This window comes from Heptranchias perlo, unplaced genomic scaffold (genome assembly GCF_035084215.1).
Source record: "Heptranchias perlo isolate sHepPer1 unplaced genomic scaffold, sHepPer1.hap1 HAP1_SCAFFOLD_129, whole genome shotgun sequence".
NCBI lineage: Eukaryota > Metazoa > Chordata > Chondrichthyes > Hexanchiformes > Hexanchidae > Heptranchias > Heptranchias perlo.
This window is the reverse complement of record NW_027138527.1, coordinates 423,441-554,798: the sequence shown is the minus strand read 5'-3', so window position 1 is coordinate 554,798 and position 131,358 is coordinate 423,441. Positions and strand designations below refer to the sequence as shown.

General features: G+C 47.0%; 1 protein-coding gene across 4 annotated transcripts; it reads right to left on the bottom strand.

The window, feature by feature from the left end:
• Positions 1–32,371: 32,371 nt before the first annotated feature.
• On the bottom strand, positions 32,372–126,658 carry LOC137308327 (NACHT, LRR and PYD domains-containing protein 3-like). 4 transcript variants are annotated; one of them, XM_067977121.1, is made up of 16 exons: positions 126,519–126,658; positions 98,042–98,822; positions 96,191–96,281; positions 95,031–95,262; positions 93,502–93,593; positions 87,447–87,613; positions 77,078–77,173; positions 75,782–75,948; positions 74,117–74,288; positions 73,946–74,011; positions 41,246–42,983; positions 39,899–39,985; positions 39,571–39,741; positions 39,237–39,407; positions 38,926–39,093; positions 32,372–38,761 (listed from the first exon to the last, which is right to left on the bottom strand). In XM_067977121.1, the coding sequence occupies exons 7-16, from the start codon at positions 77,139–77,141 to the stop codon at positions 38,674–38,676; spliced, it is 2,892 nt and encodes a 963-aa protein (XP_067833222.1). In that variant the 5' UTR covers positions 77,142–77,173; positions 87,447–87,613; positions 93,502–93,593; positions 95,031–95,262; positions 96,191–96,281; positions 98,042–98,822; positions 126,519–126,658; the 3' UTR covers positions 32,372–38,673. The 4 variants fall into 4 exon arrangements, with proteins under 4 accessions (XP_067833222.1, XP_067833224.1, XP_067833223.1 ...); XM_067977123.1 differs by lacking the exon at positions 93,502–93,593; XM_067977122.1 differs by lacking the exon at positions 98,042–98,822.
• Positions 126,659–131,358: the final 4,700 nt, after the last annotated feature.

Genomic DNA, 131,358 nt, shown 5'->3' with positions numbered 1-131,358 from the left:
TCAGGGTTATCATCGATGGTGCTCAGCACCTCCTGTACTGTGGATTCAGGGTTATCAGTGATAGTGCTCAGCACCTCCTGTACTGTGGTCGAAGGGTTATCAGTGATGGTGCTCAGCACCTCCTGTACTGTGGACTCAGGGTTATCAGTGATGGTGCTCAGCACCTCCTGTACTGTGGACTCAGGGTTATCAGTGATGGTGCTCAGCATCTCCTGTACTGTGGACTCAGGGTTATCAGTGATGGTGCTCAGCACCTCCTGTACTGTGGACTCAGGGTTATCAGTGATGGAGCTCAGCACCTCCTGTACAGTGGAATCAGGGTTATCAGTGATGGTGCTCAGCACCTCCTGTACTGTGGACTCAGGGTTATCAGTGATGGTGCTCAGCATCTCCTGTACTGTGGACTCAGGGTTATCATTGATGGTGCTCAGTACCCCCTGTACTGTGGACACAGTGTTATCAGTGATGGTGCTCAGCACCACCTGTACTGTGGTCTCAGGGTTATCAGTGATGGTGCTCAGCACCTCCTGTACTGTGGACTCAGGGTTATCAGTGATGGTGCTCAGCACCAACCTGTACTGTGGACTCAGGGTTATCAGTGATGGTGCTCAGCACCTCCTGTACTGTGGACTCAGGGTTATCAGTAATGGTGCTCATCACCTCCTGTACTGTGGACTCAGGGTTATCAGTGATGGTGCTCAGCACCTCCTGTACTTTGGAATCAGGGTTATCAGTGATGGTGCTCATCACCTCCTGTACTGTGGACTCAGCGTTATCAGTGGTGGTGATCAGCACCTTCTGTACTGTGGACTCAGGGTTATCAGTGATGGTTCTAAATAATGGAGATGGTATCTTACCACCAATATGCAACAAACTCCAGGCCTAGAATTTGGTTTTCAGTTTCACCATTTAATTCCAGATTTATAAACAATACTTGAGCAGTACCCTGTATCTGAAATGATCCAATCGTACCCGTGTTCTCTCTCTGTCTGGCCTGGGCTCTATGGTTCCTAATAGCACTCACTGCTGCCTCAGCTTTAAACAGCGAACTCAGCGTATGGATCGAAATGTGGGCCTTCCTGATCTGTACACCTCAGGACCATGCACACAATTAATTTACCCACTCTGCTGGAGCATTGTTTCATGGTTGCAGTTTAATAACCTTGTGATTTTATTCAAGTGAGTAAAAGTACATTTTCATATCAATTTATTAATAAAGGCTTAGTGTACAAAATCAAGGAATTTATGCTAAACCTTTGTAAAATGCTGGTAAGGACTCAGCTGGAATATTATGTCCAATTCTGGGTACCACACCTTTGGAAAGATGTCAAGGCCTTGGAGATGGTGCAGAAGAGATTTACCAGAACGGGACCAGGGATGAGGGATTTCAGTCATGAAGACAGTCTGGAGAGTTGGGGTTGTTCTCCTTAGAGTAGAGAAGGTTAAGGTGAGATTTACCAAAATGATACCAGGGATGAGGGACTTCAGATATCTGGAGAGATTGGAGAAGCTGGGGTTGTTCTCCTTCGAACAGATAAGGTTAAGGGGAGATTTGATAGAGGTATTCAAAATCATGAAAGATTTTGACAGAGTAAATAAGGAGAAACAGTTTCCAGTGGCAGAAGGGTCGGTAACCGGAGGACACAGGTATAAGGTGATCGGTAAAAGAGCCAGAGGGGACAAGAGGAAACATTTATTTACGCAGCGAGTTGTTATGATCTGGCATGCACTGCCTGAAAGGGCGGTGGAAGCAGATTCAATCGAAACTATCAAAAGGGAATTGGATAAATACTTGAACGGATAAAATGTACAGGGCTATGGGGAAAGAGCAGGGGAATGGGACTTACTGGATAGCTCCTTCAAAGAGACGGCATGATGGGCAGAATGGCCTCCTTCTCTGCTTCACCTACGATGAATGTAAGGAATCATACAACACCGGGTTATAGTCCAACAGTTTTATTTGAAAATCACAAGCTTTCGGAGATTATCTCCTTCGTCAGCTGAGTGAGTGAATGAGAGGTTCTCAAATCGCATACCTTATATTAGGCTGGGACACCATCACACCAATCAAAGGTGTCGTTGGTGTTCAAACAGGTTAGCCACGGAAAACAGTAGGTCCCAGTATACTGAATACGCAATGGGTCAAATTACACAGACAAAGAGAGAAAGAGACCCGAAAGGCAGAGAGAGAGAGGGAGAGAATGTCCAGTTGTATTAAAAGCAGATAACTTTTTTTTCCTGCTGGTGGGGTTACGTGTAGCGTGACATGAACTCAAGATCCCGGTTGAGGGCGTCCTCATGGGTGCGGAACTTGGCTATCAATTTCTGCTCGACGATTTTGCATTGTCGTGTTTATACGATGATACGATGATACCATACCACTAGCTATACCCTTTCCTGTTGCCCATGTTTGGTACATAGGTGCACAGTGCCATTATGTTGAGCTTCAAACAGAGAGGGATGGTGTTAGACTGCAGGTATGGGTTGAGACGAGTGATGCAGGGATTGGAGAGTCGAGTTATTCTGCAGGCTCTGCATTGCCCTCTATTCAGTGATTATTTCTAGCAGGGATCGTCAATACAGGAATTGCAGTCAGTAATTCTCTCAACATTTTTAATATACAACAAACAATTTGATTCGAATGAGTTTGCAGGATCCTCTTAAATAAAACCGATATCTTGACTGCAGTAAACTGTGGTGCGTCACATTGAGTGCCCATTGTGGCAGTAACTTAGATACCTGTGTGTGAGGCTACTGTACCCTCACCATTTGCCTGTACCTGTGCCAGCGGCCCCCACACTGAATGCTGCCTTGGCAGTTTCAGGTTTCCTGCCCGACTAGTGTGGGATAATGTGAGTGAGAAGCTGGGCCTCGCTTTCATCAATGGTGGGGGAAAAGTTTGTTTTTTTTAAAGAAAGAGCAAATTTGAATTATTGCATGAGTGCAGACAGGCTTTAAAATGTTTAACACGATAATACTAGTGTCTAAAGCTGTCTGGTCTTTTTGTTGTCTGGTATAGAAGAAACTTTTGCATTTGAAGTGCCGCAATCTACAAAGCGACGGACCAAGAGATGGGAAGTGGGATTAGGCTGGAGGGCTCTTTTTCGGCTGGCACAAACACGATGGGCCGAATATCTTCCTTCTGTGCTGTAAATTTCTATGATTCAGCCCTTTCTCTGTGCGGTTTGTAAACAGTGGCAGATCTCCCATGTTGATGGGCAGAGTGAGTCTGAGAAAACGCTGATTTTAATTACAGCCAACGCCATACTGTGTAACACGCCATGTGGTCCAGCAAAGTAATCCCGTGTGACAAAATGAAGCAAGGGTGTCCAATATTTCACATGGTATTGGCTTCTTTAAGGGACTTACTGGATAGCTCGTTCAAAGGAGTACATAAGGAATACATGGTACATAAGGGATTACAAACTAGCTTCACACAGAAATAATGTCCCAGGTTAATTTAATACACGCAATGTATCAATTAGCAGCTTGTTCCCGGGCAGTTGCCGGGGGAACGAGTCAAACATGTGATTCAGATCCAAACCTTCGGGGTCATTTCTTCTCCTATAGTTTTGATTGGCAGCTTCTTTTGAATTAAACAGACCATTGCTTAAAATGACTGGCTGCCAGTCACTGTTTTGAAGCCATTTATCAGCCTGTCTTTTTCAAACTGGTGAGTCTGTTTGGAATCTCTGAGAATGTTAATCAAGTCGACAGTTTCCATAGTTTGTGAGAAAAAGACAACAAAGAACCAGGATGTTCGAAAGTTCGGTCACAGTTTCGTATAGTATTTGTGAATTATTTCTTATTTTCTTTTCCAATAAGGATCTGGTTGAGCTTTACAGTAAAACTGTTGTCTTACTGCTACTATTCTGCATGTTCTCATACTGTTTCATCAATTTGATCACAGTTAAAGTTTAAAACAATGTCTCGTGTAGTGTGAATCTGTCACCCTCTGAAGAGCAGGCACTATTAGGTACTGGATAGAAGGAGTGGGCTGAGATAATCTGAAGGGATTTCACTGTTCATTACCTGGAGCCCTTCAAATGTTACATTGATATCTGGACAAGCGGAAACACTGAGACATTGGGAGTGAAGCCTCACCTAACAGAGGAGTTGCTTTTTCAAGCTTAGAAATACAGCTGATTTCAAATCAGCAAAAAATCATTTCAATAAAGTAGACAAAAAGGCAACTATCTCTGAACTGTCTCCCCTATCTGAAAAACACAGACATTTTACTGATCGGGGAATAATGATCTTGTTTAAACTGTACAAAATAAAAATCAATTGTAATCTTTTTAAAATAACGATCTGATATGAAGCATTCTCCAACCAATCAAAATTACCGAACATTCCCAGGACATTGAGAGATTATGTGAGTGGGCAGAACTGTGGCAAATGGAGTTCAATGTGGGGAAATGTGAGGTCATCCACTTCGGATCTAAGAAAGATAGATCAGAGAGTTTTCTAAATGGTGAGGAGCTCGGAACTGTGGAGGAGCAGAGAGATTTAGGGTCCAAGTACAGAAATCACTAAAAGCTGGTGGACAGTTACAAAAATAATTTAAAAGGCCTTTATTTCAAGAGGGCTGGAATATAAAGGGGTGTGACTTATGTTACAGCTGTGCAGAGCTCTGGTTAGAGCACATCTGGAGGACTGCATTCAGTTCTGGGCACTGCACCTCAGGAAGGATATATTGCCCTTGGAAGGGCTGCAGCGCAGATTCACCAGAATTATATCAGGGCTAAAAGGTTTAAATTATGAGGACAGGTTGAATAGACTGGGCTTGTATTCTCTGAATATAGAAGATAAAGGGGCGATCAAATTGAGGTGTTTAAGATGATTAAAGGAGTTGATAGGGTCGATGGAGAGAAACTACTTCCTCTGGTGGGAGAGTCCAGAACAAGGGGGAATAACCTTAAAATTAGAGCTCGGTCGTACAGGGGTGATGTCAGAAAGTACTTCTTCACACAAAGGGGAGTGGAAATCTGGAGCTCTCTCCCACAAAATTCTTTTGAGGCTGGGGGTCAATGCGAAATTTCAAAACGGAGATTGATATATTTTTGTTAGTCAAGGGTATGAAGGATTAAATAACCAAGGCGGGTCGATGGAGTTAAGATATAGATCAGCCATGATCGAACTGAATGGCGGAACAGGTTCGAGGAGCTGAATGATCTATTCCTGTGTAACAGGCTCTTGGGGCTGAATGGCCTCCACCTGTTGCTAAGTAACAGGATCGAGGGGCTGAGTAACCTTCTCCAGTTCCTACTTAACAGGATCAGGCTTTCGTTTATCAGATGATTTTTTGCTACACAGAGCAGCTGGGAAACTCCTGCAGTAAGTAATGGTCAGGGTCAGGTACACAAGACTGAGTGACTTTATTGTGCAGCCTCCAGGCATCACCTTTAGAAATGTCAAAATTGAATCCACAAGAGTGTTACCCCAGAACAAACATGAACTGTCTGACCTGCTTCATCAGCTGCTGTTCTGCTGGTCAGCACTCTCACACACTCCAGGCTGATTACACAGTTTGTTTGGTTATTTAATGCTTTCTGTGTTCTATTCTCACTCCTGTCTCTACCCTCCTGTCACTATATATGTTTGTCCGTCTTTCATTGTTTCTGTTCTCTGTTCATATCGTTTGTCTCTATTTATTTTCTGTTTGTTTTTCCAGCTTGATATTTCCACTTCTACTTCCATCACTTTGTAATTCTTTGTCATTCTCTCTCTCTCGTTTCAAATGCTTGCTCTCTCTCTCATTTTATATATTGATACGCTTTCTTTCGCTCTTTCTCTCTCTATTTATTTTTCTCTCCTGTATTACAAACTCTCATTAATTATCTCCTTCTCTTTGTAACTCTGTCTCTCCCCCTCTTTGTTACTATCTCTCTCTCTCTCACGCACACCCTTTCCCTTTTATGTGAATATGTTTTAATTTTCTGTGCTCTTTAATCATTATAATTATTTTGTCCCTGTGTTCTCTCGCTCTGTCCCCACCTCCCTCCATCTCTCTCTCCCTCTGTCTCTCTCTGTCTCTTTCGTTTTCTCTTTCTCTCTGTCTCTGTCTCGCTATCTACCTCTGTTTCTCTCTGTTTCTCTCTCACCCTCAGCATGTGTAGCTTTCTGCCTCCCTCTCTCTCTTTCCCGCTCTCACTCCCTGTCTCTCTCTCGCTCAACAAATCACTTTCTCGCTCTCTATCACTCTTTATCGCTATGTGTTTCTCTCTGTCTCTCTGTCACTCTCTCTCCGCCCCCCTCTCTCCCTCTCTGTATCGCTCCCTGTCTCAGTCTCTCTCCCTTTCCCTCTTTCTCAATCATTCTGTCTTTCTCTCTCTCGCTCCATCTCTCCCTCCATCTCCCCTCTCTATACATCTCTCTCTCTCTCTAACTCTCTCCGTTTATTTGGCGTGCACTCATTATGATCAGGCCCACAGCAGCAACTTTGATTCCCAACTTTGCAAATGTTGATGGACAAATACTTAGTTGAAGTCCAGCTGAGCTCTTTAGTGCCGTCATTTCGAGCAAAAATGTACGTATCGTCTGCAGAGTAAATCCTGCCTCAATGGTTCAGATTAGCAATAAAATATAATCGCAGAATCAGATTAAGATCATTTAATGGCTCTGTGCTGCTAATATAAAATGTACTTTCCATCCCCTGTGAAGTGTAGGGGATGGAGTATGAAATGGGATTTAGTTCTCGTGCTTGAAACCCTTCAGCTCTTTCAATGATTTCACTAATTTAACAATTAGATTGAGTGGGTATTTCACCGCGTTCTTCAGCTCCTCTCTGAATTTAGTCTGGGTCAGGACATAAATACACGTGTTTGTGCAGGAACTGAGTAGCTGCAGCATCTTTGATATCTGTTCTGTGAGATAAACAGGGTCAGTGAAGGAATAAACAAACCGAATGTCTGCAATTCGCACATAAATGTAAAATACAATCTGTGACAGCCACAACAGTATAAAACTGCAAGATATAGTGAAGAGTAAAATGATGGATTTCTTTCGGTTCTCCATCTCTGGATCACTCTGATTCTCTCCATTACTGCGGACCCGGAGTCCCCTGCGGACTCGACTGGACACTAAAATCCGCCTGATTGTTAGAACATTGAGCAGCAAAATTAGACAGATCGGGACACAAAGGGTTAAAATGGATTGAAACATGTCAAATGCGGCCCATGCGGGGGAAGTACGGAAACTCGGTTTAATCTCACAAAACCAGGGAACATTATCAATTATAACGTAAGGTTCATATACAAAGTACGTGGGGACATTCACCAAAAAGCTGGGCACACTCACTGTTCCCAGAACCACAGCCGCCGTTCTATCAGTGCAATATTTAGTTTTCAGCTTCTCGCAACAAATAGCCACAAATCGATCAAAGGTGAAAGCGACTGTGAACCAAACAGAAACCACAGTGACTGCAGCACCCAAGAAGTCAATAAAACTACACACGGGAGTAATGAGCAGGAATGAATCTCTGAAATAAATCATACCAATCCAATTCAATATCACACTAATGATAACGATCATGAGATCAGCCACTGCCATTCCCACCAGGTCGCGACTGATAAATTTGGAGAGACCGCACTTTCCTCGGGACAGGATCACAATCGCCACCAAGTTAACTGTAAGAGAGAGAAAAGGAAGCAGAGAAATTACTCATCAGATCTGGAGCAAATGCAACAGTTTGAGAGGATCTGGGGTGAAATTTCGAGCTTTTTTGATGCATCGGAGGTTGGAAAGTGATTCATTGACCTGGGCAGTGCTTTCGAACAGAGAGATGTTTTTAAACACAATGATGAAAAATGAATTGGGAGATGGATACAGAAAGTGAATAAAGTGAGCACCGGATCCACTGGAAGGGCTGAGTGAGGGCACAGTGCCGGTGGGGAAGGGAGATGTGGTTTTACACAACGGGAATCCAGCAGATTAAAGCCAGATTTGGGCTCCAGAATGACGGGAAGAGAGGGAAGGGTCGGGAAGGTGAGGGGCCAGGGGGAGGAGCAGCTGGTTTTTTGCTCTGGGTAAAGATAGCCGAGAGCGGCTGGCACTAATCGGGAAAGGCAGTTGGAGTCCGAGCCAGTGAGTGAGATTGGGAGGGAGACAAGGAAAAGAACATGTCGGAGCTGGAGAGGAATCAGGAGCAGATGGTTTGGGAAAGCGGACAAACTGAACTAAGGGATGAGGAGACAGAGGATTCAATGCAGTGGGAGGGGAGGCTGGGATTAGCAGGGAGAGACTGCAGCAGAGTGTTAAAGGAAATCTAACCTATCGGTCCCACTGACACAATCCAACTATTACATTCTACAGTTCATTTCTGTGGTTATTGATGTCAGGGAACCTGAGTGCCTATAAAATGTGTTCAATATATTTAACTTGTCCATTCAATTAAAATTAAATTTATGCGTATTAATTAAATCTACCTCGTTGTTTATTGAATTCCGCCCAGCTTTAACGTACAGTATCCGAATAATTCATCACGATCAATACATTTCTGATTCTATTCTTTAAACAAATTCTAATTAAGTTCAATGTCAATGTGGAAAACAAGGAACATTCACAAAACCAGACTGAGGAGCTGACAGGGATTCAAACATGAGGAGCGAGTCCCACAGAAAAACTCACCCAATCTGACCACATCATAATAACACCTTCAAGTTACATGTTCTACGTTTAATTGTACTGGAAGTTTCAGCAGCTCATTCTGCCAGGCAGAGTAAAAGGACTGGGCAGGTGGAGCAGGAGTCCCCTGGGGCCATCTCCCTCTCAAACAGACGTACCGCTTTGGATACTGTTGGGGGAGATTCCTTATCAGGGGAAAGCAGCAAGAGCCAGATTCGGGGCACCACGGGTGGCTCTGCTGCACAGGAGGGGAGGAAGAAGAGTGGCAGGGCTATAGTGATCGGGGATTCAATTGCAAGGGGAAAAGATAGGCGTTTCTGCGGCCGCAAACGTGGCTCCAGGATGGTATGCTGCCTCCCTGGTGCTAGGGTCAAGGATGTCGCGGAGCGGCTGCAGAACATTCTGGAGCGGGAGGGTGAACAGCCAGTAGTCTTGGTCCATATCGGCACCAACGACATAGGTGAAAAAAGGGATAAGGTCCTGCAAGGCGAATTTAAGGAGTTAGGAGATAAATTAAAAAACAGGATTTCAAAGGGAGTGATCTCAGGATTACTACCAGTGCCTCGTTCTAGTGAGTATAGGAACAGGAGAATAGACCGGATGAATGCGTGGCTGCAGGGATGTTGTAGGAGGGAGTGATTTAGATTCCTGGGACATTGGGACCGGTTCTGGGGAAGGTGGGACCAGTACAAGCGTGACGGGTTACACCCGACCAGGACCGGGACCAATGTCCTCGCGGGGGTGTTTGCGAGTGCTGTTGGGGAAGGTTTAAACTAGAGTGGCAGGGGGATGGGAACCTGAGCGGGGAGTCAGAAGGGGGTAAATTAAGAGCAGCAAGAGAGGGGAAGACCCAGGGGAAATTTACAATACAAATAATACAAACATTTGTTCAAGAACAAGTGAAAGGGAAAAGCGTAGAGCAGCAGAAAGAAAGTGTACTTTAGACAATACAGATAAGGTGAAAACTAGAAAGTGTAAGGCGATTAACCCAGCATCAAAGCTGAAGGTCTGGCGAAGGTGTGTGGCCCAATTAAGAGTTCTGTACACAAATGTAGGGAGTATAAGGAATAAATTAAATGAACTACAGGTTCAAATTCAAATTGGAGGGTATGACATGATAGCTATTACTGAGAAATGGCTGCAGGATGGTCAGGATTGGGAACTAAATATACCGGGTTATAAGGTCTACAGGAGAGATAGGGAAAATGGAAGAGGGGGCGGAGCAGACTTCGTCATTAGAGATGAAATCACTTCAATGATAAAGGAGGATATAACGAGAGGTAAGCAGCCAACATAGACCTTAAGGGTTGAATTGAGAAATAGGAAGGATTTGTCTTAATGGGGGACTTTAACCTTCACATAGATTGGGAAAAGCAGACCACCAACTGTCCGAAAGGTAGTGAATATCTTGAGTGTGTCCGGGATAGTCTTCTACAGCAGTACGTCCTAGAGGCAACAAGGGGGCAAGTCACTCTAGATTTAGCAATGAGTCATGAACCAGATTTAGTTAACAGCTTAACTGTGCGTGAACATCCATCCAATAGCGATCATAAGATGATCGAGTTCAATGTAGTGTTTGAAAGGGAAAAAAGTGAATCATCTGCTAAGATTCTAGACTTGGGCAAGGCCGACTTCAATGGGATGAGACAGAGACTGTCCACAGTAAACTGGGCAAATCTGTTGATGGGTAAAACGACTGATGATCAGTGGGAAATCTTTAAAGAAACATTCAACGTGATACAGAATCGGATTGTACCCCTGAGGGGCAAGAACTCTACTTGCCAAAAAAAAAAACAGCCATGGACAACTAAAGAAGTAAAGGACAGTATAAGACACAAGGAAAGGGCAGACAAAAAGGCAAAAAATGGCACCTGTCCTGGCGAATGGGAAAGATACAAAGATCAACAGAGGGTCACAAAACAGATAGTAAGGGCTACAAAAACAGAGTATGAAAAGGAACTTGCAAGTGATATCAAAACCAATACGAAGAACTTTTATCGTTACATTCGGAAAAAGAGGGTGGTCAGCAGCAGTGCTGGCCCCTTAAAAACTAAAAGTGGGGATATTGTCATTGACAATGGGGAAATGGCGGACATGTTGAACAATTACTTTGTGTCAGTATTTACAGTCGAAAAAGAGGATAGCATGCCGGAAATCCCAAGAAAACTAATATTGAATCGGGGACAGGGACTCAATAAAATTAACATAAGTAAAGCAACAGTAATGAAGAAAATAATCGCACGAAACAGTGACAAATCACCAGGACCAGATGGTTTCCATCCCAGGGTTTCAAAGGAAGTAGGTGAGCACATTGCAGATGCCCTAACTATAATCTTTCAAATTTCTCTAGATTCAGGAACTGTCCCTCTAGATTGGAAAATTGCACATGTCACTCCGCTTTTTAAGAAAGAAGAGAGAGGGGAACCAAGGAATTATAGACCAGTTAGCCTAACATCTGTTGTGGGGAAAATGCTGGAGTCTATAATTAAGGATAGAGTGACTGAACACCTGGAGAATTTTCAGTTCATCAGTGAGAGCCAGCATGGATTTGTGAAACGGAAGGTCGTGCCTGACAAACCCGATTGAATTTTTTGAAGAGATGACGAAAGTAGTGGACAGGGGAATGTCATTGGATGTTATTCACATGGACTTCCAGAAGGCATTTGATAAGGTCCCACATAAGAGACTGTTAGCTAAGATAGAAGCCCATGGAATCGAGGGAAAAGTACGGACTTGGTTAGGAAGTTGGCTGAGCGAAAGGCGACAGAGAGTAGGGATAATGGGAAGGTACTCACATTGGCAGGATGTGACTAGTGGAGTCCCGCAGGGATCTGCCTTGGGGCCTCAATTATTCACAATATTTATTAACGACTTAGATGAAGGCATAGAAAGTCTCATATCTAATTTTGCCGATGACACAAAGATTGGTGGCATTGTAAGCAGTGTAGATGAAAACATAAAATTACAAAGCGATATTGATAGATTAGGTGAATGGGCAAAACTGTGGCAAATGGAATTCAATGTAGACAAATGAGAGGTCATCCACTTTGGATCAAAAAAGGATAGAACGGGGTACTTTCTAAATGGTAAAAGTTAAAAATAGTGGATGTCCAAAGGGACCAAGGGTTCAGGTGCATAGATCATTGAAGTGTCATGGACAGGTGCAGAAAATAATCAATCAGGCCAATGGAATGCTGGCCCTTATATCTGGATGACTGGAGTGCAAGGGGGCAGAAGTTATGCTGCAGCTCTTCAAAACCCTGGTTAGACCGCACCTGGAGTACTGTGAGCAGTTCTGGGCACCGCACCTTCAGAAGGACATATTGGCCTTGGAGGGAGTACAGCGTAGATTTACTAGAATGATACACGGACTTCAAGGGTTAAGTTATGAGGAGAGATTACACAAATTGGGGTGGTATTCTCTGGAGCTTCGAAGGTTAAGGGGTGATCTGATCGAAGTTTATAAGATATTAAGGGGAACAGATAGGGTGGATAGAGAGAAACTATTTCCGCTGGTTGGGGATTTTAGGAGTAGGGGGCACAGTCTAAGAATTAGAGCCAGACTTTTCAGGAGCGAGTTTAGAAAACATTTCTGCACACAAAGAGTGGTAGAAGTTTGGAACTTTCTTCCGCAAACGGCAATTGATTCTAGCTCAATTGCTAAATTTAAATCTGAGATAGATAGCTTTTTGGCAACCAAAGGTATTAAGGGATATGGGCCAAAGGCAGGTATATGGAGTTGGATCACAGATCAGCCATGATCTTATCAAATGGCGCAACAGGCACGAGGGGCTGAATGGCCAACTCCTGTTCCTATGTTCCTATGATGAATTATTCACACCACAGCCTCTCGCTTTCCCTCTCAGTCGCCTTCTCTATCACTCACTCTATTCTCTATCTCAAGTCCATTTCCATATCCGATTCAATCCTATAATCCTGTGCCTGCATTGTGTTCACCAGCTGCGTGTTCCACCGATCATTTTCTCAGTGTCAGTTTAATAAATAGTGAAGGCTCTGTGGGATAGTTTAATATTTCTACAGATCATTCAAGTCTCCACCTGTTCAACAACGCTATTCACTTCATCTACAAATCATGGAATGAACAGAATCGAATGCCTCTTCCAGACAGATCTCTCAATAATTGGGATTCCTTTTCCTGCAATTATAAAGTAAAGGGACAGATCGCGGGATTGTACAATTAACAAAACGCCAACGTCACGCTTATCATCTACAGATAAATAGAAGTGCCCCTGATTCTTGCCGATACAGTGCAAACTACGAACATACGAACATACGAATGAAGAGCAGGAGTAGGCCATTCGGCCCATCGAGCCTGCTCCTCCATGTGATAAGATCATGGCTGATCTGATTGTGACCCCAACCCTACTTTCCCGTCTACCGACGATAACCTTTGCCTCCCTTGTTAATCAGGAATATATCTAACTGAGCCTTAAAAATACCCAATGACGCTGCCTCCACCGCTCTCTGGGAAAGGGAGCTCCACAGACTCACGACCCTCTGAGAGAAAAAATATTCTCCTCATCTCCGTCCTAAGTGGGAGACCCCTTATTGTTAAACTGTGGTCCCGAGTTCTAGTCTCTCCCACAAGGGGAAACATCCCCTCAGCATCTACCCCTTCCAGTCCCCTCAGGACCTTATATGTTTCAATAAGATCACCTCTCATTCTTCTAAACTCCAATGTATACAGGCCCAACTTGTCCAACCTTTCCTCATAAGATAACCCCTCATCCAAGGAATCAGTCAAGTGAACCTTCTCTGAACCGCCTCCAAAGCAATTATGTCCTTTCATAAATAAGGAGACCAAAACTGCACACAGTATTCCAAATGTGGCCTCACCAACGTCCTGTACAAGTAGAAAAACACCTCTACTTTTATTATCCATTCCCCTTGCAATAAATGAGAACATTCCATTTGCCTTCCTAATCACTTGCTGTACCTCCATGCTAACTTTTTGTTATTCATGTACTAGGACACCCAGATCCCTCTGTACCTCATAGTTCTGCAAACTTTCTCCATTTAAATTTTCTATTCCTCCTGCCAAAGTGGACAAGTTCACATTTTCTCACATTATACTCCATCTGCCAAATTTTTCCCCACTCACTTAACCAATCCATAACCCTTTTCAGACTCCTTATGTCCTCTTCACAACTTATTTTCATACCTTCATTTGTGTCATCAGCAAATTTAGCAAACATACATTCGGACCCTTCATCAAAGTCATTAATACAACATAATATCAAAACATTTAATTTTACAGTTAAGTCCAGTGACAGTCAATGAATTCATCCACAGTGAAGCAGAGAAGGAGATGTGAAAGAATCAGCAGCAAACTCAGATCAGTGGCCAGACACCTGAAACGGCGTCAGATACACACATAATGAAATAATATTTCATAACTGTGATCACCAATAAATACATTGAAATCCCAGATAAACTGAAGCATTTTATTGGGGAGGGAGGACACTGCGTTGCCTCCTTGTAACACTGAAACCGGGAGATGTCTCATTATCAAACACTGAAAACACATTGATGAAAGCATATTCCAGGGCAGGTTAGTTCCACAACAAGAAATTGTTAACAGCTCCTGATGGTCTGATACCAACTCTTAGCCCAGACACCTGATTCCAATACATTCAGTACAGAGAATAATCCAGTAACAATGTCAGTGTTGGATATGCAAAGTTCATACCGATATAATGCAGCTCCTACAAGACCGAAAGAGCAGAGACTTAACACATTCCATCATTCAACCAATAGAACAGAACAGTGACTGTGTAAAACATACAGGGAGAAAAAACAATTTTCCAAATACAGCAGCAGAGTTAACACTGATTTACACCATGAACAGATGAGATAACGGCTTACCCGGAACACCAATGGCTGCAAGAACAGGATAATAAATGCGTATTGTCTGAATCATTACTGGATATCCCATTTCTGTGAGAAGCACTGACTTCTGTTACCCTCGAAACCGCAGTTCTGGCAGGCACTCTGAGCTGATCCATTCCAACAAGCCCTGATTTATACAGGGGATAAGTCTCCACTGACACGGTTTTACCCCTGACCATTGCTATTAGTTACAGTCAGTTTAACAAACACATTACTTCAGCAGCTTTGACTCCGATGTAAATAATGCGGTGAATGAAACACAAACATCGCGAAGTCCAGGTTATTATCTTAATCAGATCTCTCTCAGGAATAAAGGTTAAATCTGTTCTCATACAGGACTGATCCAATAATAATGATCAGGTCCATTTACAGTTTTTATATAATTGTATTGACCATGTTCACTCCTGGTGATTCATTTATTAATGTTACCGATTTCTCCGCAGTGTACACTGAATCCAGGGACACAAGCAGACCCGTTTCATTCTGATCCTGCAGTTTCCCAGTTAAAATATGAATATTGAGTCTCTGACACGAGGACAGTTAAAGGGCAGGTTGAGGATTGCAGCCTAGAAATGCCTGTGGGTGATATTAGGGGACGGACACTGAACGTGTCCCATTGACATTCCTCTCTCCGCTATTTTACTGCAGATGTTTACCCGTTTATTCTGCATTGGTTCACGGCTCCAGTAAAATTGGTCCCGTGTAACACTGAGCTCAGCTCATGACCCGATCCGACCTCCATCACAAAGGCCCCGTGATTCCCTCATCCGCCTTCATTCCTTCCTCAGCCCATTGCCATTGAAACCCTCATCAATGCCTCTATCCCCTCCAGACTCCATTCCTCCAATGCACTCCTGACCGGCCACCCAGCCTCCACCTTCCATAAACGTAAGCTCGTCCAAAACTGTGTGGTCCGTGTCCAACCAGCACCAGGTCCTGCTCGGTCTCACTGACCCTCATTGGCTCCCAGTTCCATATCACTTAAATTTAAAATTCTCATCCATGGGTTTAAAACCCCCCTGGCCCACCCCTCCCCATCTTCACACACACAGTAAACCTACCAATGATCTCCTCATTCATCGGTACGGAGCTATTTTGGTGGGACTGCCCTTGCTTGGTTCCACTCACCTATCTGATCAGAGCCAGGAGAAGCTTCTCTTCCCACCCTATCACCGTTATCTCTGATGTTTCTAAATGTTTTATCCTTGGCTCCCTCCTCTTCCTCATCTACATGCTGCCCTTTGGTAACATACTCCACAGACACGGACCAGCTTTCAAATGGACGCAGACAAAACGATCGCCTCCCTTCGTGCAGGAACAGAGATCTGGGGTTATATGTGCACAAATCGTTGAATGTGGCAGTGCAAGTTGGGAAAGCGGTTGAAAAAGCGTACAGAATCCTGGGCTTTATAAATAGAGGCAAACAGCACAAAAGCAAGGATGTCATGATGAACCTTTAGAAAACACTGGTTCGGCCACAATTGTAGTATTGTGTCAAGTTCTGGGCCCCGCACTTTAGGAAAAATGTGAAGACCTGAGAGAAGATACAAAACAGATTTACTAGAATGTTTCCCGTGATGAGACACTTTAGTTACGTGGATAGACTGGAGAAGTTGGGGCTGTTCTCCTTGGAACAGAGAAGGTTGCAATGAGATTTGATGGAGGTGTTCAAAATCATTAAGGGTCGAGATAGAGCGGAGATAGAGAGAAACTGTTCCCATTGGCGGAATGGTCAAGAATCAGATGACATCAATTTAAGGAGATTGGCAAAAGAACCAACGATGACATGAGTAAAAACTTTTTTACACAGCGAGTGGTTAGGATCTGGAATGCACTGCCAGATGGGGTGGTGGAGGCAGATTTAATTATAGCCTTCAAAATGGAACTGGATATGTACTTGAAAGGAAAAAACAATGCAGGACAACGGGGATAAGGCGGAGGAGTGGGACGAGCTGGATTGCTCTTGCATAGAGCCGGCACGGACTCGATGGACTGAATGGCCTCCTTCTGTGGAGTAACCTTTCTATGATTCTATGACTCCAATGTCTTTGTGTTTGTCAGGCCCACATTCTGTTTTAGATGAGATACAATTTCCTACTGTTAAAAATTCGGAAGTCCTAGCGACAGATTCCATCCCACCCCTGGCTTTTTGATTGGTGAGTCGCTCACCACTCCGTTCCTCCACTTATAACAACGTGTGCATCCACAGTTCATTTGTCCTACTTTTGACAGCCGTGCCTTCAGCCATATCCACGCTCCAGTGTGGTCTCCTTAAGCCCCTCCATCTCCCTCTCCCCATTTCAGGTGCTGGCCTTGGCTCAGTGGTAGCACTCTCACCTCTGAGTCAGAATGTTGAGTTCAAGTCCCACTCCAGAGACCTGAACACATAATCCAGGCTGACAATGCGGATCATCACCGAGGGAGCACTGTGCTGTCGGATGGTCAGTACTGAGGGAGCACTGTCCTGTCGGATGGTCGGTACTGAGGGAGAACTGTGCTGTAGGATGGTCATAATCTCATAAGAAATAAGGAGCAGGAGTAGGCCATACGGCCCCTCGATCCTGCTCCGCCATTCAATCAGATCATGGCTGATCTTCGACCTCAACTCCACTTTCCCGGCCTATCCACATATCCCTTGATTCCTTTAGAGTCCAAATGTTCATCGATCTCAGCCTTGAATATACTCAATGACTCAGCATCCACATTCTTCTGGGGTCGATAATTCCAACGATTCAAAACCCTCCGAGTGAAGAAATTCCTCCTCATCTCAGTCCTAAATGGCCCACCTTTTATCCTGAGACTATGCCCCCTCGTTCTAGACTCTCCAGGTGAAACAGCCTCTCAACATTTACCCTGCCAAGCCCTCTAAGAATTTACTAAGCTTCAATTAGATCACCTCTCATTCTTCTAAACTGGAGAATATGGGCCTATTCTCAATATCTCCTCACATAACAACCGTTTCATCCTAGGAATCAATCTGGTTAACATTCGTTGCACCGCCTCTAAGGCAAGTGTACCCTTCCTTAGATAAGGAGACCAAAACTCGGTTAATCCCGGGGATGAGGGGGCGGACATATGAGGAGGGGTTGAGTAGATTGGGACTCTACTCATTGGAGTTCAGAAGAATGAGAGGCGATCTTATTGAAACATATAAGATTGTGAAGGGTCTTGATCGGGTGGATGCAGTAAGGATGTTCCCAAAGATGGGTGAAACTAGAACTAGGGGGCATAATCTTAGAATAAGGGGCTGCTCTTTCAAAACTGAGATGAGGAGAAACTTCTTCACTCAGAGGGTGGTAGGTCTGTGGAATTTGCTGCCCCAGGAAGCTGTGGAAGCTACATCATTAGATAAATTTAAAACAGAAATAGACAGTTTCCTAGAAGTAAAGGGAATTAGGGGTTATGGGGAGCGGGCAGGAAATTGGACATGAAGCTGAGTTCGGATCGGTCAATGCCCTGTGGGTGGCGGAGAGGGCCCAGGGGCTATGTGGCCGGGTCCTGCTCCGACTTCTTGTGTTCTTTAGATTTGTGGTTGGGATCAGATCAGCCATGATCTTATTGAATGGCGGAGCAGGCTCGAGGGGCCGATTGGCCTACTCCTGCTCCAATTTCTTATGTTCTTATGTTCTTAAAACAGTACACAGTACTCCAGGTGTGGTCTTACCAAATCCCTGTACAATTGTAGCAAAACTTCCTAACTCTGGTACTCAACCCCCTTGCAATAAAGGCCGACATACCATTAACCTTCCTAATTGCTCGCTATACCTGCATGTTGACTTTATGTTTTGTGGACAAGGTCCCCTAAATCTCTCTGAACACTAACATTTAATTGTTTCTCACCATTTAAAACATGTCACATTTTCTATTCTTTCTACCAAAATGAATAATCTCACATTTCCCCACATTATACTCCATCTGCCACCATCTTGCCCACTGTCTATTTCTCTTTGCACACTCTTTGTGCCCTACACACAGCTTACTTTCCCACCTCGCTTTGTATCATCAGCAAACTTGGTACATTGATCAGTACAGAGGGAGTGCAGTACTGTTGGAGGGTCAGTATTGATGGAGCACCATACTGTCGGAGAGTCAGTACTGAGGTAGTGCAGTACTGTTGGAGGGTCAGTATTGAGGGAGCACCGTACTGTCGGAGAGTCAGTATTGAGGGGGCGCAGTACTGTTGGAGGGTCAGCACTGAAGGAATGCAGTGCTGTAAGAGTGGCAATACTGAGGGAGTGCTGCACTTTTGGAGGGGCAATATTGAGGGAGCGCAACAATGTCGGAAGTGCCCACTTTTGTGCGACACGTTAAGGCGAGGGCTCATTTGCCCTCTTCGGCAGATGTAAAAGATACCCGGCCAACATTCAAAAAAGTGTAGGGGAGTTCTTCTTGGTTTCCATGCCAATATTACTCCATCAACAAACAATACTGCAACGGATGTTCTGGTCATTTATCTCAATGAAGTGTGTGGGATCTTGCTGTGTGCAAATTGTCTGTCGCGTTTCCTACATTACCACAGTGACTACATTTCACAATGTACTTCATTTTCTGCTTTGGGATGTCCTGAGGCCTTGAAAGGCGCAATATAAATGCAAGTTCTTTACTTCTTACAGACCTTCCATGAAACCCATCTCTTGCTTCAAGCTTTTGGCATCCCTCCTAATACCTCCCTATTTTGGGCCTTCTTTCGGGAACTATCGGGTCCTGCTCTCCTCTGCCAAAACTGCTCACTATTCCAGGATCATCCTGGAATGTAAAGATAACCCCCGGCTTCTCTTCTCCACTCCAAACCATCTTCTTAAACCCCTCTCCCCTGCCCCCTCCAACCTCACCTCCCACGAAAAGTGCGAGGAGCTCATGGAATTCTTTGTCACTAAGATTGAGACCATCCTTTCAGCTGCCTCCCTTCCCCCAGCCCACCAAGCCAAACTTCCCCTCCGGATCCCCCCTGCCCTAGCCCTGAACTCAAATCTTTCTCTTGTTTCTCTCCTGTCTCCCCTCACGCCGTCCCCATGCTCATCTTGACCATGAGACCAACCTCCTGCTCCCTCGACTCTATTCCCAGTAAACTGCGAGCCACCCAACTTCCCGTCCTGGGCCCCATGTTATCTGATATTAATAACGGTTCCCTCTCCTCAGGTACTGGCCCCCCCACCCCCTTCAAATCTGCCGTCATCACAACCCTTCTCAAAATATCCACCTTATCCCCTCTGACCTTGAAATTACTGCCCCATCTCCAACCTCCCTTTCCTCTCCAAAGTCCTTGAACGTATTGTCACCTCTCAAATCCGTGGCCATCGTTCTCACAACTCCATGTGTGAATCACTCCCATCAGGTTTCCGCCCCTGCCACAGTACTGAAACCACCCTTATCAAAGTCACAAATGACATCCTATGTGACTGTGACGATGGCAAAATATCCCTCCTCATCCTTCTCGACCTGTTTCCAGCCTTTGACACGGTTCAGCACACCATCCTCCTCCAACGCCTCTCCTGCATCGTCCAGCTGGGTGGGACACTGCTCGCCTGGTTCCATTCTTATCTATCCAGTGACAGCCAGCGAATCACCTGCAATGGTTTCTCTCCCCACTCCCGCAACTTTACCTCTGGAGTCCCCCAAGGATCTATCCTTGGCCCTCTCCTATTGCTCATCTACATGCTGCCCCGCGGCGTCATCATCCGAAAACACAACGTCAGATTCCACATGTACAATGACCACACCCAACTCTGCCTTACAACCACCTCCCTCGTCCCTTCTACTGTCTCTCATTTGTCACATTGCTTGTCCGACATCCAGTACTGGATGAGCAAAAATTTCCTCCTACTAAATATTGGGAAGACTGAAGCCATTGTCTTTGGTCCCCAGTGCAAACTCCGTTCCCTAGCCACTGACTCCATCCCTCTCACTGGCCACTATCTGAAGATGAACCAGATTGCTCACAACCTTGGCGACCTGAGATGAGTTTCTGACCACACCAAGCCCGCCTGCTTCCAGCTCCGTAACATCGCCCGCCTCCGCTCCTACCTCAGCTCATCAGCTCCTTAAACACCCATCCATGACCTTGTTACCTCGAGATTTGACGATTCCAATGCTCCCCTGGCCGGTCTCCCATATTCCACCTTCCATATACTTGACCTCATCCAAAACCCTGCTGCCCGTATCCTAACTCGCAACAAGTCCCATTCAACCAGCATCCCTGTGCTCGCTGACCAACATTGGCTCCCGTTCGGGGAACGCCTCAATTTTAAAATTCTCATCCTTTTTTTCAAATCGCTCCATGGCCTTCGCCCCTCCCTATCTCTGTAACCTCCTCCAGCAAGAAAACCCTCGGAGATCTCGGCGCTCCTCCAATTCTGGCCTCTTGTGCATCCCTCGTTTTAATCACTCCACCATTGGAGCGCGTGCCTTTAGCTGCCTAGGCACCAACTCTGGAATTCCCTCCCTAAACTTCTCCGCCTCTCTACCTCTCTCTCCTCCTTTAAGACGCTCCTCAGAATCTACCTATTTGAACAAGCTTTTGGTCACCTGTCCTAATATCTCCTTATGTAGCTCGGTGTCAAATATTGTTTGATAATCGCTCCAATGAAGCACCTTGGGATGTTTTACTACATTAAAGGCGGTATATAAATGCAAGTTTTTGTTGTTGTTGATCATGGTTGATCTTTATCTTAACTTAATCTACCTGCCTTGGTTCCAGACCCTTTAATACCCTTGCCTAACAAAACTCTATCAGTCTCAGTGTTGAAATGATCAATTGACCCACAGCCTTAACAGCGTTTTATGGCAGAGAGAGTCCCAGATTCCCACTACCCTTTCTGTGAAGAAGTGCTTCCTGACATCACCCCTGACCGCCTCAGCTCTAATTTTAACGTCCTGGCCCCTTGTTCTGGACTCTCCATCTACCCTAATTAAATCATTCAATCATCTTAAACACCTCAATTAGATCACCCCTTAATCTTCTATGCTCAAGGGAATAAAATACTAGTTTATGCAACCTGTCCTTATAATTTAACCCTTTTAGTCACGGTATCATTCTGGTGAATCTCTGCTGCACCCCCTAAAAGGCCAATATATCCTTCCTGAGGTGCGGTGCCCAGAACTGAACACAATTTCTCCAAATGGTTTTTAACCAGAGCTCTGAACAGCTGTCACATAATTTCCACCCCTTTGCATTCCAGCTCTCTCGTGATAAAGGAAAACATTCCCGTAACCTTTTAAATTATTTTTTGTACCTGTCCACTAGCTTTTAGTGATTTCTATACTTGGACCCTAAATCTCCCTGCTCATCCACAGTTCCGAGCTTCTCACCATTTAGAACATTCTCTGATCTATCTTTCTTAGGACCAAAGGGGATGACCTCACTCTTTCCCACATTGAACTCTATCTGCCACAGTTTTGCCCACTCAATTAATCTATCTACGTCTCTTTGCAACTTTTTGCTCTCATCTACACTATTTACTGCGCCACCTAACTTAGTTTGATAAGTAAACTTAGATATACAGCTATTCCTTCATCCAAGTCATTTATAAATATAGTGAAAAGCCGTGGTCCCAGTACACGTCACCGGGGGACACCACGAGTCACATCCTGCCAATTTGAGAACAGATCCATTATTCCTATTCTCTGTCTCCTACCTACTAATCAATTCCCTATTCAAGCCAATAGGTTGCCTCCAATTCCATGTGCTCTCATTTAACAATCCCTTATGTGGAACCTTGTCGAATGTTATCAGCATGATCTGTAAAAACTCCCACCAAACTCCCGTCTGCTGGGGGAGTGAGGCCTTCACATTGAGCAGCCTCCCACCTCGAATTGACTCTGAAAACACTCCAAGCCACGCCAACCCAACAATTGACTTGTGGGCTCCTTCAAATATTGGGCCCAATGAACGGGCACTGCAAGATCATGCGGGGAGTTATAACCATAGCTCTGAGGCTGAATTTGATAAATCTACAGCATTGACTATTTTACATAATGAGAGCTGTAAGGTTGGTTTAGAGAGAACGCATTTCATTCAACGAGAACGGATGAGAGTGGCGACATTGGAAGCGGCGTCACAAACGGAGCCATCGCTTTTCAACATGCTGAGAGTGATATCATCGGCTGCCCCGGCGCATGTAGACGTCACGCGTTGAACAAAAACCGGAAGTACCCACACTGTCACTGAACACTCCCGTCAAACTGAAGAACAAAAGAACGTAAGAAATCGGAGCAGGAGTAGGCCATACGGCCCCTTGAGCCTGCTCCGCCATTCAATCAGATCATGGCTGATCTTCGACATCAACTCAACTTTCCTACCCAATCCCCATATCCCTTGATTCCACTCGAGTCCAAAAATCTATCGATCGCAGTCTTGAATATATTCAATGACTCAGCATCCACAGCCCTATGGGGTAGAGAATTCGAAAGATTCACAACCCTTTGTTGAAGAAATTCCTCCTCATCAAACTCCTAAATGGCCGATGCCTTATCTGGAGTCTATGCCCCTAGTTCTAGACTCTCCAGCCATGGGAAATATCTTCTCAGCATCTATTCAATTAAGCCTTCTCAGAATCATATATGTTTCAATGAGATCACCAATCATTTTCAAAAGTCCAGAGAGAATAGGCCCATTCTACTCAATCTCTCCTCATAAGACAACCCGCTCATCCCAGGAATCAATCTAGAGAATGTTTGTTGCACCGCCTCTAAGGCAGGTATATCCTTCTGTCGAAAACTTAATTACCTATTATACACAATGCATTAACTTGGTCAAATATCCATCATGCTTTTCTCTTTTTTTTTGGTCAAGTAACTGTTCATGTATTTCTACATTAATGTGGTCTTTATAGTTTTCCACATTTATAGTTTTCCACACTTCCATACGTAAGGAGACCAATACTGCACACAGTACTCCAAATGCGGTCTCACAAACCCTGTATAATTATAGCAAGAATTTCTTACTCTCGTACTCCTACAGCCTTGCAATAAAGGCAAACATACCTTTTGCCTTCCTAATTGCTTGTTGTACCTGCATGTTAACTTTATGTGTTTCTTGCACAAGGATACCAAAATCCTTTTGAGCACTTACATTTAATAATTTTTCACCATTTGAAAAATATTCCGTTTTGCTATTCTTCCTACCAAAGTGAATAACCACATATTTCCCCACATTATACTCCATCTGCCAGCTTCTTGCCCACTAACTTAACCTGTCTAATATCCCTTTGCAGACTCTTTGAATCTTCCTCACAGCTTACTTTCCCACCTAGCTTCGTATCGTCAGCAAACTTTGTTATATTACACTCGGTTCTTTCATCCAAGTGATTGATATAGATTGTAATTAGCTGAGGCCCAAGAAACAATCCTTGCAGCACCCCACGAGTTAGAGCCTGTCTGAAAATGACCGTTTATCTCTACTCACTGCTTTCTCCCTGTTAGCAAATCCTCCATCCATGCTAATTTATTAGCCCCAACCACGTAAGCCCTTATCTTGTTTAAAAACCTTTAATGTGGCACGTTATGGAATGCTTTTTGAAAACCAAATATACTACATTTACTGGATATACTTTATTCTACCCTGCTAGTTACTTTCTCAAAAATCTCTGATAGATTTGTCAAACACGGTTTCGTTTTCATAAAACGATTTTGATTTTGCCTGATCATATTATGATTTTCTGAATGTCTCAGTGAGGAAAGCCTCATCCGGGTCTAAGGAGGACAGGAGTAGAACGTGATCCGGGTCCCAGGGGTAGAGGAAGAGGAAGTGATCCAGGATGCAAGGCGTTCAGGAAAGATAGGGAGGGAAAGAAAGAAGGGGAGTGGCAGTATAGTTTAAGGAGAATATTGCAGTGCTTGAGAGAGAGGATGTCCTGGAGGAGTCAAGGACAGAATCTATTTGGTTAGGGTTAAGAAATAAAAGAGGTGCCATTACACTACTGGATGTATTCTCTTGGCCACCAACTGGTGGGAATGATTTTGAGGAGCAAATTTGCAGGGAAATTACAGAGAGGTGCTGAAGCTATAGAGTAGTGATAACTGGGGACTTCAACTATCCTAATATAGACTGGGATAACAATAATAATATAAGGGGCACAGAGGGGAAGGCATTTTTGTAACGTGCTCAGGATAACTTTCGTAACCAGTACGTTTGCGGCCCAACAAGGCAGGAGGCATTGCCTGATTGGTTCTAGGGAAAGAGATAAGCCAAGTGGAGCAAATCTCAGTGGGGGAGCATTTAGGGAGCAGCGATCATAGTATCATAAGGTTTAGAACAGCTCCGGAAATAGACACGGACCACTCTAAATAAAAGTATTCAATTGGAGGAGGGCCAATTTCAATGGGATCAGATCAGCTCTGGCCCGGGTAAATTGGAATCAACGATTGACAGGCAAAACAGTAATTGAACAGTGGGCGGCCTTTAAGGAGCAGATGGTTCGGGTACAGTCTCGGCACATTCCCACGAGGTGGAAAGATAGGGCAACTAAAGCCAGAGCTCCATGGATGACAAAAGAGATATAGAGTAAGATGAAATGGCAACAAGGGGCGTATGACAAATGTCAGGTTGATAACATAAGTGAGAACCAGGCAGAATATAAAAAGTTCAGAGGGGAAGTGAAAAAGGAAATAAGAGGGGCAAAGATAGAATAGGATAATAGACTGCCAGCCAACATAAAAGGGAGTCCAAAAGTCTTCTACAGGCATGTAAACAGTAAACGGATAGTAAGAGGAGGGGTGGGGCCGATTAGGGCCCATAAAGGAGATCTACTCATTGAGGCAGAGGGAATGGCTGAGATACTAAAGGAGTACTTTGCATCTGTCTTTACCCAGGAAGAAGATGCTGCCAGAGTCTCAGTAAAGAAAGATATAGCTGTGATACTGGATGAGCTAAACTTTAATAAAGAAGAGGTACTTGAAAGGCTAGCTGTACTTAAAGTAGATAAGTCACCCGGTCCGGATGGGATGCATCCTACGTTGCTGAGGGAAGTCAGGGTGGAAATTGCGGAGGTACTGGCCATAATCTTCCAAACATCCTGAGATGCGGGGGTGGTGCCAAAGGACTGGAGAATTGCAAATGTTACACCCTTGTTCAAAAAAGGGTGTATGGATAAACTCAGCAACTGCAGGCCAGTCAGTTTAACCTCATTGGTGGGCAAATTTTTTAGAAATGATAATCCGGGACAGAATTAAAAGTCACTTGGACGAGTGTGGATTGATTTGGGAAAGCCAGCACGGGTTTGTTAAAGCCAAACGTGTTTAACTAACCTGATAGAGTTATTTGATGAGGTAACAGAGAGGGTGGATGAGGGCAATGCAGTTGTGCATAAGGTGCATATGGATTTTCAAAAGGCGTCTGATAAATTCCCACACGGTAGGCTTATCATCAAGATTACGGCCCATGGAACAAAGGGTGCAGTAGCCACATAGATACAGAATTGGCTAAGGGACAGGAAACAGAGAGTAGTGGGGAACGGTTGTTTTCGGACTGGAGGGAGGTGCACTGTGGTGTTCTCCTGGGGTCAGTGCTGGAACAAGTGATTTTCTTTATATAAATTGATGACTTGGACTTGGGTGCACAGGGCACAAATTCAAAATTTGCAGATGTCACAAAACTTGGAAGTGTGGTAAACAGTAAAGAGGATAGTGATAGACTTCAAAAGGATATAGAAAGACTGGTGGCGTGGGTGGTCACGTGGCAGATGAAAATTAATCACACTGTGGGATCACTGGGAAGCTGTGAGCTAAGTGGGACACGATGGCCATTTTGTTCAAGGTGGCCGCCTTAATGGCCGCCATTTTTTTCAGGTTCATGGCATTACAGGAGAAATTTCTTCACCCATTCTATGTAATTATATGTGTAAAATATACATAATATAAATGTTATTTTATATACATAAGTTGTTGTATATCAAGACTGTCCCTCAATCTTTTACACAGCTGCAGTTTGGACACTGAGATCACTGGGTGCACTGTGGAATCACTGGCTGCACTGTGGAATCAGTGGGTACACTGTGGATCACTGGGTGCACTGTGGATCACTGGGACACTGTGGATCATTGGGTCACTCTGGGATCATGGTGGGATCTTTGGGTGCACTGCCCATCATTGGGGCACTAACATTGGGTGCACAGTAGGACCACAGGTCATTTTGCGATCACTGCAGGATCACTGGGTGCACTCTGGATCACTGGGACACTGTGGATCATTGGTGCACTATCACGGGGTGCACTGTTGGATCACTGAGTCACTCTGCGATCACTGTGGGATCATTGGGTGCACTGTGGATCACTGGGACACTGTGATCATTGGGTGCTCTGTGGAATCACTGGGTGCACTGTCGTGTAACTGGGTCACTCTGCGATCAATGTGGGATAACTGGGTGTACTGTGGATCACTGGGACACTGTGGATCAATGGGGCACTATCACTGGTTGCACGGTGGGATTTCTTGGTCACTGTGGGAGCACTGTGGGATATTTATGTACCCAGTTGGGCTGAAAGGCCCCTTTTTCTCTGCTGTGCATTCCATGTAATTCTATGTAGTATACAAATTCATATAATGTGGTTGTTGTAGTAAAACAGAGAATCCCGGAGAAACCTCTTTACCCAGATGGGCCGAATGGCCTCTTTCTGTGCCATGCTGTATTGTATGCTATATATATACCATATAGCATATAATACAGCATGGCACAGAAAGAGGCCATTCGGCCCAACTGCTATTTCTATTTTACAACAACATCTTCTTGTATGTATTATATATATATACATATATACATATGTATATATATAATATATACAAGAAGATGTTGTTGTAAAATAGAAATAGCAGTTGGGCCGAATGGCCTCTGTTCTATAACGTGCTGTACTGTAAATTCAATGTAATATATATATAACTACATAATGATATTATATATTATATTGTATTACATATTCAAGAACTTGTTGTTGTTGTCAAATAAGGAATTCAGCGGAAAATCTTTCCCCAGATGGGCCGAATGACCTGTTTCTGTGATGTGCTGCATTCTATGTAATATTTATACAAATATATATTATATTGTATTATACATGCAAGAAGTAGTTGTTGTAAGATAGAAATAGCAGTCGGGCCGAATGATCTCTGTGCTATACTGTGCTGTACTTTACTGTCGATACTACATATATGTCAATATATTATTAGATTATATACTGTATTATATTTTCTACTACAGAAGTTGTTGTCAAATAAGAAATTCAGGGAAACTTCTTTACCCTGATGGGCTGAATGGCCTGTTTCTGTGCCGTGCTGTATTGTATGTAAAATATATATAAAGATATGTACGGGGTTAAATTCGATAATCCCCGAATCCGGGCGGGGGTGTCGATTAACCCCCACGTGATTAACCTGCACCCGTTCATTGAGATGCGGACAGCCCGTGAGATTGGTGCTGCCTGGTGATTTACCTGATTCCTGCGAGCAGTCAGGCCTGGCTGCGCTGTTCAGCAGCTTCTCAACAACAGAGGGGGCCCAGATATTGCGTGAGTCGTTAGCACTGCTTAAAGGCAGGCTGCACCTCTTCAAGGCAGGCTGCACCTCTTAAAGGCATGTTGCACATCGCAAAGTCAAACATTTGATTCAGATACAAACCATCGGGGTAATTTGTTCTTGTGCAGTTTTGATTCGCAGCTTCTTTTGAATTAAACAGACCATTGCTTAAAATGACTGGCTCCCAGTCACTGTTTTGAAGGCATTTATCAGCCTGTCTTTTTCAAACTGGTGAGTCTGTTTGGAATCTCTGAGAATGTTAATCAAGTCGACAGTTTCCATAGTTTGTGAGAAAAAGACAACAAAGAACCAGGATGTTCGAAAGTTCGGTTACAGTTTCGTATAGTATTTGTGAATTATTTATTATTTTCTTTTCCAATACGGATCTGGTTGAGATTTACAGTAAACTGTCGTCTTACTGCTACGATTTTATTTATTCTCTTACTGTTTCATCAATTTTTATGGCAGTTAAAATCTAAAACAAGGTCTCGTGTAGTGTGAATCTGTCACCCACTGAAGAGCAGGCACTATTAGGCACTGGATAGAACGAGTGGGCTGAGATAATCTGAAGGGGTTTCACTGTTCATTCCCTGGAGCCCTTCAAATGTTACATTGATATCAGGACAAGTGGAAACACTGAGACATTGGGAGTGAAGCCTCAACTAACAGAGGTGCTGCTTTTTCAAGCTGAGAAATACAGCTGATTTTAAATCAGCAAAATTTCACTTCATTAAAGTAGGCAAAAAGGCAACTATCTCTGAACTGTCTCCACTATTTGAAAAACACAGACATTTTACTGATCGGAAAATAATGATCTTGTTCAAACTGTACAATATAAAAATCAATTGTAATCTTTTTAAAATAACAATCTGATATATAGCATTCTCCAACCAAACAAAAGCACCAAACATTCCCAGGATATTGGCAGATTATGTGAGTGGGTAAAACTGTGGCAAATGGAGTTTAATGTGGGGAAATGTGAGGTCATTCACTTCGGATCTAAGAAAGATAGATCAGAGAGATTTCTAAATAGTGAGGAGCTCGGATCTGTGGAGGAGCAGAGAGATTTAGGGTCCAAGTACAGAAATCATTAAAAGCTAGTGGACAGTTACAAAACTAATTAAAAAGGCTAAAAGAATGTTGGCCTTTATTTCAAGAGGGCTGGAATATAAAGGGGTGGAAGTTATGTTCCAGCTGTACAGAGCTCTGGTTAGAGCCCATCTGGAGGACTGCATTCAGTTCTGGGCACTGCACCTCAGGAAGGATATATTGACCTTGGAAGGGCTGCAGCGCAGATTCACCAGAATGATATCGGGGCTTAAAGTGTTAAATTATGAGGACAGGTTGAATTGACAAGGCTTGTATTCCCCTGAATCTGGAAGATTAAGGGGCGATCTCATCGAGGTGTTTAAGATGATTAATGGAGTTGATAGGGTAGATAGAGAGAAACTAGTTCCCCTGGTTGGGAATCCAGAACAAAGGGGACATAACCTTAAAATTAGAGCTTGGCCGTTCAGTGGTGATGTCAGGAAGCACTTCTTCACACAAAGGGTAGTGGAAATCTGGAACTTACTCCCACAAAAGTCTGTTAAGGCTGGGAGTCAATACGAAATTGCAAAACGGAAATTGATAGATTTTTGTTAGGCAAGGAAATGACGGATTTATAAAGGGTAGATGGAGTTATTATACAGATCAGCCATGACCTAATTGAATGGCGGAACAGGCTCGAAAAGCTCAATGGCCTACTCATGTTCATGTGTCACAGGCGTGAGGTGCTGAATGGCCTATTCCTATTCCAGTGTAATATAGTCGAGGTACTGAATGGCCGTCAGTTCCCGTATAACAGGCTCGAGTGGCTGAATGGACTCCTCCTTTTGCTACCTGACAGGCTTGAGGGGTTGACTGGCCTCCAGTTCCTGGGTAACAGGCTCGAAATGCTGAATAGCCTCCTCCTGTAGCTAATTGAGAGGCTTGAGTGGTTGATTGGGCTCCAGTTCATGTGTAAGAAGCTCGAGGGGCTGAATGGCCTCCTCATGTTCCTGTGTAACAGGCTTGAGGGGCTGATTGGCCTTCTCCTGTTCCTGTATAATAGGTTCGAGGGGCTGAATGGCCTCCTCATGTTTCTGTCGAACAGCTTTTAGGAAATTGCCACTATTTCGTCCAAGATGGCTGCCGTACTTGCCGCCATTTTGTCCAAGATGGCCGCCGTACTTACCGCCAATTTGTCCAACATGGCCGCTGTGTATACAGTCATTTTTTTTCCAAGATGGCCGCCATACCTGCCGCCATTTTGTTCAATATGGCCACCGGACATGCTGCACTTTGTCCAAGATGGCTGCCGTATTGCCGCCATGCTGCCCATGTGTATATGTTATAAATACATGTTATTGTTGTTGTAACAGTTGTTGTGGTTATCTAAATATAAAGACTGCCACTCTGGGATGAATCTGCGCTCACTGGGTACACTCTCGGCTGCCTGGGTGAACACTGGGATCAATCAGGGGGTGATTTGGTTCAGTCTGGGGTCACAGGGTCGTTCAGAGATTACTGTGAGAGCACGTCGGACATTCTGCGCGGGACCTGCCGCCATTTCGTCCAAGATAACTGCCGTACTTGCCGGCATGCTGGCCGTTTGTAAATGCACATGTATCATAGTTACATATATATCAATTATAAATACAAGTCGTTGCTGTTATAGTAATCGTAGTCTAAATATAAAGATTGCCACTCGAAGGTGCCTGTGTGCACCCTGGAATACCTATGTGCACTCTGGGATCAATCTGGGTTCACCGGGTGCACGCTGGGATCCCTGAGTGCAATCTGGGATATCTGGAGGGTCACTGGGATATTCCGGGGTCACCCTGGGATCACTCTGCGCAGTACTTGCTGACATTTTGACCAAGATGGCTGCCGGACTTGCCGCCATTTTGTCGAAGATGGCCGCCGGACATGCTGGCCGTATATAAAGACATATAATATTTATGATATATGTTATATATATTATAAATACCAGTTGTTGCTGTAGTAGCAGCTGTGGTGGTGGTCTAGATATGAACACTGCCACTCTGGAATCATTCCGGGGTGACTGGGTGCACCCTGGAATCACACTAGGGTGATTGGGTGCACCCTGGAATCACACTAGGGTGACTGGGTGCATTCTGGGATCCCTGGGTGCACTCTGGGATTATTGGGTGCACTCTGGGGTCACTGGGACATTCTGAGGTTACTGTGGTGTCACTGGGGACACTCTGTGCGGGACTTGCCGCCATTTTGTCAAAGATGGGCACTATACGAGCACAAGTTGTTCTTGTTGAATTAGTAGTTGTTGTGGTGGTGGTCCAAATAAAAAGACAGCCACTCTGGGATCACTCTGGATGACCGAGGCCTCCATCCCTGGAGAGGACCGATCGAGGCCTCCTCCAGAGGGAACTGACCGAAGCCTCTTCTACAGGTTGCACCCAAACAGGGCACAAGTGAGTTCGGTCGACTTATTGCCCTGGGCTTTAATTTCCTCTCTGGGCCCTGTTTTAGGGGCTTTGGTTTAACATGTTCCTGTTCGATTGTGACCATTATGAAATAATCAGGTTCAAGCCTGGGGTTAAAGTAGCCCGGCCTGTAATGTTATACAAACACGTTAACCCAGTGTGAGACAAACGGGGGCCGAGAGGAGATTAACGTCGGAAACGTGAACTCCTGTCCGGGCTTCGAGGGTTTGTTATAATTTCAAAATGATGCTTGTGTTTCGGGGAGATGGGACAACTTCGAGGGGACAGAGCGGCCATTTGAGGGGTTTTGATGGAGTAAATGAGGAGAAACTGTTTCCAGTGGCAGGGGGTCAGTAACCAGAGGACAGAGATTCAAAATAATTGTCAAAAGAGCCAGAGGTGACATGAGGAAGGATTATTTTTTTTGCAGCGAGTGGTTATGATCTGGAATTTACTGCCGGAAAGGGAGGTGGAAGCAGATTCAATAGTAAATTTCAAAAGGGAATTGGATAAATAATGTAATGTATCATTCTGTGATATTGTGGCAGGTTCACGGCGGCCATTTTGCGACAGCTTTATGGCGGCCATTTTGCGACAGGTGGGTGACGGACATTTTACGTTGATGTTGGGAAGCCATTTTGTGGAGTCCCAGCTGAGCTCTTTTGCTCACAGTCCATCTCACCATTTTGCGTAAATTGCATATTAGCCCCCCATCCCAGGTAAGACCCACCCAGTTAAATAGATCGACCGGTCACGTCTATGATGCCATTTGGAGGAGGTGTGATGTAATTTCATGGAATATTTGAAATACGAACACCAGTAATTTAATAATGAGCAGACGAGGGCTGAGCTGACGTAAATGGTGGAGTTTTATTAACACAGCACATGGACAACAACTAACATTTATATAGCGCCTCAAGAGGAGTAAAACGTCCCAAAGTGCTTCACAGGAGCATTCAGACAAAATTTGACACTGAGCCACAGAAGGAAATATTAGGACAGGTGTCAAAAGCTTGGTCAAAGAGATACGTTTTAAGGAGCATTTGGAAGGAAGAGAGAGAGGGAGAGAGGTGGAGAGGTTTAGGGACTGAATAGCAGAGCTCAGAGCCTCGGCAGCGGAAGGCAGGTACACACAAACACGTTCCAGATTCTGAATCCTCACTGGGACAGGCACCCAGGAAAACTGAGTCCAAATATCAGTGTCACAATGCAGACGAGGCTGAGCCCACTCTGAGCCCTTCCTGTCCGTAAATTGACCAGTGTCCCACTGCAGCCCAGTCTGAGCCCCACCGTGGAATCTTCCTTTCGTTACATTGACACAATGTCTCACTGCAGCCCAGTCTGAGCCACACCCTGGGCAGTTACTGTCTGTACATTGACCCAGTGTCCCACTGCAGCCCAGACTGGGCCCCACCCTGAGACTTTCCTTTCTGGACATTGATCCAATGTCCCACTGCAGCCCAGACTGAAACCCACATGGATCCCTTCCTGTCTGTACATTGACCCAGTGTCCCACTGCAGCCCAGACTGAGCCCCACCCTGGGCCCTTCCTGTCTGTACATTGACCCAGTCTCCCACTGCAGCCCAGACTGAGCCCCACCCTGGGCCCTTCCTGTCTGTACATTGACCCAGTGTCCCACTGCAGCCCAGACTGAGCCCCACCCTGGGCCCTTCCTGTCTGTACATTGACCCAGTCTCCCACTGCAGCCAGACTGAGCCCCACCCTGGGCCCTTCCTGTCTGTACATTGACCCAGTGTCCCACTGCAGCCCAGACTGAGCCCCACCCTGGTCCCTTCCTCTCTGTGCATTGACCCAGTCTCCCACTGCAGCCGAGACTGAGCCCTACCATGGGCCCTTCCTGTCTGTACATTGACCCAGTGTCCCACTGCAGCCCAGACTGAGCCCCACCCTGGGCCCTTCCTGTCTGTACATTGACCCAGTCTCCCACTGCAGCCAATACTGAGACCCACCCTGGCCCCTTCCTGTCTGTACATTGAACCAGTGTCCAACTGCAGCTCAGACTGAGCCCCACCCTGGGCCCTTCCTGTCTGTACATTGACCCAGTGTCCCACTGCAGCCCAGACTGAGCCCCACCCTGGGCCCTTCCTGTCTTTACATTGACCCAGTGTCCCACTGCAGCCCTGACTGAGCCCCAACCTGAGTCCTTCCTGTCTGTACATTGACCCAGTGTCCCACTGCAGCCCAGACTGAGCCCCACCCTGGGCCCTTCCTGTCTGTACATTGACCCAGTGTCCCAGTGCAGCCCAGACTGAGCCCCACCCTGAGTCCTTCCTGTCTGTACATTGATCCAGTGTCCCACTGCAGCCCAGACTGAAACCCACCTGCATCGCTACCTGTCTGCACATTGACCCAGTGTCCCACGGCAGCCCAGACTGAGCCCCACCCTGGGCCCTTCCTGTCTGTACATTGACCCAGTGTCCCACTGCAGCCCAGACTGAGCCCCACCCTGGGATCTTCCTGTCTTGACATTGACCCAGTGTCCCACTGCAGCCCAGACTGAGCCCCACCCTGTGCCCTTCCTGTCTGTACATTGACCCAATCTCCCACTGCAGCCCAGACTGAGCCCCACCCTGGGACCTTCCTTTCTGTACATTGACCCAGTGTCCCACTGCAGCCCAGACTGAGCCCCACACTGGGCCCTTCCTGTCTGTACATTGACCCAATCTCCCACTGCAGCCCAGACTGAGCCCCATCCTGGGCCCTTCCTGTCTGTACATTGACCCAGTGTCTCACTGCAGCCCAGACTGAGCCCCACCCTGGGCCCTTCCTGTCTGTACATTGACCCAGTTTCCCACTGCAGCACAAACTGAGCTCCACCCTGGGCCCTTCCTGTCTGTACATTGACCCAGTGTCCCACTGCAGCCCAGACTGAGCACCACCCTGGGCCATTCCTGTCTGTGCTTTGACCAAGTGTCCCACTGCAGCCCAGACTGAGCTCCACCCTGGGCCATTACTGTCTGAGCATTGACCCAGTGTCCCACTGCTGCCCTGACTGAGCTCCACGCTGGGCCCTTCCTGTCTGTACATTGAACCATTGTCCCACTGCAGCACAGAATGAGCACAACCCTGGGCCCTTCCTGTCTGTGCATTGAACCATTGTCCCACTGCAGCCCAGACTGAGCCCCACCCCGGGCCCTTCCTGTCTGCACATTGACCCAGTCTCCCACTGCAGCCCAGACTGAGCCCCACCCTGGGCCCTTCCTGTCTGTACATTGACCCAGTCTCCCACTGCAGCCCAGACTCAGCCTCACCCTGGGCCCTTCCTGTCTGTACATTGACCCAATGTCCCACTGCAGCCGAGACTTAGCCCCACCCTGGGCCCTTCCTGTCTGTACATTGACCCAGTGTCCCACTGCAGCCCAGACTGAGCCCCACCCTGGGCCCTTCCTGTCTGTACATTGACTCAGTGTCCCACTGCAGCCCAGACTGAGCCCCACCCTGGGCCCTTCCTGTCTGTGCATTGACCCAGTGTCCCACTGCAACCCAGACTGAGCCCCACCCTGGGCCCTTCCTGTCTGTACATTGACACAGTGTCCCACTGCAGCCCAGACTGAGCCGCACCCTGGGCCCTTCCTGTCTGTACATTGACCCAGTGTCCCACTGCAGTCCAGACTGAGCCCCACCCTGAGCCCTTCCTGTCTGTACATTGATCCAGTGTCCCACTGCAGCCCAGACTGAAACCCACCTGGATCCCATCCTGTCTGCACATTGACCCAGTGTCCCACTGCAGCCCAGACTGAGCCCCACCCTGGGCCCTTCATATCTGTACATTGACCCAGTGTCCCACTGCAGCACAAACTGAGCCCCACCCTGGGTCCTTCCTGTCTGTACATTGACCCAGTGTCCCACTGCAGCCCAGACTGAGCACCACCCTGGGCCATTCCTGTCTGTGCATTGACCAAGTGTCCCACTGCAGCCCAGACTGAGCTCCACCCTGGGCCATTCCTGTCTGTGCATTGACCCAGTGTCCCACTGCAGCCCAGACTGAGCTCCACGCTGGGCCCTTCCTGTCTGTACAGTGAACCATTGTCCCACTGCAGCACAGAATGAGCACAACCCTGGGCCCTTCCTGTCTGTGCATTGAACCATTGTCCCACTGCAGCCCAGACTGAGCCCCACCCTGGGCCCTTCCTGTCTGCACATTGACCCAGTCTCCCACTGCAGCCCAGACTGAACCCCACCCTGGGCCCTTCCTGTCTGTACATTGACCCAGTCTACCACTGCAGTCCAGACTGAGCCCCACCCTGGGCCCTTCCTGTCTGTACATTGACCCAATGTCGCACTGCAGCCGAGACTGAGCCCCACCCTGGGCCCTTCCTGTCTGTACATTCACCCAGTGTCCCACTGCAGCCCAGACTGAGCCCCACCCTGGGCCCTTCCTCTCTGTACATTGACCCAGTGTCCCACTGCAGCCCAGACTGAGCCCCACCCTGGGCCCTTCCTGTCTGTGCATTGACCCAGTGTCCCACTGCAGCCCAGACTGAGCCCCACCCTGGGCCCTTCCTGTCTGTGCATTGACACAGTCTCCCACTGCAGCCCAGACTAAGCCGCACCCTGGGCCCTTCCTGTCTGTACATTGACCCAGTGTCCCACTGCAGTCCAGACTGAGCCCCACCCTGAGCCCTTCCTGTCTGTACATTGATCCAGTGTCCCACTGCAGCCCAGACTGAAACCCACCTGGATCCCATCCTGTCTGCACATTAACCCAGTGTCCCACTGCAGCCCAGACTGAGCCCCACCCTGGGCCCTTCCTGTCTGTACATTGACCCAGTGTCCCACTGCAGCCCAGACTGAGCCCCACCCTGGGCCCTTCCTGTCTGTACATTGACCCAGTGTCCCACTGCAGCCCAGACTGAGCCCCACCCTGAGCCCTTCCTGTCTGTGCATTGACCCAGTCTCCCACTGCAGCCCAGACTGAGCCCCACACTGGGCCCTTCCTGTCTGTACATTGACCCAGTGTCCCACTGCAACCCAGACTGAGCCCCACCCTGGGCCCTTCTTGTCTGTACATTGACACAGTGTCCCACTGCAGCCCAGACTGAGCCGCACCCTGGGCCCTTCCTGTCTGTACATTGACCCAGTGTCCCACTGCAGCCCAGACTGAGCCCCACCCTGAGCCCTTCCTGTCTGTACATTGATCCAGTGTCCTACTGCAGCCCAGACTGATACCCACCTGGATCCCATCCTGTCTGCACATTGACCCAGTATCCCACTGCAGCCCAGACTGAGCCCCACCCTGGGCCCTTCCTGTCTGTACATTGACCCAGTGTCCCACTGCAGCCCAGACTGAGCCCCACCCTGGGCCCTTCCTGTCTGTACATTGACCCAGAGTCCCACTGCAGCCCAGACTGAGCCCCACCCTAGGCACTTCCTGTCTGTACATTGACCCAGTGTCCCATTGCAGCCCAGACTGAGCCCCACCCTGGGCCCTTCCTGTCTGTACATTGACCCAGTGTCCCACTGCAGGCCAGACTGAGCCACACTCTGGGACCTTCCTCTCTGTGCATTGACCCAATGTCTCACTGCAGCCCAGACTGAGCCCCACCCTGGGCCCTTCCTGTCTGTACATTGACCCAGTGTCCCACTGCAGCCCAGACTGAGCCCCACCCTCTTTCCTTCCTGTCTGTACATTGACCCAGTGTCCCACTGAAGCCCAGACTGAGCCCCATCCTGGGCCCTTCCTGTCTGTACATTGACCCAGTGTCTCACTGCAGCCCAGACTGAGCCCCACCCTGTGCCCTTCCTGTCTGTACATTGACCCAGTGTCTCACTGCAGCCCAGACTGAGCCCCACCCTGGGCCCTTCCTGTCTGTATATTGACCCAGTGTCCCACTGCAGCCCAGACTGAGCCCCACCCTGGGCCCTTCCTGTCTGTGCATTGACCCAGTGTCCCACTGCAGCCCAGACTGAGCACCAACCTGGGCACTTCCTGTCTGTGCATTGACCAATTGTCCCACTGCAGCCCAGACTGAGCTCCACCCTGGGCCCTTCCTGTCTGTACATTGAACCATTGTCCCACTGCAGCACAGACTGAGCTCCACCCTGGGCCGTTCCTGTCTGTACATTGACCCAGTGTCTCACTGCAGCCCAGACTGAGCCCCACCCTGTGCCCTTCCTGTCTGTACATTGACCCAGTGTCTCACTGCAGCCCAGACTGAGCCCCACCCTGGGCCCTTCCTGTCTGTATATTGACCCAGTGTCCCACTGCAGCCCAGACTGAGCCCCACCCTGGGCCCTTCCTGTCTGTGCATTGACCCAGTGTCCCACTGCAGCCCAGACTGAGCACCAACCTGGGCACTTCCTGTCTGTGCATTGACCAATTGTCCCACTGCAGCCCAGACTGAGCTCCACCCTGGGCCCTTCCTGTCTGTACATTGAACCATTGTCCCACTGCAGCCCAGACTGAGCCCCACCCTGTGCCCTTCCTGTCTGTACATTGACCCAGTGTCTCACTGCAGCCCAGACTGAGCCCCACCCTGGGCCCTTCCTGTCTGTATATTGACCCAGTGTCCCACTGCAGCCCAGACTGAGCCCCACCCTGGGCCCTTCCTGTCTGTGCATTGACCCAGTGTCCCACTGCAGCCCAGACTGAGCACCAACCTGGGCACTTCCTGTCTGTGCATTGACCAATTGTCCCACTGCAGCCCAGACTGAGCTCCACCCTGGGCCCTTCCTGTCTGTACATTGAACCATTGTCCAACTGCAGCACAGACTGAGCACAACCCTGGGCCCTTCCTGTCTTTGCATTGACCCAGTTTCCCACTGCAGCCCAGACTGAGCTCCACCCTGGGCCCTTCCTGTCTGTACATTGACCCAGTGTCCCACTGCAGCCCAGACTGAGCCCCACCCTGGGCCCTTCCTGTCTGTGCATTGACCCAGTGTCCCATTGGGGACCATCCAGCCCCGGATATCCGGCAGAATCAGCGCTGTGGGACCGGGTGACTGAGTCTCGTGACCCTGTCGCTGGGCCTCTGACGTCGCAATGGGAGATGACGCTCGCTCAGCTCGAGCTGGAAACCGTTAAAGGGCCGTTCGGATTGAAAACTGGAGCGCGGCCGGTTAAAGGGGAGGGACAGAGAATCGGCCAAAAATGTTCATCATGAGACCAGGAATGGTTCTCAATTGAAATGTTCACACGTCCACAGTCAGTCCGCGTCTGTATTCCTGCAGTGACTCCAGTTGTCTCTTTCTGTTTGGACTGAACTGATTCCCCCCCAGCCTGAAACAGATTAAAGATTAAACAGGAAATAAGCAGATTGAACAACAGTGTAAATAACAGGGAGACTGGGGTGAATATTTCAATAATAATTACAGACAAATATTACCCATAAAAGGGACTGAATCCCATTGATATGGTATTTATTACGTTAAACATAAACTCACCAGATCCGCTTCAGTCTCCTGCGGGTCAGAATGAGGGAGCGGAGAGCGGGGACAGATCGGTCTGTGAAGGAGTTTGATCCCAGGGACAGATCCGTCAGTGACCGGTTTGTACTGAGAGCGGAGACAAGATCCTCGGTACAAGAATCTGTGAGACCGATACCATCCAGACTGGCGATCAGAGGGGGAGAAAGAACAGGAATCAGGGTAAATCCCCAGTGTTTATTTGTATTATTATCGCTTATACTGACATTAATGTACAGTGTTAGACATCCAGTTATTATAAACACAATCTCACACAGTCTGATACTTACTGCAGTTTCTGTATTTTACAGTCCGGGTTACTCAGAGCCGCAGACAGTCGTTTCACTCCTGAATCTCCCAGTTTATTATAACTCAGGTCAACAACAGTCAGTGACCGCTTTGCACTGAGAGCGGAGGAGAGATCCTCGGTAGAAGAATCTGAGAGATCGTTATCACATAACCTGGAGATAAGAGTGAGTGAGAGAGAGACACAGAGAAATAGATAACAGGAATCAGAGAAAATTCCCAGTATTGATTGGTATTGTTATTACTCACACTGACATTAATGTACCATCTAAGACATCCAATTATTATAAACACAATCTCACACAGTCTGATACTTACCCCAGTTCCTGTATTTTACAGTCCGGGTTCCTCAGAGCCGCAGAGAGTAGTTTCACTCCTGAATCTCCCAGTTTATTATTACCCATGTTCAGAACCGTCAGTGACCAGTTTGTACTGAGAGCGGAGGAGAGATCCTCGCTACAAGAATCTGTGAGATCGTTACCACATAACCTGGAGATCAGAGTGAGAGAGAGAGAGAGACGAGCAGCGACAACAGGAATGAGTAAATCCCCGATATTTATTCATATTATTATTACTTATACTGACATTGATGCACCGTTTTCGGCATCCAGTTATTATAAACACAATCTCATACAGTCTTACTTACTGCAGTTCCTGTATTTTACAGTCCGGGTTCCTCAGAGCCGCAGACAGCAGTTTCACTCCTGAATCTCCCAGTTTATTGCTCCCCAGTCTAAACACAAACAGACAGAGAGTGAGAAACAAACTGAATCCAATCCCAGATCTGACACAATTTTTCTCTGATATTACAGGAAACACTGAAAAAACTTCAGGAAATTAATAACCAGATTTCCCTGTCTCTGACAATGAATCTTACTCTGTCCAACGACCCAATATTCAGGGACTGTCAGTAAATGTATTTATTGAATAAAATGCTGTCTGTGTGAAGCCTTTAAATGTCCCTCAGTCCGGTCTCATTCCCTGATGATCAGAATTACCCTCCTGGAGGTCAGTGACCGGTCCCGTCATGTTTGGGGAAACTTGTCTCATTTCTGCTGCTTTTTAAATCCCAGATTTTATGGGAATGAAGCGATTTTCACCGAATTAAATAATAAAGCGGTGATTACCTGTACTTTATGCAGTATTATATTGATCTGTATAATATCTCGGGGTGAGTTATATTGTGAAACGGCACTAACGGCTGCTGTAAAATCCGTCCCACAGATTGGAACCTTTTTTACCAGCAGATTTTAGTTCCCAAATCCCACTGAAGTGTCGGCCTGGATTAATGAGCGAGGGGCCTGAATCCACGACCTTCTGACTCAGGGGCACGAGTGCTGCCAGCTGGGTGAAGAGATGGTGGATGTATTGGAGAGTGTGAAGGGCTGTGTCATTGATGAATTAAGATAACGGACCGACCTCCTGTGGGGAAAGCTCAGCTCGCCCACTGGCCGTTGTCTGCCCGAAAGCTGTGTTTTGCTCTTTGTTCCTGAATGTTTGGTGTTCCTGCTTCCCTCTCCTACACACGTTGACAGTCCGGTGACTGTCACTTGCACCCACACCTCGGTACACAGACTGCTGCAGTTAGTGTCGGTCTACGTGCATTGAAGAGGCTCCTTCTCACTGTGACAGGCTCCTTCTCCAGTAACAGTGAGAAGGAGTCTCTTCAACGGACGTATCTCAGGCAGTGAGAAAAACAGCAATAATTATCATTTATTGAAATTAATTGCAATTAAATTATCACTCTTTCAGTGACCTGTATTTACTGATCCGAGAAAGACTGTAAAATCCCCACTTGTTCACAAGGACAAATTTTAGATTCTCCAGTCCTGAGGGACGAATTAACCGATCCTCTTATCATTTGTCATATTTGTGTTGAATCTGCTTCTCTCTGGTTTAACTGAACTGTTTGTTTCCCTTCATTACGGAGCAACAATACAATCCGTGACTGTTCCATAATTGGTCTAACATTTAGAGACAAATAAACAGTTACCTCAACTCCTGGCATTTGTGTAGTGCGGGTCCCAGCCGCTGGAGTCCTTCACACTGAATGGAGCAGTTCTTCAGATCAAAGTGTTTTATTGTATCACAGAGTCCAATGACATGAGACAGCACCGCACAGTCAATCGGGGTCAGTCGCAATCCACTAAATGTTAGTGTTTCCACAGATCCTACTGTGACCCGAGCCAGTGTTTGATTCTGAGACTCAAACAGGTAGTGGAATGTGTTCAGGAGGTTCCTTTTACCAGTTTCACTCTCTGTGTTTCCAATCTCTCCTTCAACCTTCTCCTTCACCCAGTCAATCACTCCACAGATTGTTTGATGAAGAAATGGACCCAGAAACTCCTCCAGGGGCCGAGCTGACCGTGAGGAGGAGAGACCAACAACAAAACGGAGAAATATCTCAAATCGCCCATCTTTCTTGCTGTGGGCTTCACTGAGGAGTTTCCGGATGTCCCCTGGATCTGTAGTCAGGAATTGTGCGAGTGCAGCTACAAACTCTTGGATGGTGAGGTGCGGGAATGTGTAAACCACATTCTGGGCAGAATCATCTCTCTCCAAAAGTTCCATCATGAACCCAGACAGGAACTGGGAAGGTTGCAGATTGTACTTGATCAAATCTCCATTTGTAAACACAATCTTCTTCTCGGAGACTCCAGTGAAGGCCATCTCACCGATCTTCAGTAACACATCACGGGGGGATTCAATCTCTCGGCCATGGTTTTTCAGAATGTTGTAAATATAGTAGGAATATAGTTGGGTGATGGTCTTGGGAACTCGCTGCTGTTTCCTGTCTCTTTGTGTGAAGAAGGGACCCAGTGACAAACCGAGGATCCAGCAGTAGGAAGGGTTGTAACACATGGTGTACAGGATCTCGTTCTCCTCCACATGTTTGAAAACAGCTGCTGCCACCGACTGATCTTCAAAACACTTGTTGAAATATTCCTTCCGTTCTTCACCAACAAATCCCAGAATTTCAGCCCAGACACTGATCTCAGCCTTTTCCAATAAATGTAATGCAGTTGGGCGGCTGGTCACTAGCACTGAACATCCTGGGAGCAGCTTGTGCTGTATTAAACTGTGCACAATGTCAGACACTTTACAACGGCTTTCGGGATCTGTGCACATGTACTGAGGTTCTGTATTTCTCTGATCGTCAGCAAATTCGATGCTCTCCTGGAATTCATCTAAACCATCGAATATAAACAGTAATCCCACTGGGTTCTTCCAGAGCTCTCCCAGAATATTCCTCAAGTAAGGATAGAAAATTAGTATCAAGTTCCACAGGTTTATTCTACAGTTAAGAGCGTTTAACTCACGGAATTTAAAACTGAAAACAAATTGAAAGTGAGGGTATATTTTCCCAGTGGCCCAGTCATAAACAATCTTTTGTACCATTGTTGTTTTTCCAATCCCCGCGACTCCGCTCACTGCTGCTGAACTACCAGATTTGGATTTTCTCCGGGAAAAACTGCTCTGGAACAGTTGATCAGTTCGGATTTTTTCCAGTTCTCTCCGGAGATGTTTCTCTCTCCACTCTTCATGGTCTCGGCCTCTTGCCAGCAGTTCATGTTCTACAAGTGTCCGATCTCGAACAGTAGAAATGACCGTTAGCTCAGTGTATAGAGTGACCAGCTGGAAAATCTTAACCTTCTCCTTTATTAGGATCGTGTTCACTCTCAGTGTTTCAGTTTGGACCCGGAGTGTTTCCTTGTGTTTCTTTTGAACATCTTCAATTAGAACAGACGGAAAGTGGTTCTCAGTGTTAGTTGCATTGACATAAAAACAAATTCTCAATATCACTTTACTATTCAGTAAAAATGTTGCGAGATTGAATTCACAGCTTCAATAGAGGTGCGAGCAGGAAATTAAACTCAGTTACTGAAAACCTCTCTTGAAAGTGGATAATGGCTGAGAAAAGTTTGAAATCCTCACTTGCTTCTAATATTTAATGAACATGGAGATTTCTATGAAGGTGATATTTTCCCTCTGATGATTAATACTATCAGCCCTGCCCTGACCCATGGACATCTCATTACAAATCCAAACGTGATTCTGTTATACGAAACTAGAGGCTCAGTGGAATAATTTATGAAACCGTCAGTGGTGCTGACCTTTTGCGGAAATGGGAAATAGGTTATTGTGTGCACTGGGAGAGGGACAGACTGTGAATGAAGAGAAGTTTCACTGTTATTGTATCAGACCTCGGGCAGGTTATCTGGGATATTGTGGGCATTGGGAGAGGGACAGACTGTGAATGGACAGAAGTTCCACTGTTATTGTATCAGACCTCGGGCAGATTATCTGGGATATTGTGGGCACTGTGAGAGGGGCAGATTGAATAGACAGGAGTTAAGTTGCTCTTGTGTCAGAACTCAGGCAGGTTATCTGTGGCATTACGTACATTTTTATATTCACCTGTTCACAGGTAACGATTACTGCCATTGTGAAGGTACAGAGGGGAATCAGAATGATGATGTAAGGTACTCGGACTTTAGGTTGAGGGAGTGGTGAGAGGGTTTGGTGTATTTAGTTTGTGCAAGCGAATTCGGGATTGAAATGTTTCAATGGAATTCACAACATTAGTAAGAACATAAGAAATAGGAGCAGGAGTCGACCATACGGCCCCTTGAACCTGTGCCACCATTCATCAAGTTCATGGCTGAAATATCTCAAATCCACTTGCCCACACTGTCCACATGTGCATAGATTTTTGGACACGAAGGGAATCAATCGATCTGATTCTTGAATATGCTCAACGGAAACAGGAAACAGGCTCAGAATCAACAAAACAATTAATAATGGAGAAGGAAAGTCACGGTAATTTTCGAACCCAAAGGGTCCGAAAGCCCAGGAAGGACACTAAAAGGGCAGTGTAAGTGGGGTCAAGAGATAATTTAACGTGTTTCTGTGGATGCACTGAGAGGAGGGGGAGGTGGGATCATCTCTCTAACAGGGACAGGCTTATTTAGAGACAGGAAAAGGTCATTTGGTCCAATCATTCTTCTGTTATATTGTGCTTCAGAATTTGCGAACAATTTTTCAGTCATTTTACAGCTACATCGAATGTGCTTTTATAACAGTCCTGTCATATCACCGATTAGAATTAATAATACAACCACTGCCCACATCACTCACTGTAATGTTAGAGCAGAAAACAGTCACAGTTCATTTCAACTGTTCTCCCAATAATTATACTCCGTTGTTTTATATTGGTCTGCATGTCCGATAATGCAGGTGAGAAATTCCATTGGGTCCAAAAAGACCCTGAGTGAAAGGACTCTTCTTTGAGTAGAATAAGTTCTCTCTTTCACTGCCATTAGGAAGCGAGCCCATAACTTCCGAATTACCCTGAACATGGTCTTTCCCTCACATTTCTCCACGGATTAATGATCTATTGTGTGAACATCTCTACATCTTCTCAGATCAGATCGAATACGTTGACATCTCGTTCTGTGTTGTGAAATGATAACATTTTTAATATTTCGCATTTCTCCACCTCGTTCCCGAAAGGTGATTGTGAGCAGATTTCTGGGGGTGCAGGTAAACCGTGACGTCTGGCTCAAAGCACAGGTCATTAATTGTGAGCCCAGAGCATCTTTGGGGCACATTGGTGTTCTGCACAGGATTCACAATATATCAGGTTCCGGCCAGGTGTGTATGGGGATTCACAGTGTATCAGGATCCTGCCAGTGTGTATGGGGATTCACAGTGTATCAGGATCCTGCCAGGTGTGTATGGGGTTTCATAGTGTATCAGGATCCTGCCAGTGTGTATGGGGATTCACAGTGTATCAGGATCCTGCCAGGTGTGTACGGGGATTCACAATATATCAGCATCCGGCAAGGTGTGTATGGGGATTCATAGTGTATCAGCATCCTGCCAAGTGTGTATGGGGATTCACAGTATATCAGGATCCTGCCAGTGTGTATGGGGATTCACAGTGTATCAGCATCCTGCCAGTGTGTATGGTGATTCACAGTATATCAGGTTCCTGCCAGGTGTGTATGGGGATTCACAGTGTATCAGGATCCTGCCAGGTGTGTATGGGGATTCACCGTGTATCAGGATCCTGCCAGGTGTGTATGGGGATTCACAGTGTATCAAGATCCTGCCAGGTGTGTATGGGGATTCATATTATATCAGGATCCTGCCAGGTGTGTTTGGGGATTCACAGTGTATCAGGATCCTGTCTGGCGTATATGGGGATTCACATTGTATCAGGATCCTGCCAGGTGTGTATGGGGATTCAAAGTGTATCAGGATCCTGCCAGGTGTGTATGGTGATTCACAGTATATCAGGTTCCTGCCAGGTGTGTATGGGGATTCACAGTGTATCAGGATCCTGTCTGTGTACATGGGGATTCACATTGTATCAGGATCCTGCCAGGTCTGTATGGGGATTCACAGCGTATCGGGATCCTGCCAGTTGTGTATGGGGATACACAGTGTATCAGGATCCTGCCAGGTGTGTATGGGGATTCACAGCGTATCGGGATCCTGCCAGGTGTGTGTGGGGATTCACAGTGTATCAGGATCCTGTCAGGTGAGTATGGAGATTCACAGTTTATCAGGATCCTGCCAGGTGTGTATGGTGATTCACAGTATATCAGGTTCCTGCCAGGTGTGTATGGGGATTCACAGTGTATCAGGATCCTGTCTGGTGTACATGGGGATTCACATTGTATCAGGATCCTGCCAGGTGTGTATGGGGATTCACAGTGTATCGGGATCCTGCCAGTTGTGTATGGGGATACAGAGTGTATCAGGATCCTGCCAGGTGTGTATGGGGATTCACAGCGTATCGGGATCCTGCCAGGTGTGTGCGGGGATTCACAGTGTATCAGGATCCTGCCAGGTGAGTATGGAGATTCCCAATTTATCAGGATCCTTACAGGTGTGTGTGGAGATTCATTATTTATCAGGATCCTGCCAGGTGTGTCTAGGGCTTCACAGTGTATCAGGATCCTGTCAGGTGTGTATGAGGATTGACAATGTATCAGGATCCTGCCAGGTGTTTATGGGGACTCACAGTGTATCAGGATTCTGCCAGTTGTGCATGGGGATTCACAGTATATCAGGATCCTGCCAGGTGTGTATGGGGATTCACAGTGTATCAGGATCCTGCCAGGTGTGTGTGGGGATTCACAGTGTATCAGGATCCTGCCAGGTGCATATGGAGCGTCACAGTGTATCAGGATCCTGCGAGGTGTGTATGGCGATTCACAGTGTATCAGGATCCTGCCAGGTGTGTATCGGGATTCACAGTGTATCAGGATCCTGCAAGGTGTGTATGGGGATTCACAGTGTATTAGAATCCTGCCAGGTGTGTATGGGGATTCACAGTGTATCAGGATCCCGCCAGGTGTGTATGGGGATTCGCAGTGAATCAGGATACTGCCAGGTGTGTATGTGGATTCACAGTGTATCAGGATCCTGCCAGTTGTGTATGGGTTTTCACAGTGTATCAGGATCCAGCCAGGTGTGTTTGCGGATTCACAGTGTATCAGGATCCTGCCAGGTGTGTATGGGGTTTCACAGTGTATCAGGATCCAGCCAGGTGTGTTTGGGGACTTACAGTGTATCAGGACCCTGCCAGGTGTGTTTGGGGATTCACAGTGTATCAGGATCCTGTCAGGTGTGTTTGTGGATTCACAGTGTATCAGGATCCTGCCAGGTGTGAATGGGGATTCACAGCGCATCAGGATCCTGCCAGATGTGCACGGGGATTCACAGTGTATCAGGATCCTGCCTGGTGTGTATGGGGATTCACAGTGTATCAGGATCCAGCAAGGTGTATATGGGGATTCACTGTGTATCAGGATTCTGCCAGGTGTGTATGGGGATTCACAGTGTATCGGGATCCATCCAGGTGTGTATGGGGATTCATAGTGTAGTAGGATCCTGCCAGGTGTGTCTGGGGATTCACAGTCTATCAGGACCCTACCAGGTGTCTATGGGGATTCACGGTGTATCAGCATCCTGCCAGGTGTGTATGGGGATTCACAGTGTATCGGGATCCTGTCAGGTGTGCATGGGGACTTACAGTGTATCAGGACCCTGCCAGGTGTGTTTGGGGATTCACAGTGTATAAGGATCCTGCCAGGTGTGTGTGGGGATTGACATTGTATCAGGATCCTGCCAGGTATGAATGGGGATTCACAGTGTATAAGGATCCTGCCAGGTGTGTATGGGGAATCAGAGTGTATCAGGATCCTGCCAGGTGTTTATGCGGATTCAGAGAGTATCAGGATCCTGCCAGTTGTATCTGGGTATTCACCGTGTATCGGGATCCTGCCAGGTGTGTATGGGGATTCACAGTGTATCAGGATCCTGCCAGGTGTGTATGGGGATTCACAGTTAATCAGGATCCTGCCAGTGTGTATGGGGATTCACAGTGAATCATGATCCTGCCAGATGTGCACGGGGATTCACAGTGTATCAGGATCCTGCCTGGTGTGTATGGGGATTCACAGTGTATCAGGATCCTGCCAGGTGTGTATGGGGATTCACTGTGTATCAGGATTCTGCCAGGTGTGTATGGGGATTCACAGTGTATCAGGAACCTGCCAGGTGTGTATGGTGATTCAGTGTATCAGGATCCTGCCAGGTGTGTATGGGGATTCACAGTGTATCAGGATCCTGCCAGTGTGTATGGGGATTCACAGTGTATCAGGATACTGCCAGGTGTGTATGAGGATTCACAGTTTATCAGGATCCTGCCAGATGCGTCTGGGGATTCACAGTTTATCGGGATCCTGCCAGGCGTGTATCGGGGTTTCACAGTGTATCAGGATCCTGCCAGGTGTGTATGGGGATTCACAGTGTATCAGGATCCTGCCAGGTGTGTATGGGGATTCACAGTGTATCAGGATACTGCCAGGTATGTATGGGGATTCACAGTGTATCAGGATCCTGCCAGGTGTGTGCGGGGATTCAGAGTGTATCAGGATCCTGCCAGGTGAGTATGGAGATTCCCAATTTATCAGGATCCTTACAGGTGTGTGTGGAGATTCATTATTTATCAGGATCCTGCCAGGTGTTTATGGGGACTCACAGTGTATCAGGATTCTGCCAGTTGTGCATGAGGATTCACAGTATATCAGGATCCTGCCAGGTGTGTATGGGGATTCACAGTGTATCAGGATCCTGCCAGGTGTGTGTGGGGATTCACAGTGTATCAGGATCCTGCCAGGTGCATATGGGGCGTCACAGTGTATCAGGATCCTGCCAGGTGTGTATGGGGATTCACAGTGTATCAGGATCCTGCCAGGTGTGTATCGGGATTCACAGTGTATCAGGACCCTGCCAGGTATGTCTGTGGATTCACAGTTTATCAGGATCCTACCAGATGTGTATGGGGATTCACAGTGTGTCAGGATCCTGCCAGTTGGGCATGGGGATTCACATTGTATCAGGATCCTGCCAGGTGTGTATGGGGATTTACAGTGCATTACGATCCTGCCAGGTGTGTATGGGGATTCACAGTGTATGAGGATCCTACCAGGTATATATGGGGATTCACAGTGTATCAGGATCCTGCCAGGTGTGTATCGGGATTCACAGTGTATCAGGATCCTGCAAGGTGTATATGGGGATTCACAATGTATCAGGATCCTGCGAGGTGTGTATGGGGATTCACAGTGTATCAGGACCCTGCCAGGTGTGTATGGGGATTCAAAGTGTATCAGGATCCTGCCAGGTATGCATGGGGACTTACAGTGTATCAGGACCCTGCCAGGTGTGTTTGGGGATTCACAGTGTATCAGGATCCTGTCAGGTGTGTTTGTGGATTCACAGTGTATCAGGATCCTGCCAGGTGTGTCCGGGGATTCACAGTGTATCGGGAACATGCCAGGTGTGTATGTGGATTCATAGTGTATTAGGATCCTGCCAGGTGTGTGTGGGGATTCAACGTGTATCAGGATCCTGCCAGGTGTGAATGGGGATTCACAGCGCATCAGGATCCTGCCAGATGTGCACGGGGATTCACAGTGTATCAGGATCCTGCCTGGTGTGTATGGGGATTCACAGTGTATCAGGATCCTGCAAGGTGTATATGGGGATTCACTGTGTATCAGGATTCTGCCAGGTGTGTATGGGGATTCACAGTGTTTCGGGATCCAGCCAGGTGTGTATGGGGATTCATAGTGTAGTAGGATCCTGCCAGGTGTGTCTGGGGATTCACAGTGTATCAGGATCCTGCCAGGTGTGTATGGGGATTCACAGTGTATCAGGATCCTGCCAGGTGTGTATGGGGGTTTCACAGCGTATCAGGATCCTGCCAGGTGTATATGGGGATTCACAGTTTATCTGGATCCTGCCAGTTGTGTATGGGGATTCACAGTGTATCAGGAACCTGCCAGGTGTGTATGGGGATTCACAGTATATCAGGATCCTGCCAGGTGTGTGTGGGGATTCACAGTGTCTCAGGAACCTGCCAGGTGTGTTTGCGGATTCACAATGTATCAGGATCCTGCCAGGTGCATATGGGGTTTCACAGTGTATCATGATCCTGCGAGGTGTGTATGGGGATTCACAGTGAATCAGGATCCTACCAGGTGTACATGGGGATTCAGAGTGTATCAGGATCCTGCCAGTTGTGTATGGGGATTCACAGTGTATCAGGATCCTGCCAGGTGTGTATGGGGATTCACAGTGTATCAGGACCCTGCCAGGTATGTCTGGGGATTTACAGTGTATCAGGACCCTGCCAGGTGTGCATGGGGATTCACAGTCTATCAGGACCCTACCAGGTGTATATGGGGATTCACGGTGTATCAGCATCCTGCCAGGTGTGTATGGGGATTCACAGTGTATCGGGATCCTGTCAGGTGTGCATGGGGACTTACAGTGTATCAGGACCCTGCCACGTGTGTTTGGGGATTCACAGTGTATCAGGATCCTGCCAGGTGTGTGTGGGGATTGACATTGTATCATGATCCTGCGAGGTGTGTGTGGGGATTCACAGTGTATCAGGATCCTGCCAGGTGTGTATGGGGATTCACAGTGAATCAGGATCCTACCAGGTGTACATGGGGATTCAGAGTGTATCAGGATCCTGCCAGGTGTGTATGGGGATTCACAGTGTATCAGGACCCTGCCAGGTATGTCTGGGGATTTACAATGTATCATGACCCTGCCAGGTGTGCATGGGGATTCACAGTCTATCAGGACCCTACCAGGTGTATATGGGGATTCACGGTGTATCAGCATCCTGCCAGGTGTGTATGGGGATTCACAGTGTATCGGGATCCTGTCAGGTGTGCATGGGGACTTACAGTGTATCAGGACCCTGCCAGGTGTGTTTGGGGATTCACAGTGTATCAGGATCCTGCCAGGTGTGTGTGGGGATTGACATTGTATCAGGATCCTGCCAGGTATGAATGGGGATTCACAGTGTATAAGGATCCTGCCAGGTGTGTATGGGGAATCAGAGTGTATCAGGATCCTGCCAGGTGTTTATGCGGATTCAGAGAGTATCAGGATCCTGCCAGTTGTATCTGGGTATTCACCGTGTATCGGGATCCTGCCAGGTGTGTATGGGGATTCACAGTGTATCAGGATCCTGCCAGATGTGTATGGGGATTCACAGTTAATCAGGATCCTGCCAGTGTGTATGGGGATTCACAGTGAATCAGGATCCTGCCAGGTGTGTACGGGGATTCACATTGTATCGGGATCCTGCCAGGTGTGTATGGGGATTCATAGTGTATTAGGATCCTGCCAGGTGTGTCTGGGGATTCACCGTGTATCAGGATCCTGCCAGTTGTGTATGGGGATTCACAGCGCATCATGATCCTGCCAGATGTGCACGGGGATTCACAGTGTATCAGGATCCTGCCAGTTGTGTATGGGGATTCACTGTGTATCAGGATTCTGCCAGTTGTGTATGGGGATTCACAGTGTATCAGGATCCCGCCAGGTGTGTATGGGGATTCTGTGTATCAGGATCCTGCCAGGTGTGTATGGGGATTCACAGTTTATCAGGATCCTGCCAGGTGTGTATGGGGATTCACAGTTTATCAGGATCCTGCCAGATGCGTCTGGGGATTCACAGTTTATCGGGATCCTGCCAGGTGTGTATGGGGGTTTCACAGCGTATCAGGATCCTGCCAGGTGTATATGGGGATTCACGGTGTATCAGCATCCTGCCAGGTATGTATGGGGATTCACAGTGTATCGGGATCCTGTCAGGTGTGCATGGGGACTTACAGTGTATCAGGACCCTGCCAGGTGTGTTTGGGGATTCACAGTGTATCAGGATCCTGCCAGGTGTGTGTGGGGATTGACATTGTATCATGATCCTGCGAGGTGTGTGTGGGGATTCACAGTGTATCAGGATCCTGCCAGGTGTGTATGGGGATTCACAGTGAATCAGGATCCTACCAGGTGTACATGGGGATTCAGAGTGTATCAGGATCCTGCCAGGTGTGTATGGGGATTCACAGTGTATCAGGACCCTGCCAGGTATGTCTGGGGATTTACAATGTATCAGGACCCTGCCAGGTGTGCATGGGGATTCACAGTCTATCAGGACCCTACCAGGTGTATATGGGGATTCACGGTGTATCAGCATCCTGCCAGGTGTGTATGGGGATTCACAGTGTATCGGGATCCTGTCAGGTGTGCATGGGGACTTACAGTGTATCAGGACCCTGCCAGGTGTGTTTGGGGATTCACAGTGTATCAGGATCCTGCCAGGTGTGTGTGGGGATTGACATTGTATCAGGATCCTGCCAGGTATGAATGGGGATTCACAGTGTATAAGGATCCTGCCAGGTGTGTGTGGGGAATCAGAGTGTATCAGGATCCTGCCAGGTGTTTATGAGGATTCAGAGAGTATCAGGATCCTGCCAGTTGTATCTGGGTATTCACCGTGTATCGGGATCCTGCCAGGTGTGTATGGGGATTCACAGTGTATCAGGATCCTGCCAGATGTGTATGGGGATTCACAGTTAATCAGGATCCTGCCAGTGTGTATGGGGATTCACAGTGAATCAGGATCCTGCCAGGTGTGTACGGGGATTCACATTGTATCGGGATCCTGCCAGGTGTGTATGGGGATTCATAGTGTATTAGGATCCTGCCAGGTGTGTCTGGGGATTCACCGTGTATCAGGATCCTGCCGGTTGTGTATGGGGATTCACAGCGCATCATGATCCTGCCAGATGTGCACGGGGATTCACAGTGTATCAGGATCCTGCCTGGTGTGTATGGGGATTCACAGTGTATCAGGATCCTGCCAGGTGTGTATGGGGATTCACTGTGTATCAGGATTCTGCCAGGTGTGTATGGGGATTCACAGTGTATCAGGATCCCGCCAGGTGTGTATGGGGATTCTGTGTATCAGGATCCTGCCAGGTGTGTATGGGGATTCACAGTTTATCAGGATCCTGCCAGGTGTGTATGGGGATTCACAGTTTATCAGGATCCTGCCAGATGCGTCTGGGGATTCACAGTTTATCGGGATCCTGCCAGGTGTGTATCGGGGTTTCACAGTGTATCAGGATCCTGCCAGGTGTGTATGGGGATTCACAGTGTATCAGGATCCTGCCAGGTGTATATGGGGATTCACAGTGTATCAGGATCCTGCCAGTTGTGTCTGGGGATTCACAGTGTATCAGGATACTGCCAGGTATGTATGGGGATTCACAGTGTATCAGGATCCTGCCAGGTGTGTGCGGGGATTCACAGTGTATTAGGATCCTGCCAGGTGAGTATGGAGATTCCCAATTTATCAGGAAACTTACAGGTGTGTGTGGAGATTCATTATTTATCAGGATCCTGCCAGGTGTGTCTGGGGCTTCACAGTGTATCAGGATCCTGTCAGGTGTGTATGAGGATTGACAATGTAACAGGATCCTGCCAGGTGTTTATGGGGACTCACAGTGTATCAGGATTCTGCCAGTTGTGCATGGGGATTCACAGTATATCAGGATCCTGCCAGGTGTGTATGGGGATTCACAGTGTATCAGGATCCTGCCAGGTGTGTGTGGGGATTCACAGTGTATCACGATCCTGCCAGGTGCATATGGGGCGTCACAGTGTATCAGGATCCTGCCAGGTGTGTATGGGGATTCACAGTGTATCAGGATCCTGCCAGGTGTGTATCGGGATTCACAGTGTATCAGGACCCTGCCAGGTGTGTCTGTGGATTCACAGTTTATCAGGATCCTACCAGGTGTGTATGGGGATTCACAGTGTGTCAGGATCCTGCCAGGTGTGCATGGGGATTCACATTGTATCAGGAACCTGCCAGGTGTGTATGGGGATTTACAGTGCATTACGATCCTGCCAGGTGTGTATGGGGATTCACAGTGTATGAGGATCCTGCCAGGTACATATGGGGATTCACAGTGTATCAGGATCCTGCCAGGTGTGTATCGGGATTCACAGTGCATCAGGATCCTGCAAGGTGTGTATGGGGATTCACAGTGTATTAGAATCCTACCAGGTGTGTATGGGGATTCACAGTGTATCAGGATCCCGCCAGGTGTGTATGGGGATTCGCAGTGAATCAGGATACTGCCAGGTGTGTATGTGGATTCACAGTGTATCAGGATCCTGCCAGGTGTGTATGGGGTTTCACACTGTATCAGGATCCAGCCAGGTGTGTTTGCGGATTCACAGTGTATCAGGATCCTGCCAGGTGTGTATGGGGTTTCACAGTGTATCAGGATCCAGCCAGGTGTGTTTGCGGATTCACAGTGTATCAGGATCCTGCCAGGTGTATATGGGGATTCACAGTTTATCAGGATCCTGCGAGGTGTGTATGGGGATTCACAGTGCATCAGGATCCTGCTTGGTGTGTTTGAGGATTCAAAGTGTATCAGTTCCTACAAGCTGTGTATGGGGATTCACAGTGTCTCAGGATCCTGCCAGTTGTGTATGGCGATTCAAAGTGTATCAGGACCCTGACAGGTGTGTATGGGGATTCAAAGTGTATCAGGATCCTGCCAGGTATGCATGGGGACTTACAGTGTATCAGGACCCTGCCAGGTGTGTTTGGGGATTCACAGTGTATCAGGATCCTGTCAGGTGTGTTTGTGGATTCACAGTGTATCAGGATCCTGCCAGCTGTGTATGGGGATTCACAGTGTATCAGGATCCTGCAAGGTGTATATGGGGATTCATAGTGTAGTAGGATCCTGCCAGGTGTGTCTGGGGATTCACAGTGTATCAGGATCCTGCCAGGTGTGCATGGGGATTCACAGTGTATCAGGATCCTGCCAGGTGTGTATGGGGGTTTCACAGCGTATCAGGATCCTGCCAGGTGTGTATGGTGGTTTCACAGTGTAACAGGATCCTGCCAGGTGTGTATGAGGATTCACAGTGTATCAGGATCCTGCCAGGTGTGTATGGGGATTCACAGTGTATCAGTATCCTGCCAGGTATGTATGGGGATTCACAGTGTATCAGAAACCTGCCAGGTGTGTATAGGGTTTCACAGTGTATCAGGATCCTGCCAGGTGTGTCTGGGGATTCAGAGTGTATCAGGATCCTGTCAGGTGTGTATGGGGATTCAGAGTGTATCAGGAACCTGCCAGGTGTGTATGGTGATTCAAAGTGTATCAGGATCCTGCCAGGTGTGTATGGGGATTCACAGTGTCTCAGGATTCTGCCAGTTGTGTGTGGGGATTCACCGTGTATCGGGATCCTGCCAGGTTTGTGTGGGGATTCACAGTGTATCAGGATCCTGCCAGGTGTGTATGTGGATTCACAGTATATCAGGATCCTGCCAGGTGTGTGTGGGGATTCACAGTGTCTCAGGAACCTGCCAGGTGTGTTTGCGGATTCACAATGTATCAGGATCCTGCCAGGTGAATATGGGGTTTCACAGTGTATCATGATACTGCGAGGTGTGTATGGGGATTCACAGTGTATCAGGATCCTGCCAGGTGTGTATGGGGATTCACAGTGAATCAGGATCCTACCAGGTGTACATGGGGATTCAGAGTGTATCAGGATCCTGCCAGTTGCGTATGGGGATTCACAGTGTATCAGGATCCTGCCAGGTGTGTATGGGGATTCACAGTATATCAGGACCCTTCCAGGTATGTCTGGGGATTTACAGTGTATCAGGACCCTGCCAGGTGTGCATGGGGATTCACAGTCTATCAGGACCCTACCAGGTGTATATGGGGATTCACGGTGTATCAGCATCCTGCCAGGTGTGTATGGGGATTCACAGTGTATCGGGATCCTGTCAGGTGTGCATGGGGACTTACAGTGTATCAGGACCCTGCCAGGTGTGTTTGGGGATTCACAGTGTATCAGGATTCTGCCAGGTGTGTGTGGGGATTGACATTGTATCATGATCCTGCGAGGTGTGTATGGGGATTCACAGTGTATCAGGATCCTGCCAGGTGTGTATGGGGATTCACAGTGAATCAGGATCCTACCAGGTGTACATGGGGATTCAGAGTGTATCAGGATCCTGCCAGTTGTGCATGGGGATTCACAGTGTATCAGGATCCTGCCAGGTGTGTATGGGGATTCACAGTGTATCAGGACCCTGCCAGGTATGTCTGGGGATTTACAGTGTATCAGGACCCTGCCAGGTGTGCATGGGGATTCACAGTCTATCAGGACCCTACCAGGTGTAAATGGGGATTCACGGTGTTTCAGCATCGTGCCAGGTGTGCATGGGGATTCACAGTGTATCGGGATCCTGTCAGGTGTGCATGGGGACTTACAGTGTATCAGGACCCTGCCAGGTGCGTTTGGGGATTCACAGTGTATCAGGATCCTGCCAGGTGTGTATGGGGATTGACATTGTATCAGGATCCTGCCAGGTATGAATGGGGATTCACAGTGTATAAGGATCCTGCCAGGTGTGTATGGGGAATCAGAGTGTATCAGGATCCTGCCAGGTGTTTATGCGGATTCAGAGAGTATCAGGATCCTGCCAGTTGTATCTGGGTATTCACCGTGTATCGGGATCCTGCCAGGTGTGTATGGGGATTCACAGTGGATCAGGATCCTGCCAGGTGTGTATGGTGATTCACAGTTAATCGGGATCCTGCCAGTGTGTATGGGGATTCACAGTGAATCAGGATCCTGCCAGGTGTGTACGGGGATTCACAGTGTATCGGGATCCTGCCAGGTGTGTATGGGGATTCATAGTGTATTAGGATCCTGCCAGGTGTGTCTGGGGATTCACCGTGTATCAGGATCCTGCCAGTTGTGTATGGGGATTCACAGCGCATCATGATCCTGCCAGATGTGCACGGGAATTCACAGTGTATCAGGATCCTGCCTGGTGTGTATGGGGATTCACAGTGTATCAGGATCCTGCCAGGTGTGTATGGGGATTCACTGTGTATCAGGATTCTGCCAGGTGTGTATGGGGATTCACAGTGTATCAGGATCCTGCCAGGTGTGTATGGGGATTCAGTGTATCAGGATCCTGCCAGGTGTATATGGGGATTCACAGTGTATCAGGATCCTGCCAGTGTGTATGGGGATTCACAGTGTATCAGGATCCTGCCAGGTGTGTATGGGGTTTCACAGTTTATCAGGATCCTGCCAGATGCGTCTGGGGATTCACAGTGTATCAGGATCCTGCCAGGTGTATATGGGGATTCGCAGTGTATCAGGATCCTGCCAGTTGTGTCTGGGGATTCACAGTGTATCAGGATACTGCCAGGTATGTATGGGGATTCACAGTGTATCAGGATCCTGCCAGGTTTGGATGGGGATTCACAGTGTATCATGATCCTGCCAGGTTTGTATGGGGATTCACAGTGTACCAGAATCCTGCCAGGTGTGTATGGGAATTCACAGTGTATTTGCATCCTGCCAGGTGTGTATGGGGATTCACAGTGAATCAGCATCCTGCCCGGTGTGTATCGGGATTCACAGTATATCAAGATCCTGCCAGGTGTGTATGGGGATTCACAGTGTATCAGGATCCTGTCTGGCGTATATGGGGATTCACATTGTATCAGGATCCTGCCAGGTGTGTATGGTGATTCACAGTATATCAGGATCCTGCCAGGTGTGTATGGGGATTCACAGCGTATCGGGAACCTGCCAGTTGTGTATGGGGATACACAGTGTATCAGGATCCTGCCAGGTGTGTATGGGGATTCACAGCGTATCGGGATCCTGCCAGGTGTGTGTGGGGATTCACAGTGTATTAGGATCCTGTCAGGTGAGTATGGAGATTCACAGTTTATCAGGATCCTGCCAGGTGTGTATGGTGATTCACAGTATATCAGGTTCCTGCCAGGTGTTTATGGGGATTCACAGTGTATCAGGATCCTGTCTGGTGTACATGGGGATTCACATTGTATCTGGATCCTGCCAGGTGTGTATGGGGATTCACAGTTTATCGGGATCCTGCCAGTTGTGTATGGGGATACACAGTGTATCAGGATCCTGCCAGGTGTGTATGGGGATTCACAGCGTATCGGGATCCTGCCAGGTGTGTGCGGGGATTCACAGTGTATCAGGATCCTGCCAGGTGAGTATGGAGATTCCCAATTTATCAGGATCCTTACAGGTGTGTGTGGAGATTCATTATTTATCAGGATCCTGCCAGGTGTGTATGGGGCTTCACAGTGTATCAGGATCCTGTCAGGTGTGTATGAGGATTGACAATGTATCAGGATCCTGCCAGGTGTGTATGGGGATTCACTGTGTATCAGGATTCTGCCAGGTGTGTATGGGGATTCACAGTGTATCAGGATCCTGCCAGGTGTGTATGGGGATTCAGTGTATCAGGATCCTGCCAGGTGTGTATGGCGATTCACAGTGTATCAGGATCCTGCCAGTGTGTATGGGGATTCACAGTGTATCAGGATCCTGCCAGGTGTGTATGGGGATTCACAGTTTATCAGGATCCTGCCAGATGCGTCTGGGGATTCACAGTTTATCGGGATCCTGCCAGGTGTGTATCGGGGTTTCACAGTGTATCAGGATCCTGCCAGGTGTGTATGGGGATTCACAGTGTATCAGGATCCTGCCAGGTGTATATGGGGATTCACAGTTTATCAGTATCCTGCCAGTTGTGTCTGGGGATTCACAGTGTATCAGGATACTGCCAGGTTTGTATGGGGATTCATAGTGTATCAGGATCCTGCCAGGTGTGTATGGGGATTCACAGTGTATCATGATCCTGCCAGGTTTGTATGGGGATTCACAGTGTATCAGAATCCTGCGAGGTGTGTATGGGGATTCACAGTGTATCAGGATCCTGCCAGGTGTGTATGGGAATTCACAGTGTATTTGCATCCTGCCAGGTGTGTATGGGGATTCACAGTGAATCAGCATCCTGCCCGGTGTGTATCGGGATTCACAGTATATCAAGATCCTGCCAGGTGTGTATGGGGATTCACTGTGTATCAGGATCCTGTCTGGCGTATATGGGGATTCACATTGTATCAGGATCCTGCAAGGTGTGTATGGGGATTCAAAGTGTATCAGGATCCTGCCAGGTGTGTATGGTGATTGACAGTATATCAGGATCCTGCCAGGTGTGTATGGGGATTCACAGTATATCAGGATCCTGCCAGGTGTGTGTGGGGATTCACAGTGTCTCAGGAACCTGCCAGGTGTGTTTGCGGATTCACAATGTATCAGGATCCTGCCAGGTGTGTATGGGGATTCACAGCGTATCGGGATCCTGCCAGGTGTGTGCGGGGATTCACAGTGTATCAGGATCCTGCCAGGTGAGTATGGAGATTCCCAATTTATCAGGATCCTTACAGGTGTATATGGAGATTCATTATTTATCAGGATCCTGCCAGGTGTGTATGGGGCTTCACAGTGTATCAGGATCCTGTCAGGTGTGTATGAGGATTGACAATGTATCAGGATCCTGCCAGGTGTTTATGGGGACTCACAGTGTATCAGGATTCTGCCAGTTGTGCATGGGGATTCACAGTATATCAGGATCCTGCCAGGTGTGTATGGGGATTCACAGTGTATCAGGATCCTGCCAGGTGTGTGTGGGGATTCACAGTGTATCAGGATCCTGCCAGGTGCATTTGGGGCGTCACAGTGTATCAGGATCCTGCCAGGTGTGTATGGGGATTCACAGTGTATCAGGATCCTGCCAGGTGTGTATCGGGATTCACAGTGTATCAGGACCCTGTCAGGTGTGTCTGTGGATTCACAGTTTATCAGGATCCTACCAGGTTATGTATTGGGATTCACAGTGTGTCAGGATCCTGCCAGGTGTGCATGGGGATTCACATTGTATCAGGAACCTGCAAGGTGTGTATGTGGATTTACAGTGCATTACGATCCTGCCAGGTGTGTATGGGGAATCACAGTGTATGAGGATCCTGCCAGGTGTGTATGGGGATTCAATGTGTATCAGGACCCTGCCAGGTATGTCTGGGGATTTACAGTGTATCAGGACCCTGCCAGGTGTGCATGGGGATTCACAGTCTATCAGGACCCTACCAGGTGTAAATGGGGATTCACGGTGTTTCAGCATCGTGCCAGGTGTGCATGGGGATTCACAGTGTATCGGGATCCTGTCAGGTGTGCATGGGGATTTACAGTGTATCAGGACCCTGCCAGGTGTGTTTGGGGATTCACAGTGTATCAGGATCCTGCCAGGTGTGTATGGGGATTGACATTGTATCAGGATCCTGCCAGGTATGAATTGGGATTCACAGTGTATAAGGATCCTGCCAGGTGTGTATGGGGAATCAGAGTGTATCAGGATCCTGCCAGGTGTTTATGCGGATTCAGAGAGTATCAGGATCCTGCCAGTTGTATCTGGGTATTCACCGTGTATCGGGATCCTGCCAGGTGTGTATGGGGATTCACAGTGGATCAGGATCCTGCCAGGTGTGTATGGTGATTCACAGTTAATCAGGATCCTGCCAGTGTGTATGGGGATTCACAGTGAATCAGGATCCTGCCAGGTGTGTACGGGGATTCACAGTGTATCGGGATCCTGCCAGGTGTGTATGGGGATTCATAGTGTATTAGGATCCTGCCAGGTGTGTCTGGGGATTCACCGTGTATCAGGATCCTGCCAGTTGTGTATGGGGATTCACAGCGCATCATGATCCTGCCAGATGTGCACGGGAATTCACAGTGTATCAGGATCCTGCCTGGTGTGTATGGGGATTCACAGTGTATCAGGATCCTGCCAGGTGTGTATGGGGATTCACTGTGTATCAGGATTCTGCCAGGTGTGTATGGGGATTCACAGTGTATCAGGATCCTGCCAGGTGTGTATGGGGATTCAGTGTATCAGGATCCTGCCAGGTGTGTATGGGGATTCACAGTGTATCAGGATCCTGCCAGTGTGTATGGGGATTCACAGTGTATCAGGATCCTGCCAGGTGTGTATGGGGTTTCACAGTTTATCAGGATCCTGCCAGATGCGTCTGGGGATTCACAGTGTATCAGGATCCTGCCAGGTGTATATGGGGATTCGCAGTGTATCAGGATCCTGCCAGTTGTGTCTGGGGATTCACAGTGTATCAGGATACTGCCAGGTATGTATGGGGATTCACAGTGTATCAGGATCCTGCCAGGTTTGTATGGGGATTCATAGTGTATCAGGATCCTGCCAGGTGTGTATGGGGATTCACAGTGTATCATGATCCTGCCAGGTTTGTATGGGGATTCACAGTGTACCAGAATCCTGCCAGGTGTGTATGGGAATTCACAGTGTATTTGCATCCTGCCAGGTGTGTATGGGGATTCACAGTGAATCAGCATCCTGCCCGGTGTGTATCGGGATTCACAGTATATCAAGATCCTGCCAGGTGTGTATGGGGATTCACAGTGTATCAGGATCCTGTCTGGCGTATATGGGGATTCACATTGTATCAGGATCCTGCAAGGTGTGTATGGGGATTCAAAGTGTATCAGGATCCTGCCAGGTGTGTATGGTGATTCACAGTATATCAGGATCCTGCCAGGTGTGTATGGGGATTCACAGCGTATCGGGATCCTGCCAGTTGTGTATGGGGATACACAGTGTATCAGGATCCTGCCAGGTGTGTATGGGGATTCACAGCGTATCGGGATCCTGCCAGGTGTGTGTGGGGATTCACAGTGTATTAGGATCCTGTCAGGTGAGTATGGAGATTCACAGTTTATCAGGATCCTGCCAGGTGTGTATGGTGATTCACAGTATATCAGGTTCCTGCCAGGTGTTTATGGGGATTCACAGTGTATCAGGATCCTGTCTGGTGTACATGGGGATTCACATTGTATCAGGATCCTGCCAGGTGTGTATGGGGATTCACAGTTTATCGGGATCCTGCCAGTTGTGTATGGGGATACACAGTGTATCAGGATCCTGCCAGGTGTGTATGGGGATTCACAGCGTATCGGGATCCTGCCAGGTGTGTGCGGGGATTCACAGTGTATCAGGATCCTGCCAGGTGAGTATGGAGATTCCCAATTTATCAGGATCCTTACAGGTGTGTGTGGAGATTCATTATTTATCAGGATCCTGCCAGGTGTGTATGAGGCTTCACAGTGTATCAGGATCCTGTCAGGTGTGTATGAGGATTGACAATGTATCAGGATCCTGCCAGGTGTGTATGGGGATTCACTGTGTATCAGGATTCTGCCAGGTGTGTATGGGGATTCACAGTGTATCAGGATCCTGCCAGGTGTGTATGGGGATTCAGTGTATCAGGATCCTGCCAGGTGTGTATGGCGATTCACAGTGTATCAGGATCCTGCCAGTGTGTATGGGGATTCACAGTGTATCAGGATCCTGCCAGGTGTGTATGGGGATTCACAGTTTATCAGGATCCTGCCAGATGCGTCTGGGGATTCACAGTTTATCGGGATCCTGCCAGGTGTGTATCGGGGTTTCACAGTGTATCAGGATCCTGCCAGGTGTGTATGGGGATTCACAGTGTATCAGGATCCTGCCAGGTGTATATGGGGATTCACAGTTTATCAGTATCCTGCCAGTTGTGTCTGGGGATTCACAGTGTATCAGGATACTGCCAGGTATGTATGGGGATTCACAGTGTATCAGGATCCTGCCAGGTTTGTATGGGGATTCATAGTGTATCAGGATCCTGCCAGGTGTGTATGGGGATTCACAGTGTATCATGATCCTGCCAGGTTTGTATGGGGATTCACAGTGTATCAGAATCCTGCGAGGTGTGTATGGGGATTCACAGTGTACCAGAATCCTGCCAGGTGTGTATGGGAATTCACAGTGTATTTGCATCCTGCCAGGTGTGTATGGGGATTCACAGTGAATCAGCATCCTGCCCGGTGTGTATCGGGATTCACAGTATATCAAGATCCTGCCAGGTGTGTATGGGGATTCACTGTGTATCAGGATCCTGTCTGGCGTATATGGGGATTCACATTGTATCAGGATCCTGCAAGGTGTGTATGGGGATTCAAAGTGTATCAGGATCCTGCCAGGTGTGTATGGTGATTGACAGTATATCAGGATCCTGCCAGGTGTGTATGGGGATTCACAGTATATCAGGATCCTGCCAGGTGTGTGTGGGGATTCACAGTGTCTCAGGAACCTGCCAGGTGTGTTTGCGGATTCACAATGTATCAGGATCCTGCCAGGTGTGTATGGGGATTCACAGCGTATCGGGATCCTGCCAGGTGTGTGCGGGGATTCACAGTGTATCAGGATCCTGCCAGGTGAGTATGGAGATTCCCAATTTATCAGGATCCTTACAGGTGTATATGGAGATTCATTATTTATCAGGATCCTGCCAGGTGTGTATGGGGCTTCACAGTGTATCAGGATCCTGTCAGGTGTGTATGAGGATTGACAATGTATCAGGATCCTGCCAGGTGTTTATGGGGACTCACAGTGTATCAGGATTCTGCCAGTTGTGCATGGGGATTCACAGTATATCAGGATCCTGCCAGGTGTGTATGGGGATTCACAGTGTATCAGGATCCTGCCAGGTGTGTGTGGGGATTCACAGTGTATCAGGATCCTGCCAGGTGCATTTGGGGCGTCACAGTGTATCAGGATCCTGCCAGGTGTGTATGGGGATTCACAGTGTATCAGGATCCTGCCAGGTGTGTATCGGGATTCACAGTGTATCAGGACCCTGCCAGGTGTGTCTGTGGATTCACAGTTTATCAGGATCCTACCAGGTTATGTATTGGGATTCACAGTGTGTCAGGATCCTGCCAGGTGTGCATGGGGATTCACATTGTATCAGGAACCTGCAAGGTGTGTATGTGGATTTACAGTGCATTACGATCCTGCCAGGTGTGTATGGGGAATCACAGTGTATGAGGATCCTGCCAGGTACATATGGGGATTCACAGTGTATCAGGATCCTGCCAGGTGTGTATCGGGATTCACAGTGTTTCAGGATCCTGCAAGGTGTGTATGGGGATTCACAGTGTATTGGAATCCTGCCAGGTGCGTGTGGGGATTCACAGTGTATCAGGATCCTGCCAGGTGTGTATGGGGATTCGCAGTGAATCAGGATACTGCCAGGTGTGTATGTGGATTCACAGTGTATCAGGATCCTGCCAGGTGTGTATGGGGTTTCACAGTGTATCAGGATCCAGCCAGGTGTGTTTGCGGATTCACAGTGTATCAGGATCCTGCCAGGTGTGTATGGGGTTTCTCAGTGTATCAGGATCCAGCCAGGTGTGTTTGCGGATTCACAGTGTATCAGGATTCTGCCAGGTGTATATGGGGATTCACAGTGTATCAGGATCCTGCGAGGTGTGTATGGGGATTCACAGTGTATCAGGATCCTGCTAGGTGTGTTTGAGGATTCACAGTGTATCAGTTCCTACAAGCTGTGTATGGGGATTCACAGTGTATCAAGATCCTGCCAGTTGTGTATGGCGATTCACAGTGTATCAGTATCCTGCCAGGTATGTATGGGGATTCACAGTGTATCAGGATCCTGCCTGGTGTGTATGGGGATTCACAGCGCATCAGGATCCCGCCAGGTGTGTATGGGGATTCACAGCGCATCAGGATCCTGCCAGATGTGCACGGGGATTCACAGTGTATCAGGATCCTGCCTGGTGTGTATGGGGATTCACAGTGTATCAGGATCCTGCAAGGTGTATATGGGGATTCACTGTGTATCAGGATTCTGCCAGGTGTGTATGGGGATTCACAGTGTATCGGGATCCAGCCAGGTGTGTATGGGGATTCATAGTGTTGTAGGATCCTGCCAGGTGTGTCTGGGGATTCACAGTGTATCAGGATCCTGCCTGGTGTGTATGGGGATTCACAGTGTATCAGGATCCTGCAAGGTGTATATGGGGATTCACTGTGTATCAGGATTCTGCCAGGTGTGTATGGGGATTCACAGTGTATCGGGATCCAGCCAGGTGTGTATGGGGATTCATAGTGTAGTAGGATCCTGCCAGGTGTGTCTGGGGATTCACAGTGTATCAGGATCCTGCCAGGTGTGTATGGGGATTCACAGTGTATCAGGATCCTGCCAGGTGTGTATGGGGGTTTCACAGCGTATCAGGATCCTGCCACGTGTGTATGGGGGTTTCACAGTGTAACAGGATCCTGCCAGGTGTGTATGAGGATTCACAGTGTATCAGGATCCTGCCAGGTGTGTGTGGGGATTCACAGTGTATCAGTATCCTGCCAGGTATGTATGGGGATTCACAGTGTATCAGAATCCTGCCAGGTGTGTATAGGGTTTCACAGTGTATCAGGATCCTGCCAGGTGTGTTTGGGGATTCATAGTGTATCAGGATCCTGTCAGGTGTGTATGGGGATTCAGAGTGTATCAGGAACCTGCCAGGTGTGTATGGTGATTCAAAGTGTATCAGGATCCTGCCAGGTGTGTATGGGGATTCACATTGTCTCAGGATTCTGCCAGTTGTGTGTGGGGATTCACCGTGTATCGGGATCCTGCCAGGTTTGTGTGGGGATTCACAGTGTATCAGGATCCTGCCAGGTGTGTATGGGGATTCACAGTATATCAGGATCCTGCCAGGTGTGTGTGGGGATTCACAGTGTCTCAGGAACCTGCCAGATGTGTTTGCGGATTCACAATGTATCAGGATCCTGCCAGGTGCATATGGGGTTTCACAGTGTATCATGATCCTGCGAGGTGTATATGGGGATTCACAGTGTATCAGGATCCTGCCAGGTGTGTATGGGGATTCACAGTGAATCAGGATCCTACCAGGTGTACATGGGGATTCAGAGTGTATCAGGATGCTGCCAGTTGTGTATGGGGATTCACAGTGTATCAGGATCCTGCCAGGTGTGTATGGGGATTCACAGTGTATCAGGACCCTGCCAGGTATGTCTGGGGATTTACAGTGTATCAGGACCCTGCCAGGTGTGCATGGGGATTCACATTCTATCAGGACCCTACCAGGTGTACATGGGGATTCACGGTGTATCAGCATCCTGCCAGGTGTGTATGGGGATTCACAGTGTATCGGGATCCTGTCAGGTGTGCAGGTGGACTTACAGTGTATCAGGACCCTGCCAGGTGTGTTTGGGGATTCACAGTGTATCAGGATCCTGCCATGTGTGTGTGGGGATTGACATTGTATCAGGATCCTGCCAGGTATGAATGGGGATTCACAGTGTATAAGGATCCTGCCAGGTGTGTATGGGGAATCAGAGTGTATCAGGATCCTGCCAGGTGTTTATGCGGATTCAGAGAGTATCAGGATCCTGCCAGTTGTATCTGGGTATTCACCGTGTATCGGGATCCTGCCAGGTGTGTATGGGGATTCACAGTGTATCAGGATCCTGCCAGGTGTGTATGGGGATTCACAGTTAATCAGGATCCTGCCAGTGTGTATGGGGATTCACAGTGAATCAGGATCCTGCCAGGTGTGTACGGGGATTCACAGTGTATCGGGATCCTGCCAGGTGTGTATGGGGATTCATAGTGTATTAGGATCCTGCCAGGTGTGTCTGGGGATTCACCGTGTATCAGGATCCTGCCAGGTGTGTTTGGGGATTCATAGTGTATCAGGATCCTGCCAGTGTGTATGGGGATTCACAGTGTATCAGGATCCTGCCAGATGTGTCTGGGGATTCACCGTGTATCAGGATCCTGCCAGTTGTGTATGGGGATTCAGAGTGTATCAGGATGCTGCCAGTTGTGTATGGGGATTCATAGTGTATCAGGATCCTGCCAGGTGTGTATGGGGATTCACAGTGTATCAGGACCCTGCCAGGTATGTCTGGGGATTTACAGTGTATCAGGACCCTGCCAGGTGTGCATGGGGATTCACATTCTATCAGGACCCTACCAGGTGTACATGGGGATTCACGGTGTATCAGCATCCTGCCAGGTGTGTATGGGGATTCACAGTGTATCGGGATCCTGTCAGGTGTGCAGGTGGACTTACAGTGTATCAGGACCCTGCCAGGTGTGTTTGGGGATTCACAGTGTATCAGGATCCTGCCATGTGTGTGTGGGGATTGACATTGTATCAGGATCCTGCCAGGTATGAATGGGGATTCACAGTGTATAAGGATCCTGCCAGGTGTGTATGGGGAATCAGAGTGTATCAGGATCCTGCCAGGTGTTTATGCGGATTCAGAGAGTATCAGGATCCTGCCAGTTGTATCTGGGTATTCACCGTGTATCGGGATCCTGCCAGGTGTGTATGGGGATTCACAGTGTATCAGGATCCTGCCAGGTGTGTATGGGGATTCACAGTTAATCAGGATCCTGCCAGTGTGTATGGGGATTCACAGTGAATCAGGATCCTGCCAGGTGTGTACGGGGATTCACAGTGTATCGGGATCCTGCCAGGTGTGTATGGGGATTCATAGTGTATTAGGATCCTGCCAGGTGTGTCTGGGGATTCACCGTGTATCAGGATCCTGCCAGGTGTGTTTGGGGATTCATAGTGTATCAGGATCATGCCAGTGTGTATGGGGATTCACAGTGTATCAGGATCCTGCCAGATGTGTCTGGGGATTCACCGTGTATCAGGATCCTGCCAGTTGTGTATGGGGATTCACAGCGCATCAGGATCCTGCCAGATGTGCACGGGGTTTCACAGTGTATCAGGATCCTGCCTGGTGTGTATGGGGATTCACAGCGTATCAGGATCCTGCCAGGTGTGTATGGGGGTTTCACAGTGTAACAGAATCCTGCCAGGTGTGTATGAGGATTCACAGTGTATCAGGATCCTGCCAGGTGTGTATGGGGATTCACAGTGTATCATATCCTTCCAGGTATGTATGGGGATTCACAGTGTATCAGAATCCTGCCAGGTGTGTATAGGGTTTCACATTGTATCAGGATCCTGCCAGGTGTATATGGGGATTCACAGTTTATCTGGATCCTGCCAGTTGTGTATGGGGATTCACAGTGTATCAGGATACTGCCAGGTATGTATGGGGATTCACAGTGTCTCAGGATTCTGCCAGTTGTGTGTGGGGATTCACCGTGTATCGGGATCCTGCCAGGTTTGTGTGGGGATTCACAGTGTATCAGGATCCTGCCAGGTGTGTATGGGGATTCACAGTATATCAGGATCCTGCCAGGTGTGTGTGGGGATTCACAGTGTCTCAGGAACCTGCCAGGTGTGTTTGCGGATTCACAATGTATCAGGATCCTGCCAGGTGCATATGGGGTTTCACAGTGTATCATGATCCTGCGAGGTGTATATGGGGATCACAGTGTATCAGGATCCTGCCAGGTGTGTATGGGGATTCACAGTGATTCAGGATCCTACCAGGTGTACATGGGGATTCAGAGTGTATCAGGATCCTGCCAGTTGTGTATGGGGATTCACAGTGTATCAGGATCCTGCCAGGTGTGTATGGGGATTCACAGTGTATCAGGACCCTGCCAGGTATGTCTGGGGATTTACAGTGTATCAGGACCCTGCCAGGTGTGCATGGGGATTCACAGTCTATCAGGACCCTACCAGGTGTATATGGGGATTCACGGTGTATCAGCATCCTGCCAGGTGTGTATGGGGATTCACAGTGTATCGGGATCCTGTCAGGTGTGCATGGGGACTTACAGTGTATCAGGACCCTGCCAGGTGTGTTTGGGGATTCACAGTGTATCAGGATCCTGCCAGGTGTGTGTGGGGATTGACATTGTATCAGGATCCTCCCAGGTATGAATGGGGATTCACAGTGTATAAGGATCCTGCCAGGTGTGTATGGGGAATCAGAGTGTATCAGGATCCTGCCAGGTGTTTATGCGGATTCAGAGAGTATCAGGATCCTGCCAGTTGTATCTGGGTATTCACCGTGTATCGGGATCCTGCCAGGTGTGTATGGGGATTCACAGTGTATCGGGATCCTGCCAGGTGTGTATGGGGATTCATAGTGCATTAGGATCCTGCCAGGTGTGTCTGGGGATTCACCGTGTATCAGGATCCTGCCAGTTGTGCATGGGGATTCACAGCGCATCAGGATCCTGCCAGATGTGCACGGGAATTCACAGTGTATCAGGATCCTGCCTGGTGTGTATGGGGATTCAGTGTATCAGGATCCTGCCAGGTGTGTATGGGGATTCACAGTGTATCAGGATCCTGCCAGTTTGTATGGGGATTCACAGTGCATCAGGATCCTGCCAGGTGTGTACGGGGTTTCGCAGTGTATCAGGATGCTGCCAGGTGTGTACGGGGATTCACAGTGCATCAGGATCCTGCCAGATGTGCACGGGGATTCACAGTGTATCAGGATCCTGCCAGGTATGTATGGGGATTCACAGTGTATCAGGATCCTGCCAGGTGTGTATGGGGATTCACAGTTTATCAGGATCCTGCGAGATGCGTCTGGGGATACACAGTTTATCGGGATCCTGCCAGGTGTGTATCGGGGTTTCACAGTGTATCAGGATCCTGCCAGGTGTGTATGGGGATTCACAGTGTATCAGGATCCTGCCAGGTGTATATGGGGATTCACAGTGTATCAGGATCCTGCCAGTTGTGTCTGGGGATTCACAGTGTATCAGGATACTGCCAGATATGTATGGGGATTCACAGTGTATCAGGATCCTGCCAGGTTTGTATGGGGATTCATAGTGTATCAGGATCCTGCCAGGTGTGTATGGGGATTCACAGTGTATCATGATCCTGCCAGGTTTGTATGGGGATTCACAGTGTATCAGAATCGTGCGAGATGTGTATGGGGATTCAGAGTGTATCAGGATCCTGCCAGGTGTGTATGGGAATTCACAGTGTATTTGCATCCTGCCAGGTGTGTATGGGGATTCACAGTGTGTTAGGATCCTGCCTCGTGTGTATGGGTGTTCACAATGTATCAGGATCCTGCCAGGTATGTATGGGGATTCACAGTGAATCAGCATCCTGCCCGGTGTGTATCGGGATTCACAGTATATCAGGATCCTGCCAGGTGTGTATGGGGATTGACAGTGTTTCATGATCCTGCCACGTGTGTATGGGGATTGACAGTGTATCAGGATCCTGTCAGGTGTGTATGGGGATTCAAAGTGTATCAGGATCCTGCTAGGTGCGTATGGGATTCACAGTTTATCAGGATCCTGCCAGTGTGTATGGGGATTCACATTGTATCAGGATCCTGCCAGGTGTGTATGGGGATTCACAGTGTATCAGGATCCTGCCAGGTGTGTATGGGGATTCACAGTGTATCAGGATCCTGCCAGGTGTGTATGGGGATTCACAGTGTATCAGGATCCTGCCAGGTGTGTCTGGGGATTGACAGTATATCAGGATCCTGCCAGGTTTGTTCGGTTATTCACAGCGTATCAGGATGCTTCCAGGTGTGTACGGGGATTCATACTCTATTAGCATCCTGCCAGGTGTATATGGGGATTCACAGTGTATTAGGATCCTGCCAGGTTTATGTGGGGTTTCACATTTTGTCAGGATCCTACCAGCTGTGTATGGGGATTCACAGTGTATCAGGATCCTACCAGTTTTGTATGGGGATTCACAGTGTATTGGCATCCTGCCAGGTGTGTATGATGAATCACAATGTTTCAGGATCCTGCCAGGTGTGTATGGGGATTCACAGTGTATCAGGATCCTGCCAGTGTGTATGGGGATTCACAGTGTATCAGGATCCTGCCAGATGTGTCTGGGGATTCACCGTGTATCAGGATCCTGCCAGTTGTGTATGAGGATTCACAGCGCATCAGGATCCTGCCTGATGTGCACGGGGTTTCACAGTGTATCAGGATCCTGCCTGGTGTGTATGGGGATTCACAGCGTATCAGGATCCTGCCAGGTGTGTATGGGGGTTTCACAGTGTAACAGGATCCTGCCAGGTGTGTATGAGGATTCACAGTGTATCAGGATCCTGCCAGGTGTGTATGGGGATTCACAGTGTATCATATCCTGCCAGGTATGTATGGGGATTCACAGTGTATCAGAATCCTGCCAGGTGTGTATAGGGTTTCACATTGTATCAGGATCCTGCCAGGTGTATATGGGGATCCACAGTTTATCTGGATCCTGCCAGTTGTGTATGGGGATTCACAGTGTATCAGGATACTGCCAGGTATGTATGGGTATTCACAGTGTTTCAGGATTCTGCCAGTTGTGTGTGGGGATTCACCGTGTATCGGGATCCTGCCAGGTTTGTGTGGGGATTCACAGTGTATCAGGATCCTGCCAGGTGTGTATGGGGATTCACAGTATATCAGGATCCTGCCAGGTGTGTGTGGGGATTCACAGTGTCTCAGGAACCTGCCAGGTGTGTTTGCGGATTCACAATGTATCAGGATCCTGCCAGGTGCATATGGGGTTTCACAGTGTATCATGATTCTGCGAGGTGTATATGGGGATCACAGTGTATCAGGATCCTGCCAGGTGTGTATGGGGATTCACAGTGAATCAGGATCCTACCAGGTGTACATGGGGATTCAGAGTGTATCAGGATCCTGCCAGTTGTGTATGGGGATTCACAGTGTTTCAGGATCCTGCCAGGTGTGTATGGGGATTCACAGTGTATCAGGACCCTGCCAGGTATGTCTGGGGATTTACAGTGTATCAGGACCCTGCCAGGTGTGCATGGGGATTCACAGTCTATCAGGACCCTACCAGGTGTATATGGGGATTCACGGTGTATCAGCATCCTGCCAGGTGTGTATGGGGATTCACAGTGTATCGGGATCCTGTCAGGTGTGCATGGGGACTTACAGTGTATCAGGACCCTGCCAGGTGTGTTTGGGGATTCACAGTGTATCAGGATCCTGCCAGGTGTGTGTGGGGATTGACATTGTATCAGGATCCTCCCAGGTATGAATGGGGATTCACAGTGTATAAGGATCCTGTCAGGTGTGTATGGGGAATCAGAGTGTATCAGGATCCTGCCAGGTGTTTATGCGGTTTCAGATAGTATCAGGATCCTGCCAGTTGTATCTGGGTATTCACCGTGTATCGGGATCCTGCCAGGTGTGTATGGGGATTCACAGTGTATCAGGATCCTGCCAGGTGTGTATGGGGATTCACAGTTAATCAGGATCCTGCCAGTGTGTATGGGGATTCACAGTGAATCAGGATCCTGCCAGGTGTGTACGGGGATTCACAGTGTATCGGGATCCTGCCAGGTGTGTATGGGGATTCATATTGTATTAGTATCCTGCCAGGTGTGTCTGGGGATTCACCGTGTATCAGGATCCTGCCAGTTGTGTATGGGGATTCACAGCGCATCAGGATCCTGCCAGATGTGCACGGGAATTCACAGTGTATCAGGATCCTGCCTGGTGTGTATGGGGATTCACAGTGTATCAGGATCCTGCCAGGTGTGTATGGGGATTCACTGTGTATCAGGATTCTGCCAGGTGTGTATGGGGATTCGCAGTGTATCAGGATCCTGCCAGGTGTGTATGGGGATTCAGTTTATCAGGATCCTGCCAGGTATGTATGGGGATTCACAGTCTATCAGGATCCTGCCAGTGTGTATGGGGATTCAAAGTGTATCAGGATCCTGCCAGGTGTGTACGGGGTTTCGCAGTGTATCAGGATGCTGCCAGGTGTGTACGGGGATTCACAGTGCATCAGGATCCTGCCAGATGTGCACGGGGATTCACAGTGTATCAGGATCCTGCCAGGTGTGTATGGGGATTCACAGTGTATCAGGATCCTGCCAGGTGTGTATGGGGATTCACAGTTTATCAGGATCCTGCCAGATGCGTCTGGGGATACACAGTTTATCGGGATCCTGCCAGGTGTGTATCGGGGTTTCACAGTGTATCAGGATCCTGCCAGGTGTGTATGGGGATTCACAGTGTATCAGGATCCTGCCAGGTGTATATGGGGATTCACAGTGTATCAGGATCCTGCCAGTTGTGTCTGGGGATTCACAGTGTATCAGGATACTGCCAGATATGTATGGGGATTCACAGTGTATCAGGATCCTGCCAGGTTTGTATGGGGATTCATAGTGTATCAGGATCCTGCCAGGTGTGTATGGGGATTCACAGTGTATCATGATCCTGCCAGGTTTGTATGGGGATTCACAGTGTATCAGAATCCTGCGAGGTGTGTATGAGGATTCACAGTGTATCAGGATCCTGCCAGGTGTGTATGGGAATTCACAGTGTATTTGCATCCTGCCAGGTGTGTATGGGGATTCACAGTGTGTTAGGATCCTGCCTCGTGTGTATGGGTGTTCACAATGTATCAGGATCCTGCCAGGTATGTATGGGGATTCACAGTGAATCAGCATCCTGCCCGGTGTGTATCGGGATTCACAGTATATCAGGATCCTGCCAGGTGTGTATGGGGAGTGACAGTGTGTCATGATCCTGCCACGTGTGTATGGGGATTGACAGTGTATCAGGATCCTGTCAGGTGTGTGTGGGGATTCAAAGTGTATCAGGATCCTGCTAGGTGCGTATGGGATTCACAGTTTATCAGGATCCTGCCAGTGTGTATGGGGATTCACAGTGTATCAGGATCCTGCCAGGTGTGTATGGGGATTCACAGTGTATCAGGATCCTGCCAGGTGTGTATGGGGATTCACAGTGTATCAGGATCCTGCCAGGTGTGTATGGGGATTCACAGTGTATCAGGATCCTGCCAGGTGTGTCTGGGGATTGACAGTATATCAGGATCCTGCCAGGTTTGTTCGGGTATTCACAGTGTATCAGGATGCTTCCAGGTGTGTACGGGGATTCATACTGTATTCGCATCCTGCCAGGTGTATATGGGGATTCACAGTGTATTAGGATCCTGCCAGGTTTATGTGGGGTTTCACAGTGTGTCAGGATCCTACCAGCTGTGTATGGGGATTCACAGTGTATCAGGATCCTACCAGTTTTGTATGGGGATTCACAGTGTATTGGCATCCTGCCAGGTGTGTATGATGAATCACAATGTTTCAGGATCCTGCCAGGTGTGTATGGGGATTCACAGTGTATCAGTATCCTTCCAGGTTTGTCTGAGGATTCACAGTATTTCAGGATCCTGCCAGGTGTATGTGGGGATTCACAGTGTAATGAGGATCCTACCAGCTGTGTATGCAGTTGCATTAATTGGAGTAAATGTACCAAGAAATCAAGTTCGGAGTGACTGTCATCTTCAATCTCTGCAAAATATTCTTTGCCTGTGAGGCCATGGCAACTCACTGATATGTATGAAGTGCTTCATTGTATTAGGATCCTGCCAGATGATTGTGTTTTCACAGGATTCATGACAAACCAAATGAATATTTATCCTCTTTCCTCTCCCCTTTGAATTTCTGATTCTCAGATTCTGACAATCTCTAAACAAAAGACTACAGTCAGACATTCTGATTCTCAGAAGTGATATAAACGGTTTGAAATCCCAATTTTATCATTACCTTTCAGGTGACTGGGTATTTCAGATAAACCTCGTCTGATGTTCATATAATCAAATGGATCAGGACCTGTTTAAATCAAGGAGCTTTCATTAAATCAGATCGATGTGATATTATAGTGAATTGTGCAGTGTTTCAATCTGAAATTGAATTCAGTGTGTGATTTTACCGTACCAAGTTCCTGAATCTCTTTCAGTATTTTGTCCAACTTTGGTACCGCATGGTGCATTTTCACAAAGGATTCCCACATCACCCTTCGGGCCCGAGAGCCTTTCTCCATCACCAGATTTAGGAGAAGTTTGGAACTGTCCGCCCTGTTTCCCTTCTCCACGAGATCAACGACTTTCTGTAAAGAATAATAATGAATATATTGAGGAGCGGAGTGAAAGACAAAGATTGAGAATGAGAAGGAAAGGAGCTGCTCCGTTATTGGGATCTCCCTGTTTATACTGAGGAGTGGAGTGAAAGACAAAGTCTTAGAATGAGAAGGAAAGGAGCTGCTCCGTGATGGGATCTCCCAGTTTATTCTGAGGAGTGGAGTGAAAGACAAAGACTGGGAATGAGAAGGAAAGGAGCTGCTCCGTGATGGGATCTCCCAGTTTTCCTGAGGAGTGGAGTGAAAGACAAAGACTGAGAATGAGAACGAAAGGAGCTGCTCCGTGATGGGATCTCCCAGTTTATATTGAGGAGTGGAGTGAAAGACAAAGACTGAGAATGAGAACTGTGAGGCAATAGGTGAACGAGCACAGGAGTGAGAGGTGAGTGGGACGGGAGAGGGACAGGCTATTGCCTCACAGTTCTCGAATGACTTCAATTTTCAATTCCCATCCTCCTGTTCAAATTACTTCATGGTCTCGCCCCTCCCATGAATTCTCTATTCTCTATCGCTCTGAGTCTGGCATCTTGAGCTCATCCAAAACTTTGCTTCCCATCGCCTAACTCGCACCAAGTTCCATTCGTCCATCTCGCTAACCTCAATTGGCTCACGGTCCGTAAATAGATCGATTTTAAAATTCCCATCCATGTGCTCAAATCCTAACATGGCCTCGCCCCTCCCTATCTCTGTAACCTCCTCCAGCCCTACAACACCCTCAGATCTCTGCACTCCTCCAATTCTGGCCTTTTGTGCATCCCCGACTATTTTCGCTCCACCATTAGCGGTCGTGACTTCAACTGCCTCGGCCCTGAGCTCTGGAATTCCCTCGCTAAACCTCTTCAACTCTCCACCTCTCTCTCCTTTCCTTTCAGACGCTCCTCAAAACTGTCTCTTTGCCCAAGCTTCTGATCACCTCTCCTAATATCTCTTCATGTGGCTCGGTGTCAAATATTTTGGTAATCGCTCCTGTGAAGCACCTTGGGACGTTTCACTGCATAAAAGGCGTGATATAATGCAAGTTGCTGTTGAAGTTACCGTGTCCTTTTTCTGTGCAGATAATAACGGATCAGCTGGGTATTTTCATCTCTTCCTATCATTGCTTCAGATTCAGGATATTTGTAGTTTTATCCATTTCTTTCCTATTTGGCCTGTTTCTGTTCTGTAACATTCGATGATTCTCAGATGTGATATTCTATCAGTTCTGTTATGTTATGTTTCAATATTCCAAACTCATTCTGTGTCCCTCCCACTTATGTGATACTCTTGTCCACTGAAATGGTCCTCGCCTGTGAACATGAGACTGAGTCCCTCCACCCCAGATTCACCATAATTTCAGTTTGATCCATTTCTTTCCTATTTGGCCTGTTTCTGTTCTCTAACATTCTATGATTCCAAGATCTGATATCCTGTTAGTTCTCTGATGTTTATATAAACCAAACTCAATCTGTGTCCCTCCCACTTACCTGATGTTCCTGTCCACTGAAATGCCACTCGTATGTTAACAACGAGCTGATTCCGTCCACCACTTCTTCAATCGCCTGTTCTAGTCTGTCCCGGTAGAATTTCGTCAACTGGAACAGCTGGTAATCGTCGCACTTTGTCAGGAACTCAGTGATTGCAGTGTTCGGATCTGTGAACAAAAATGGAGAAAACTAAACACATTATCGACTTTCTATCCGGGCGGTTACATTTCCTCTTATACCAAACGGCTGAAGCCTCCTGTGAGCCACATTATCAAACACCTTCTGAAAACCCATAGACACCGCATGTGCTACATTCCATCGATCCACACAGTCAATTCTTAAAAAACGGTGTTTAAATATGTGAAACACGACTTGTCTGCAGCGAATCCGTCCCAGCCTCCCATGATCATCCCCTGTATCTATAAATGTTCACTAATTCGACCTGGAATTACAGATTCGAGGAGTTTGCCCACAACTGACGGAGACCAATCGGAATCTAGCTACCCTGTTCACCTTCTCTCCCTCTTGAACAGAGACATTACTTTGTCTCTTTCTAATCCATCAGCACAGTTTTTATATCCAAAGTCTCCTCCCTGACTTCATTTAAACGCATTAGTTGTGGGTCCAGCGGCTTCTCCACTTTGATTATTTTTCTCAGATCCGAATCCTTCTCTAGTTATCTCTAACTCTGGTCCAACATCCTCCTCCAGTACACCCACATTCCCACCAACACCATCAGTGTTAGAATCTTCATTAATCTCCCCGCAAAATGTTATAACCAGGAAGATTTTGCTCTGAGTCCCACGTGAACCTAAACCATATGGTCTCATATCTCCTGGACCATATCTCCGATGCTTCTGGCTTGCCAAATGTGTTTGGAATGATTTGTACATTCACAGACACAACACTTAAAACGAACTCCGATTTTTGGGGAATTTTATCCATGATTCGTTTTTGTTCCCACCTCGACATCCATAACTTTATCTCTCAATACTTAAAAACCTCCTCCCTTTTTTCCTGCTAATAACTTTTCATTACTTCATAAATCTTCTGTTCTTGCCCCAACAGTTTTATTCATTCCACTCTTCAGTCTCAGATCCAAATATTTTCCACCCTCCAGTCATATAAACTGAAACCCTCCCTCCTGCTCCATTCACCCAGTCTGTAAAACAATTGTTGGTCAGTTCAGATCGTGACCGTCCCTTCACTTCTCCCTGAACTCACTCCAGTCCCCAAGACAGTGCTGTCACATCTTCCTGTGTGAACTGCAGGCTCCTGCTCATGTTCTGGACCTACCTGTTTCCATTCGCATTCTTTTTGATGATGTTGGATCTTCTCCCCTGTTTGGACCTTCAGCCATGGTGGTGACAGACGTTCCCAGATTCCGATGCTCTGTAATAAATATAATATTAATAGGAGGGTTAGAGAGACAGATTAAAATGAGCAGGAAAGCGTTGCCTTGTTAAACATGATATCAAGTCCCTCCTCCCCCATCAGTACAACAGCCGTTGGTTCTGTGATCGAGCATTTCCGGAGTGTTATGATCAACACTCCAAATCAGGTGTGACACAGACAGCTGCCCAGTGAAACCCAATGAGTCTCGCTGATCTCCACAACCCCGTTCCAGACGGGCTCCAGTCGGCCGAGACTGCACTGGTAGCACCCATTGGTAAGGTTTACTCACAGTGCAGGCCAAAACCAGACTTCGTCCTGAGGTAGTGAATATTCTGGAGGGAAACATGAAGCGGGTGATCATTGATAAATTAAATGATCCTTCACTCGGTTTTTCACAGTCTGGGGGTGTTGTATTGTTTTTATTCACAGAATTACATTGAATATTTTTGATTTGTTGAGTTTTGATATTAAATTCTGGTACTTTATGAATATGATATCTATCGGCATACAGAATATATAGCTGGGTTTGATTCCTCTGCTCTCTACGAATAGTGACACTGTGTGTTCATGGAGATGTGTCCGGTATGTGCTTCTAATAGTATATATTTACCCTATCTCTCATGGAGTCAGCGCCCAGCTAACGAATACTGTCAGAGGTGACGAGACTTACCACTATTCTAACATTAACACTAATGAGCATTGTAGGAGGTGAGGAGATTTACCACTGTTCTAATATTAACACGAATGAGCACTATAGGAGGTGAGGAGATTTACCACTGTTCTAATATTAACACTAATGAGCACTGTAGGAGGTGAGGAGATTTACCACTGTTCTAATATTAACACGAATGAGCACTATAGGAGGTGAGGAGATTTACCACTATTCTAACATTAACACTAATGAGCATTGTAGGAGGTGAGGAGATTTACCACTGTTCTAATATTAACACGAATGAGCACTATAGGAGGTGAGGAGATTTACCACTGTTCTAATATTAACACTAATGAACACTGTAGGAGGTGAGGAGATTCACCACTGTTCTAATATTAACACTAATGAGCACTGTAGGAGGTGAGGAGATTTACCACTGTTCTAATATTAACACTAATGAACACTGTAGGAGGTGAGGAGATTCACCACTGTTCTGATATGAACACTGATGAGCACTGTAGGTGGTGAGGAGATTTACCACTGTTTTAATATTAACACTAATGAGCACTGTAGGGGAGGAGATTTACCACTGTTCTAATATTAACATTAATTAACACTGTTGGAGGTGAGGAGATTTACCACTGTTCTAATATTAACACTAATGAGCACTGTAGGAGGTGAGGAGATTTGCCATTGTTCTAATATTAACACTAATGAGCAATGTCGGAGGTGAGGAGATTTACCACTGTTCCAATATGAACACCAATGAGCACTGTAGGAGGTGAGGAGATTTACCACTGTTCTAATATTAACACTAATGAGCACTGTCGGAGGTGAGGAGGTTTACTACTGTTCTAATGTTAAGACTCATGAACACTGTAAGAAGTGAGGATAGTTACCACTGTTCTAACATTAACATTGGTTAACACTGTCGGAGGTGAGGAGATTTACCACTGTTCTAATATTAACACTAATGAGCACTGTAGGAGGTGAGGAGATTTACCACTGTTCTAATATGAACACCAATGAGCACTGCAGGAGGTGAGGAGATTTACCACTGTTCTAATATTAACAGTAATAAGCACTGTCGGAGGTGAGGAGGTTTACTACTGTTCTAATGTTAAGACTCATGAAAACTGTAAGAAGTGAGGAGAGTTACCACTGTTCTAACATTAACATTGGTGAACACTGTCGGAGGTGAGCCACAGCATTAGGGGCTTGGATGGAGAGAAATTTGTTGAGTGTATTCAGGAGGAATTTCTCATTCAGTATGTGGATGGCCCGACTAGAGAGGGGGCAAAACTTGACCTCCTCTTGGGAAATAAGGAAGGGCAGGTGACAGAAGTGTTGGTGAGGGATCACTTTGGGACAAGTGATCATAATTCCATTAGTTTTAAGATAGCTATGGAGAAGGATAGGTCTGGCCCAAAAGTTAAAATTCTAAATTGGGGAAAGGCCAATTTTGATGGTATTAGACAGGAACTTTCAGAAGTTGATTGGGAGAGTCTGTTGGCAGGCAAAGGGACGTCTGGTAAGAGAGAGGCTTTCAAAAGTGTGTTAACCAGGGTTCAGGGTAAGCACATTCCTTATAAAGTGAAGGGCAAGGCTGGTAGAAGTAGGGAACCTTGGATGACTCGGGAGATTGAGGCACTAGTCAAAAAGAAGAAGGAGGCATATGACATGCATCGGCAGCTGGGATCAAGTGGATCCCTTGAAGAGTATAGAGATTGCCGGAGTAGAGTTAAGAGAGAAATCAGGAGGGCAAAAAGGGGACATGAGATTGCTTTGGCAGATCAGGCAAAGGTGAATCCAAAGAGCTTCTACAAATACATAAAGGGCAAAAGGGTAACTAGGGAGAGAGTAGGTCCTCTTAAGGTTCAACAAGGTCATCTATGTGCGGAACCACAAGAGATGGGTGAGATCCTGAATGAATATTTCACATCGGTATTTACGGTTGAGAAAGGCACGGATGTTAGGGAACTTGGGGAAATAAATAGTGATGTCTTGAGGAGTGTACATATTACAGAGAGGGAGGTGCTGGAAGTCTTAACGCGCATCAAGGTAGATAAATCTCCGGGACCTGATGAAATGTATCCCAGGACGTTATGGGAGGTTAGGGAGGAAATTGCGGGTCCCCGAGCAGAGACATTTGAATCATCCACCGCTACAGGTGAGGTGCCTGAAGATTGGAGGGTACCAAATGTTGTGCCTTTGTTTAAGAAGGGCGGCAGGGAAAAGCCTGGGAACTACAGACCAGTGAGCCTGACATCTGTAGTGGGTAAGTTGTTAGAGGGTATTCTGAGGGACAGGATCTACAGGCATTTGGAGAGGCAGGGACTAATTAGGAACAGTCAGCATGGTTTTGTGAGAGGAAAATCATGTCTCACGAATTTGATTGAGTTTTTTGAAGGGGTAACCAAGAAGATAGATGAGGGCTGTGCAGTAGACGTGGTCTACATGGACTTCAGCAAAGCATTTGACAAGGTACCGCATGGTAGGTTGTTACATAAGGTTAAATCTCATGGGATCCAAGGTGAGGTAGCCAATTGGATACAAAATTGGCTTGACGACAGAAGACAGAGGGTGGTTGTAGAGGGTTGTTTTTCAAACTGGAGGCTTGTGTCCAGCGGTGTGCCTCAGGGATCGGTGCTGGATCCGCTTTTATTTGTTATTTATTTTAATGATTTGGATGAGAATTTAGGAGGCATGGTTAGTAAGTTTGCAGATGACACCAAGATTGGTGGCATTGTGAATAGTGAAGAAGGTCATCTGGGATTGCAACGGGATCTTGATCAATTGGGCCAGTGGGCCGATGAATGGCAGATGGAGTTTAATTTAGATAAATGTGAGGTGATGCATTTTGGTAGATCGAATCGGGCCAGGACCTACTCCGTTAATGGTAGGGCGTTGGGGAGAGTTATAGAACAAAGAGATCTAGGAGTACAGATTCATAGCTCCTTGAAAGTAGAGTCACAGGTGGATAGGGTGGTGAAGAAGGCATTTGGCATGCTTGGTTTCATTGGTCAGAACATTGAATGCAGGAGTTGGGATGTCTTGTTGAAGTTGTACAGGGCATTGGTGAGGCCACACTTGGAGTACTGTGCACAGTTCTGGTCACCCTATTATAGAAAGGATATTATTAAACTAGAAAGAGTGCAGAAAAGATTTACTAGGATGCTACCGGGACTTGATGGTTTGACTTACAGGGAGAGGTTAGACAGACTGGGACTTTTTTCCCTGGAGAGTAGGAGGTTAAGGGGTGATCTTATAGAAGTCTATAAAATAATGAGGGGCATAGATAAGGTCGATAGTCAAAATCTTTTCCCAAAGGTAGGGGAGTCTATAACGAGGGGGCATAGATTTAACGTGAGAGGGGAGAGATGCAAAAGGGTCCAGAGGGGCAATTTTTTCACTCAAAGGGTGGTGAGTGTCTGGAACGAGCTGCCAGAGGCAGTAGTAGAGGCGGGTACAATTTTGTCTTTTAAAAAGCATTTGGACAGTTACATGGGTAAGATGGGTATAGAGGGATATGGGCCAAGTGCAGGCAATTGGGACTAGCTTAGTGGTATAAACTGGGCGACATGGACATGTTGGGCCGAAGGGCCTGTTTCCATGTTGTAACTTCTATGATTCTATGATTCTATGATTCTATGAGGAGATTTACCACTGTTCTAATATTAACACTAATGAGCACTGTCGGAGGTGAGGAGATTTTCCACTGTTCTAAAATTAACATCAATGAGCACTGTCGGAGACGAGGAGATTTTCCACTGTTATAATATTAACACTAATGAGCACTGTCGGAGGTGAGGGGATTTTCCACTGTTCTAATATTAATACTGATCTATAATGTTATGAATCGTGTAACTTTAAACCGTTAGGTGATGCACATCATTCCTGTTTGGAATCTCATTAAGGGTTTCACAATCTCAGAAAACTCCATGAATATATGAGATAGATTTGACTGCTGTTTTACAATCTGAATTCTCCTCTTGTGTTTGTGTTTCGAACAGAATTCGTGGCGGGGGCTGAAGATGGTGTCTTCGGTCTTCCCAATGTTTAATTGGAGAAGTTATTTAACTCGTCTAAGACTGGATCTCGGACTAGCAGCGTAACAGAGCAGAGGCAGTGGAGGGGTCGAGAGAGGTGGTGGAGTGGTCGAGCGGAGTGTTCTCTGTATACCTGTGAAAGCTGATTCGGATAATGTCTCCAAGGGGCAGCTTGTAGATGAGAAATAGGAGGGGGTGAGGTTAAATCCACGGGGGGATTCCAGAGTCAACAGTGCGGGGGCGGGAAGAGAAGCCATTGGTGATGATTCTCCTGATACGACTGGACAGGTAAAAGTGGAACCAAGTGAGGGCAGTCCCACTGAGCTGGACAATGGAGGAGAGGCGTTGGAGGAGGATATTGTGATCGACCGTGTCAAAGGCTGCAGAGGTGGTGAAGAATGAGGAGGGATAGTTTACCACAGTCACAGAAGGTGTTATTTGTGACATTGAGTATTTCCACTTCAGTGCTGTGACAGGAGGGGAAACCTGATTGGAGAGATTCAAACATGAAGTTGTGAGAAGGACGGGCAGAAATTCTGAAGGCGACAAAAAATTGAGGAAAGGAAGGCTGGCAGTAGGGACACACGTGTCTAACTATTCACCCACTTGTCAATCTGGGCGCCTCTCATTGATCAAGCCCTCTCCTCTGTAATACAAAAGTCTCATTTGTGGTTCAATCTGATCGAACAAGTTAAACTCAGTCAACTTTTCCATAACATTCCATGCTCTGGCTGGGATACAGGAATCTCCAAGTTCCACCGGAGGAGTTCGCTTGTTCCAAGATACAGAATTAGAGAAAAGATTCCAAAATTCCCGTTTTACAAAACTGATTCATAAAATGCAGCCTCGTCACTTCCCTTTATTACATAGAATCACACAGGTGGACAGCACAGAAATAGGCCATTCGGATCAACTGGTCGAGGCCGGTGTTGATCCTTCCCTTGAGCCTCCTCCAACCACACTTCATCTAACTGATCAGCATATCCTTCTATCCCTCATGTGTTTATCGAGTTTCAAACTTCAAAGCATCTTTCCTTTCAGTAAGGGTCTGAAATCTGGAGATTGCCTTCTCACCGACCCTGTACAGTTCACGTGTTGTTGTTCATCCATCCCACACACTCAACCCGTCACCGACACCCCACTGACCCGGCCCCACATCCACACCCCACTACCCGGTCCCACAGCGACACCCGACTGACCCGGCCCCACACCCACACCCCGCTGACCCGGCCCCACACCCCACTGACCCGGCCACACACCCACACCCCGCTGACCCGGCAACACACCAACACCCCGCTGACCCGGCCGCACACCCACACCCCGCTGACCCGGCCCCACACCCACACCCCGCTGACCCGGCCACACACCCTCACCCTGCTGACCCGGCCCACACCCACACCCCGCTGACCCGGCCACACACCCACACCCTGCTGATCCGGCCCCACAACCACACCCCGCTGACCCGGCCCAACACCCCACTTACACGGTCCTACACCCCACCGACCCGGCCCCACACCCAGACCCCGCTGACCCGGCCACACGGTCACACCCTGCTGACCCGGCCACACACCCACACCCCGCTGACCCGGCCCCACACCCACTTACCCGGTCCTACACCCCACAAACCCTGCCCCACATCCACACCCCTGTGACCCGGCCCCACACCCACACCCCGCTGACCCGGCCCCACACCCACACCCCGCTGACCCGGCCCCACACCCACACCCTGCTGACCCGGCCCCACACCCACACCCCGCTGACCCGTCCCCACACCCCACTTACCCGGTCCTACACCCCACCGACCCGGCCCCACACCCACACCCCACCGACCCGGCCCCACACCCACACCTCACCGACCCGGCCCCACATCCACACCCCTCCGACCCGGCACCACACCCACACCCCACCGACCCGGCCCCACACCCACACCCCACCGACCCAGCCCAACACCCACACCCCACTGACCCGGACCCACACCCACATCCCACTGACCCGGCCCCACACCCACACCCCACTGACCCGGCCCCACACGCACACCCCGCTGACCCGGACCCACACCCACACCCCGCTGACCCGGCCCCACACCCACACCCCGCTGACCCGGCCCCGCAGCCACACCCCACCGACCCGGCCCCACTCCCACACCCACACCCCACCGACCCGGCCCCACACCCACACCACTGACCCGGCCCCACACCCACACCCCACTGACCCGGCCCCACACGCACACCCACACCCCACTGACCCGGCCCCACACCCACACCCCACTGACACTGCCCCACACCCACACCCACACCCCACTGACCCGGCCCCACACCCCACTGACCCGGCCCCACACCCACACCCCACCGACCCGGCCCCACACCCACACCTCACCGACCCGGCCCCACATCCACACCCCTCCGACCCGGCACCACACCCACACCCCACCGACCCGGCCCCACACCCACACCCCACCGACCCAGCCCAACACCCACACCCCACTGACCCGGACCCACACCCACATCCCACTGACCCGGCCCCACACCCACACCCCACTGACCCGGCCCCACACGCACACCCCGCTGACCCGGACCCACACCCACACCCCGCTGACCCGGCCCCACACCCACACCCCGCTGACCCGGCCCCGCAGCCACACCCCACCGACCCGGCCCCACTCCCACACCCACACCCCACCGACCCGGCCCCACACCCACACCACTGACCCGGCCCCACACCCACACCCCACTGACCCGGCCCCACACGCACACCCACACCCCACTGACCCGGCCCCACACCCACACCCCACTGACACTGCCCCACACCCACACCCACACCCCACTGACCCGGCCCCACACCCCACTGACCCGGCGCCACACCCACACCCCACTGACAGTGGGCGAGAGGTTACACTCCAATTTTAATGCCTGAATTGTGAAGTCTGATGTGTAACAGGAAGTAAATGTGACAGGAGACGAGTGAAGCATTAAGTGTGACACTTCGGGCAAATGAGCGTTAGAAATAAGACTTTTAATTCATTGCTAGTGCATCTCGATGGCCTTGTTCATACTGTGACAGGTGAACTGGAATGTGTTCTCACTGTTTTTTGAAACAGGCCAGAATGCGAGGCGGACATGTGTGAATGTTCACTATAATACCAGCAGTGCTGGGAGGACTGAATAACTCGTAGAATAATTTTCTCAATTAAAATAGTATTCAAACAGCAGTTGTTAGTTTTTAAAAAGTATTATTAAACCATGGCAACAGGAAGTCTTACGAATTATACATATCTACACATCCTACTGCTCTATTATAATCTTATTTTTCTGGTAATAGAAACTCTTAAAAAAATTTGATCGTATTCAGATGTCGTCCCTACTCCTGGTATGCCAAATATAGAGAGAGGAGTTCACACTGAATGTTTCATGGTCTGAATATATCGATAGGAGTTTACACTGAATGTTTCATGGTCTGAATATATCGATAGGAGTTTACACTGAATGTTTCATGGTCTGAATATATCGATAGGAGTTTACACTGAATGTTTCATGGTCTGAATATATCGGTAGGAGTTTACAATGAATGTTTCATGGTCTGAATACCTAGATAGGAGTTTACACTGAATGTTTCACGGTCTGAATATATCGATAGGAGTTTACACTGAATGTTTCATGGTCTGAATACCTAGATAGGAGTTTGCACTGAATGTTTCATGGTCTGAATATATCGATAGGAGTTTACACTGAATGTTTCATGGTCTGAATACCTAGATAGGAGTTTACACTGAATGTTTCATGGTCTGAATATATCGATAGGAGTTTGCACTGAATGTTTCATGGTCTGAATATTTTGATGGAAGATAACACTGAATGTTTCCTGAACCAGAATATATCGATAGGAGTTTACACTAAATGTTTCCTGAACCAGAATATATCGATAGGAGTTTACACTGAATGTTTCATGGTCTGAATATGTAGAGAGGAGTTTATACTGAATGTTTCATGGTCTGAATATATCAATAGCAGTTTGCACTGAATGTTTCATGGTCTGAATATTTTGATGGGAGATAACACTAAATGTTTCATGAACCAGAATATATCGATAGGAGTTTACACTGAATGTTTCATGGTCTGAATGTGCAGAGAGGAGTTTACACTGAATGTTTCATGTTCTGAATATATCGATAGGAGTTTACACTGAATGTTTCATGGTCTGAATATATCGATAGGAGTTTACACTGAATGTTTCATGGTCTGAATATATCGATAGGAGTTTACACTGAATGTTTCATGGTCTGAATGTGCAGAGAGGAGTTTACACTGAATGTTTCATGTTCTGAATATATCGATAGGAGTTTACACTGAATGTTTCATGGTCTGAATATATCGATAGGAGTTTACACTGAATGTTTCATGGTCTGAATATATCGATAGGAGTTTACACTGAATGTTTCATGGTCTGAATATTTTGATGGGAGATAACACTAAATGTTTCATGAACTAGAATATATCGATCGGAGTTTACACTGAATGTTTCATGCTCTGTAGAGATAGCAGTTTACACTGAATGTTTCATGGTCTGAATATATCGATAGGAGTTTACAATGAATGTTTCATGGTCTGAATATATCGATAGGAGTTTACACTGAATGTTTCATGGTCTGAGTATATAGAGAGGAGTTCACATTGAATGTTTCATGGTCTGAATATATCGATAGGAGTTTACACTGAATGTTTCATGGTCTGAGTATATCGATAGGAGTTTACATTGAATGTTTCATGGTCTTTCGGATATAATTTGAAACCACCACCTCTTGTAATGAGATCTGACAGATTGTTACCCTGGCAATAGAGGAAATCACTCAACGAAAATAACAAAAGGGAAATAACAAAAACCACCATCACGTGTTGGGAGTTTAGTTCAGATGAAGATTAACCCTGAACATTCAGACACTTTTTCTAACCATGAAGCTGTGATTCCAATAACGGATTTTTTTTACACCACAAGACCTGATACTAGGGATTGAGTGAATTCACCGTCAGTTCCAACTCTACAGAACATTAAGCAGCACCGCATCTACAGAAGGATGAAACAGTCACATTATTAAAAACAGACCCCGTCTGCTCTGAAAATCTGACTGTCTTAAACCATCTAAACCTGTAATTGTTAGCAGTGAACATTTAAATTACTGCCACAATACTGAATTCGATGGCAAAACATCTGATCGTCACATTCTTTATACATCTGGAATGTAACAAAATTTGGGTAAATGACATTTCTGCAAACTCCAGTTAGTGTTTAAAGGGCTGAAAGACATTACATATCTGCTGGGCTCTGCCTCGGACTGGAGTCACCTCTTAGCTCAAACCCCTTTTCTCTAAAACACACAAAAGATTTATTTGTGACTGTGTTTTGAGACAGAAACTGATCTCACTTCACGTTTCATTGCACGGCCTCATGCTTGATAATTGTACTCGGTGATCAGACTCTCCCAGTCTCATTCTCACCATTTCCCCCCTTACCTTGTAACCTTTGTGGACTGTCCACAGGACCAGTGTTTATCTGATGAAATGGGACTTTCTCTTACCTTTCACCCCAGTCGATCTCTGGAAGCTCTTTGAATCGGAAGGGTTCTCTCTGGTTGCTGCTCTCACAATCCTGTGCTGATTCACCTGCTGTTGTTCCTCAGTCTACAATCCCTGTTTACTTCCAGCTGTGGACTTTTCTCAATCACTCCATCATTCACCGGGAGATCTAATTATGGCAGGGCAGAAAATGAGACCAATACTGACGGTGTGAAGGAGAATCTAATCTACACTTTTCCTCTAATATTAAATTTAACACAATATTTGAGGAACTCTGTTCCCACATTCCATGTCTCTTCACCATCCCGACCACAAAATGTGATCGTTTCATTCTCCTGCCCCAGTTTGAGGCAATTCAATTTCCATGTCCCGCCCCTGTTTTTAGGATCACATTTGCCTTTGGAATCTGATCCGCCTCCTCCCCACCGCACCCCCCCCCGAGTAGCCCCCAGTCCCGCACAGTCTGATCATGATCCCCCATTCCCTCCGAGTGGCCCCCTGTCCCGCACAGTCTGATCCTGAACCCCCCCTTCCCTCCGAGTGGCCGCCAGTCCCGCACAGTCTGATCCTGATCACCCCGCTTCCCTCCGAGTGGCCCCCACTCCCACACAGTCTGATCCTGATCCTTCCCTCCGAGTGGCCCCCAGTCCCGCACAGTCTGATCCTGATCCTTCCCTCCGAGTGGCCCCCACTCCCACACAGTCTGATCCTGATCCTTCCCTCCGAGTGGCCCCCACTCCCACACAGTCTGATCCTGATCCTTCCCTCCGAGTGGCCCCCACTCCCACACAGTCTGATCCTGATCCTTCCCTCCGAGTGGCCCCCAGACCCGCACAGTCTGATCCTGATCCTTCCCTCCGAGTGGCCCCCAGTCCCGCACAGTCTGATCCTGATCCTTCCCTCCGAGTGGCCCCCAGTCCCGCACAGTCTGATCCTGATCCTTCCCTCCGAGTGGCCCCCACTCCCGCACAGTCTGATCCTGATCCTTCCCTCCGAGTGGCCCCCACTCCCACACAGTCTGATCCTGATCCTTCCCTCCGAGTGGCCCCCACTCCCACACAGTCTGATCCTGATCCTTCCCTCCGAGTGGCCCCCAGTCCCACACAGTCTGATCCTGATCCTTCCCACCGAGTGGCCCCCAGTCCCGCACAGTCTGATCCTGATCCTTCCCTCCGAGTGGCCCCCACTCCTGCACAGTCTGATCCTGATCCTTCCCTCCGAGTGGCCCCCAGTCCCGCAGAGTCTGATCCTGATCCCGCTTTCCCTCCGAGTGGCCCCCAGTCCCGCACAGTCTGATCCTGATCCTTCCCTCCGAGTGGCCCCCAGTCCCACACAGTCTGATGCTGATCCTTCCCTCCGAGTGGCCCCCAGTCCCACACAGTCTGATCCTGATCCTTCCCTCCGAGTAGCCCCCAGTCCCGCACAGTCTGATCCTGATCCTTCCCTCCGAGTGGCCCCCAGTCCCACACAGTCTGATCCTGATCCTTCCCTCCGAGTGGCCCCCAGTCCCGCACAGTCTGATCCAGATCCTTCCCTCCGAGTGGCCCCCAGTCCCGCACAGTCTGATCCTGATCCTTCCCTCCGAGTGGCCCCCAGTCCCGCACAGTCTGATCCAGATCCTTCCCTCCGAGTGGCCCCCAGTCCCGCACAGTCTGATCCTGATCCCTCCCTTCCCTCCGAGTGGCCCCAAGTCCCGCACAGTCTGATCCTGATCCTTCCCTCCGAGTGGCCCCCAGTCCCGCACAGTCTGATCCCCCCTTCCCTCCGAGTGGCCCCCAGTCCTGCACAGTCCGATCCTGATCCTTCCCTCCGAATGGCCGTAATCGAGGACACTCACACTCTCTCTGTCTCCATTACATCCGATTCAATTAACGCCCCCTCCCAGAGTCCGCACCTGCTATTGGGTCGTAACCAGCTGATTGACATTCCCACTCACCAATCGGGGCTCGGCTCCCGCCCTGTGCTTGATTGACTGAGAAACACAGAGACCACCCCCCACCCGGTTCCCCCAAACACAGAGACCACCCCCCACCCGGTTCCCCAAACACAGAGACCCACCCTCAGTTCATCAAATACTAAGACACCCCCCGCCTCAGTTCATCAAATACTAAGACCCCCCCCCCTCAGTTCATCAAATACTGAGACCCCCCCCTCAGTTCATCAAATACTGAGACCCCCCCTCAGTTCATCAAATACTGAGACCCCCCCTCAGTTCATCAAATACTAAGACCCCCCCCTCAGTTCATCAAATACTGAGACCCCCCCCCCTCAGTTCATCAAATACTGAGACACCCCCCCCCTCAGTTCATCAAATACTGAGACCCACCCCTCAGTTCATCAAATACTGAGACCCCCCCCCCTCAGTTCATCAAATACTGAGACCCCCCCCCTCAGTTGATCAAATACTGAGACCCCCCCTCAGTTCATCAAATACTGAGACACCCCCCCTCAGTTCATCAAATACTGAGACCCCCCCCTCAGTTCATCAAATACTGAGACCCCCCCTCCCCTCAGTTCCTTCTTCTCTCTGATTGTTTTTCCCCGGGAGTTTATTCAATCCCCGGGGCCGGGGTTTTGATTAAAGGAGCTCCGGCTCTCAGTCCCGGGACCCGGGGCTGATCTCATCTCCGATCCACAGATCTCCCCGCGCCCCGCCATCTCCGGAGGGAGGGGGGAGATCACCGAGACCGACCGCCCGCTCATCTCAGGCTCCCCTCACCCGCCCGCCCGCCACTCCCTCCATCCACAGGGCGTCGGCTCCGTCACTCACTCGGAGCGGCCCCCAGTCCCACACACTCACTCACTCACCCTCTTTCTCTTTCTCTCCATTTTACCCTCTCCGCCTCCGCCGCCATTTTCTCTCCAAACCACCTTCTCCTCGATGTGGAGATGCCGGTGATGGACTGGGGTTGACAATTGTAAACAATTTTACAACAACAAGTTATAGTCCAGCAATTTTATTTTAAATTCACAAGCTTTCGGAGGCTTCCTCCTTCCTCAGGTGAGGGTCAACTGGTCCTCATCCACCGCCATCATCTCAATCCACCGCCATCCTCCCCCTGGAGAGGATCAACCGGTCCCCATCCACCGCCATCATCTCAATCCACCGCCATCCTCCCCCTGGAGAGGATCAACCGCTCCCCATCCACCGCCATCATCTCAATCCACCGCCATCATCTCAATCCACCGCCATCCTCCCCCTGGAGTGGATCAACAGGTCCCCATCCACCGCCATCATCTCAATCCACCGCCATCCTCCCCCTGGAGAGGATCAACCGGTCCCCATTCACCGCCATCATCTCAATCCACCGCCATCATCTCAATCCACCGCCATCCTCCCCCTGGAGAGGATCAACCGGTCCCCATTCACCGCCATCATCTCAATCCACCGCCATCCTCCCCCTGGAGAAGATCAACCGGTCCCCATCCACCGCCATCATCTCAATCCACCGCCATCCTCACCCTGGAGAGAATCAACCGGTCCCCATCCACCGCCATCATCTCAATCCACCGCCATCCTCCCCCTGGAGAGGATCAACCGGTCCCCATCCACCGCCATCATCTCAATCCACCGCCATCCTCCCCCTGGAGAGAATCAACCGGTCCCCATCCACCGCCATCATCTCAATCCACCGCCATCCTCCCCCTGGAGAGGATCAACCGGTCCCCATCCACCGCCATCATCTCAATCCACCGCCATCCTCCCCCGGGCGGGAGTGTGAATCAGACGGTTAATCAGACTCATCCATTCCTTTCTCACCTCCAGACTCCACTATTCCAATACTCTCCTGCCCGGCCTCCCATCTTCCACCCTCCATAAACATCCAAAACTCTGCTGCCCATGTCGGAACTCGCAAAAAGTCCCGTTCACCCATCAGCCCCTGTGCTCACTGACCTACATTGGCTCACGGTCCGTGAATGTCTCCATTTTAAAATTCTCATCCTGCTTTTCAAATCCCTCCCTGGCACTCGCCCCTCTCCCCATCTCTGTCACCTCCTCCAGCCCTACAACCCGCCGAGATCTCTCCTCCTACAATTCTGGCCCCTTGCCCATCCCCCGATTTCCATCGCTCCACCATTGGCGGCCGTCCCTTCAGCTGCCTGGACCCCAAGCTCTGGAATTCCCTCCCGAAACCTCTCCAACTCCCTGTCCTCCTTTAAGACGCTCCTTAAAACCTACCTCATTGACCGAGCTCTGGATGGGCTCTAACCAGAGCTCTGTGCAGCTGTAACAGAACTTCCTCCCCTTTAAATTCCAGCCCTTGAGATAAAGGCCAACATTACATTTGCCTTTTTGATTAATTCTTGTACCTGCCCACTAGGTTTTAGAGAATTGTGTACTTGGACCCCTAAATTTCCCTGCTCATCCACAGTTCCCACACTCTTCCCATTCAGAAAATATTCCGATTTGTCTTTTTCTGTTCTAAAGTGGATGACCTCACACTTGCCCACAATAAACACCATCTGCCACAGTTTTCCTCATTCACTGAGTCTGTCTGTGTCCCTGGTTTCCAGTTCCCCAATCGGGTCAGATTCTGTTTTCAGTACAAAGTAACAGGTAATCAAATCTACCCTTTTATTCGGTGTATCGAGGTGATAGGAAGTTGAGGTCCAGATCGGTTACGATCTAATAGAATGGCGGGACAGGGTCGAGGGGATGAATGGCCTCCTCCTGTTCCTATGTAACAACCTCGAGGGGCTGAACGGCCTCCTCCTGTTCCTGTGTAACAGGCTAGAGAGGCTGAACGACCTCCCCCTGTTCCAGTATAACAGGCTCGAGGGGCTGAACGGCCTCCTCCTGTTCCTACATAATGACATTGGGTGGGGTGTGAAACACATGGGTAATGATACAGTATCAAACACTTTGGGGAAGGCACTGGGTCACCACACAATGGCAGGGTACCGTGTGAGAGACACAGTGAGAAAGGATGTGTGTGTATATCAGTGAGTGAGAGTGAGAGAGGATGCCTCTGTATATCAGTGAATGAGTGAGTGTGAGAGAGGATGCCACTGTATATCAGTGAGTGTATGAGAGAGACGATGTCTCTGTGTATCAGTGAGTGACTCTGAGTGAATGTGTGTGTGATATAGGATGCCTCTGCATATCAGTGAGTGACTCGGAGTGAGTGTGTGAGATAGAGGATGCCTCTGTATATCAGTGAGTGTGAGAGAGAGGATGCCTCTGTATATCAGTGAGTGTGTGAGATAGAGGATGCCTCTGTATATCAGTGAGTGTGTGTGAGAGAGAGAGGATGCCTCTGTATATCAGTGAGTGTGTGTGAGAGAGAGGATGTCTCTCTATACCAGTGAGTGCTTCTGAGTGAGTGTATGAGAGAGAGGATGCCTCTGTACATCTATGAGTGACTCGGAGTGAGTGTGTGAGAGAGAGGATGCCTCTGTAAATCATTGAGTGACTGAGTATCTGTGTGTATTTTCTGTAGGGGACAAGCGGAAGGAAGATGAAACCCAACCTTCAACCATCAATAACTTGTAAAATCCTAAAAAAACTGGGACTGAACAAGTTAAATTGCCAGAAGACACGTGTCCATAACACAGGTTGGATCAGACACAGCAAGTGGTGTCTCGGGGCAAAGGATCACAAACCTCTTCCTCATATCGACCCATTCAGCAGAGGGGGGCGATGCAACAGATCTACTTTACCCCCCAGTCTCCAGGTTACAAACCGCAGTCAGCAGAGGTGGGCGACTCAACAGATTTACTTTACACCCCAGTCTCTCTGTTACAAACCGCAATCAGCAGAGGGGGCGATGCAACAGATCTACTTTACCCCCCAGTCTCCAGGTTACAAGCCTCAGTCAGCAGAGGGGGCGATGCAACAGGTCTACTTTACCCCCCCCCCCCCCCCGTCTCCAGGTTACAAACCTCAGTCAGCAGAGAGGGGCAATGCAACAGATCTACTTTACCCCCAGTCTCCAGGTTACAAACCTCAGTCAGCACAGGGGGGGGGGGGCGATGCAACAGATCTACTTTACTCCCCAGTCTCCAGGTTACAAACCTCAGTTAGCAGAGGCGGGAGATGCAACAGATTTAGTTTACCTGCCAGTTTCCAGGTTACAAACCGCTGTCAGCAGAGGCGGGCAATGCAACGGATCTCGTTTCCGTTCCTTGAGCTCGCTGACAACTTACAGCTGCCAAATGGAAAAAAGTGTTTTGAACTTTTTGTCGCTGCAATTATACTTTTTTTTGATAGAACATATTAAAACCCCGCCATTTCTTAACAACGGTATTACTTATAATGATCACTTTGTAATATGAAAGTTACATGACACGCCAGACTTGTACAATAATATAAAGGGCCTGTTTTGTCGAAAACACGGTCCTCTATTTATACCTGTTAAGTTAGATTAAACATAAATATAAATCGATAAACGGATGGTTAGAAAAAGTCTTTTAAAATTAATATGTGTCGATAACCAGGGGACACAGATTTAAGATAATTGACAGAAGAAGCAGGCGGGGGGAGATGGAGATTTTCATTTTGATGTGGCCAGATATTATGATCTGGAATGCACTATCTGAACGGGTGGTGGAAGCAGATTCAATAGTAACTTTCAAAAGGGAATTGGATAGAATAATGGAATGATTACAGCATCGAAAGAGGCCATTCAGGCCATCGAGCCTGTGCCGGCTCTTTTGAAGAGCATTCCAGTTAGTCCCATTCCCCCGCTCTTTACAAGTAGATCTGCAAATATTTTCCCTTACACAATTTATCCAATTCCCTTTTGAAATGTACTATTGAATCTGCTTCCACCACCCTGTCAGGCAGCGCATTCCAGATCATTAAACTCACTGAATTTGGTTCTTTGGACAATCACCTGAAATGTGTGACCTCTGGTTCTTCACCCTTCCGCCAATGGGAACAGTTTCTCTTTATTTACTTTATCTAAATCGCCATTATTTTGAACACTTCTATCAAATCAAAGAGCACGGAAATGAATCTGGATTGTATCGGGACAAACATCGCTCTCAGTTTAATAAAAAGAACCCTCGGCCGAGGTCGGGAGCTGGAACAGGTGATCACCCAGAACATTATTCTGACAACACACAAAATAATCAATTGGAAGAATGTTTACAATCCATTAAATAAGATTTTTATCACCAGTTTATATTTAAATGATAATCATTAAATTCAACTACAATTGTGAAATCCAGAAATAGGTTTACTGATGGGAAATAACATTATGTGAAACCCAGTATCGAGTTCAGGATTGTAAGATGATTTATTTTGAAAGTTGGATATGAAATATATTTGAATTCGGTAACACTCTCTGGTACTACATTAATACAGTGTAATATCGATATTATGGGGACCATATAGGTGGGTTCTTTCCGAGTTGGTGCTGGGGGCGGGGAGACATTGTATATCTGCTGGGCTCTGCCTCAGACTGGAGTCACCTCTCGGATCAAACTCCTTCATTCTAAAACACACACAAGATTAATTTGTGACTGTGTGTTTTGAGACAGAAACTGATCTCACTTCACATTTCATTGCACGGACTCATGCTGGATAATTGTACTCGGTGATCAGACTCTCCCAGTCTCATTCTCACCATTTCCCCCATTACCTTGTAACCTTTGTGGACTGTCTGCAGGACCAGTGTTTATCTGAGGAAATGGGACTTTCTCCTAACTTTCTCCCCAGTCGATCTATTGAAGCTCTTTGAATCGGAAGGGTTCTCTCTGGTTGCTGCTCTCACAATCCTGTGCTGATTCACCTGCTGTTGTTCCTCAGTCGACAATCCCTGTTTACTTCCAGCTGTGGACTTTTCTCAATCACTCCGTCATTCACCGGGAGATCTAATTATGACAGGGCAGAAAATTAGACCAATATTGACGGTGGGAAGTAGAATGTAACATAGATGAGGAGATGAGGAGAAACTTCTTCACTCAGAGGGTGGTGGGTCTGTGGAATTTGCTGCCCCAGGAAGCTGTGGAAGCGACATCATTAAATAAATTTAAAACATAAATCGACAGTTTTTGAGAAGTAAAGGGAATTAGGGGTTATGGGGAGCGGGCAGGGAATTGGACATGAATTTAGATTTGAGATTAGGATCAGATCAGCCATGATCTTATTGAATGGCGGAGCAGGCTCTAGGGGCCGATTGGCCTACTCCTGCTCCTATTTCTTATGTTCTTATGTTCTTATAACTTTCCCTCGAATGTTTAATTAAAATAAAAGTAATTGAAACATAAACAATTGAATACAAATATTTGATTGAATTTAACACACTGTTTGATGAACTCTGTTCCCACATTCTATGTATCTTTACCACCCCGACCACAATATGTGATTGTTTCATTCTCCAGCACCAGTTAGAGGCAATTCCTTCTCCATGTCCTGCCCCTGTTTTTGGGATCACATTTCCTATTTTTGAATCAGTGGCCATTCCTTCATATTTTCTGGCTGAACTCCATCCAGGGGTCAGACTCCCAGTTTCCAAGTGTATTTTAGTGGCATCACCAACAAACAGGGAGAGTTGATAGGACAATATATTCAGCGAAATGGTTCTACCCACAGAAGGCAGCTGTACTGCCCCAACACCGTGACTGGGAAGTGTGACTATTGTAGCGAGTTCACTTCACTGAATATTTACACAACATGACATAACATGGGGCTGATTTATCACAGAAAGAAGAGATTTAACCTTGCTGTGAGTATTACTGTTTAGTGTGGACTTTCCGATGAGCAAAAGTCCTGTTCACAGTTGTGGACTTGGTTTCTTACCGTGTTGAATTGACAGTTCCTGACTCAGAGGCTGGATGTTCTTCCAGTTAGCTGCAAATTCCAAAGTACGATGGGGAAGGAACGTTTGTAACTGCAAGTGAGACATTTTAATAAGAATGTTTAACCCTCAAATAGGTATTAACTGTAATAACAACACCTTAGTGTGGGAATGTGGTGGGAAATTTGACCATATTTAACAGAACAAGAGGAAATAGAAGCTCTCAGCAATTAACTTGTTTCTATTTTGCCATAAATGGTCATTGATGTACACAACTGGACGATAGATTACAACTCATTCTCATGCCTGTAATAACATATCTCTGATTAGAGAGAATCAGGATCAGTAAGTGAATGATTTTAAGTAGAATGTGTGAACAAATATGGCCCACTCTTACTTTTAGGATATTCAAATCACTATTCCCAAAAATATCAATAGTTGATGGGGAATTGGAGTTGAAAGATTTATCGGTGTCACTGTCGAAACACAATGGATATGATCGAGGGACTCACACTTTACGGAGGGCACGGTGTCACCAAATGATGACATTGTACCGCGTCTGATACAACGGGGCGGGGAGGGCACTTTGTCACCACAGGATGGCATTGTACCGTGTGTGACACAAGGGGACGGGGAGGGCACTGTGTCACCAAATGATGACATTGTACCGTGTCTAGCACAAGTGGGCGTGGAGGGCACTTTGTAACCACAGGATGGCAGTTTACTTTTCCTTACACAATGGGCGGGGCAGGCACTCGAGAGCACCGACCACAAACGATGGCAGTGTACCATATGAGATAGAGAGGAGATGAGTGTATATCCGTCAGTGACTCTTTGTGTGTTTGATAGAGGGAGATAGGGGAAGTGAATGCGTGTCTATATCAGTGGGTGCTTCTTTTTTTATTCGTTCATGGGACGTGGGTGTCCCTGGCGAGGCCAGCATTTATTGCCCATCCCTAATTGCCCTTGAGAAGGTGGTGGTGAGCCGCCTTCTTGAACCGCTGCAGTCCATGTGGTGAAGGTTCTCCCACAGTGCTGTCAGGAAGGGAGTTCCAGGATTTTGACCCAGCGACGATGAAGGAACGGCGATATATTTCCAAGTCGGGATGGTGTGTGACTTGGAGGGGAACGTGCAGGTGGTGTTGTTCCCATGTACCTGCTGCTCTTGTCCTTCTCGGTGGGAGAGTTCGCGGGTTTGGGTTGTGCTGTCGAAGAAGCCTTGGCGAGTTGAATGTGTGTGTATATGAGAGAGAGGGAGAGTGAAACTGATGTTATCAGTGTGCAAATGAGGATTGTTTGAGTATGAGAGAGAGACAATGGATGCCTCTGTATAACTATGAGACTCCGAATGCGTGTTTATGTGAGGGAGCCAGATACATTGTGTATCAGTGAACAACTGAGTGAGTGTGTGTGTCTGAGAGACCACTTACTCTTATCGATAAAAAGCCTGAGGAAGTGAGTTCCCACAAACGGAAACCGTTCGCCTCTGTCTCTGCAAGTTTCAGCATGTTGCTTTTACTTTGTGTCACTCAGGGGCAGACATTGTGATACCCACTCAGTTCCCCCTTCAGTTTGATTATTTTACAAGAAGGTTTATTCAATCCAACTGTGTTTTGATTAAAGCAGCTCTGGGTTTCAATTCGATCCTAACATCCACCTGAGAATAATGGGGTCACCCGCATTTGGTGTTGATTAATTCTCTGCATTAGGTTTTTTCTTTAATTCTGATCACCATCTGGTTTCCACCCAGAACCGTGTGTGTTTACGAGAGAAAGAGGAGAGATCTGCTCTTAATGTAGAAATGTGTTTCCTTCCATATAATCCCCCACTCTCAGACATTCTCAGTCACTCACCCAATTCATCCATTGAAAAGACTGAAGCGACATGTGATCTGGTCCGCACGGCTCCTGTCCACAGTCAGGACTCTGTTACTCGGGGATTCGGCTGATCACCCCGCCTTGCTCTCTCTGTCCCCAGTCAGGACTCTGGTACTCGGGGATTCGGCTGATCTCCCCGCCTTGCTCTTCCTGTCCCCAGTGAAGACTCTGATACTCGGGGATTCGGCTGAACTCCCCGCCTTGCTCTCCCTGTCCCCAGTCAGGACTCTGATACTCGTGGATTCGGCTGATCTCCCCGCCTTGCTCTCCCTGTCCCCAGTCAGGACTCTGGTACTCGGGGATTCGGCTGATCTCCCCGCCTTGTTCTCCCTGTCCCCAGTCAGGACTCTGGTACTCGGGGATTCGGCTGATCTCCCCGCCTTGCTCTTCCTCTCCCCAGTCAGGACTCTGATATTCGGGGATTCTGCTGATCTCCCCGCCTTGCTCTCCCTGTCCCCAGTCAGGACTCTGATATTCGGGGATGCCGCTGATCTCCCCGCCTTGCTCTCCCTGTCCTCTGTGAAGACTCTGGTACTCGGGGATGCCGCTGATCTCCTCGCCTTGCTCTCCGCTCGACACAATCTGACTGGAGCCTCCAGGAAGTGTCAGCGCGCATCAACCTCGCTGTCACCTATTCCGTTAAATGTTACTGACATACAAAGTTCGTGTGGGGCAAAACCCGAAACCTTGTGTTCCCTTTACTCTTCCCACCAGCTGATATCCGTGGTTTGATGCGGGTTAAGTTTTCTATTAAGTGCTGAAATGATATAAATACTTCGATTTACAATCACCCCATTGATTCGAATCATAGAGCACAGAAGGAGGCCATTCGGCCCCTGGTGACTGTGCTGGCTCTTTGAAAGAGCGATACATCTAGTCCCACTCCCCTGCACTTTCCTCACGGCCCTGCAAACTTTATCCTTTACAAGTATTTATCCGATTCTATTTTGAATGTCACTAAACTGCTTTATTTCACTAGGAGCGACTGGACAGACAGGCCATCAGTTATACACAGAGTCATTCGGGTAGATTTTAAACACGAATCTGCTTCCACCGGCCTTTCATGTATTCGGTTCCAGATCAGAACAACTCGCTGCATAAAGAAAATTCCACTCATCTCCCCCTGGCTTCTTTGCCAATTATCATCAATCTGCATCCTTTGGTTACCGACCCTTCTGCCAGTGGAAACAGTTTCTCCCTATCTACCCTATCAAACTCCTCGATTAAATCTCCCTTAACCTGCTCTAAGGAGAACAACCCCAGCTTCTCCAGTCTCGCCACATAACTGAAGTCCCTCATCACTGGTACCGTTCTGGGAAATCCTTTCTGCATCCTCTCCAAGTAATGGACAACCACCTCTCGTCTATTTTGTAGGGAAGTCTATGGTCTTGGACGCTCATACACGCTGAATGGGGTGAAATTGAACATGGGCGTGGACGTGAAACAAACGGTATCTCATGGCTGACCCGTTATACAGTCCCATTGAATTCAATATAACTCAATATCAGGTGTGTGGTATAAGTGACAGAAAAAGCGATTCCGACTATTTTAAGCCCGCCGCCAGTGTCCAATTTTACCCCCAATGATTTAGACCCGCCCGTGTTGTGAAAACAGTCGGATAAAAAAAAGAAACACCAGAAGTGAGGGCAAGCTCGGGCCAGACTGAGACAATTAGGTTGCAGGATAGTTGCTGGAAATTAATGTTATTGAAGTCAATGGAAGCAGCTCAGGAATGTGGGGAATGTGAACAGTCATTATTGTACAATACAACGCGGAAACAAGTTGTACAGACTAAAGAAAGGGGCTCTCTGCCAGTCTCCTTCCCCCCCTCCCCCACCCATCACTGATTAAAGTAAGGGGCTCTCTGTCATTCTCCCTCTCCTCCCTCCCCCGCCCATCACTGATTAAATAAGGGGCTCTCTCTCATTCTCCCTCTCTCCCCCACTCATCACTGATTCAAGTAAGGGGCTCTCTCTCATTCTCCCTCTCCCCCTCCCCCCGCCCATCACTGATTGAAGTAAGGGGCTCTCTGTCATTCTCCGTCTCCCCCTCCCCCCACCCATCACTGATTAAAGTATGGGCCTCTCTGTCATTCTCCCCCTCCCCCTGCCCATCACTGATTAAAGTAAGGAGCTCTCTGTCATTCTCCCTCTCCCCCCGCCAATCACTGATTAAAGTAAGGGGCTCTCTCTCATTCTCCCTCTCCCCCCGCCAATCACTGATTAAAGTAAGGGGCTCTCTCTCATTCTCCCTGTCCCTCTCCCCCCACCCATCACTGATTAAAGTATGGGCCTCTCTGTCATTCTCCCCCTCCCCCTGCCCATCACTGATTAAAGTAAGGGGCTCTCTGTCATTCTCCCTCTCCCCCCGCCAATCACTGATTAAAGTAAGGGGCTCTCTCTCATTCTCCCTCTCCCCCCGCCAATCACTGATTAAAGTAAGGGGCTCTCTCTCATTCTCCCTGTCCCTCTCCCCCCACCCATCACTGATTAAAGTAAGGGGCTCTCTCTCATTCTCCCTCTCCCCCACCCATCACTGATTAAACTAAGGGCCTCTCTCTCATTCTCCCTCTCTCCCCCACCCATCACTGATTAAAGTAAGGGGCTCTCTCTCATTCTTCCTCTCCCCCCTAAACCCACCCATCACTGATTAAAGTAAGGGGCTCTCTGTCATTCTCCCTCTACCCCCTCCCCCCGCCCATCACTGATTGAAGTAAGGGGCTCTCTGTCATTCTCCCTCTCCCCCTCCCCCCGCCCATCACTGATAAAAGAAAGGGCCTCTCTCATTCTCCCTCTCCCCCTCCCCCCACCCATCACTGATTAAAGTAAGGGGCTCTCTGTCATTATCCCTCTCCCCTCTCCCCCCGCCCATCACTGATTAAAGTACGGGGCTCTCTCTCATTCTCCCCCACCCCCTGCCCATCACTGATTAAAGTAAGGGGCACTCTGTCATTCTCGCTCTCCCCCTCCCCCCACCAATCACTGATTAAAGTTAGGGGCTCTCTCTCATTCTCCCTCTCCCCCTCCCCCCACCCATCACTGATTAAAGCAAGGGCCTCTGTGTCATTCTCCCTCTCCCACCGCCCATCACTGATTAAAGTAAGGGGCTCTCTCTCATTCTCCCTCTCCCCCTCCCCCCACCGATCAGTGATTAAAGTGAGGGCCTCTCTGTCATTCTCCCTCTCCCCCGCCCATCACTGATTAAAGTAAGGGGCTCTCTCTCATTCTCCTTCTCCCCCCGCCAATCACTAATTAAAGTAAGGGGCTCTCTGTCATTCTCCCTCTCCCCCCGCCAATCACTGATTAAAGTAAGGGGATGTCTCTCATTCTCCCTCTCTCCCCCATCCCCACACCCATCAATGATTAAGGTAAGGTGCTCTCTCTGATTCTTCAACTCCCCCATAGATTTTGTCCCGATTGCATCAAACCCGATTGACAAGTCCGTCCCCCTTTCATCCCCAACCGACTCCTCCCCCGAGGCCCTTCCGGGGCGGGGTATGCGCACTGCACACTATGGACAAATGAACGCCTCCCCCAAAGAAACCGCCCTCTCTCACTTGACTGACCGAACGCAGAAAGTGTCACGTGTCCCCAGATTTTGTAATCCTTTCGGCCGTTTCACCGACTCAGCGCCTGACCGTATTCAGCGTGCTCGTGTGATGCCAGCAATCCGGCGGGTTCGCGGCCTGACTGATGGGAGAGTCCATGGGACTCGAGACGATCAACTGGTCCCTATCCACCGCCATCATCTCAATCCACCGCCATCCTCGCCCTGGAGAGGATCAACCGGTCCCCATCCACCGCCATCATCTCAATCCACCGCCATCCTCCCCCTGGAGAGGATCAACCGGTCCCCATCCACCGCCATCATCTCAATCCACCGCCATCCTCCTCCTGGAGAGGATCAACCGGTCCCCATCCACCGCCATCATCTCAATCCACCGCCATCCTCCCCCTGGAGAGGATCAACCGGTCCCCATCCACCGCCATCCTCCCCCTGGAGAAGATCAACCGGTCCCCATCCACCGCCATCATCTCAATCCACCGCCATCCTCCCCCTGGAGACGATCAACCGGTCCCCATCCACCGCCATCATCTCAATCCACCGCCATCCTCCCCCTGGAGAGGATCAACCGGTCCCCATCCACCGCCATCATCTCAATCCACCGCCATCCTCCCCCTGGAGAGGATCAACCGGTCCCCATCCACCGCCATCATCTCAATCCACCGCCATCCTCCCCCTGGAGAGCATCAACCGGTCCCCATTCACCGCCATCATCTCAATCCACCGCCATCCTCCCCCTGGAGAGGATCAACCGGTCCCCATCCACCGCCATCACCTCAATCCACCGCCATCCGCCCCCTGGAGAGGATCAACCGGTCCCCATCCACTGCCATCATCTCAATCCACCGCCATCCTCCCCCTGGAGAGGATCAACCGGTCCCCATCCACTGCCATCATCTCAATCCACCGCCATCCTCCCCCTGAACAGGATCAACCGGTCCCCAGCTACCGCCATCATCTCAATCCACCACCATCCTCCCCTTTGAGAAGATCAACCGGTCCCCATGCCCCGCCATCATCTCAATCCACTGCCCTCCTCCCCCGGTTGGGCGTGTGAATCAGAAGGTTAATCAGACTCATCCATTACTTTCGCACCTTCAGACTCCACTATTCCAATACTCTCCTGCCCGGCCTCCCATCTTCCACCCTCCATAAACATCAGCTCATCCGAAACTCTGCTGCCCGTATCTGAACTCACACCAAGTCCCATTCACACTTCACCCCCTGTGCTCACTAATCTACATTGGCTCACGGTCCGGGAACGCCTCGATTTTAAAATACTCATCCTTGTTTTCAAATCCCTCCATGACCCTCGCACCTCTCCCTATCTCTGTAGCCTCCTCCAGCCCTACAACCCTCCGAGATCTCTGCACTCCTCCAATTCTGGCCTCTTGCCCATCCCCCGATTTCCATCACTCCACCATTGGCGGCCGTGCCTTCATCTGCCTGGACCCCAAGCTCTGGAATTCCCTCCCTAAACCTCTCCACCTCTCTCTCTCCTCCTTTAAGACGCTCCTTAAAACCTGCCTCATTGACCGAGCTCTGGATGGGCTATAACCAGAGCTCTGTACAGCTATAACATAACTTCCTCCCCTTTATATACAAGCCCTTGAGATAAAGGCTAACATTACATCATCGTTTTTGATTACTTCTTGTACCTGCCCACTGGGTTTTCGAGATTTGTGTACTTGGACCCCTAAATTTCTCTGCTCATCCACAGTTCCCACACTCTTCCCATTCAGAAAATATTCCGATTTGTCTTTTTCTGATCCAAAGTGGATGACCTCACACTTGCCCACATTAAACACCATCTGCCACAAATTTCCTCACTCACTTAGTCTGTCTGTGTCCCTGGTTTCCAGTTTCCCCAACAGGGTCCGATTCTGTTTTCAGTACAAAGTAACAGGTGATCAAATCTACCCTTTTATGAGGAATATCGAGGTGATATGGAGTTGAGGGACAGATTGGCTATGATTTAATAAAATGGTGGAACAGGCTCGAGGGGCTGGACGGCCTCCTCCTGTTCCTGTGTGACGGACTCGAGGGGATGAACGGCCTCCTCCTGTTCCTGTGTAATGGACTCGAGGGGATGAACGGCCTCCTCCTGTTCCTGTGTAATGGACTCGAGGGGATGAAAGGCCTCCTCCTGTTCCTGTGTAATGGACTCGAGGGGATGAAAGGCCTCCTCCTGTTCCTGTGTAATGGACTCGAGGGGATGAACGGCCTCCTCCTGTTCCTGTGTAATGGACTCGAGGGGATGAACGGCCTCCTCCTGTTCCTGTGTAATGGACTCGAGGGGATGAAAGGCCTCCTCCTGTTCCTGTGTAATGGACTCGAGGGGATGAAAGGCCTCCTCCTGTTCCTGTGTAATGGGCTCGAGGGGATGAACGGCCTCCTCCTGTTCCCGTGTAATGGACTCGAGGGGATGGACGCCCTCCTCCTGTTCCTGTGTAATGGGCTCGAGGGGATGGACGCCCTCCTCCTGTTCCTGTGTAATGGGCTCGAGGGGCTGGACGGCCTCCTCCTGTTCCTGTGTAACAGGCTCGAGGGGCTGAACGGCCTCCTCCTGTTCCTGTGTCACGGGCTCCAGGGGCTGGACGGCCTCCTCCTGTTCCTGCATAACGCACTCGAGGGGCTGGACGGTCCTCTCCTGTTCCTGTGTAACAGGCTCGAGGGGCTGAACGGCCTCCTCCTGTTCCTGTCTCATGGACTCGAGGTGATGGACGGCCTCCTCCTGTTCCTGTGTAACGGACTCGAGGGGCTGGACGGCCTCCCCCTGTTTCGGTCTGACGGGCTGGAAGAGCTGGACGGCCTCCCCCTGTTCCTGTGCACTGTTTATTGGGTGGGATGTCAAACAAACGGGTAATGACACAGTATAACACACTTTGCGGAAGGTAATGAACCGTGTGAGAGAGACAGTGAGAGAGGATTCCCCTGTATATCAGTGAGTGTGTGAGAGAGAGGATGCCTCTGTATATCAGTGAGTGTGTGTGAGAGAGAGGATGCCTCTGTATATCAGTGAGTGTGTGAGAGAGAGGATGCCTCCTTATATCAGTGAGTGTGTGAGAGAGGATGCCTCTGTATATCAGTGAGTGTGTGAGAGAGAGGATGCCTCTTTATATCAGTGAGTGTGAGAGAGAGAGGATGCCTCTGTATATCAGTGAGTGTGTGAGAGAGAGGATGCCTCTTTATATCAGTGAGTGTGTGAGAGAGGATGCCTCTTTATATCAGTGAGTGTGAGAGAGAGAGAGGATGCCTCTGTATATCAGTGAGTGTGTGAGAGAGAGGATGCCTCTTTATATCAGTGAGTGTGAGAGAGAGAGGATGCCTCTGTATATCAGTGAGTGTGTGAGAGAGAGGATGCCTCTTTATATCAGTGAGTGTGTGAGAGAGGATGCCTCTGTATATCAGTGAGTGTGTGAGAGAGAGGATGCCTCTTTATATCAGTGAGTGTGTGAGAGAGAGGATGCCTCTGTATATCAGTGAGTGTGTGAGAGAGAGGATGCCCCTGTATATCAGTGATTTAGTGTGAGAGAGAGGATGCCCCTGTATATCAGTGAGTGACTCTGAGTGAGTGTGTGAGAGAGAGGATGCCCCTGTATATCAGTGATTTAGTGTGAGAGAGAGGATGCCTCTGTATATCAGTGAGTGACTCTGAGTGAGTGTGTGAGAGAGAGGATGCCACTGTATATCAGTGATTTAGTGTGAGAGAGAGGATGCCCCTGTATATCAGTGAGTGACTCTGAGTGAGTGTGTGAGAGAGAGGATGCCTCTGCACATCAGTGAGTGACTGTGAGCGAGGATGCCCATGTATATCAGTGAGTGACACTGAGTGAGTGTGTGAGAGAGAGGATGCCTCTGTTTATCAGTGACTGACTCTGAGTGAGTGAGAGAGAGAGGATGCCGCTGTATATCAGTGATTTAGTGTGAGAGAGAGGATGCCCCTGTATATCAGTGAGTGACTCTGAGTGAGTGTGTGAGAGAGAGGATGCCTCTGCACATCAGTGAGTGACTGTGAGCGAGGATGCCCATGTATATCAGTGAGTGACACTGAGTGAGTGTGTGAGAGAGAGGATGCCTCTGTTTATCAGTGACTGACTCTGAGTGAGTGAGAGAGAGAGGATGCCGCTGTATATCAGTGATTTAGTGTGAGAGAGAGGATGCCCCTGTATATCAGTGAGTGACTCTGAGTGAGTGTGTGAGAGAGAGGATGCCTCTGCACATCAGTGAGTGACTGTGAGCGAGGATGCCCATGTATATCAGTGAGTGACACTGAGTGAGTGTGTGAGAGAGAGGATGCCTCTGTTTATCAGTGACTGACTCTGAGTGAGTGAGAGAGAGAGGATGCCTCGATACATCAGTGAATGTGTGTGTTAGAGAGTTTGCCTCTGTTTTTCAGTGAATGACTCTGAATGAGTGTGAGAGAGAAGAGGCCCCTGTTTTTCAGTGAGTGACTCTGAGTGAGTGTGTGTGTGAGAGGATGCCTCTGTATATCAGTGAGTGACTCTGAGTGAGTGTGTGTGAGAGAGTGGATGCCTCTGTATATCTGTGAGTGAGTGTGAGAGGGAGAGGATGCCCCTGTATATCAGTGAGTGAGTGTGAGAGGGAGAGGATGCCCCTGTATATCAGTGAGTGAGTGTGAGAGGGAGAGGATGCCCCTGTATATCAGTGAGTGAGTGTGAGAGGGAGAGGATGCCCCTGTATATCAGTGAGTGAGTGTGAGAAGGAGAAGTTGCCCCTGTATATCAGTGAGTGACCCTGAGTGAGTATGCGTGAGAGAGAGGATGCCTCTGTATATCAGTGAGTGACACTGAGTGAGTGTGAGGGAGAGGATGCCTCTGTATATCAGTGAGTGAGTGTGAGAGAGAGAGGATGCCTCTGTATATCAGTCAGTGAGTGTGAGAGGGAGAGGTTGCCTCTGTATATCAGTGAGTGTGTGAGAGGGAGAGGATGCCTCTGTGTATCAGTGAGTGAGTGTGAGAGGGAGAGGATGCCTCTGTATATCTGTAAGTGCGTGTGAGAGGGAGAGGATGCCTCTGTATATCAGTGAGTGAGTGTGAGAGGGAGAGGATGACCCCGTATATCAGTGAGTGACCCTGAGTGAGTGTGTGTGAGAGAGAGGATGCCTCTGCATATCAGTGAGTGACACTGACTGAGTGTGAGGGAGAGGATGCCTCTTTATATCAGTGAGTGAGTGTGAGAGAGAGAGGATGCCTCTGTATATCAGTGAGTGAGTGTGTGAGAGAGAGGATGCCTCTGTATATCAGTGAGTGAGTGTGAGAGAGAGAGGTTGCCTCTGTATATCAGTGTGTGAGTGTGAGAGGGAGAGGATGCCTCTGTATATCAGTGAGTGGGTGTGAGAGGGAGAGGACGCCTCTGTATATCAGTGAGTGAGTGTGAGAGGGATAGGATGCCTCTGTATATCAGTGAGTGAGTATGAGATGGAGAGGATGCCTCTGTATATCAGTGAGTGAGTGTGAGACGGAGAGGATGCCTCTGTATATCAGTGAGTGTGTGAGAGGGCGAGGATGCCCCTGTCTATCTGTGTGTGTGAGCGAGGATGCCGCTGTCTATCAGTGAGTGTGAACGAGGATGCCCCTGTCTTTCAGTGAGTGTGAGCGAGGATGCCCCTGACTATCAGTGAGTGTGAGCGAGGATGCCCCTGTATATCAGTGAGTGACACTGAGTGAGTGTGTGAGGGAGAGGCTGCCTCTGTGTTTCAGTGAGTGACTCTGAGTGAGTGTGTGCGAGAGACGATGCCTCTGTATATCAGTGAGTGAGTGTGAGTGAGTGTGTGAGAGAGGATGCCTCTGTATATCAGTGAGTGACTCTGAGTGAGTGTGTGAGAGAGGATGTCTCTGTCTATCAGTGATTGATTCTGAGGGAGTGTGTGAGAGAGAGGATGCTCCTGTATATCAGTGAGTGACTCTGATTGAGTGTGTGAGAGAGAGGATGCCTCTGTATGTCAGTGAGTGTGTGAGAGAGAGGATGCCTCTGTTTATCAGTGAGTGACTCTGAGTATCTGTGTATTTTTGTTGGGGACAAGCGGCAGGATGAGGAAGCCCGACCTTTAACCATCAACAACTTGTAAAATCCAACACAGACTGGGATCGAACAAGTTAAATTGCCAGAAGACATGTGTCCATATCACAGGTTGGATCAGACTCAGCGAGTGGTGTCAACGTGCAAAGTGCAGAAAGCTCTTCCTCATATCAACCCAAAGTTTGAGGAGGTGATTGCCCACAAACGGAAACCGTTCGCTTCTGTCTCTGCAAGTTTCAGCATTTTGCTGTTACTTTGTGTCACTCAGGGGCAGACATTTTGAGACCCACTCAGTTCCCCCTTCAGTTTGATTTTTTTACCAGAAGGTTTATTCAATCCTTGTGTTTTTTAATTAAAGGAGCACTGGGTTTCAATTCGACACGAACAGTCATCTGAGAATAATGGGGTCACCCACATTTGGTGTTGATTAATTCTCTGCATTTGGTTTTATCTTTAATTCTGATCACCATCTGGTTTCCACCCAGAATCTCATTTCCGTTCCCTGAGCTAGCTGACAACTTACAGCCGCCAAGTGGAAAAAAGTGCTTTGAACTTTGTGTCTCTGCACTTATGCTTGTTTTACATAGAACATATTATAACCCCGCCATTTCTCAACAACGGTATTACTTATGATGATCACTTTGTAATATGAAAGTTACATGACACGCCAGACTTGTACATTAATCTAAAGGGCCTGTCGCTCACTGATGTTTTGAAATCACATATTAAAACACAGTCCTCTATTTACATCTGCTAAGTAAAATTAAATATATTTATTAATCGATAAACGGATGGTTAGAATAATCCTTTTAAGATTAATATGCGTCGATAATCTGTATCTGTCTTCACAGCAGAAGACACAAAAGCATACCGGAAATAGTGGGAAACAAAGGGGCAAATGAGAGTGAGGAACTTTAAACAATTAATATCAGTGGAGAAAAAGTACTTGAGAAACTCATGGGACTAAAGCTGATAAATCCCCTGGACCTGATGGCCTCAATCCGAGGGTTCTAAAAGAGGTGGCTGCAGAGAGAGTGGATGCATTGGTTATGATCTTCCAAAATTCCTTCGATTCTAGAGCGGTCCCAGCGGATCGGAAGGTAACAAATGTAACCCCGCTATTCAAGAAAGGAGGGAGAGAAAAAACAGGGAACGACAGGACAGTTAGAAGACATCAGTCATCAGGAAAATGCTGGAATCCATTAAGGCAGTGGTAACAGGGCACTTAGAAAATCATAATATGATTAGGCAGAATAAGCATGGTTTTATGAAAGTACATTTGTTAAACACGATTTTCCTAAGAGTTCTTTGAAGATGTAACTAGCAGGGTAGATAAAGGGGAACCAGCGGATGTAGAATACTTGGATTTCAAAAAGTCATTCAATAAGGTGTCACATCAAAGGTTATTACGTAAGTTAAGGGGGTTGGGGGTAATATATTGCCATGGATAGAGGGTTGGTTAATGGACAGAAAACAGAGAGTCGGGATAAACGGGCCATTTTCAGGTTGGCAGGCTGTAACTAGTGGGGTGCTGCAGGGATCGGTGCTTGGGCCTCAGCTATTAACAATCTATATTAGTGTTACGTGGATCGAATGGAGAAGCTGGGGTTATTCTCCTTGGAACAGAGACGGTTTAGAGGAGATCTGATAGAGGTATTCAAAATCATGAAGGGAACAGACAGAGTGTATCGAGAGAATCTGTTCCCATTGGCGGAAGGGTCAAGAATCAGAGGACATAGATTTAAGGTGATTGGCAAAAGAATCAAAAGCGACATGAGGAAAAACCTTATTTTATGCAGTAGGTGGTTATGATCTGGAATGCACTGCCCGAGGGGGTGGTGGAAGCAGATTCAATCATGGCCTTCAAAATGGAATTGGATAAATACTTGAAGGGAAAAACTGCAGGGCTAAGGGGATAGGGCGGGGGAGTGGGACCAGCTGGATTGCTTTCGCAGATATCTAGCATGGAGTCGACGGGCCAAATGGCCTCCTTCCATGTTGTACCCACTCTATGACTTAGATGAAGGGACCAACTGTAATGTATCCAAGTTTGCTGACGATACAAAGGTAGGCAGGAAAGTAAGCTGTGAGGAGGACACAGAGTCTGCAAAGGGATATAGACAGGTTAAGTGAGTGGGAAGAAGGTGGCAGATGGAGTATAATGTGGGGAAATGTGAGGTTATTCACTTTGGTCGGAAGAATAGAAAAACAGAATATTTTTAAATGGTGAGAAACTACTGAATGTTGGTGTTCAGAGAGATTTGGGTGTCCTCGTACAAGAAACACAGAAAGTTAGCATGCAGGTACAGCAAACAATTATGAAGGTAAATAGCATGTTGGACTTTATTGCAAGGGGGTTGGAGTACAAGAGTAAGGAAGTCTTACCAGAGTTGTACTGAGCTTTGGTGAGACCGCACCTGGAGTACTGTGCACAGTTTTGGTCTCCTTATCTAAGGAAGGATATACTTGCCTTAGAGGCATGCAACAAAGGTTCACTGGATTGATTCCTGGGGTGAGAGGGTTATCCTATGAGGGGAGATTGAGTAGAATGGGCCAATACTCTCTGGAGTTTAAAAGAATGAGAGGTGATCTCATTGAAACATAAGATTCTGAGGAGGCTTGACAGGGTAGATGCTGTTTCCCCTGGCTGGAGAGTCTAGAACTAGGGGCATAGTCGCAGGATAAGGGGTCGGCCGTTTAAGACTGAATTGAGGAGGAACTTCTTCACTCAGAGGATTGTGAATATTTGGAATTCTCTACCTCAAAACGGCTGTGGATGCTCAGTCGTTGAGTATATTCAAGACTGAGATGGATAGATTTTTGGACTCTCGGGGAAATTGAGGGATATGAGGATCGGGCGGGAAAGTGGAGTTGAGATCAAAGATCAGCTATGATCTGATTAAATGGTGCAGTCGGGTCGAGGGGCCGTTTGGCCTACTCCTGCTCCTAGTTCTTATAATCAGGGGACACAGATTTAAGATAATTGGCAAAAGAACCAGATGGGGAGATGAAGAGATTTTTTTTTTACGTGGTGAGTTGTTATGATCTGGAATGCACTGTCTGAAAGGGCGGTGGAAGCAGATTCAATAGTAACTTTCAACAGGGAATTGGATAAATACGTGAAAAGGAAAAATCTGTCGGGCTATGGGGAAAGAGCAGGGTAGAGGGACTAATTGTATCGTCCTTTCAAAGAGCCGACACAGGCACAATGGGCCAAATGGCCTCCTTCTGTGCTGTAACATATTATGATATGTAACAGGCAGTGAAAGTGACAGAAGACGAGTGCAGCAGTAAGTGTGAAGCTTACAGAAAGTGTTCGTAATAAGTAAGACTTTTAATTCATGACGACTGAATACCCATGGCCTTGTTCATACTGGGACAGATGAACTGGAATGTGTTCTCACTGTGTTTGTTGAAACAGGCCAGAATGGCAGGCTGACACATGTGAATGTTCACTACAGTGTCAACAGTGGAGTCAACAAGGGAAGAGGCCATACTGGATTTAGTAATCAGTAAGGAACCAGAATTAGTTAACAGTCTGATGGTAAGGGACTATCTTGCAAATCGTGACCACAATATAATTTAATATTAGGTTTGAGAGGGAGAAGGGAGAGTCACAATACAATATTGTCAATTAAAGTGAGGCAAACATGGAAGGGATGAGAAAGGAATGAACTGCAGTAAACTGGGCTGAACAAACATTGGGAAGTAATCCACAAAGCATTTGGTGCTACACAAAACCAGCAGATACCCCAAAGAGGCAAAAACTCCACATGAGTATTGAAACAACCATAGTCAACAAATGAGGTAAGAGACAGTATTAAACTAAAAGAAAAGGAGGACTCAAATGGAAGGGAATGTGAAAATCCCGCAGACTGGGAGAGCTGTAAAAAAAGCTGCAAACAGATACAAAGAAAGTAATAAGAGGCATTCAAAGGGAATATGGAAAATAAAACTTGCCAGGGATATCAAAACTAAGAGCAAAAGTTGTTATAAAGACCCAAGTGAGAGTGTGGCGATGGCCAGTGGAGGCCTGTTAAAGACCGATCAAGGTGAGATTATAATGGATAACAAGTAAATGGCAGACTTGTTGAATAAGTACCTTGCATCCATTGTCACTGTGAAGCAAGAGGACAAAATACACACGATACAAGAGAACCTAAAAGTAAGTCAAGGGAAGGAACTTAGTGGAGAAAATAACGTGACTGAAGATAGAAAAATCTCCACCCCACGGTATTAAAAGAAATAGGTATGGAAATTGCAGATGCCATATTCATAATTTTCTAAAACTGTCTAGATTCGGGAATTGTGCCTTTGGATTCGAAAATTCTAAATGCTATCCCACTATCTAAGGAGAGAGGGAGAGGCAGCGAGAGAGAGAGAGAGAAGCCAGGTAATTAAAGAACTGTCTGTTTAACATCAATTGTGAAGAAGTTACTGGAATCTATCATCGGACTGATACTGTTCCAAGTCCTCAGTCACCCTGATCAACCAGAGTTAGCATTGATTTGTAGAGGATAGGTTATGACTGACTCATTTGGTTGAATATTTTGAGGAAGTTACTAGCATAGTGGATAGGGGAGTGTCTATGCATGTTGTCTATATAGACTTCCAGAAGGAATTTGTTACGGTTCCGCACAGATTCACTAGATTCTATCAGGGCTTAAAGGGTCAAATTGTGAGGACAGGTTGCATAAACTTGGCTTGTACTCCCTGGAGTGTGGAAGGTTGAGCGGTGGTCTAGGCGAGGTGCTCAAGATGATAAATGGATTTGAAACGGTTGATAGAGAAACTAATACATCTGGTGGGGGAATCCAGAACATCTTAAAATAAAAGGTTGGCCTTTTAGGAGTGATACGAAGACACATTGAGGTGCACAAATTTATGAGGGGCCCGGATAGAGGAGATATGAAGTACCTGTTTCCCCTAGCGGAGAGTTCAAAAACTAGAGGATATAGATTTAAGCTGATTGGCAGAAGGATGAGAGGGGACATGAGGGAAAACTTTTTTATGTAGAGGCAGGGACATAAGAACATAAGAACATAAGAAATAGGAGCAGGAGGAGGCCAATCGGCCCCTCGAGCCTGCTCCGCCATTCAATAAGATCATGGCTGATCTGATCCTAACCACAAATCTAAATTCATGTCCAATTTCCTGCCCGCTCCCCGTAACCCCTAATTCCCTTTACTTCTAGGAAACTGTCGATTTCTGTTTTAAATTTATTAAATGATGTAGCTTCCACAGCTTCCTGGGGCAGCAAATTCCACAGACCTACCACCCTCTGAGTGAAGAAGTTTCTCCTCATCTCAGTTTTGAAAGAGCAGCCCCTTATTCTAAGATTATGTCCCCTAGTTCTAGTTTCACCCATCCTTGGGAACATCCTTACCGCATCCACCCGATCAAGCCCCTTCACAATCTTATATGTTTCAATAAGATCGCCTCTCATTCTTCTGAACTACAATGAGTAGAGTCCCAATCTACTCAACCTCTCCTCATATGTCCGCCCCCTCATCTCCGGGATTAACCGAATGAACCTTCTTTGTACTGCCTCGAGAGCAAGTATGTCTTTTCTTAAGTATGGAGACCAAAACTGTATGCAGTATTCCAGGTGCGGTCTCACCAATACCTTATATAACTGCAGCAATACCTCCCTGTTTTTATATTCTATCCCCCGAGTAATGAAAGCCAACATTCCGTTGGCCTTCTTGATCACCTGCTGCACCTGCATACTAACTTTTTGATCTTCTTGCACTAGGACCCCCAGATCCCTTTGTACTGCAGTACTTTCCAGTTTCTCGCCATTAAGATAATAACTTGCTCTCTGATTTTTCCTGACCCTCAACTCTTTCTAATAAGTACATTGTCTTGCACCTAAAGTGCTGTAAGCTGCAGGGCTACGGAACGGGTGCTGGAAGGTGGGATTAGAATGGGCACTTGGTTGTTCTTCAAGCTGGCGTAGACACGATGGGCTGAATGGCCCCCTTCTCTGCTGTATCTTTTCTATGGTTCTATGGTTTCATGGTCTGAATATATCGAAAAGAGTTCACACTGAATGTTTCATGGTCTGAATATATGGATAGGAGTTTACACTGAATGTTTCATGGTCTGAATATATGGATAGGAGTATACATTGAATGTTTCAGGGTCTGAATATATAGAGAGGAGTTTACACTGAATGTTTCAAGGTCTGAATATATCGATAGGAGTTTACACTGAATGTTTCATGGTCTGAATATATAGATAGGAGTTTACACTGAATGTTTCATGGTCTGAATATATCGATAGGAGTTTACACTGAATGTTTCATTGTCTGAATATATAGATAGGAGTTTACACTGAATGTTTCATGATCTGAATATACAGATAGGAGTTTACACTGAATGTTTCATGGTCTGAATATATCGATAGGAGGTTACACTGAATGTTTCATGGTCTTTTGGATATAAATTGGAACCAACGCCTCTTGTACTGAGATCTGACAGATTGTTACCCTGGCAACAGAGGAAATCACTCAACGAAAATAACTGAGACGGAAATAACAAAAACCACTATCGTGTTGAGAGTTTAGTTCAGATGAAGATTAACCCTGAACATTCAGACACTTTTTCTAACCATGAAGCATGTGATTCCAATAACGGATTTTTTACACCACAAGACCTGATACTGGGGATTTACTAAATTCACCATCAGTTTGAGCTCGAGAGAACATTAAGCAGCACCGCATCTACAGAAGGATATGGATAAAACAGTCACATTATTAAAACAGACCCTGTCTGCTCTGAAATTTTGATTGTCTTAATCACTCTAAACCTGTAACTGTTAACAGTGACCATTTCAATTACTGCCACAATACTGAATTTGATGGTGAAACATCTGATTGTCACGTTCTTTATACATCTGGAATGTTACAAAATTTGAATAAACGACATTTCTGCAAACTCCAGTTAGTGTTTAAAGGGCTGAAAGACGGTGTTTATATTTCCTGCTAAAAACAGGTTCCTATAACAAGAATATAAGAAATCGCAGCAGGAGTAGGCCATACGGCTCCTCAAGCCTGATCCACCATTCAATATCATCATGGCTCATCTTCAATCTCAACTCCACTTTCCCGCCCGATTCCCATTTCCCTTGATTCCCCTCGAGTCCAAAAATCTATCGAACTCAGCCTTGAATACATTCAATGACTGAGCATCCACAGCCCTCTGGGCTAGTGAATTCCAATGATTCACAACCCTGTGAGTGAAGAAATTCCTTCTCATCTCAGTCCTAAATGGCTGATCCCTTATCCTGAGACTACACTCCCGCGTTCTCTATTCTCCGGCCAGAGGAAACAGACTCTCAGCCTCTACCCTGTCAAGCCCCCTCAGAATCTTATGTTTCAATTAGATCACCTCTCATTCTTCTAAACTCCAGAGAGTATTGGCCCATTCTACTCAATCTCGCCTCATCGGACAGCCCTGTCATCCCAGGAATCAATCTAGTGAAACTTCATTGCACCCCAGCTGAGACAAGTATACCCTTCCTTAGATAAGGAGACCAATACTGTACACAGTACTCCAGGTGCGGTCTCACCAAAGCCCTGTACAATTGCAGCAAGACTTTCTTATTCTTGTACTCCAACCCTCTTGCAATAATCAGGTGATTGTGTTGAAAGAGCACGGAAATGAATCTGGATTGTATGGGGAAAAACATCGCTCTCAGTTTAATAAAAAGAACCCTCAGCAGAGACCGCGAGCTGGATCTGGTGATCATCCAGAACATTATTCTGACAAAACACAAAATAATCAATTGGAAGAAATTTTACAAATCAATATTAGAATACAATTTACGTATTATTTTATCACCAGTTTATATTTAAATTATCATTTAATTCAACTGCAATTGTAAAATCCAGGAATAGGTTTACTGATGGGAAATAACATTTGGTGAAACCCAGTATCCAGTTCAGAATTGTAAGATGATTGATTTTGATAGTTGGATATGAAATATATTTGAATTCAGTAAAACTGTCTGGTACTACATTAACACACAGTGTTTTATTGATATTATGGGGGCCATAAAAGTGGGTTCTTTCTGAGTTGGTGTTGGGGGCGGGGAGAGACTGTATATCTGCAAGGCTCTGCCTCAGACTGGAGTCACCTCTTAAATCAAACCCCTTTCACTCTAAAACACACACAAGATTGATTTGTCACTGTGTGCTGAAAGCACAGAATGCATTGTGAACCGAGTGGGAACGTGAGGGGAGGGGAAAAAGCCAGTGCACAGAGCGGAAGTGCTCTGAGAGACCTGGAATAAAAGGATAGGTTAATCGGGCTAAGTGAATTAATAATACAGCATCTAAATGGATTTTAGAAAAAAAAGTTCCTTAATATAATGGACGGGCAGCAGAGACCCATTGCCTGTAACTTCTATGCCATGTGGGAACTTCAGGACTCTTCATGTGTTCTGGAGGGCCACGTGTGCAGGAAATGCCTCCAGTTGCTCGAGCTGAAGCTGAGGGTTTCTGAGCTTGAGGGGCAGCTGGACTCACTGCAGAGCATAAGGGAGGCAGAAGGTTTCCTGGATCGTCCGTTCCAGGAGGTGGTCACCACACATCCACAGAGAGTTCGGGATAGCAAGTGGGTGGCCATCCGAAAGGGCAGCAAGAGTCAGGCAGTGCAGGAATCTGCTGGGTGTGTGGCACTCTCAAACCAGTATTCAGCACTGAATACCAGTGAGGGTGACGACACCTCGAAGGAGTGCAGTCCTGAGCCTAGCACAATGGGGCAAAGGACTGCACGGGGGGGGGGGGGGGTGGGGGGCAGAGTGAAGTGTAGAAATGCAATAGTCATAGGGAATTTGATAGTCAGGGGGACACACAGGCGTTTCTGTAAACCGATGACATGAGTCCTGGATGGTGTGTTGCCCCCCTGGTGCCAGGGTAAAGGACATCACAGAGAGGGTGCATAACAGTCTGAGGAGGGAAGGGGAACAGCCAGAAGTCGTGGTCCATTTGGGAACCAACGACACAGGAAAGGAAAGGGATGAGTCCGGCGGCTCGAGTTTCAGGAGCTAGGGAGGAAGTTAAAAAGCAGGACCTCAAAGTTAGTAATCTCTGGATTACTCCCAGTGCCACGTGCTAGTGAGTATAGGAATAGGAAGATAAGGCAGGTTAATGCACGGCTAGAGACATGGTGCAAGAGGGAGGGCTTCAGATTGTTGGGGCATTGGGACCTGTTACAGAAGGACAGGGTGCACCTCAACAGAGCTGGGACTAATGTCCTCGCGGGGAGGTTCCATAGTGCTGTCGGGGTAGGGGGGGTTTAAACAAATTTGGTAGGGGGATGGGCACCAGAATGCAGCATTAGAAAGGAGGAACAAGGTGCACAGAGGATTGGGAGAGACAGATAGCACTAGAGTAAGAAGTAGTACAGGATTACGGAGATCAGACTAATAGAGAATATGAGAAGGTCTACGCTAGGCTTACAGTGCATGTGTGTAAATGCATGAAGCATGGTAAATAAGGTTGGTGAGCTGCAGGTGCAAATCGCCATATGGAATATGATGTCATGGCGATAACGGAGATCTGACTCGAAAAAAGGCAGGATTGGTTGCTAAATATTCCTGGATACAAAGTGTTCAAGAAAGATAGGGAAGGAAAAAACGGAGGGTGGGGTGCGGTGGCAGTATTGATTAAGGAGAATATTGCAGTGCTGGAGAGAGAGGATGTCTGGCAACCAGTAACCAGTGGTGTTCCACAGGGGTCGGTGCTGGGTCCCCAACTCTTTACAATCTATATTAACGATTTGGAGGAGGGGACCGAGTGCAACATATCAAAATTTGCAGATGATACAAAGATGGGAGGGAAAGTAGAGAGTGAGGAGGACATAAAAAACCTGCAAGGGGTTATAGACAGGCTGGGTGAGTGGGCGGAGATTTGGCAGATGCAATATAATATTGGAAAATGTGAGGTTATGCACTTTGGCAGGAAAAATCAGAGAGCAAGTTATTTTCTTAATGGCGAGAGACTGGAAAGTACTGCAGTACAAAGGGATCTGGGGGTCCTGGTGCAAGAAAATCAAAAAGTTGGTATGCAGGTGCAGCAGGTGATCAAGAAAGCCAACGGAATGTTGGCTTTTATTGTTAGCGGGATAGAATATAAAAACAAGGAGGTATTGCTGCAGTTATATAAGGTATTGGTGAGACCGCACCTGGAATACTGCATACAGTTTTGTTCTCCATACTTAAGAAAAGACATACTTGCTCTCGAGGCAGTACAAAGAAGGTTCACTCGGTTAATCCCGGGGATGAGGGGGCGGACATATGAGGAGAGGTTGAGTAGATTGGGACTCTACTCATTGGAGTTCAGAAGAATGAGAGGCGATCTTATTGAAACATATAAGATTGTGAAGGGTCTTGATCGGGTGGATGCAGTAAGGATGTTCCCAAAGATGGGTGAAACTAGAACAAGGGGGCATAATCTTAGAATAAGGGGCTGCTCTTTCAAAACTGAGATGAGGAGAAACTTCTTCACTCAGAGGGTGGTAGGTCTGTGGAATTTGCTGCCCCAGGAAGCTGTGGAAGCTACATCATTAGATAAATTTAAAACAGAAATAGACAGTTTCCTAGAAGTAAAGGGAATTAGGGGTTATGGGGAGCGGGCAGGAAATTGGACATGAAGCTGAGTTCGGATCGGTCAATGCCCTGTGGCTGGTGGAGAGGGCCCAGGGGCTATGTGGCCGGGTCCTGCTCCGACTTCTTGTGTTCTTTAGATTTGTGGTTGGGATCAGATCAGCCATGATCTTATTGAATGGCGGAGCAGGCTCGAGGGGCCGATTGGCCTACTCCTGCTCCAATTTCTTATGTTCTTATGTTCTTATGTCCTGGAGGGGTCAAGGACAGAATCTATTTGGATCGAGTTAAGAAATAATAGAGGTGCCATTACACTACTGGGTGTATTCTATAGGCCACCAACTAGTGGGAAGGATACAGAGGAGCAAATTTGCAGGGAAGTTACAGAGAGGCAGAAGAACTATAGAGTAGTGATTATCGGGGACTTCAACTTCCCAATATAGACTGGGTGAGTAAGAGTGTAAAGGGCAAAGAGGGGGAGGAATTTCTGAAGTGTGTTCAAGAAAACTTTCTTGATCATTATGTTTCCGGCCCAGAGGAAGGGGGGCATTGCTGGATCTGGTTCTGGGGAATGAGGTGGAGCAAGTGTCAGTGGGGGAGCATTCAGGAAATAGTGATCATAGTGTCATAACATTTAAATTAGTTATAGAAAAAGACAAGGAACAATCTAAAGTAAAAATACTTAATTGGAGAAGGGCCAATTTCAGTGGGTTGACATCGGATCTGGTCTGGGTAAATTGGAATCAAAGATTGACAGGCAAAACTGTAATCGAACAATGGGTGGCCTTTAAAGAGGAGATGGTTCAAGTACATTCCCACGAGGGCAACTAAAGCCAGATCTCCCTGGATGACGAAAGAGATAGAGAGTAAGATGAAGCAGAAAAAGGGGGCGTATGATAGATGTCAGGTTGATAATATAAGTGAGAATCAGGCTGAATATATAAAGTAGAGAGGAGAAGTGAAAAAGGAAATAAGAGGGGCAAAGGGAGAGTATGAGAATAGACTGGCAACTAACATAAAAGGGAATCCAAAAGTCTTCTACAGGCAGATAATAGTAAACGGGTAGTAAGAGGAGGATGGGGCCGATTAGGGACCAAAAAGGAGATCTATGCATGGCGGCAGAGGGCATGGCTGAGGTACTAAATGGGTACTTTGCATCTGTCTTTATCAAGGAAGAAGATGCTGCCAAAGTCATAGTAAAAGGGGAGGTCGTTGAGATACTGGATGAGCTAAAAATTGATAAAGAGGAGGTACTGGAAAGGCTAGCTGTGCTTAAAGTTGATAAGTCACCCGGTCCAGATGGGATGCATCCTAGGTTGCTGAGGGAAGTAAGTGTGGAAATTGCAAAGGTGCTGCTGGCCGTAATCTTCCAATCCTCCTTAGTTACGGGATTGGAGAATTGCAAATGTTACACCCTTGTTCAAAAAAGCGTAAGGATAAACCTGGCAATTACAGGCCAGTCAACCTCGGTGGTGGGGGAGATTTTAGAAACGATAATCCGGGACAAAATTATAGTCACTTGGAAAAGTGTAGATTAGTAAAGGAAAGCCCGCATGGATTTGTTAAAGGCAAATTGTCTTCAACTAACATGATTGAGTTTCTTGATGAGGTAACAAAGAGGGTTGATGGAATCATAGAAATTTACAGCACAGAAGGAGGCCATTCAGCCCATTGTGTCCGTGCCAGCTGAGAAAGAGCCATCCAGCCTAATCCCACTATCCAGCTCTTGGTCCGTATCCCTGTAGGTTACGGCACTTCAAGGGCACATCCAAACACTTTTTAAATGAGTTGAGGGTTTCTTCCACTACCACCCTTTCAGGCAGTGAGTTCCAGACCCCCACCACCCTCTGGGTGAAACATTTCTCCTTAGCTCCCCTCTAATCCTTCTACCAATTTCTTTAAATCTATGCCCCCTGGTTATTGACTCCTCTGCTAAGGGAAATAGGTCCTTCCTATCCACTTATAATCTTATACACCTCAATTAAATCTCCTGTCAGTCCCCTCTGTTCCAAAGAAAATAACCCCAGCCTATGCAACCTATCGCTAAGATTCTCCAGTCCTGGCAACGCCTTCGTAAATCTCCTCTGTACCCTCTCTAGTGTAATCATATCTTTCGTATAATGTGGTGACCACAAATGTACACAGTACTCAAGCTATGGCCTAACTAATGTTTTATACATTTCTAGCATAACCTCCCTGCTATTATATTCTCTGCCTCGGTTAATAAAGGTAAGTATCAAGTTTGCCTTCTTAACCACCTTATGTACCTGACCTGTTACCTTCAGGGATCTGTGGGCATGCACTCCAACGTTTCTCTACATCTCTCAGCATCCTCCCATTTATTGTGTACTTCCTTGCCTCATTTGATCTCCCCAATTGCATTACCTCACACTTCTCCAAATTGAATTCCACTTGCCACCTTTCTGCGCACCTGACCAGTCCATTGATATCTTCCTGCATTTTACAGCTCTCCTCCTCACCATCAACCACATGGCCAATTTTTGTGTCATCTGCAAACATCTTAATCATGCCCCCTACATTTAAGTCTAAATCCTTGATATATACCACAAAAAGGAATGGACCTCGTACTGAGCCCCGCAGGACTCCACTGGAAAAAGCCTTCCAGTCACAAAAACACCCGTCGACCATTACCCTTTGCTTCCTGCCACTGAGCCAATTTTGGACCCAACTTGCCACTTTCCCTTGGATCCCATGCGCTTTTACTTTCCTGACCAGTCTGCCATGTGGGACCTTGTCAAATGTCTTTGCGAAAATCCATGTAGACTACATCAATTGCGCTACCCTCATCGATCTTTCTTGTTACGGCCTCAAAAAATTCAATCAAGTTAGTCAGACACGACCTTCCCTGAACAAATTCATGCTGACTCTCCTTGATTAATCCGTGCTTTTCCAAATGATGATTAATATTGTCCCTCAGAATTGATTCCAATAATTTGCCCACCACCGCGGTTAGGCTGACTGGCTTATAATTACTCGGTCTATCCATTTCTCCCTTTTTAAACAACGGTACAACATTAGCAGTCCCCCAATCCTCCGGCACCACGCCTGTATCCAGTGAGGATTGGAAAATGATGGTCTGAGCCTCCGTTATTTCCTCCCTTCGCTGGGCCTGGCGATCTATCTACTTTCAAAGTTGCTAATCCCTTTTATATTTCCTCCCTCACTATGTTTACCCCATCCAATATTTCACACTCCTCCCCCTTAACTACAATCTCTGCATCGTCCCCCTCTTTTGTGAAGACAGATGCAAAGTATTCATTGAGAACCGTACCCACATTTTCCACCTCCACACAAAGGTTACCTTTTTGGTCTCTAATAGGCCCTACTCTTTCCTTAGTTACCCTATTGCTCTTTATGTATTTATAAAACATCTTTGGGCTTTCCTTGATTTTACTTGCCAATATTCTTTCATGCCATCCCATTGCTTTCCTAATTTCCTTTTTAATTTCACCCCTGCACTTTCGATACTCCTCTCGGCTTTCTGCAGTATTGAGCTTTCGGCTTTCTGCAGTATTGAGCTTTTGGCTTTCTGCAGTATTGAGCTTCCCTTTTTTGCCTTATCCTAACCTGTATGCTCCTTGACACCCAGGGGGCTCTAGATTTGTGAGTGCCACCCTTTTTATGTGGGAACGTATTTGCTCTGAACCCTCACTATCTCCTCCTTGAATGCTTCCCATTGCTCTGACTCTGATTGACCTTGAAGTAACTGTTTCCAGTCCACTTTTGCTAAATCACTTCTCAGCTTAGTAAAATTGGTTTTCCCCCAATTGAAAACTTGTACTCCTATTCTATCTTTGTCCTTTTCCATAACTGCTCTAAATCTAACTGAGTTATGAGGAAGGCAATGCAGTTGATGTTGTGTATCTGGACTTTCAAAAGGTGTTTGATAAAATGCCACATCATAGGCTTATCAGCAAAATTGAAGCCCATGGAATAAAAGGGGCAGTGGCAGCATGGATAGGAAATTGGCTAAGTGACAGGAAACAGAGAGCAGTGGTGAACGGTTGTTTTTAGGACTGGAAGAAGATATACAGTGGTGTTCCCCAGGGTCGGTGCTGGGACAACTGCTTTTCTTGATGTATATTAATGACTTGGACTTGGATGTTCAGGGTACAATTTCAAAATTTGCAGATGACACAAAACTTGGAAGTGTAGTAAACAGTGAGGAGGATAGTGATAGACTTTAAGAGAATATAAACAGGCTGGTGGAATGGGCGGACGCATAACAGATGAAATTTAATGCAGAGAAGTGCGAAGTGATATATTTTGGCAGGAAGAACGAGGAGAGGCAATATGAACTAACTGGTACAATTCTAACACGGGTGCAGGAACAGAGCAGGGGGTATATGTGTACAAATCTTTGGTGGCAGGACAGGTTGAGAAAGTGGTTAAAAAAGCATATGGAATCCTGGGCTTTCGTCACAAATGACATCCTCTATGACTGTGACCGTGGTAAACTATCTCTCCTCATCCTTCTCGACCTGTCTACAACCTTTGACACGCTGACCTCACCATCCTCCTCCAATGCCCCTCCTCCATCGTCCAGCTGGTTGGGACTGCGCTTATCTGGTTCCATTCTTATCTATCCTGTCGTAGCCAGAGAATCACCTGCAATGGCTGCTCTTCCCGCTCCCGCACCGTTAACTCTCGAGTCCCCCGAGGATCTATCATTGACCCCATCTCTATCCTCATCTACATACTGCCCCTCAGCAACATCATCCGAAAACACATCAGATTACACATGTACACTGACGACACCCAGTTCTACCTCACCAGCACCTCCCTCAACACCTTCACTGTCTCTCATTTGTCACATTGCTTGTCCGCAGTACTGGATGAGCAAAAATTTGCTCCAACTAAATATTGGGAAGACTGAAGCCATTGTCTTTGGTCCCCGCTGCAAACTCCATTCCCTAGCCATCGACTCCATCCCTCTCCCTGGCCACTGTCTGAGGATGAACCAGACTGTTCACAACCTTGGCGACCTGAGATGAGTTTCTGACCACATTTCTGCTCCATCACCAAGACCGCCCACTTCCACCTCTGTAACATCGCCCGTCTCTGCCCCGGCTCAGCTCATCTGCTGCTGAAACCCTAGTCCATGCATTTGTTACCTCCAGGCTCTACTATTCCAATACTCTCCTGCCCGGCCTCCCATTTTCCAGCCTCATCAGCTCATCCAAAACTCTGCTGCCCGTATCTGAACTCGCACCAAGTCCCGTTCACCCATCACCCCCTATGCTCACTGACCTACATTGGCTTCCGGTCCTGGAATGCCTCGATTTTAAAATTCTCATCCTTGTTTTCAAATACCTCCTTGACCCTCACCCCTTCCTATCTCTGTAACCGCCTCCAGCCCTACAACCAATGTTCCCTCTAATTTTTTTTGACCATGTGCGGAATGAATTTGGTTTTGTGCACCGATATAAAGGCCGTGTGCACCACCGTAAAAAAAAATCACAACTTTAAATACAAATCTTTTTAGAAAACATTATCCAGGGTATGTAACAAACAGATCAATTTACAAAATAATGGATAATTGTAACAATTTAACGTTATATTGGCTGATAAATTTATATAATTTATGAAAAGGGTTTAAGTTTCATTCGGATTGAGCAGACCAGTCTCACTATATTTTAAAAATCTGATGGGAACGATTCCAATCAGCAATTTTTTTTGAATCAGCTTAATGACTCTGATTCAAACAGAAATGAATTGTTTGCAATCAGAATTTTTAAATTGAGTCAGAAATACAAAACATCTGTCAAATCAGTCAGTGTGAATTTGGGGAGGGGCAACAGTTTAATTAAAGATTTCCGCCCCGCCCCATTGAATCCTCAGCAGGGTTTAAACAAATATTGCATTACAGTTGTACATCTTGCAGGTCTCATTTATTCTGGCTGCCTCTGTGTAAGGCAGGGAGCAGTTTGTTCATGAGGAACCTGAACTGAGGGAGGCAACAGACAAAGATAAAAAGTGACAATCCTTCGGGCAACTGAGGACTTTTGGATAGTGATTGTATAAAACAATTTAAATCAACTTCATTGTTGTGATTACAATGTACCAATGTGATTGGAAAGTATATTTTAGCACAATCGTAGAAGGATCCTTAATAACAGACGATCTGTCAGAATAACTTAATTTGTAAATATGAAATATAGAGATCGATAAACAATTATTACAATATGCCGGGTAATTTGGGTTCATTTGTAGTTTACTTCAGAAGCTAACATTGAATAGGATGGTGACAAAAACTGTGAATTGCACTAATCGTAGACTCCCTTCAATGTTATTTGCTACCAATGCCTTAAATATGTTTGTCCTCAGACTAAAGTAATAGTTCTCCACAATTCGCACTGGAGGTGAAAAGCTTTCATTTAATTGAACACATCTCCTCATTAAATCTTTACTGATTCCTCGTATGCTCAAGTTTTCTGATTGGAAACTCAAGTCAGTTATATCGTGAAGGGACGGAAATGTGTGTATTTATTTATCCAATATACATATGTTTACACTTTTGGTCAAGTTAGTATATAATTTTATAATATCTATAAATATTTACACTTTTTCTTCTATATCTATAAACTTTAACACTATTTCTTCGATGGATATAAACTTTTACACAATTTCTTCTATATCTCTAAACGTTTATACTATTTCTTCTATATCTATAAACTTTTATATTATTTCTTCTTTATCTTTAAACTTTTATACAATTTCTTCTATAGCTATAAACTTTTACACTATTTCTAAAATATCTATAAACTTTTACACTATTTCTTCTGTATCTATAAACGTTTACACCATTTCTTCCATATCCATCTAAACTTTTACACCATTTCTTCTATATCTAAACTTTTACACTATTTCTTCTATATTTATAAACATTTACACTATTTCTTCTATATACATAAACTTTTACACCATTTCTTCTATATTTGAACTTTTACACTATTTCTTCTATATCTACATGCTTTTACACTATTTCTTCTATATCGATAAACTTTCACACTATTTCCTCTGTATCTATAAACTTTTACACTATTTCTTCTGTATCCCTAAACTTTTACATTATTGTGTATCTATAAACTTTTACACTATTTCTTCTATATCTATCTAAACATTTACACTATTCTATATCTATAAACTTTCACACTATTTCTTCCATATATATAAACATTTACACCATTTCTTCTGTATCTATAAACTTTGACACTATTTCTTCTATATCCATCTAAACTTTCACACCATTTCTATATCTATAAACTTTTACACTATTTCTTCTATATCTATAAACTTTTACACTATTCTACATCTATAAACTCTTATAATATTTCTTCTATATCGACAAACTTTTACATTATTTCTTCTATATCGATAAACTTTTACATTTTTCTTCTATATCTAAAGTTTTACACTATTTCTTCGTTATCCGTCTAAACTTTTACATATATCTATTGATCTATATCTATCTCTCCATCGGACAGTACACTATTTGTGGAGACCCGTCTCTGAGCAGCTGCACCACTGACCCACACCAGACGCCGACATCTGCAGGACAACACTCCAATCCAACCGAACTTTAACTCCCGCCCTTGCTACAAAGTGATTGGTAGCTGACGTCACCTCAGCAGCATCCCCACCAGAGAGCACTGGTTCAGTGCGCGAACGGAATGATGACGTGCGCGGCACACAACAAACTGCTGCGCAGCCGCGCCCACCGCAGTTAAGGTGGAACAGTGCCTGCAACCCTCCGAGCTTTCTGCGCTATTCCAATTCTGGACTCTTGCCCATCCCCCGATTTCCATCCCTCCCACATTGGCAGCCGTGCCTTCAGCTGCCGGGACCCCAAGCTCTGGAATTCCATCCCGAAATCTCTCCACCTCCCTCTCCTCCTTTAAGATGCTCCTCAAAACCTACCTCATTGACCAGGCTTTTGGTCATTTGTCCCAATATATCCTTAGAATCATCGAATCATAGAAGTTTACAACATGGAAACAGGCCCTTCGGCCCAACATGTCCATGTCGCCCAGTTTATACCACTAAGCTAGTCACAATTGCCTGCACTTGGCCCATATCCCTCCATACCCATCTTACCCATGTAACTGTCCAAATGCTTTTTAAAAGACAAAATTGTACCCGCCTCTACTACTGCCTCTGGCAGCTCGTTCCAGACACTCACCACCCTTTGAGTATAACCGCCGCCCCTACTCACCGCCACCTTCTGCACCTCCACCATGGTCCGGAACCGCCGCTCCAAGGTCTGGAACCGCCGCTCCACGACCTGGATCCGATCCTTCGCCGGCGCCGGCATCGCAACTCGCCGCGGGGGCGGCCGCGATCACAAAATGGCCGCCAGTGATCGCACGCAGCAAACTCCGCCCACGAAAGGCAGTGCGGCTGCACGTAACACAGCCCCGCCCCGTGAATAAAGATGATGTGGAGATGACCGAAGAGGTGACTCCAGTCTGAGACAGAGCCCAGCAGATATCTTTATACTTACAGTGTGTATCCACCGCCTCCACCCTCCCCCCAGCACGAACTCGGTGATGGACAAATCGAAAGAATCTTATATCACCAAGTTATAGTCCAATGTAAGGAATCTCACAACACCAGGTTATAGTCCAATGGAAGGAATCTTATATCACCAGGTTATAGTCCAATGGAAGGAATCTTACATCACCAGGTTATAGTCCAATGGAAGGAATCTTATATCACCGGGTTATAGTCGAATGGAAGGAATCTTACATCACCAGGTTATAGTCCAATGGAAGGAATCTTACAACACCAGTTTATAGTCCAATGGAAGGAATCTTATATCACCAGGTTATAGTCCAATGTAAGGTGTCTTACAACACCAGGTTACAGTCCAATGTAAGGAATCTTACATCACCAGGTTAGAATCCAATGTAAGGTGTCTTACAACACCAGGTTATAGTCAAATGTAAGGTGTCTTACATCACCAGGTTATAGTCCAATGGAAGGAATCTCACAACACCAGGTTATAGTCCAATGTCAGGTTTCTTACAACACCAGGTTATAGCCCAATGGAAGGAATCTTACATCAGCAGCTTATTGTCTAATGTAAGGTGTCTTCCATCACCAGGTTATGGTCCAATGGAAGGAATCTTACATCACCAGGTGAAAGTCCTATGGAAGGAATCTTACAACACCAGGTTATACTCCAATGTAAGGAGTCTTACTTCACCAGGTTATAGTCCAATATAAGGAATCTAACAACACCAGGTTACTGTCCAATGTAAGGAATCATACAACAACAGGTTATAGTCTAATGTAAGGAGTCTTACAACACCAGGTTACAGTCCAATGTAAGGAATCTTACATCACCAGGTTATAGTCGAATGTAAGGAATCTCTTAACACCAGGTTATAGTCCAATGTAAGGAATCTCACAACACTAGGTTATAGTCCAATGTGAGGAATCTTACAACACCAGGTTATAGTCCAATGTAAGGAGTGTTACGTCACCAGGTTATAGTCCAATATAAGGAGTGTTACAACACCAGGTTATAGTCCGCTGTAAGGAATGTTCCATCACCAGGTTATAGTCCAATGTAAGGAATCATACATCACCAGGTTATAGTCCAATGTCAGGAATCTCACAACACCAGGTTATAGTCCAATGGAAGGAATCTTACATCACTAGGTTATAGTCCAATGTATGGAGTCTTAAAACACCAGGTTATAGTCCAATGGAAGGAATCTTACAACACCAGGTTATAGTCCAATGGAAGGAATCTTACATCACCAAGTTGTAGTCCAATGTAAGTAATCTCACAACACCAGGTTATAGTCCAATGGAAGGAATCTTACATCAACAGGTTATAGTGCAATGTAAGGAATCTTACAACACTAGGTTATAGTCCAATGTAAGGAATCACCAGGTTATAGTCCAGTGTAAGGAATCTTACATCACCAGGTTATAGTCCAATGTAAGGAATCTTACAACACTATGTTATAGTCCAATGTATTGAATCTTACCTCACCACGTTATAGTCCAATGTAAGGAATCTTACATCACCAGTTCATAGTCCAATGTAAGGAATCTTACAACACTAGGTTATAGTCCAATGGAAGGAATCTTACATCACCAGGTTATAGTCCAATGTAAGGAATCTTACATCACCAGGTTATAGTCCAATGTCAGAAATCTCACAACACCAGGTTACAGTCCAATGGAAGGAATCTTATAACACCAGGTTGTAATCCAATGTAAGTAATCTCACAACACCAGGTTATAGTCCAATGGAAGGAATCTTACATCAACAGGTTATAGTCCAATGTAAGGAATTTTACAACACCATGTTATAGTCCAATGTAAGGAATCTTACAACACCAGGCGATAGTCCAATGTTAGGTATCTTACAACACTAGGTTATAGTCCAATGTATTGAATCTTACCTCACCACGTTATAGTCCAATGTAAGGAATCTTACAACACCAGGTTATAGTCCAATGGAAGGAATCCGACATCACCAGGTTATAGTCCAATGTAAGGAATCTTACAACACCAGGTTATAGTCCAATGTAAGGAGTGTTACGTCACCAGGTTATAGTCCAATATAAGGAGTGTTACAACACCAGGTTATAGTCCGCTGTAAGGAATGTTCCATCACCAGGTTATAGTCCAATGTAAGGAATCATACATCACCAGGTTATAGTCAAATGTCAGGAATCTCACAACACCAGGTTATAGTCCAATGGAAGGAATCTTACATCACTAGGTGATAGTCCAATGTATGGAGTCTTAAAACACCAGGTTATAGTCCAATGGAAGGAATCTTACAACACCAGGTTATAGTCCAATGGAAGGAATCTTACATCACCAAGTTGTAGTCCAATGTAATTAATCTCACAACACCAGGTTATAGTCCAATGGAAGGAATCTTACATCAACAGGTTATAGTGCAATGTAAGGAATCTTACAACACTAGGTTATAGTCCAATGTAAGGAATCACCAGGTTAAAGTCCAATGTAAGGAATCTGACATCACCAGGTTATAGTCCAATGTAAGGAATCTTACAACACCAGGTTATAGTCGAATGTAAGGAATCTTACAACACTAGGTTATAGTCCAATGTATTGAATCTTACCTTACCACGTTATAGTCCAATGTAAGGAATCTTACATCACCAGTTCATAGTCCAATGTAAGGAATCTTACAACACTAGGTTATAGTCCAATGGAAGGAATCTTACATCACCAGGTTATAGTCCAATGTAAGGAATCTTACATCACCAGGTTATAGTCCAATGTCAGAAATCTCACAACACCAGGTTACAGTCCAATGGAAGGAATCTTACAACACCAGGTTGTAATCCAATGTAAGTAATCTCACAACACCAGGTTATAGTCCAATGTAAGGAATCTTACAACACCAGGTTATAGTCCAATGTAAGGTATCTTACAACACTAGGTTATAGTCCAATGTATTCAATCTTACCTCACCACGTTATAGTCCAATGTAAGGAATCTTACATCACCAGGTTATAGTCCAATGGAAGGAATCTTACAACACTAGGTTATAGTCCAATGTAAGGAATCTTGCATCACCAGGTTATAGTCCAATGGAAGGAATCTTACATCACCAGGTTGTAGTCCAATGTAAGGAATCTCACAACACCAACGCCCTACCATTAACGGAGTAGGTCCTGGCCCGATTCGATCTACCAAAATGCATCACCTCACATTTATCGAAATTACACTCCATCGGCCCACTGGCCCAATTTATCAAGATCCCGTTGCAATTCTAGATAACCTTCTTCACTGTCCACAATGCCACAAATCTTGGTGTCACCTGCAAACTTAATGACCATGCCTCCTAAATTCTCGATGTGGAGATGCCGGTGATGGACTGGGGTTGACAATTGTAAACGATTTTACAACACCAAGTTATAGTCCAGCAATTTTATTTTAAATTCACAAGCTTTCGGAGGCTTCCTCCTTCGTCAGGTGAACGATGTGACATCGTTCACCTGACGAAGGAGGAAGCCTCCGAAAGCTTGTGAATTTAAAATAAAATTGCTGGACTATAACTTGGTGTTGTAAAATCGTTTACAATCCTAAATTCTCATCCAAATCATTAATATAAATAATAAATAACAGCGGACCGAGCACCGATCCCTGAGGCACACCGCTGGTCACAGGCCTCCAGTTTGAAAAACAACCCTCTCCAACCACCCTCTGTCTTCTGCCGTCAATCCAATTTTGTATCCAATTGGCTACCTCACCTTCGATCCCGTGAGATTTAACCTTATGTAACAACCGACCATGCGGTACCTTGTCAATGGCTTTGCTGAAGTCCATGTAGACCACGTCTACTGCACAGCCCTCATCTATCTTCTATGTTACCCCTTCAAAAAACTCAATCAAATTCGTGAGACATTGGACTACAACCTGGTGATGTAAGATTGCTTCCATTGGACTATAATCTGGTGATGTAAGACACCTTACATTGGACTATAACCTGGTGTTGTAAGATTCCTTACATTGGACTATAACCTGGTGTTGTAAGATTCCTTACATTGGACTATAACCTGGTGTTGTAAGACACCTTACATTGGACTACAACCTGGTGTTGTAAGATTCCTTCCATTGGACTATAACCTGGTGATTTAAGATTCCTTCCATTGGACTATAACCTGTTGATGTAAGATTCCTTACATTGGACTATAACCTCGTGATTTAAGATTCCTTCCATTGGACTATAACCTGTTGATGTAAGATTCCTTGCATTGGACTATAACCTGGTGTTGTGTGATTCCTTCCATTGGACTATAACCTGGTGATATAAGACACCTTACATTGGACTATAACCTGGTGTTGTAAGACACCTTACATTGGACTATAACCTGGTGATGTAAGATTCCTTCCATTGGACTATAACCTGGTGTTGTAAGATTCCTTCCATTGGACTATAACCTGGTGATATAAGACACCTTACATTGGACTATAACCTGGTGTTGTAAGACACCTTACATTGGACTATAACCTGGTGATGTAAGATTCCTTCCATTGGACTATAACCTGGTGTT

Excerpts from the sequence above, each read along its gene's own strand:
- LOC137308327 (XM_067977121.1), bottom strand. The coding sequence starts at position 77,141 with ATGGCTGAAGGTCCAAACAGGGGAGAAGATCCAACATCATCAAAAAGA. Across the intron at positions 74,012-74,116 it reads GAAAGAGATTCAGGAACTTG|GTCCTGATCCATTTGATTAT; the intron begins GTACGGTAAAAT and ends TGATTTAAACAG. Across the intron at positions 38,762-38,925 it reads AGGAGACTGAAGCGGATCTG|GCTGGGGGGGAATCAGTTCA; the intron begins GTGAGTTTATGT and ends AATCTGTTTCAG.